Raw genomic sequence first — 121047 nt, 5'->3', positions numbered from 1 at the left:
TAGTGTTTATGTGTGTTTATTTACGTAGTTGTATTATACGGGAAGGGAGCTATGCTCGTGGTGACCCGTCTTTGTATCTCTCAGCATCAAGTTTTTTCTTAAAATCTTGAATAGTGTTTGCACATACTGTTTCTTTGTCCAATTTGTTCCAAGTATCTATCACTCTGTGTGGGAAGCTATTTTCTCAGATCTCTTCTGTAATTATCTTTTTTTAGTTTCTTTTCGTATCCTCTTGTTTTTCCATTGTCCCATTTCAATAAGTCATTCTTATCTAAGATTTTCATTCTCTTCATAATTCTATAGATAGTAGGTCTCCTCTTTCACTTCTTTGTTCCAGAGTTGGTAATTCTAATTTGGACAGTCTTTCTTCATATGTCAATTTGGAAAGAGTTGATGCCAGTTTTGTTGTTGCTCTTTGTATTCTAATTGTTTTATATTCTTTTTGGTACTGGGTGTCCATAGTGTTGCTGCGCACTCGAGTTTTGGTCTTATTAGTGTAGTTTTTTTTTTATCATTTCCTCGTCCAAATAGGCAAATGCCATTTTTATTGACCTCAATAAATTATAGGTTTCTCCGACTATTTTATTAATATGCTTATCCAGTGTCATGTCTTTGCTGATCATCACTCCAAGGTCTTTTTCAGAGTTTACTTTTTTTACCTCTTCTTCACCAATTTTATAATCTCTCGATATTCTGTTTTTACTTTTTCCTAATTCCATGAGAGGATTAGGAGAGGAACAGAAGGAGTAATTGGTGAGGAACAGTGTGGATTTAGGACGGGTAGAGGTTGTGTAGATCAGATCTTTGTGGTAAGACAGATATGTGAGAAAGCTATAGGAAAGGGGAAGGATGTTTTTTGGGCTTTCATGGATCTGGAAAAGGCTTATGATAGGGTAGACAGAAAGGCACTGTGGGAGGTTATGCAGATTTATGGGATAGGAGGAAAGCTTTTGGGAGCTGTCAAGAGTTTTTATGAGAGTAGTAGAGCATGTGTTAGGATTAGAAATGGAGAGAATGAGTGGTTTGAAGTAAAGGTGGGACTTCGTCAAGGATGCGTTATGTCGCCCTTGCTGTTCAACTTATACATGGATGGGGTGGTGCGAGAGGTGAATGCTAGGGTAGTGAGTCAGGGATTGGAGATGGTTAAAGAAAATGGAGAAAAGTGGGAGGTGAGCCAGCTGTTGTTTGCGGACGACACTGCGCTTGTGGCAGGGACAGAGGAGGGATTGAGGAAGCTGGTGGCAGAGTTTGGGAGAGTATGTGATAGAAGAAAGCTAAAGATAAATGTGGGTAAAAGTAAGGTGATGAGATGTACAAGGGGTGAAAGTGGCAGTAGACTGGAAGTGAACATTAAGGGAGAGCGACTGGAGGAAGTGGATAGTTTTAGATACTTGGGTGCAAGTGTAGCAGGAAAAGGTGGAGTGAAGGTGGAGGTAGAATGTAGATTGAGAGAAGCGAGTAAATGCCTTGGTGGTTTAAAGAGTGTAATGAGGAATAGACATTTGGGAATGGATGCGAAGAGGAGACTGTATGAAGGAGTGATTGTGCCAACAGCACTGTATGGGGCAGAAACGTGGAACATAAGAGAAGAAGAGAGAAGGAGTTTGAATGTGTTTGAGATGAGGTGTCTGAGAAGTATGGTGGGGGTTACTAGGCTAGATAGAGTGAGAAATGAGGAGGTGAGGAGGAGAACAGGGGTGAAAAAGGATTTGGGAGATAGGGTTGATGAAAGAATATTAGGATGGTTTGGACACATGGAAAGAATGAGTGAAGAAAGACTAGTAAAAGAGGTGTGGAAGGCGGATGTGGAGGGAGTGAACATGAGGGGACGTCCTAGGATGAGGTGGATGGATGGGGTGAAGGGGGCTTTGGGGAAGAGGGGAATGTCTGTTGAGGAAGGAAGGGAGAGGACGGAAGACAGAGGTGAGTGGAGAATGGTTGTATATGAATGATGTTGTGACTGCATGAGGAGGAATGGGCGGGGGGGTGGGGTAGTGTGTGTGAGTAAATTTTGACGCAGCCCGAAGGGATTTCTCCCCGTCCTCGCCTTGTATGCGGGGGGGGGGGGGGGTCGCCGATTAAATGAAGCGGCCTTGCTGTGGATGTACTGTGTCTTGCGACACTGCTTCTGACCCAGGGCGGTGGGCAGGGTGCAGGGATGACCCGTCATCCAGGAGGTGCTCAGATGAGAGGAAGGGTGGGAGGGGTGTGGAGTGTGTTTAGGGATGAAATGGGTGGGAGTGTTTGTATGCCTTTCCCTTTTTGGCTACCTCCCTTGGAAGGGGGAAAAAGCCTTGGTATATGTATGTATGTATGTACTTTTTCCTAATTCCATTATACTACATTCCTTTATATTGAATTTCACTTCCCGGTTTTGAGTCCATTTCCAGATCTTGTCAAAGTCTTGTTGTAATGAGTTGCAATCCTCCTCCATTTTTACTTTCTTTAGTATTTTTGCATCGTCTGCAAAGAAATTCATATAACACTCTACTCCTTCTTCCATGTCATTTATGAATATGACAAACATGATTGGGGCCAGTACTGATCCCTGCGGGACACCACTTTTCATTTCTTCCCAATTTAAAAATTTATCTCTGATTACTACTCTCATTTTCCTCCCTGTCAGGAAGTCTTTCATCCATTCCAATAATTTCCTCTGATGCCACCTATTGATTCTACCTTCCTTAATTAGTTTATTGTGTGGTACTTTATCAAATGCCTTTTGTAGGTCCAGAAAGGCACAGTCTGCCCAACCATCTTATTAATCTTGAGTAGAAGCAGGTCAAGTTTGTTGTACATGATCTTCCTTGTCTGAATCCAAATTGATTTGGATTCAGTATAGCTTTTTCTTCCAAATGTTTATCCCATCTATTTTTGACGACCTTTTCACAAATTTTTGCTACTGTGCTTGTCAGGGAGACCTGTCTGTAATTTGATTGGTCTTCCTTGTTTCCTCCCTTATAAATCGGTACAATGTTTGCATTCTTCCAGTCCTGTGGCACTTTTCCTCCTTTATGTGAGAATTTAATCATATTGTATATTTTATCTGTTAATTCTTCCATGCACTCTTTCAGTATCCAATTTGCAATTCTGTCTGGACCATGTGATTTTCTGACGTCAAGGGTTTTGATTTGGTCACTGATTTCCTTCTGTGTTACAATTATTTCTTTCATTGAGGGGGATATCTCTTTATTTCCTCACAGGCGAGTTTTCTATTGTGAATACTGATTTGAAGTGGTTGTTCATAATTTCAGCCACTTCCAGTTCTTCTGTATATTCATATTTACCTTGACGCAGCTTTTCTATTTCTTGTTTGTTCTTCAGTTTGCCATTTGCATACCTGTAAAATAGTTTGGGTTTTTCCTTGCATTTTTCTATTTTTTTTTTTCTTATTTTCTCTTTTCATATCTGTGTACTTTTACATAATCATTTCTTAGTTTGATGTACATTAGCCATTTACTTGTTTTCTTGCCTCTTTTCCATTTCTTCTAAGCTTTGTGTGTGTGTGTGTGTGTATTACCTAGTTGTATTTTGCGGAAAGGGGAGCTATGTTCGTGGAGTTCCGCCTTTGTATCTCGCAGTGTCTAGTTTGCTTTTAAACTCATGAATGGTTTTTGCCCATACTATTTCATTGTCTAGTTTGTTCCAAGTGTCCACTACTCAATGTGGAAAACTGTTTTTCTTCAGTTCTCTTCTGTAGCTATGTTTTTTTATTTTCTTTCCATGTCCTCTTGTGTTTCTCTTGTCCCAGTTTAGTAAGTCCTCTCTATCAAGTATCTCTGTGCCTTTCATGATTCTGTAGATGGTCAGTAAGTCACCTCTCTCTCTTCTTTGCTCCAGCGTCGGTAACTCCAGTTTAGCCAATCTCTCCTCATATGATAGGTTTGCAAGTGCAGGTGCCATTTTTGTTGCTGCTTTCTGGATTCTTTCTATTTTCTTTATATTCTTTTTGGTACTGGGTGACCACAATGTCACCGCATATTCTGGTCTAAGCCTTATCAATGTAACCAATATTTTTTTTATAATGTCTTCGTCCAAGTATGCAAATGCCACTTTTATTGATCTTGGCAAGTTGTATGCTTCCCCAACAATTTTGTTAATCTGTTTGTCATAGGACAAGTCGTTTGTGATAAGTACCCCTAAATCTTTTTCGGATCCTACCTTCTTTACTTCCTTGGTTCCAATTGTATATTTTCATGATATTCTGTTTTTGCTTTTTCCAAACTCCATTATGCTACACTTCTTAGTATTAAAGTCCACTTCCCATTTCTGACTCCAGTTCCATACCTTATTCAGGTCTTCCTGCAGTGCTTCACAGTCCTTATCAGTTTCTACTTTCCTTAACTTTTGTTAGTTACGATAAGAGGATAAGAGGGAGGGAGGAGGGTGGAGGGGAGTGGAATATATAGGAAATGGAATGGGTGGGAGTGGTTTCTATGCCTTTTTCTTTGTGGCTACACCCCATGTAGGGGGAAAAAGCCTTTGGTATATGTATGTATGTATGTACTTTCCTTAACAGTTTGGCGTCGTCTGCAAAAAAGCTCATGTTACATTTCACATCCTCATCCATGTCATTCACATTCACATTCACATAAATAGCAAACATTATTGGTGCCAATACAGATCCTTGCGGTACTCCACTGATCACCTCTTTCCAATCTGAATATATTTCTGTGAGCACTACTCTCATCTTTCTACCAGTCAGGAAGTACTCCATCCATTTTAGTAGGTTCCCTTGTATTCCTCCTGTGTTCCAGTTTTTTAGTAATTTTCTGTGTGGTACATACATATACCAAAGGCTTTTTCCCCCTTACACGGGGGGTAGCCAAAAAGAAAAAGGCATAGAAATCACTCCCACCCATTTCATTTCCAATATATTCCACTCCCCTCCACCCTCCCTCCTATCTTGGCACCTCCTGGATGACGGGTCATCCCTGCATCTTGTCCACTGCCCTGAGTCATAAGCAGTGTCGCAAGACACAGCACATCCACTGCAAGGCTGCTTCATAAATTCGGCGACCCCCCTCTCCGTCCCCTCATGCAGGAAAGGAGAAGACGGGGAGAAATCCCTTCGGGCTGCGTCAATTTTTTTCTCATACATACTTCCTCACCCCCCATCCCCCACCCACTCCCCCTCATGCATCACAGCCTCATCTATACAAAACCCTTCTCCATTCACCCCTATCTTCTGTCCTCTCCCATCCTTCCTCTACAGACATTCCTCTCTTTTGTAAAGCCCCTTTCACCCCATCCATCTATCTCATCCTAGGTCGACCCCTCATATTCACTCCTTCCACCTCCGCCTTCCACACTTCTTTTATTAATCTTTCTTCACTCATTCTTTCCATGTGTCCAAACCATCCTAATACTCTTTCATCAACCCTATCTCCCAGCTCCTTTTCCACCCGTTCTCCTCCTCACCTCATTTCTTACTCTATCTAGCCTAGTAACCCCTATCATACTTCTCAGACATTTCATCTCAAACACATTCAAACTCCTTCTCTCTTCCTCTCTCATGTTCCATGTTTCTGCCCCGTACATTGCTGTTGGCACAATCACTCCTTCATATAACCTCCTCTTAGCATTCACTCCCTGTCTATTTCTCATTACACTTTTTAATCCACCAAAGCATTTATTCGCTTCTCTCAATCTACATTCTACCTCCACCCCCCACTCCTCCCTTTCCTGTCACATTCGCCCCCAAGTATCTGAAACTATCCACTTCCTCCAGTTTCTCACCCTTAATGCTCACTTCCAGCCTGTCACTCTCTCCCCTTGTACATCTCATCACCTTACTTTGCCCACATTTATCTTCAGCTTCCTTCTTTCACACACCTTCTCAAACTCTGTCACTAACTTCCTCAATCCCTCTTCTGATCCTGCTACAAGCACAGTGTCGTCAGCAAACAACAACTGGCTCACCTCCCACTTTTCTCCATTTTCTTTAATCATCTCCAACCCCTAACCCACTACCCTTGCATTCACCTCTCGCACCTCTGTGTGGTACTTTGTCAAAAGCTTTTTGCAAGTCTAGGAAGGCACAATCAGCCCATCCATTTCTTTCTTGCCTTATGTCTATTAGTCTTGTGTGTGTGTGGTGTGTGTGTGTGTGTGTGTGTGTGTGTGTGTGTGTGTGTGTGTGTCTGTATGTATCTGTATGTATTTACCTAGTTGTATTTTACGGGATGAGAGCTATACTCGTAGTGACCCGTTTTCATATCTCTCCACATCCAGTTTGTTCTTAAAATCATGTGTGTGTGTGTGTGTGTGTGTATTTACCTAGTTGTATTTTACGGGAAGGGGAGCTATGCTCGTGGTGTCCCGTCTTCGTATCTCATTTTATCTAAACTATTTTTAAATTCATGTATTGTTTTTGCACACACCACTTTCTCATCTAACTTGTTCCAACTGTCTATTACTCTGTGAGGAAAGCTGTTCTTTTTCACATCTCTTCTATAGCTGTCTTTCTTGATTTTCTTTCTGTGCCCTCTTGTATTTCTGTCATACCATTTTATCAGATTCTCTCTATCAATAATTTCTATGCCTTTCATGATTCTGTAAATAGCTATCAAATCTCCTCTCTCTCTTCTTTGCTCTAGTGTCTGTAGTTCAAGTTTTGCTAGTCTCTCTTCATATGATAGTTTTGAGAGTGTTGGTGCCAATTTTGTAATTGCTCTTTGTATTCTTTCAAGTTTTGTTTTATACATTTTTTTGTACTTGGTGACCACATCGTTGCTGCATATTCCAATCTTGGTCTTATCAGAATGGTTAGAATTTTCTTCACCATTTCTTCATCCAGGTATGTAAATGCCACTTTGATTGTTCTTATTAAATTATAAGTTTCTCCAAAAATCTTATTTATATGTTTCTCAGGTGACATATTATTCATAACAATGACTCCCAGGTCCTTCTCATTTTCTACTTTTTTTATTCCTTCTTCTCCCAATTTATATGATCCTGTTATTCTGTTTTTGCTTTTTCCAAATTCCATTATACAACACTTTTTAGTGTTGAACTCCATCTCCCACTTCCTACTCCATTCCCATACTTTATTTAGATCACTCTGTAGTGACTCACAATCTTCTTCCGTGTTCACTTTTTTTTTTAATAGTTTTGCGTCATCTGCAAAGAAGCTCATATAACTTTCAATTTCTACATCCATATCATTCATATATATAGCAAACATTATTGGGGCCAGAACTGTTCCTTGTGGAACACCGCTTATTACATCATCCCATTTTGAGTGTTTGTCTCTTATCACTACTCTCATTTTTCTTTCTTGCAAAAAGTCTTCCATCCATTTAAGCAGTTTGCCCTGTATTCCTCCTTCAGTTTCTATTTTCTTAAGCAACTTCTTATGTGGTACTTTGTCAAAAGCTTTTTTTAGGTCTAGAAATGCACAATCAGCCCATCCATCTCTTTCTTGTATTATATCTATTAGCCTTGAATAGAAACATATTAAATTAGTGACGCATGATCTTCCTTGTCTGAATCCAAATTGCCTTGGATTTAGCACGCTGTTTTTTTCTCAATATTTTACCCATTTACTTTTGATAATTCTTTCACAAATTTTTGCTATTGTACTTGTTAGAGAGACTGGTTTATAGTTGGTAGGGTCTTCTTTATTTCCTCCTTTATATATAGGTACTATATTTGCTTTTTTCCAATCTTCTGGAACTTTTCCTTCTTTCAAGGAACTATTTATTATGCTATGTATTTTGTCTGCCAGTTCATTTCTGCATTCTTTCAAAATCCAGTTTGCTATTTCATCTGGTCCATGCGATTTTCTAACATCAAGATTACTCAAGTGTTTCATTATTTCATTCTTTACTTCTATTTCTTTCATAGGGGGGACATTCTCCTTCCATTCAATCTCTTCTGGTTGTATATTCTCCCTTGTAAACACTGATTTAAAAGGCCTGTTCATAATTTCCGCCATTTCTATTTCCTCTGTGTATTCAACTCCTTGTCTTAATTTCTCCAAATCTTGTTTGTTTTTCTGTTTGTTGTTTACAAATCCGTAGAATAGTTTTGGTTGATCTTTACATTTTTCTATGACATATGTAATTTTCGCAGGAAAATTAATTTTTCCCTGATACAAACCTGAGGTACTCCTTACCCAAGGATACGCGGCGCGTTTCTACCGCTAACACTGTGTGTGCTTGAAAACACCTCACTCCGAGGGTCTGGGCAACCATTATCCTCAGTAAGGGGCCCTCCTGGGGCAAGGGGGGCCCCCCCTCCCCCCACAAGGGTAGGAGGGTAGAAGCTCCATTGTCTGAGCCAGGTATGAAATTAGTCACGAGGGTTGACAGGCCAGGGAGAAGGAACTACTAGCGGGGTGGATGAGGAGGGCCATTAGAGGTAAGGAGTACCTCAGGTTTGTATCAGGGAAAAATTAATTTTCCTGCGAAAATTACATTTGTTCCGAAGAATACAAACTCTTCGGTACTCCTTACCCAAGGAGACTTGGACTTAGGGGGGAAGGAAGTATTTGTCTAGCCTGGGAAACCCTCGTAAGGAGAAAATGTAGAGTGCTAAGATCTACGTTGACCAGACCCTTATACATTCCCCGAAACTGTGAAGGGCACCTGGATCTGTTCCCAGAGTGGAGACAGACAGGGCATACTCACTTTGTATCCCTTGTAGGGCTCGAACTGATTCCCTTGGAATGCTTGAGAGCCCTCGGTGAGGTAAGGGAATGTAGGAGTATGAGAAGGACTTGAGATAGGTATCCCCGTGGTTGCCGATCCAGAACTTGGATGAGGCTTCAGGGTTGGCTGTGTGCCATTGGTACGGGGTATGTTATCTCAGGACTTCTTGGGCGGCCACTATGGGGCCTAGAGAGAAGGTCCCTAAGGATTCCCACATGACATCTTTGAGGTAAAAGGAAGTGAACGTAGTCTGGGACTTCCATATACCTGCTTGAAGGACCTGGTTGACTGACCGATTCTTTCGGAAGACTAGGGAGGGTCCTATTGCCCTGAGGTCATGAGCTTTTGCTCCAGGGTAATCCGTGGGGCTCGAGGCGTAGGCCCTGCGGATGACTTCCTTGATCCAGTAAGAAATGGAAGTCTTAGTGACGGGCTTGGGTGTACCCCTGGTAGAGACGAACAGTCTTGGCAAGTCTGGTCTAAGATGCTTCGTCCTCTTGAGGTAGGTCCGGATAGCACGTACCGGGCATAGGACCATTTCTGCATGTTCGCCCCCTACAAAGTCGTCCAAGGAAGGAATACTAAAGGACCAGAATCTAGGGTCGGCTTTGGCCGGATCCTGGTTTTTTGGCAACGAATTGGGGCAGAAAAGTGAAGGAGACCTCTTGCCATCCTTTCGAGTGGGCGACTCGATAAGAGATGGCATGCAACTCCCCGACCCTCTTGGAAGACGCCAGGGCCAAGAGAAAGACTGTCTTCAAGGTGAGGTCCTTGAAATTAGCATCTCGGAGGGGTTCGTAAGGGGGGCCCCGCAGAGCGTTGAGGACTAATGCCACATCCCATGGAGGAGAAGTGATCTCCCTGGGGGGGGCATGATTTTCTGAAATGTCTGAAGAGCATGGAAATTTCTGGAGACAGGGCTAGATCCATGCCCTTCAGAGAAAACACCTGATTAAGAGCTGCCCTATAGCCCTGCACTGCCGAGAGGGAGATCTTCTTGGACTTCCGGAGGAAGTGGAAGAAGGAGGCAATCAGAGGAATGGTGGCTTGCTCTGGGGCTATTGCTCGGGAGTGGCACCATTCTGCAAAAGCATTCCACTTCCCTTGATAAAGGGCAGCTGAGGAAGAGCGAATAGGGGAGGACATGTCTTCTGCCACTTCTTTGGGGAAACCCTTCTCTAGGAGGATCCGGACCATAGTCTGAACGCGTGAAGTGCCAGGGCTGACGGGTTCTTGTGCCAGGCCCCGTTGACTGGTTGATGTAGAAGGTCGGGTCTTCCCTGAAGGGCCAGGGGCTCCTCCACTGCTAGCTCGAGGGCGTCTGGAAACCATGGGGCTTCCGGCCACCAGGGAGCGATCAAAGTCATCCGAAGGTTGGATGCGGTTCGTACTCTCTGGAGCACCTTCTGGAGCAAGGGAAACGGTGGGAAAGCGTGCTGATTACCTGACTCCTTCTGCTGAGGTGGTCCGCCCAGACATTCTTCTTCCCTGGGATGTAGCGAGCTCTGAGTGTCACTTGGAGGTTCTCGGCTAATAGGAGGATCTCCATAGTGAGATGGCAGAGGTCCTGGGAATGCCTGCATGAGGGAAGAGTCCAGAACCATACCCAGGTACGTGACTCTCTGTCTTGGAATGAAATCTGACTTCGTCTGGTTGACCGTGGAGCCCAATTTGCGGATGAAAGCTAGGACCGTCCCCAGGTGGTCGCGGCATAGCTGGGCGGAGTGTGCCAGGATCAGCCAATCGTCCAGGTAACGGAGTAGGCGAATCCCTCTGGAGTGGGACCACGCTGAGACGAGTTTGAACACTCTGGTGAAGACTTGGGGTGCTGTGGAGAGGCCGAAGCATAGGCAGGTGAATTGAAAAGTGGTGCCCTTGTGGACGAAGCGGAGGAATTTTCGGGATGAGGGATGGACAGGTATTTGGAAATAGGCGTCCTGGAGGTCCAGGGACACCATGAAGTCCCCTTCCCTGATAGACGCCCTCACGGCCTCTGGGGTGTCCATCCGGAACTTCGTCAGGGAAAGGAACTTGTTGAGAGGAGACAGATCGATGACAGGTCTCCACCCCCCTGTAGCCTTTGGTACTAGGAATAGCCTCGAGTAGAACCCCGGGTCCGGAGTTGAGACTTCCTCGAGTGCTCCTTTCTGGAGCAGAGTGGAGATTTCCTCCACTAGGGCCCGCCCGCGATCCGAGTCCGGATGGTAGTTGCTGACTTGGATGGGATAGGGGGAGAGGCTGGGGATGGTGTGAAAAGGAAGACGATAGCCTGCCTTGATAACCTGGATGGTCCAGTCCTCCGCCCCGGCAGCCTCCCATTCTCTCCAGTAGAGAGAGAGGCAACCTCCTATCCTGTGCGGGAGGGCAGGCGAGTTCCTAGAATTTCCTGCGTTGGGGTCCAGAGCCTCTATGATGTTTGCGCCCCTGTTCTCTATTGGGGAAGGGGCGGGGCTTTCCTGTCTGGGCTTTGGACTTCGAATGGGGAGGGGGCCCGTCTTCCCGCTTAGGGAGACGAAAAGGCTGCCTCTGCGTCTGAAAGGACCGAGGGGTCGATGGGGGGGTGGTCCTTGGCCTCGAGCTAGAGACGGCTGTTCTCTCGATGGCTCTGTTGTGTAGCAACTGGTTGGTGCTAGTGATTGCCGAGTCCACCACATCCGGGGGAATCAGCGTGTGGGTGAGCAGGGGGGCCCTCCTCAAAGGAGCATAAATCTCCCTGAGGAGGGGGTCACTGGGGTCCCCGAGGATGGTGTCTCTCCTGCGGGACTCGAAGTTGGCCCAGGACGTTGAGAGACAGGAAGCCTGATGCTTCAGGGCTCTGCTCGCGCTTGCTAAAAAAGCCTGGAGGTCGCATTCTTCCTGGGGTTGTAGTTCGGGTAAGAACTCCCTCGCCGAGGCAAGGAGGCGTTCTAGCCAGGAGTTCACCGCCAGGGACAGAGCCAGTGAATGAATGTGGTCGCTGACTTCCCTGCCGGAGAGGAGGACGTTTCGTCTGCGCAGCGACTCGGCGTCCGCCTTAACCAGCTCTGGTAACCTCGCCGGGATCGAGGCTGCTCTGAGGGTTGACCCCGATGGGGTGTAGAAGCGCTTCTGGTGTTCCAATGGGACCGGAAGCCAACGCGCCTTCTCGGTCGTCCTTGTTGCGAGAGCGTCGGAGGCCTGGGCCATGGCTCTCGCCGTCTGCGTACTCCATGGAAGGTGGAGGGGAGTAGGCTGGGCTTTCTGAGAGTTGGCCGTCATGAAGATGTCAGACTCGAATGTGGCTTCCTCTTCTTTCGGGGGGCCCAGTCGATTCGCCCTCCGAACCCTCGCGAGGACGTCCGAGAAGGAAGGTGGGACCACCATCGAGGATTCCGACTGGGAAACGGAAGGGGAAAGGGAGCGTGCCCCCCCCCCCCTACGGCGCTGTGGACATCGTCGTCGGCGTAGGAGGGGTCGGCACGGGCAGAGAGGAACCGCACGCTACCATCCTCGTCACTGATGGGTTCAGGGGGGGGCTGAGCAAGTGGAAGCTGGTCGAGGGGGGCCCTTGGGGGCGGAGACTCCTCACGAGCTTCCGTGCGGTGCACGAACCGCGCTTGAGAAGCGCGGAAAAATTCCCGTTGGGCCTCCATCTGTTCCTTCAACGTAGTGACGAGTGAACAGAGAGTGGGGAGGAGGTCCGGGGAATGTCCTCTTGGAGGGTCCCGCCTGGGTGCGGATGGTCCGGGAGACGCCAGGGGGAGACTGCCTCCTCTGGACGAAGCTGAGTCACCTACGACGAACGCACTTTACATATTCTTTTTCTTGTTTTTGTCTTGGGACATACTTTTCAACTTTTTTTTTATAAATTTTTGTCAAAATATTCCATTTCTCTTCTACTGTTGTATCTTCTTTGTGTATTCTTTGCCAGTTTTCATTTTGAAAGAATTCTCTTATTTTATATAAAAAAAAAATTCATACATCAATCTTCCTTTTCTATATTGTTCATTTCTTTTCATGTATTTTTTCTCATTTAGTTCTAGTTCTATCAATATGTGGTCACTTTTACTTATTGGTGCCTGGTATTCTATCTTTTCCACTATTTCAGGTTCTGATGTGATTATTAGGTCTAGTCTCGATGGTTCTTCTTCATTTCTATACCTAGTGTTCTCCTGAATCCATTGTCATTGTGTGGTCAATAATCATTTCAAGTAGAACACTTCCCCATGAGTCTTCTCCACCCTTTACGGTCATCTCTTCCCAGCAGATTTCTTTGCAATTAAAGTTGCCCATCATAACTATTCTTCCTCCATCTTCCATTATCTTGTTTAATGTTATTCTTGTGTCTTCTAACATACTTTTATGTTCACTCTCTTCCCACGAGGCTGTTTTTGGGGGCACGTAGTTTATTACAAACTTTCTGCTCTTCTTATCTCTGTCTTCTACTTCTATCATAATCATCTCTACTCTATTCTTTCCATATGTGACACTCTTCACATTTATATCCTTCTTAGTCTGGAACATAACTCCACCCCCTTGTTTTATCTCTCTGTTTCTAATCCAATAATTATATGCATTGTGTCCTATGCTGTTGGGTGGTAGTGGACCTTTTAATTTTGTCTCTACAATGCCCATTATGTCTGGTTCTTTTTCCTTCAGATACTCGTTCAGTTCATTCAGTCCTGTTATTAATCCATCTATATTTGTGTAGGATACTCTTAACTTTCTGTTATTTCCATTGTATTCTCTGTTTCTTTTTTGTTTCTCTCTGTTATGGTCCATTTCCTCAATTTCATGTTCACTACTCTCCAGTAGAATTCTTCTTTTTCTGACTCCGTTCTGGTCTCGTTTTTTTCTTTAGCTTCTTTCCTTTTCATTTTTTCTTCCTCTCTTTCCTCTTTATTCATTTCTCTTTTTATCCATACCTTTTTATATTGTTCACTTGCTGCTAGCTTCCTTGTTTTTGCTAAGATATTCTCTGCTGTTGTTTGTGACCTGAATTTAATCTTAATTGGTCTGGTCTTATCTGTACTATATTTTCCGAGCCTAAACATCTCTTCAATTTGTTTCATTATTTCAGGTTCATCTTCCTGAACTAATTCTAGTAAACTGCTTACTTTTTTTTTTCCTCACTGATTCTTGAAGTTCTGTCTAGGTTATGTTTCTCTTCCATTCCCAATATAATTATACATTTCTTTTTATCTGCTAAGTCTCTTACTATATTCTCCTTCTGTCTCATCACTTTGATAACTGAGTCTTCAGTTTGTTCTTTCATTTGCTGTTTAATTATGTCAGTAAATGTAACTTTACTGTTTTCCTGGATTTTTTCCAACCCTGTGCTTCTTTTGCTATGGCCTCTTTATTGTCTTTATTATTCCTCTTTAATTCTTCATTCTCCTCTTTTACTTCTTTTAACTGTCTTTTTAATTCTTCTATTTCATTAGTTAAATTTTTGTTCGCCTTCTCTAGTTCTTCCAACTTTTCAACTCTCTGCGCAATGTTGGTTACGTTGCCGAACCTGTCTTCCCAATGTTCGATCATCTTATCAAGTTTCTCCTCTAGTCTTGTCAATCAGGGGAGGTTGGTATCCCCCCCACCCTCATTAAATCCCTGGAAATTATTATCCTCACCTTCCATTGTGCTGCTCTTATCTATATTTCTAATCTTTACATTTTTGTTAATCCCATCACCAGAATCATCGGTCCTCCGTTTGTTTACAAGACGTCTGGCCTCTTGGACCAAGTCTTCCCCCTCCTCATTTCCTTCCATTTCCCTCAGTAATCCCTCCCCTTCTCCTTTTTCCTCACTTTCCCATGACACCACGAGTTATCCCCTTCCCTGTAAATACAATAGGTACTTCCTTTGTGTTGAGGTCCACGAAAATTTCACTTTTTCTTCAGAACTCTAATCCTCGCTGTCCATCCGACAAAAGTGTGTGTGTGTGTGTGTGTGTTTTATTTATTTATTTAATTCTAGCACACAGAAGTATTGCTCAGTCATGCAGGCTCTTGCTGACCTGCACTGCCCCCTCAGAGGAGCCTAATGCGCTTAGTAGCTACGGCCGAAGCCGTCACCTTTGGGGTTGCACTGTTGGGGGCAGGTAATTATGAGTCACTGCTGGGAATTGGAGAGAATTGCTGGATTCGAACCCATGACAAAGCGAACACGAGACCAGCACGTTTCCGATGACACCACCAGACATTTGTTGGTAATGGGGAAATTAGATGGTAGGAGGGGTGGTGAATGGGAGTGGAGTGGGTGGGGATGAAATGGGTGGGAGTGGAATTATGCCTTTTGACTTTGGCTAACTCCCTGGTAAGGGGAAAAAAGCCTTTGGTATATATATGTATAAATCTCCAACTTTTGTGTGAACATTTGTAACCATACACTATGCTGGGTAAGGGATTCGGGCTCTAAGGAGATGAAAGAGGGGGGGGCCATATTCTGTTGATATGCAAGAAAATTTTGTATCAAAAGCTTGGCTGATTTTGGCACACACACATTAAAAGGTTGGCCAGCCCTGGTCTAGATGAAGACTAAGTCCCTCTGGAAGTAGTGATGCACCAGGTAGCTTCTCTTCCAAGAGGGGAAATATGCCTAACACCCTTCTGGTTGTAATTATTTAGATTAAGATTACCCTTCAATGGATAGATGGTAACTTCAGACCAGAAAAAGATCTGGCGAGAGTCAGACTAAATAATAGAAGTGTGGCCTACCAATCTAGGTGTTTATCTCAATTCTTATACACAATAATCATGCACTGACACTACACCAGCTTTTCATATTTGTTTACCTCACAAATCTTAGTGCCTCTTCACAGTATCAGTACAAAACTCCTAAAACTGTCCTGCACATCCAGTAGGCTTATAAAATTCCCTCACACATCCATACAAACCAAGATGTATTAATCAAACAAAAAAGCTAAAATTGGAGTCTTTATTGTCAAATAGATCATCAAAACTATGTAGAGAAGGAATGTTAAACTTATTTCAAAAGAAAGAAATACTCTGTACATAAAACTATACTAATTGCTCAACAATGTACTAATAGCGATCACCATGATTTTATTCATAGATAAGTGTTACTCGTTAAAACAATAGAGTGATTTGCATAAACTCTCGGCACAATAGAAACAGTTGTACCCACGTGTGAGGGAAGACATGAAACAAGTAAGTACTCAACAAGAAAACACGTTAGGCCAGTGGTCCTTGTCATGAACACAAGAAATGGCCAACACATGGTTAAAACCTGACTAAATGAAGGTTTTTATGACACAAAATTAACCCTTTCAGCCCTATGACAGATTTTGCTCTGGATAACACCAAACAACTTAATTCAACTATGAAAAGAAGGTCTATCAGAACCTTATTTTCCATGAATGTGAGATTGACAAACGACTACTGATTACACAGCCTCCTCCAACTACACAACATGAGAAGACCCCTCTTTGGATCACCTAAAACATCCTAAATTTATAAGTAATGTAGTATATCTTTAACATACTAAAATCATATATCACCTATGTCCTTTGTCTGAAAAAAGTTATTGTCCAATGTGATATGTGGAACCTAGATTCATTTATGTTCAAGCTATCTTTAATATCACCATCATTTAAAGCTGACGTATGAGATTTTTTTGCAAAGTACCTGGAATTGATGTGGCTTCAAAATTAATATTACATATCAACTAAACAGCCTGTGCTTTATCTAAACAATTATCACCACATTATTCATAGGAATGCAGGACCTACACCATGTGGTGGGCCAGTAAGAGGCACAGCATCAAGTGGGGAAGATCCACCTCTCCTGCCCTGCAGGCCTGAAAAGTTCTACATTACATGCACACACACACACATACACACACATTGACACAGGTACACATACACACACACAAAATCAAACTCATATAAGCCAAATAGCAATATTAATTTAGCTGTTGCATCTCCTACACTGCACAGTTGATTTTTTAACAAAAGAGGAAGTAATACTGAGGATGAATTGGGTTGAACTTGGTAACATAGTTCCTCCAGTGTTGCAGGTTTTCATCTGTCATAAGGACATGACTAAATGTTATCATGCTGCACAAGAACAGCAATAGAATAGGCTAATCCTGACTTCAAGAGATACTGGTAGTTTGCAACACAACACAAATAATAATCTCATGACCTACACTGTAAATCACACAACCATTTGATCTGCGCACCAAACTATTTTCTTACAAACAAAAATGTCAGTGCTAAAGGAGCTCAGTTATATGCTCCAGACTTTTAAAATACACTACAGCTTATTGTCTCCAAAACTGCATAACTATTCCCCCACTGTCCCATCCAAACAACTAAAGAATGGCTGCCTCATCTGTCACAGTTATAAATTTCAGAATCAACCCAAAAGTTCCAACTAGAATGAAATGTACAAATATTATTCATATCTCTGTTAGATAAAATATATAATTATTAAAAGCAACTTTACTGAATAATAAGTGTACTTCACATTCTGTCCTCTGAAGGCCACCCAATCAAGGGTCCAATGATTCTTCAGGATAAGTTTTATGATCTTTTGGGTATGATGATCTTGGGATGCTATGGGTGCTGATCACAGTGCTGCAGACATTAGGGTAGTCCTGTTTATACATTATCACTACTACCATAGCCCCACAAGATGATTCTACGGTCCTGACTGCCACTAACTAGCTGCTGCCCATTTGGTGCAAGAGCCAAACAAGTTATAGGACCTGCAAAGAAATAGAGACATGTGATATCATTGAAAATGAAAACATTCAGATCATAAAACAAGCACTCCACGGAAGACCTCTAAATTCTATACTTCACTGGGCTCCCTCAGACATCAACCCAAATGAGAAATCACTCAAGTAAGAACTGCACTGGCACAACTGTGTTCATATCACTACCTTGTACAAAAATCATTACAGAAGCAGAACTAGCCTGGCAACAGACTCCAACTGCTCCAGGTGCAACTACCAAACAAAAAACACAGCAGAATTTATTCTAAATTGCCCTATTCTCACCCTATCCAGATAACATAAAATCTCTTCTCCAAGTGACCTCTGGGCCAAACCAATGGCCGTGGCCATTTACTTGGGGGAGGGCATATATCTAAAAGAGACTGGGGACAACAGACCAATTGATTGATTGATTGAAAATGTATCATTACATAATACCACATAACAGAAAATAAAGGGCAAGGGTGAACATGTAAACTGGACCTACTTAACTTCAGTGTAACATCACTTTGGTTTTGCTACAACACAATACAGTATAGTTACAGTAGAATAAATAATTCCATACAACACAATACAGCTGTGATCCCAAAGCAGGACATGAAGACACAACATGCCTTTACACTTCACCAGCAAATATATATGGCACAATACTACCACACTCCAAAATGACACTACCATGAGAAGTATGACTGTAAATAAAAAATATTCTATTCTAAGCTTTCAAAGAACCTCTGAAACAACTTGCACTTTACCTTTATGTGCTTCAACCCTCCTGAGTACTTGTCCAGCAGCCATATCAAAGATGATGAGGTCACCAGATGAACCTCCTGCCACTACAAGGCGACCATCCCACACCACACATCTGTAAACAAATTTTAATATAAAGTGAGCTAAGAAATGGACTAGTTCTAATCATTCTTACCCTGACATCTGAGCACATTCTCTCAGCACAGCACCTCCTGGCATGAAGTCCTCACTTTCATAGTACATATAACCAAGAGCTCATCAGTTCCTAACATGTGCACATTTACAAAATTTACAAGTTCGAATACTGAGGTTTGATGTGCCCTGGATGCATGCAATAAATGAATATACAAGTACAAGGATGGAAGACGGGAAGAGGGAAGGTGAAAAGAGAGTGTAAGAGGGAAAAAGGGAGGTAAGGAGGGGAGAGGGGAGGGAGGGAAGGAGAGGAGGAATGAAAAGAATTTTTTTTATACTCCTCATTGATAAGTGTGTTTGGCTTGGCAGGAGACAAATCTTACACATTTCCAACAGTTGTGAATTAACTTATTGCTTCATTAGGCAAACAAAACCACAAAATACTAAATCCTAAATGACTATACACATTTCCAAAAATGTAGATACAATATTGATTGTGGGAGGTTTTGCAGATATATGGGATTGGGAGAAAGCTGCTAAGGACAGTGAAGAATTTTTACGAAAATAGTAGAGCCTGCGTAAGAAATTAGAAATGGTGAGGGCAAGCAGTTTGAGGTAAAGGTGGGACTGCATCAGGGATGTGTCATGTTGCCATGGCTGTTCAATGTGTATATGGATGAGGTGATGTGGGAGCTAAAGGTGAGGGTAATGAGCAGGGGACTGAAGACAGCTAAAAAAAAAATGGAGATAGTGGGAGGTGAGCCAGTTGTTCTCTGCTGACAACACTGCGCTTGTGACAGGGTCAGAGGTGAGATTAAAGGAATTAATGACAGAGTTTGGACAGTTATGCATTAGGAGAAAGTTGAAGGTAAATGTGAATAAGTGTAAGGTAATGAGATGTTCAAGGGTGGCTGTGATTTGGAAGCAAGCCTTACAAAACAGAAGTTGGAGGAAGTGGATAGTTTTAAGTATTTGGGGTCACATGTGGCAGAAAAGGAGTGGAGGTGGAGGTAAAGCGTAGATTGAGAGGGGCAAGTGCCTTGGGGGATTAAAAAGTGTCATGAGAAATATGCATTTGGGAATGGATGCAGAGGGATTATATGAAGAGGAGATTGTGCTCATGGCACTGTATGGGGTGGAGACTTTAAGAGAGAGGAAAAGTTTAATTGTTTGAGATGAAATGTCTGAGAAGTATGGTAAGGGTTACACAGTTGGATAGAGTGAGAAAAAAGGAGGTGAGGAGGAGGGTGGAGGATGGTAAAGTAGATGGCACATAGGACTGATGAAAGAGTATTGGTATGGTTTGGACACATGAAAGAATGAGTGAATAAAGATAAGTAAAAGAGGAGTGGAATGCAGAGGTAGATGGAAAGAACTTAAGGGGATGACCAAAGATAAGATGGATAGATGGGGTGAAGGGGGATTTGAGCAAGAAGGAAAGTCTGTTGAGAAGAGAAGGGAGAAGGCAAGATGAGTGGAAAATGGCTGTGTATAAATGATACTGTGATGCACAGATGGGAAGGGGGTGGGGGATGGTAAGAATTAAGGAGTGGTTATGTGTGAATGTTATTTTGATGCAGTCAATAGGGTATATTTCCCGTTCTCTCTTTTCTGCATGAGGGGACGGAGAGGGGGGGTCACCAATTGAGTGAAGAGGCCCTGCTGTGGATGTGCTGTGTCTTACTACATTGCTTCTGGCCCAGGGCATTGGCTGGGATACAGGGATAACCTATTGTCCACGAGGAGCTAGGGAGGAAAGGGTGGTGGATGGGACTGGAATGGGTGAGAGTGGGTACTTGCCTTTTGACTTGGCTACCTTCCTTGTAAGTGGGAAAAAACCTTTGGTAGATATACAGATCTACATTTACCATCATACAAAAAAAGTAAGCAAATAAATACACAAATAAATAAAAATAAAATAAATAAATAATGAGTTTGAATTTAAGAAAGATGTAGATCTACATTTACCCACATACAAAAAGCAAATAAATAAAAATAAAATAAATAAATAGTTTGAAATTGAGCAAAATGTAACCTTACCGAATAAGTTCCCCTAAACTGTTGGTGCAGATTTTGCTGCCAATGGAGGTGTCAATGATGGTGAGAAGACCATCATCTCCACATGTAAGAAGACGATCCTCCTCTGGATTCCAAACTAAGGCATTGATGCTGCCAGCATGACCTGCATAGGTGAGAAAAGCAAATGAAGTTACAAAGCCTTTGCAGCTTAATGGGACATTGTTGTATTTAGCTAACTGTAACTTACATGAAAAAAACTACACTTGTGGGGACCTTTTTTTATGGTCTTTGGCATGATATGGATCAATTGGGATTCATTACAAATTAAAAGTGAACAGTATATACCAGTATATTTCATTTTCCCATACTCTTCCCTAAATTTCTTTGACAAAAAATCTATATAAAAAATAATAATAATAATAAAATAAAATAAATATAAAAATAAATAAAATAAAGTATAAATCTAATGCATCTTAAATAAAACAAGAAATTTGTAATACAACACACATTTAATTTGGTGTTCAATATTAGCCTCAGGTAGCGTCCATAGTGTGACAACACCATCCTGTGTGCCAACACCCAAAAGGGTGCCGCTCGAGTGCACAGCCATACAAGTCACTGGTGCATCATGATCCAGCTCACTACGAATATGTCCACCACGATTAAGGCCAGATGGGCCACCGCTCCCACCACCATAGGACCATATCCGCACTGTACAGTCCCAAGAACCTGGCACAGAGTATGCAATATGTTACCGTTATCATTTAAGACGATTTATTGCTACAAAAAACCACAATCAGAAGTATTTCATAAAGTCCAAATGGTGCTTACCTGTAATAAGAGTGGCATTGGCCCAGTGTAAACATGACACAGCATCACTATGTGCCTCAAAGAGTTTTGTTACTTGACTATATTCAAGGTTGTACAGGTACCTGTCCAACATGAACAAACATTCAATAAATTCAACAATGTCTTCTACAATCAACATAAAGATACTGTCAAACTAAAATTATAAAGTGACATCATATAAAAATCCCAAATGTTATAGAGAAGAGGTAGCAAAAGATAAATGTGACTCAGCATTTCCCTCTGAGTGGAGATTTGTCTCAAATCATAATAATGTTGTGTAATTAGTCCATAGCTGTAGGAGACCCTAAAGTCTCCAAGTACTATGAAATTTATACAGTTAATATCCCATATGGTTTAAAAATATACATCATTCTCTATTATATGATCAATAATTTCTCTCCTCCAAACAGGTCCATGGACAAATGGAAGAAATGTGTAGCACAGGTGATATCTTGAACCTATAATTGGGGGAGGGGGGGTGCCTAGTACCTATAATGTCTGTTGAACATACATTTAGAGAGAAAGACAGAGACAGACGGACAGAGATAGAGAGACAGAGAGAGTGAGAGACAGAATGAGACAGAGAAAGACAGAGATACAGAGAAAGAGAGACAGACATGGAGAAAGAGAGACAGAGAATGTATGTGTGTGTGTGTATGTGTATTTACCTAGTTTTATTTACCTAGTTGTATTTTACGTGACGAGAGCTATGCTCGAAGTGACCCGTTTTCGTATCTCTCCACATCCAGTTTATTCTTAAAATCATGTATAGTTTGGGCATTCACTGTTTCTCCATTCAGTTTGTTCCAGACATCAATCACTCTTATGTGGGAAGCTATTCTTTTTCAGGTCTCTTCTGTAGCTGTCTTTCTTTAGTTTCTTTTCGTGTCCTCTTGTTTCTCTTCTGTTGCACTTTAATAAGTCATCTCTGTCGAGAATTTCCATCACTTTCATAATTCTGAAAATGGTCAACAAATCGCCTCTTTCTCTTCTCTGTTCCAGTGATGATAGATGTAATTTTTCCAATCTTTGTTCATATGTCAGGTTTGTCAGTGTAGGCACCATCTTTGTCGCTGCTCTTTGTATTCTTTCTAACTTTCTTATGTTCTTCTTTGTGCTAGGTACCCATAGTGTTGCAGCATATTCTAGTTTAGGTCTTATCAGTGTAACAACTATTTTTTTAACCATCTCCTTATCTATGTAGTTGATGGCCACTTTCATTGACCTCAATAAGTTATAAGTCTCTCCAAATAATTTATTGACATGTTTATCAGGTGTCAAGTCACTTGAGATGATTACTCCCAGGTCCCTTTCTGAATCGACTTTTTTGACTTCTTTGTTTCCAATTTTATATTGTCCCGATACTCTATTTTTACTTTTTCCAAATTCTATTTTGCTACATTTTTTAATGTAGTGTGTGTGTGTGTATTTACCTAGTTGTATTATATGGGAAGGGAGCTATGCTCGTGGTGACCCGTCTTTGTATCTCTCAGCATCAAGTTTTTTCTTAAAATCTTGAATGGTGTTTGCACACACTGTTTTTTTGTCCAATTTGTTCCAAGTATCTATCACTCTGTGTGGGAAGCTATCTTTTTTCTGATCTCTTCTGTAATTATCTTTTTTTAGTTTCTTTTCATGTCCTCTTGTTTTTCCATTGTCCCATTTCAATAAGTCATTCTTATCTAAGATTTCCATTCCCTTCATAATTCTATAGATAGTAAGTCTCCTCTTTCCCTTTTTTGTTCCAGAGTTGGTAATTCTAATTTGGACAGTCTTTGTTAATATGTCATTTTGGAAAGAGTTGGTGCCAGTTTTGTTGTTACTCTTTGTATTCTTTCTAACTTCTTTATATTCTTTTTGGTACTGGGTGTCCATAGTGTTGCTGCGTACTCGACTTTTGGTCTTATTAGTGTAGTTAAATTCTTTTTATCATTTCCTCGTCCAGATAGGTAAATGCCACTTTTATTGACCTCAATAAATTATAGGTTTCTCCAACTATTTCATTAATATGCTTATCCGGTGTCATGTCTTTGCTGATCATCACTCCAAGGTCTTTTTCAGTTTACTTTTCTGACCTTTTCTTCACCAATTTTATAATCTTTCGATATTCTGTTTTTTACTTTTTCCAAACTCCATTATACTACATTTCTTGATATTGAATTTCACTTCCCACTTTTGAGTCCATTTCCAGATCTTGTCCAAGTCTTGTTGTAATGAGTTGCAATCCTCCTCAGTTTTTACTTTCTTTAGTATTTTTGCGTTGTCTGCAAAGAAATTCATATAACACTCTACTCCTTCATCCATGTCATTTATGTATATAGCAAACATGATCGGGGCCAGTACTGATCCCTGCGGGACACCACTTATCATTTCTTCCCAATTTGAGAATTTGTCTCTCATCACCATCATTTTTCTCCCAGTCAGGAAGTCTTTCATCTATTCCAATAATTTTCCTCTGATGCCACCTATTGATTCTATCTTCCTTATTAGTTTATTGTGTGGTACCTTATCAAATGCCTTTTGTAGGTCCAGAAAGGCACAGTCTGCCCAACCATCTCTCTCTTGTATTATGTCTATTAATCTTGAATAGAAACAGAAACTAGTCTGAATCCAAATTAATTTGGATTCAGTATAATTTTTTCTTCCAAATGTTTAACTCATCTATTTTTGACAACCTTTTTGCAAATTTTTGCTACTGTGCTTGTCAGGGAGACTGGTCTTTAATTTGATGGGTCTTTCTTGTTTCCTCCCTTATAAATTGGTACAAAGTTTGCTTTCTTCCAGTCCTGTGGCACTTTTCCTCTTTTAAGTGAGAATTTAATCATATTGTATTTTTACTAAGTCATCTCTATCAAGGACTTCCATCCCTTTCATAATTCTGTTGATGGTTAGCAGGTCTCCTCTTTCTCTTCTTTGTTCCAGAGTTGGTAGTTCAAGTTTGTCCAATCTTTGTTCGTATGTCAATTATAGAGTGTTGGTGCCATCTTTGTTGTTGCTCTTTGAATTCTTTCTAATTTCTTTACGTTCTTTTTAGTACTAGGTGTCCATAGTGTCGCAACATACTCCAACTTTGGTCTTATCAATGTGTGTGTGTGTGTATTTACACGATTGTATTTACCAAGGGATGGAATGGGTGGGAATGATTTTATGCATTTTACTTTTTGGCTACCTCCCTTGAAAGGGGGAAAAAGCCTTGGTATATGTATGTATGTATTTACCTAATTATAGTATACAGGAAAGGAGCAATGCTCGTTGGGTTCCATCTCCTATTCTCTAATTTTCTAACATAACTAGACTCAAATTCATGTATTGTTCAAACAATCTATATCTTTAATTTCCAGTTATCATATTTTGATTTAAAATCATGTATTGTTTGAGCTTGGGTGAGTGTGTGTGTGAAAGAACATTGAGAGTAATCTACCCAGTGAAAGACTGTTTACTAAAACAGAATGTATGTACATCAACAAGGGTCAAAGAACGCATCACTACTATAATGACATGTGGTACACAGGTAAATGATACAATATCAGAAAATAGCCATTACTTACACAGAGTTGTCCCAGGAACCGACAAGGATGTGCTGATTGCTTGGCAGTGGGAAGCAGCAGGACAGGGCCAGGGAACCAATGTGCACACTACGAACCTGTACATCATCCCATCATTTTACATTTGCCTTCCATTACGAGTCCCCTAAATTAAATCTACATTCACCCACTGCAAGAATACTATTCAATAGTTTCTTTAACTGACAAACTTCCTCTGGATCATTCAAAAAGTCAATCAAATTACAGATAATTTTTAGTATTAATGTTGCCTTGTTCATCTTATTCAGATCTCCCAACAGTCAAAGGATTGAGTTAATATCATATGACTATTTATGAGAAGAATGTTTTTGACAAAGCTAAAATAAAATATCACTCCATTCTACACTCTTCTTGCCAAGCTGGAAAGAAGACTGTAGAATGGACTGCTTGGCCAGACAGTCTAAGGAGCAACAACAAAACTCTTCTTGCTAATTCTTTCCTCAACCATTCTTTCCATATGCCCTCCCATAAATCTCTTTGGGAAGAAACTTTAGACTGTTGTCTGTGCAGGCAGACACCAGTGATCAGCTCTCTTTATGTGAAAAGGTGGGGGGAAATACAGTTGAAGTTGGTACATCTTGGGACCAAACCAGATGGACATGCATGTTTTGAAATGGGCAGCAGGGAGATTTTTATTTCTGCCATCTATCTTGCATGACAACTACCCAAAAGAATGTGTATTTAACTAATTGCATTTACCTCATTTTAGTACACAGGAAAGGAGCAACATTCATTGGGTCCCATCTCCTATTCTCTAATTATCTATCCTACCTAGCCTCAAATTCATGTAGTTCCAACTTAATCTATATCCTTGATTTCCAATTATCAAACTTAGATTTGAATTCATGTATTGTTTGAGCTTGGGCTATATCACTTCCTAAGCTATTCCAAGTATTTATCCATCTATATAGAAAACTGTATTTCTTCACATCCTTTAGACACATTTTCTTTCTTAATTTGCTCCCATGACCTCTTAAAGCCCTCCCATCTTTAATAAGGAGATTTCTTCTTTCAATACAATCTATCCCCTTTAGTGAATCATATCACCTCTTTCTCTTCAATCTTTCAAAGTTGGCAGACCTAGTGCTTTTAATCTATCCTCATATGATTTATCTACCAGGCAACTAGTTTGGTTGCTGCCCTTTGTATTCTCTCAGTCTTGCTTATATCCTTCACTTTGTGTGAGGACCATACTACTGACACCTATTCCAGTTTTGAATGGATCAGGGTTTTGAGGAGGTTTTTCATCATCTCTTCATCCATACAGTGAAACACCACTTTGATCTTCTGCAGTAATCCATACATATCTCCCACAATCTTGATGATACGTCTGTCAGGTGACAGGTTGTCTTTTATTAACACTTCCAAACCTTGTGTATGTGCATATGTAATTATGTACATATACATATATACATACATACATACATATATATATAATATATATATATATCAGAAACATGGAACATAGAAAGGAAGAGAGGAGTTTGAATGTGTTTGAGATGAGGTGCCTGAGAAGTATGATAGTGGTTACTAGGCTGGTTAGAGTGAGGAGGTGAGAGGAAGAGCGGGGTTGGAAAGGGAGTTGGGAGATATGGTTGATGAAAGTGTTGGGATGGTTTGGACACATGGAAAGAATGAGTGAACAAAGAGTCCGTTGATGAAGGACAGGAGAAGACAGAAGATAGGGATGATTAGAGAATGGTTGTGTATGGATGATGCTGTGATGCATGAAAGGGAGTGGGTGGGAGATGGGGGGTGAGGGAGTATGTATGAAAAAATAATTTGATCCAGACCAAAGGGATTTCTCCCAATCTTCTCTTTTTTTGCATGATGGGACTGATGATGCAAAAATCATGAGAAGAGTGAAAAATGAGGAGGATGGTAGACTAGTGCAAAAAGATCTAGAGACTATTTTTGCATGGAGCCAAGAATGGTAATTAAAGTTCCACACCAAAAAATGCAAAATACTGATAATGGGTAATAGTGGCAAAAGACCATCCTTAAATTATTTCTTGGGAAGTGAATCCATTACAAAAGTAAAAGAGGGGAAAGACTTGGGTGTATTGATGAAAGACAACCTATCACCTGACAGACATCTGCAGGATTGTGGGAGAGACATATGGACTACTGCAGATTAAAGTTGCATTTTGCTATATGGATGAACAGATGATGAAAAAAATAATTGAAACCCTGATATGTCCAAGACTGGAATAGCCAGTAGTATGTTCCCCACACAGAGTGAAGGATATAAGCAAGATTGATAGAATACAAAGAGCAGGAACCAAACTGGTCCCCAGCCTGGCAGATAAACCATATAAGGAAAGACTAAATGCACTGGGTCTGCCAACATTGAAAGATAAAAAAGAAAGAGGTGATATGATTAAAGTATTCAGGTCACTAAAGGGGATAGATTGCACTGACAAAAGAAATCTTCTGATTAAAGATGGGAGGGCTTTAAGAGGCCATGGAAGCAAATTAAGAAAGAAAATGTGTCGAAAGGATGTGAAGAAATACAGTTTTCTATCAAGATGCATAAATACTTGGAATAGCTTAGGAAGTGATATAGCCCAAGCTCAAGATATATGATTATTGGAAATCAAGGACATAGATTAAGATGGAGCTGTACATGAATTTGAGTCTAGGTACGTTAGAAAATTAGAGAACAGGAGACGGAAACCAACGAGCGTTGCTCCTTTCCTGTCAACTATACTTAGGTAAATAAACACAAAGTATGTATTGCTTACAGACAGGCTATCTCCATTGCTATTTCACTAAATCCAGTGTCCACAACTTGCTTCCATACAACAGCATGTTCTCCACTACACACTCATCCACAATAACTTTCATTTCAAGATATTATCTCCAAAAATGTTGACAGTTACTCACCTGATTAAGTTTAGGTATAGTGAATACCTTGAGCAAAGAATCTTGTCCTACTGATACAATACTCTGTGTATCAGATGTGAAGGTGAGCCACATGACAGACTCCCGGTGGCCCCCACTCTCCCGAAATAACGTGAGATTTTGGACATTCTGCCAGAAATGTTTCGCACTTGTGGGATTGCAGGAAACAGTGAAGGGATCATTATTAACTGCAAAAAGGAGTAAGAAATATATTCATGAAAAAAATCTCATAGGTTGGAATTTGTCATTTTACTCAATGCATCACTTTCTAAACCTGTCCATATAAACTACAGGCCACCTCATTTTGAGAACCAGGCATTCACTGAAGTACTCTGATAATTTCACAAGAATCACTTGTAGTATTTCTACTTTACAGTCACAATAATACTACCCAGGAGCCCTGTATGTTATCAAAACTTATGTTGGAGTGTTTATATTTCCTATGTCTATTATGTTGTCAAGCCTTAGTATGTAGGTGTTGCAACCTGCTGTATTGCCAGAAATAAGCAATTTGGTGGAAGGACAGGATTGACCTTTTATCCACAAGGAGCTAAGACTGGAGGGCCAAATAAAGTTCTTTGGATGGTCATGGAATGGGTGTGGGGTGGATATATGCCAAGCTCCTTATAAGAAGGAAGGGAGCTTTTTAGTATATGTATTATATTAGACATAGCATTTATTTATCTATTCATTTTATTCTATTTTATCTTATGATTATTTTCTCCTACTATGGAGTTGCTGGATCTTGTTGCACTGCCACTATTCCAAGCAATGAGGCAGGGAACAGTAATGACCCTTTATCCAAGACTGGTGTGGGAGGGATGGGTGTAGGGTGGGTGCTTGCTTTTACTTGACCATCACCCTTATAAGGTGGAAAAAGGCCTTTCTGTAGATGCACATGAAGCATGTACCAGAACGGGGTACTGAGTGCATAGTTACATGCAATAATTACTCTAGGGATTTTAGGGGCACCACTAAGGACCAAGTCATGCACCACATGTCCATAGGTCTGTCAAATCTCCGCTCGCAGAGGAATTCCAAGCCATTTTTCACTTTTGCTGTTCTTCCTTTCTGCTGCATCCTTGAATCATCCTTTACTACTCCTGACTCCTCCACTTTGATTTCCTGCTCCTGTTGTGTTTATGTGAAATGTACATACATACATATACCAAGGCTTTTTCCCCCTTACAAGGGAGGTAGCTAAAAAGGAAAAAAGGAAAAGGCATAAAATCATTTCCACCCATTCCATCCCTGAATACACTCCACACCCCTCCACCCTCCCTCTTATCTTAGCACCTCCTGGATGACGGGTCATCCCTGCATCTTGTCCACTGCCCTGGGTCAGAAGCAGTGTCGCAAGACACAGCACATCCACAGCAAGGCCAATTCATTAAATCCGCAACCCCCCCCTCTCCGTCCCCCCATTGCATAAAAGGAGAAGAATGGGGAGAAATCCCTTCGGGCTGCGTCATATTTTCCTCACACATACTACCTCACCCCCCATCCCCCCGCCCATTCCACCTCATGCAATCACATCATCATCCATATACAACCATTCTCCATTCACCCGTCTTCTATCCTCTCCCGTCCTTCCCCAACAGACATTCCCCTCTTCCCCAAAGCCCCCTTCACCCCATCCATCCACCTCATCCTAGGACGTCCCCTCATGTTCACTCCCTCCACATCTGCCTTCCATACCTCTTTTACTAGTCTTTCTTCACTCATTCTTTCCATGTGTCCAAACCATCCTAATATTCTTTCATCAACCCTATCTCCCAGCTCCCTTTCCACCCCTGTTCTCCTCCTCACCTCCTCATTTCTCACTCTATCCAGCCTAGTAACCCCCATCATACTTCTCAGACACCTCATCTCAAACACATTCAAACTCCTTCTCTCTTCTTCTCTTATTTTCCATGTTTCTGCCCCATACAGTGGTGTTGGCACAATCACTCCTTCATACAGTCTCCTCTTAGCATCCATTCCCAAATGTCTATTCCTCATTACGCTCTTTAATCCACCAAGGCATTTACTCGCTTCTCTCAATCTACATTCTACCTCCACCTTCACTCCACCTTTTCCTGCCACATTTGCACCCAAGTATCTAAAACTATCCATTTCCTCCAGTCGCTCTCCCTTGATGCTCATTTCCAGTCTACCACCACTTTCACCCCTTGTACATGTCATCACCTTACTTTTACCCACATTTATCTTTAGCTTTCTTCTATCACATACTCTACCAAACTCTGTCACCAATTTCCTCAATCCCTCCTCCGATCCTGCCACAAGCGCAGTGTCGTCTGCAAACAACAGCTGGCTCACCTCCCACTTTTCTCCATTTTCTTTAACCATCTCCAATCCCTGACCCACTACCCTTGCATTTACCTCTCGCACCACCCCATCCATGTAATCCTTTGTATAAGTTGAACAGCCAGGGCGACATAACGCATCCTTGATGAAGTCCCGCCTTTACCTCGAACCACTCACTCTCTCCATTTCTAATCCTGACACAAGCTCTACTACTCTCATAAAAACTCTTGAAAGCTCCCAGAAGCTTTCCTCCTATCCCGTATATCTGCATAACCTCCCACAGTGCCTTTCTGTCTACCCTATCATAAGCCTTTTCCAGATCCATAAAAGCCCAAAAAACATCCTTCCCCTTTCCTATAGCTTTCTCACATATCTGTCTTACCACAAAGATCTGATCTACACAACCTCTACCTGTCCTAAATCCACACTGTTCCTCACCAATTACTCCTGTTCCTCTCCTAATCCTCTCAATCAAGATCCCCCCGTAAGCTTTCCCAACTACACTTAACAAGCTAATCCCTCTGAAACTACTACATTCACACTTGTCCCCTTTTCCCTTGTAAAGAGGAACTATACAAGCACTCCTCCAGTCCTCCGGCACTCTACCCTCTCTCCAGCAAACATTAAATAACCTCACCAGCCAGTCCACCATCACTGTACCTCCCTTTTTCAGACATTCTGCATGGCATCCATCCAGACCAGGTGCCTTACCTGCTTTCATCATCTTAACAACTGCCTTCACCTCATCCTTCCTTATTTCTCCATTCTCCATCACTCTCATTTTCTTCACATTTCCCACTGCAGCTATCTTTCCCTCCCTATCCTCCCTCACATTTAGCAACTCCCTAAAATATTCTGACCATCTTCCCCTTACTGCCTTCTCTTCCATTATCATCTCTCCATCTGCACCTTTTACCTTTTTTTCTCTACTTGATTCGCCTCCTCTTCCTCTCTTAATTTCTTTCCAAAACATCTTTTTATTACTTTCAAGATTTTCTGTCATACTCTTACCCCATTTCACATCTGCTCTCCTCTTTGCCTCCTTTACCTTTTGCTTTACTTCTCTTTTCTTTTCTTTGTACCTCTCATATGACTCCCTCATCCTATTTTGTAACCAATCTGTGAAAGCTCGCTTCTTCTCTTATACAACCTTCTTTGTTTCCTCATCCCACCATTCACTACCCTTTCTTCTATTTCCTCCTGTCTTTCTTGTTCCACACACCATCCTTGCACACTTTATGACTCCCTCCTTGAACCACCACCATTCCTCCTCCACACCTAGCTCTACTCTATCCTTCACTCCCTCCCACTCCTCCTTCACTTCTTTTCGTACTCCTTCTCCTTTTAATTCAAAGAGTTCACTCTAAGAACCTCCCTACCTTTTGTCCCTTTCTTCTTTCTCCATCTATCTATCCTCCACTCTCAACTTACCTTCCACCAAAAAATGATCTGATATTCCCCCACCCTCTCCCCTTAGCACATGTACATCCTTAACTCTTCCTATCATAATCCTATTTACCACTACATAATCCATTAACGCTCTATCTACCACCCTTCCCTCCACCACCCTCTCCCATGTGTACTTATGCTTGACTTTCTTCCGAAACACTGTATTTGCTATCATCAACTCTCTTTCTAGACACATTTCCATCATCAACTCTCCACTACGATTCTTTCCTGGAACTCCACATTTCCCAACCACTCCATCGATTGGACCCTTTCCTACCCTAGCATTAAGGTCTCCCAGTACTATTACATTGACATTTCTTCCTAAATCCTCTATGCACTCATTTAAATCTATCCAAAAGGCCTCCCTTTCTTCTACACTCTTCTCACTGCCAGGCCCATATGCACTTAAAAAGACCCACATCTCCTTTCCCAGTTTCACCTTCATCCACATTATCCTTGAGGAAACCTCCTTCCACTCCACTACACGTTTACCTATCTCTTCACTTACTAGAACAGCCACCCCTTCCCTCCCTCGCCCTCTCATTACTCCTGATAACCTCCCACTTACACTCCCAAACTTACACTCACCCTTCCCTTTCAACTTAGTTTCACTCAAAGCCAACACATCCATCTTTCTTCTCACAAACATACTACCTATCTCTTCCCTTTTACTCTCATCTGTACCACATCCACACACATTAAAAGACCCAAACCTTAGGGTGCTGGTCCGAAAACTCCCAGACCCTCTTATGCCTTTACTTTTTCGTTTAGGAATGTCCCCTGTGGGGCTACAAGGAGAAGGATGCCTAGTCCCAATCCCCGTCCCTTTCTTCTCACCTCTTACGATCCAAGTGGGAATACTTGGTGGCAGTATTCTTTTCCCCCACCACAGAAAAAGAATACTCAGAGAAATGGTACAGGACAGCAACAAGGGGTTGGGGGACAGCATAACAGAGGGACAGTCATAGTATAAAAGTGTCATAATTTCTCTATGAACAGAGTTTTCCTCTATCATAGACAAAATTATGTGTGGCTCTAGTCTGCAGGGGCGCCCCATATAGACCCTAAAGTATCAACTGCATGCTACTTTGCCACAATAACAAGCAGCCAATACCCCAGACGGGGTATACTTTATCAATCTATATACCAAGAGTTTCTTCCTCCTTATAAGGGAGGCAGCCAAGTCAAAGGCATCCACCACTCCCACCCACCACCCTTTCTTCACTCTCATCTTAGCTCCTTGTGGATGAAGGGTCACCCCCCTGTCTCCTGCCCACTCCCCAGATCAGAACTTCAATTAGTATACTCAGACACATGAAATGGAAAACTAAAATCAATGTGCTGTCTCATAAGCATGAGGATACAATCTGTGTGTGTGTGTGTGTGTGTGTGTGTATATATATATATATATATATATTTTGACTATATTATGACAAGACTGAAGGTGGAAGAAGCAGACAAGGAGTAATGGGAGAATTTCACGCTTTCTCCCATTACTCCTCATCTGCTTCTTCCACCTTCAGTCTTATATATATATATATATATATATATATATATATATATATATATATATATATATATACCATTATTCTGAAGCTGCTCTTCTTCTATATTTCCATTATGAATTCCATTGAGCAAAGCCTTCTCATTGTTGCAGAGATAAGTGCCATCATAAAGCCCAAGGCCTCTGCTTCTCCGTGGGTGAGGCTGTGATAAGAGCTGCTTCGGGATTTGGCCAAATTCTGTGATCTGCACTTCAAGAGCCAGACGATCATTCAGGTCCGTAATTTCCCCAAGATCAACGGAACCTTCATAGCAGAGATGGTAAAATACTGCAATGCAGAAAAAACAAGTAACTTTGGCTTTTTGTTATCAACACCAGAATGAACACAATCAACCAAATTATATATCTGTAAAATATAAGAATTCAAGATATCGACATAAACATACTACTGATAAACATGGCCCCTCTAATGCAAGTCAAAGGATAAAAACATCCACTATCTTAAATCCTACAATGCATCTCTTTCCCATACTCACGATTATTTGCTTTCTCTGCTTCTTCCCCACGTTGTTTGTAACCAAAGATCAAGTCAATCCAGTGATGAAGATGGCTCGAAACATACTCCGATTCAAGAGCTTCTCGCATGACTGTCACTACATCTTCAGGACCTGCACATCAAAGAAAATCCAAACCTCAAATTTTTTTATGACACATAAAATGTTCCCATTTTCTATATTGAAAAAAAAAGAATAAATAAATAAATAAATTGTAACTACACATTCCCTAAATTCTTAAACCTTTTAGCCAGATGTTAAAAGAAAAATACATAGAAAATATTCTTGACATTTTTTTAGAGGAAAAATACATAGTACCTCTTCATTGCCTAAGAAAAATAGAAGAAGGAGAAGAAGAAGAAAAAGAGATAAAAAAGACAGGAGAAGAAGAAGAAAAAGAAAAGAAGAATAAGAAGAGAAGAATAAAAAAGAGAAGAAAAAAGAAAAAGAAAGAAGGACGAAGAAGAAGAAAGGAGGAAAGAAGGAAGGAAGGAAGAAGAAGAAAGGAGGAAGAAGAAGAAAGGAGGAAGAAGAAGAAGAAGAAAGGAGGAAGGGAGGAAAGAAGAAGAAGAAAGGAGGAAGGAAGGAAAGAAGGAAAGAAGAAGAAGAAGAAAGAAGAAGGAAGAGGAAGGAAGAAGGAGGAAGAAGAAAAAGAAGATGGAAAAAGAAGAGAGAAGGAGATGAGTAAGAAAAGAGAAAGAGATGAAGACAAAGAAGATGGGGGCAAAGAAGAAGAAATAATAATGAGCCTTTTATGGAAGACCCACTCTCTCCAGTTTATCCTTACACTTAGCCCATGGTGGTAGTTCTACATCTGCAACAGGCTTTCCATTTTGTCGAACACCAAAGTTGATTCCCATGGCATTTTGCAGAAACTCGGGCTTTCTATCTGTATCGTAGAACTCTGGTATGAGTTCTTTGAAGTCAGAGGGGTTGGTTGTCACGTTGTGCCAGGTGTCAGGCAGACTGCAACAGCAACATCAACTACAATGCTTATAAAATAATTGAAATGGGGGGTAGAGAGGGAGAGTATGTGAGAGAGAGAGTGAAAGAGTGTGTGTGTGATTCACCATGGTCTTGGATCATGTGTTGGACTTGTGATCTCCCAGAAGAGAGCTCAGAGCTCATATATGACTGATCTATGGGTAATGCTGTGACCTTACATGCACACACACACCCAACTCCCCACCCACAAGAGTTGGAGTAATGACTTGCAGCGCAGTGCAGTGATACTAAAATGATTTCAGCCCTGGGTGGGATTTGAACCTAGACCACCGTAGTAGTGGCCGGGAGCTCTACCACCATGCTACTGAGTTGTGTGTGTGTGTGTATTTACCTAGTTGTATCATATGGGAAGGGGAGCTATGCTCATAGTGACCCATCTTTGTATCTTGCAACATCTAGTTTGTTCTTAAATTCCTGTATAGTGTTTGCACACACTATTGTTTCATCCAATTTGTTCCAGACATCCACCACTCTGTGTGGAAAACTTTTTCTTTTCTTTTCTTTTTTATATCTTCTATAACTATCCTTTTTGAGATTCTTTGCATGTCCCCCTGTTTTTCTTCTATCCTACTTTAATAAGTCTTCTCTGTCAATGACTTCCATGCCTTTCATAATTCTGTAAATGTAATTAAAGAAATCTGTGAAATGTTGAAGGTAGCCAAGGCCAAATTCAAGAGATAAATGGTGCAATTTCAGGAGGGAGGAGGACTGGGGATACCCTCCCATTAAGAAAAATTCAAAAGATTTTTCTTTTGTTAGTGGATTTGACTCTAAAGTATGCTTTATGATGTTCAAAAGCCTTAGAGAAGTCTTCTTAGGATGCCCTGCACTAGGTTTCTGGGATGGTATCTCCAGCCCTCCTCCCTTCCGAAATTGCACCATGTATCTCTTGAATTTGGACTTCACCACCTCTCTCTCTTTCATACACACATGCACACTCAGAGTGATTGATGTCTGGAACAAACTAAATGGAGAAACAGTGAATGCCAAAACTATACACGATTTTAAGAATAAACTGGATGCGGAGAGATATGAAAACGGGTCACTACGAGCATAGCTCTCATCCCGTAAAATACAACTAGGTAGATACACAAAAGGCATTTAATAAAGTACCACACAAAAAAATATTATGAAAACTCCAAACAACAGATGTACATACATACATACATATACCAAGGCTTTTTCCCCCTTCCAAGGGAGGTAGCCAAAAAGGGAAAGGCATAAAAACACTCCCACCCATTTCATCCCTAAATACACTCCACACCCCTCCCACCCTTCCTCTCATCTGAGCACCTCCTGGATGACGGGTCATCCCTGAACCCTGCCCACCGCCCTGGGTCAGAAGCAGTGTCGCAAGACACAGTACATCCACAGCGAGGCCGCTTCATTTAATCGGCGACCCCCCCTCTCCGTCCCCCTTTGCATATAAGGCGAGGACGGGGAGAAATCCCTTCGGGCTGCGTCAAAATTTACTCACACATACTACCCCACCCCCCACTTCCCCGCCCATTCCTCCTCATGCAGTCACAACATCATCCATATACAACCATTCTCCACTCACCTCTGTCTTCCGTCCTCTCCCTTCCTTCCTCAACAGACATTCCCCTCTTCCCCAAAGCCCCCTTCACCCCATCCATCCACCTCATCCTAGGACGTCCCCTCATGTTCACTCCCTCCACATCTGCCTTCCATACCTCTTTTACTAGTCTTTCTTCACTCATTCTTTCCATGTGTCCAAACCATCCTAATATTCTTTCATCAACCCTATCTCCCAAATCCTTTTCCACCCCTGTTTTCCTCCTCACCTCCTCATTTCTCACTCTATCTAGCCTAGTAACCCCCACCATACTTCTCAGACACCTCATCTCAAACACATTCAAACTCCTTCTCTCTTCTTCTCTTATGTTCCACGTTTCTGCCCCATACAGTGCTGTTGGCACAATCACTCCTTCATACAGTCTCCTCTTCGCATCCATTCCCAAATGTCTATTCCTCATTACACTCTTTAAACCACCAAGGCATTTACTCGCTTCTCTCAATCTACATTCTACCTCCACCTTCACTCCACCTTTTCCTGCTACACTTGCACCCAAGTATCTAAAACTATCCACTTCCTCCAGTCGCTCTCCCTTAACCCATTCAACTCCGATGACAAGATGTCTTGTCATTTGGTCAAATAAAACAAAAAATCATAAAACACCAAAATGTTTGATCAAACACCAGAAAAATATGACGTCAATCCTCGCTTCGCTGCGAGCGAAGCGAGGACTGACGTCATATTTTTCTGGTGTTTGATCAAACATTTTGGTGTTTTATGATTTTTTGTTTTATTTGACCAAATGACAAGACATCTTGTCATCGGAGTTGAATGGGTTAATGTTCACTTCCAGTCTACTGCCACTTTCACCCCTTGTACATCTCATCACCTTACTTTTACCCACATTTATCTTTAGCTTTCTTCTATCACATACTCTCCCAAACTCTGCCACCAGCTTCCTCAATCCCTCCTCTGACCCTGCCACAAGCGCAGTGTCGTCCGCAAACAACAGCTGGCTCACCTCCCACTTTTCTCCATTTTCTTTTACCATCTCCAATCCCTGACTCACTACCCTAGCATTCACCTCTCGCACCACCCCATCCATGTATAAGTTGAACAGCCAGGGCGACATAACGCATCCTTGACGAAGTCCCACCTTTACTTCAAACCACTCACTCTCTCCATTTCTAATCCTAACACATGCTCTACTACTCTTGACAGCTCCCAAAAGCTTTCCTCCTATCCCATAAATCTGCATAACCTCCCACAGTGCCTTTCTGTCTACCCTATCATAAGCCTTTTCCAGATCCATGAAAGCCCAAAAAACATCCTTCCCCTTTCCTATAGCTTTCTTACATATCTGTCTTACCACAAAGATCTGATCTACACAACCTCTACCCGTCCTAAATCCACACTGTTCCTCACCAATTACTCCCTCTGTTCCTCTCCTAATCCTCTCAATTAAGATCCTCCCATAAGCCTTCCCTACTACACTCAACAGGCTAATCCCTCTGAAATTACTACATTCACACTTGTCCCCTTTTCCCTTGTAAAGAGGAACTATACAGGCACTACTCCAGTCCTCCGGTACTCTACCCTCTCTCCAGCAAACATTAAATAACCTCACCAACCAGTCCACCATCACTGCACCTCCCTTTTTCAGACATTCTGCATGACATCCATCCAGACCAGGTGCCTTACCTGCTTTCATCATCTTTACAGCTGCCTTCACCTCATCCTTCCTTATTTCTCCTCCATTCTCCTCACTCATCACTCTCATTTTCTTCGCATTTCCCACTGCAGCTATCTTTCCTTCCCTATCCTCCTTCACATTCAGCAACTCCCTAAAATATTCTGCCCATCTTCCCCTCACTGCCATCTCTTCCATTATCAACTCTCCATCTGTACCTTTTACCTTTTCTTCCCTACTTGATTCGCCTCCTCTTCCTCTCTTAATTTCTTTCCAAAACATCTTTTTATTACTTTCAAAATTTTCTGTCATACTCCTACCCCATTTCATATCTGCTCTCCTCTTTGCCTCCTTTACCTTTTGCTTTACTTCTCTTTTCTTTTCTTTGTACGTCTCATATGACTCCCCTGTCCTCTTCTGTAACCAATCTGTGAATGCTCGCTTCTTCTCTTCTACAGCCTTCTTTGTTTCCTCATCCCACCATTCACTACCCTTTCTTCTATTTCCCCCTGTCCTTCTTGTTCCACACACCATCCTTGCACACTTTAAGACTCCCTCCTTGAACCATCCCCATTCCTCCTCCACACCCATCTCTGCTCTATCCTTTACTCCCTCCCACTCCTTCAGCTTCTTTTCGTACTCCTTCTCCATTTCCTTTTCATTCAAGGAGTTCACTCTAAGAACCTCCCTACCTTTTGTCCCTTTCCTCCTTCTCCATCTATCCTCCACTCTCAGCTTACCTTCCACCAAAAAATGATCTGATATTCCCCCACCCTCTCCCCTTAGCACATGTACATCCTTAACTCTTCCTATCATAATCCTATTTACCACTACATAATCCATTAGCGCTCTATCTACCACCCTTCCCTCCACCACCCTCTCCCATGTGTACTTATGCTTGACTTTCTTCCGAAACACTGTATTTGCTATCATCAACTCTCTTTCTAGACACATTTCCACCATCAACTCTCCACTACGATTCTTTCCTGCAACTCCACACTTCCCAACCACTCCATCGATTGGACCATTTCCCACCCTAGCATTAAGGTCTCCCAGTACTATTACATTGACATTTCTTCCTAAACCCTCTATGCACTCATTTAAATCTATCCAAAAGGCCTCCCTTTCTTCCATGTTCTTCTCACTGCCCGGCCCATATGCACTTACAAAGACCCACATCTCCTTTCCCAGTTTCACCTTCATCCACATTATCCTTGAGGAAACCTCCTTCCACTCCACTACCCCTTTACCTATCTCCTCACTTACTAGAATAGCCACCCCTTCCCTCCCTCGCCCTCTCTTCACTCCTGATAACCTCCCACTTACACTCCCAAACTTACACTCACCCTTCCCTTTCAACTTAGTTTCACTCAAAGCCAACACATCCATCTTTCTTCTCACAAACATACTACCTATCTCTTCCCTTTTACTCTCATCTGTACCACATCCACGCACATTAAAAGACCCAAACCTTATGGTGCTGGCCCGAGGCCCTCCAGCACCCCTTATGCCTTTCCTTTGATTTTTAGGAATTTGCCCCTTGGGGCTACAGGGAGAAGGATGCCTAGTCCCTCTCCCCGTCCCTTTCTTCTCGCCTCTTACGATCCAAGTGGGAAAACTTGGTGGCAGTATTCTTTTCCCCCACCACAGGGAATTCCCCCAATCAGAAAGAGAATACTCAGAGAAATGGTACAGGATAGTAACAAGGGGTTGGGGGACAGCATAACAGAGGGACAGTCGTAGTATAAAAGTGTCATCATTTCTCTTATGAACAGAATTTCTTCTATCATAGACAAAATGATGTGTGGCTCTGGTCCGTAGGGGCGCCCCATATAGACCCTAAAGTATCGACTGCATGCTACTTTGCCACAATAACAAGCAACCAATACCCCAGACGTACCAACAGATGTACATGGAAAATTACTGAAATGGATAGAAAATTTCTTGCATGGGAGAAAAATGAGTGATGCTCAGACATAAAAAAAACTTGACCTGGGAAGAAATGAGAAGTGGAGTCCCACAGGGTTCAGTATTGGCTTCATTAATGTTTGCTATATAAATGATATGGATGAAGGTGTAGAATGTTACATGAACTTCTTTGCAGATGATGCAAAACTACTAAAGACAGTAAGTATGGAAAAAGACTGGGAATGGAGTCAAAAGTGGGAACTTCAACATTAAGAAATGTAATATAATGGAATTTGGAAAAAGTAAAAAAAGAATATCAGGACAATGTAAAATCAGTACAAAGGAAGTAAAGAAAGTTAGTTCCGAAAAGGAGCTAAAATTAACTATCACCAAAGACATGTCCCCAGACAAATATATAAACAAATTAGTCGGAGAAACCTACAATTTACTAAGATCAATAAAGGTTGCTTTTAATTACTTGGAAGAATGGTAAAAAAAAATACTAGTCACACTAACAAGACAAAGATTGGAGTACACTGCAACACTATGGACACCCAGTATAAAAAAAGAATACAAGGAAAATAGAAAGAATCCAAAGAACAATGACAAAGAAGGCCCCAACATTTTCAAAATTGACATACAAACAAAGATTGTCTAAACTGGAACTACCAACCCTGGAACAAAGAATAATGGAAGGCATGGAAGTCCTTGACAGAGACGACTTATTAAAATGGGATAAAAGAAAAACAAGGGACATGAAAAGAAACTCAAAAAAGATAGTTATAGAAGAGATATATATATATATATATATACATACATACATATACCAAGGCTTTTTCCCCCTTCCCTAAATACACTCTACACCCCTCCCACCCTCCCTCTCATCTGAGCACCTCCTGGATGACGGGTCATCCCTGCACCCTGCCCACCGCCCTGGGTCAGAAGCAGTGTCGCAAGACACAGCATATCCACAGCAAGGCCGCTTCATTTAATCGGCAACCCCCCCTCTCCATCCCCCCTTGCATATAAGGAGAGGACGGGGAGAAATCCCTTCGGGCTGCGTCAAAATTTACTCACACATACTACCCCACCCCCCAGCCCATTCCTCCTCATGCAATCACAACATCATCCATATACAACCATTCTCCACTCACCTCTGTCTTCCGTCCTCTCCCTTCCTTCCTCAACAGACATTCCCCTCTTCCCCAAAGCCCCCTTCACCCCATCCATCCACCTCATCCTAGGATGTCCCCTCATGTTCACTCCCTCCACATCTGCCTTCCATACCTCTTTTACTAGTCTTTCTTCACTCATTCTTTCTACGGTTCTAACTGCCTCCTACGGTTATTAGGAGGCAGTTAGAACTGTAGAAGTACGATTTGATATCTTCCTTGGCCGACCAGAGCGATGCTTTTGAGTAGGAATGATGTCACTTCCTTTGTCTCGAAATTTCTTGGTCCACTTTTGCACTTGACGCACTCCAATTCCCACACGAGTAGCAATATCTTTACACTTATAACCCTCCTTATAGAGGGTTATGATTGTAACAACTATGTCTCTTTCCAGCTCTTTACCACTTCCCATTACAGAGATATCAAGGCACAAAAACAGAGACCACCGCAAAAAAAAGACTACTCTCCGTGAGAGATGTTTAGAAAGTGACTCCATGTGACATCGAGTGCGCCTAAACAGAGTTGCCAAATACTGTGTATTGTCTCGGCTAAATACGGGTACAAACGCTAGCATTGAAAAATAGCGAAAAGTTTGGGTGGAAAGTTGTATTTTTCGCATGTTTTGAGTTTAGGGGAAAGTTGGGGCACCTATAATTTTGCGCCCAAACTTTTCGCGGCCACTGTATATATATATATAAAAGTTTTCCACACAGAGTGGTGGATGTCTGGAACAAATTGGACAAAACAATAGTGTGTGCAAACACCATACAGGAATTTAAGAACAAACTAGATGTTGCAAGATACAAAGACGAGTCACTACGTGCATAGTTCCCCTTCCTGTATAATATAACTAGGTTAATACACACATACATCTCCATCTACACATCCATATACTTGTTTTCTACATGCCCAAATAATCTCTGCATTCACTGATCAACCTTATATGCCAGCTCATTCCACCCATGCTCTCCACCTGGTCTCTACATTTCTTAGCCTATCCATCCTCATAACTCCCACTGATATTTCTAAAACTCCATGACAACTCAAAAAAGTGATGCATCTTATTGCACTACACTATACAGAATTACAGGCTGACAAATTCTGTTTTCTCTTATACATACATATACCAAGGCTTTTTCCCCCTTACAAGGGAGGTAGCCAAAAAGGGAAAGGCATAAAATCATTTCCACCCATTCCATTCCTGAATACACTCCACACCCCTCCACCCTCCCTCTTATCTGAGCACCTCCTGAATGACGGGTCATCCCTGCACCTTGGGTAAAATTTCCATCCCTTTTTACACCATTCTGGATTAACTTAAAACACTAAAATTCCACTGTAAAAACAAGCCACTGTTTTCCCAAGAGTATAAAAAAAAACACAGGTCATTCAAATCAAACTGCAATAATACCATAGGGGCTCCATTTTTAGTTGTAACCAGTGTCTCAAAATGTACCAAGATATCAGCTTAATATATACACCTGTTGAACATCCGGTCAGGGTGGTCAAAGCGGCCATTCTGGAGGCAGAGCATATACTGAGGAAACTGCCGCACAAGGTAGAAGAGGACAAAGCCAGGAGTGGAGTAGTGTGACCCATACAGGAACCGTGGTTCAGGCATCTCCTGACAGCGCTCCTGGTGGGGTAGGAAAGAGCAACAAAGTTCATGCTATTATTCAAGCAAGTGCAGAACATTCTTTTTATCAATGTACATCCATAAATATCACAAATTACATAGAAAACACACTCATCCAAATGCACATCTACCTATATACTAAACAGCTTCCTTCCCCTTCTGTAGGAGATGGCCAGCCATGGCATCCATACACCCTCCACCCATTCCACACTCATCTATTTTCCTTTTAGAAATCTTTAAGGGGCCAGCTGATAAAAAATATATATATATTTATTGGATTATTGCTATAATATTTACACCAGGATTTAGGGAAACCATATACATGAATTCTAGCCCAATGAACCATTATGTGACCACTTCATTTTCTATTCCTTCCCCCCTTTTGAAAAATATACGAAAATTTCAAATGGCTATTTCTATAATAATTGCTCAACAGGCACAAAATTAATATGAAACAAGGACCTTGTTTGGACCTTCAAACCTATAAACCTATAGAGAGAAATTGTAGTGAAAATAACTTGTTTGCATAACATTAATTTCTAAAACTTTCACCTCTGGCATAAGCCCCTCATATAAAAAAAAAAGAAAAAAAAAGGGGGGGGGCAATCTAGGAAGTCTAGGATATCACACATGAATTTTCATTGAAATTATTAAAAAAAAAAATGGAGTAGTTTCAGTTTCTTTCTTCTTTTTTCTTTTCCCTGCAGGGTCTATATATAGCCTTGAGGTGCCAGTTAGCCATTTTAGCTGGTAGCCTTTCATTACAGAGTATCATTACTTATCATAACAAAGGGGCAGACATGGAATTTAAGAGAGGCAGAGAGGAAAATTTTGAATGTGTTTGATATGAAATGTCTTAGAGGTATGGTAGGGTTTACAAGGTTGGATAGAGTGAGAAACGAGGTGATGATGAGGAGAGCGGGGATGGAGAAAGAGATGACAGATAGGGCTGATGAAAGAGTATCGGGATGGTTTGGACACGTGGAAAGAATGAGTAAAGGATGATTAGTAAAAGAAGTGTGGAAGGCAGAGGTGCAGGGAGTGAATTTGAGGGGACAACCAAAGATGAGATGGATGGATGGGGTGAAGGGAACATTGAGAAAGGGGGAATGCCTGTTAAGTAAGGAAGGGAGATGGCAGGAGATACGGATGAGTGGAGAGTGGCTGTGTATAGATGATACTGTTATGCAAGGTAGGGAGGGGCAGGGGATGCTTATGAGTGAATGACATTTTGATCCAGCCCAAAGGGAGTTCTTCCAATCTTCTCTTGTTCTGCACGAGGGGATGGAGAGGGGGGTCGCCATTTCAGTGAAGTGGCCTCACAGTGGATGTACTTTGTCTTGCTACATTGCTTCTGACCCTGGGGGGCAGTGGGAGTGATACAGGGACAACCTGTCACCCATGGGGAACTAAGATATGAGGGAGGAGGGGATGGTGGCGGGGAGTGGAATGGGTGAGAGTGAGTACGAGCCTTTGACTTGGCTACCTCCCTTATATGGGGAAAAAAGCTCTTGGCATATATAGATCATAACAAATAATTTGTTGTAAACTGGTAATTATCAGTGATGAATCTGTATACAGGAGGGTGATTTAATGCCCTTAATTAAGTACAAAAATAAGGACAATTTTTATTAAATATTATGGATTTAGACTGTCAGTTTCCATTACTAGCCAAAGGAATTTTTTCAGTTTTTCATTTGTCCCCTTATAAAGGGGTGGTATAATCAAAGGATACATCCAACTCAAACCTATATCCACACATTTCAAAACCCATTCATTGTCCCTCCTACATTAGCACTTGATGAAGGATCATCCCTGTCCCTTTCCATTCTGCATGAGTCAAATTCAACAACAATAATAATAATGATTATCATCATTAACAAATATTATCAGCCATTATCATTATAAAATTTTTGCATCATCCTTCCTCACTGTTATTCTATCTTTCACATCCTTCTTACCTTAAGTCTTTCAAGTCTTTCTTCATTGAGAGCACCAACAGGTTTGGTCAGATCCCGGTACGTCCCCGGGTCACTCAGATCCAGTTTTTCACTTACATAATCTGCTATGACCCATGGAAACACTGGATATTGTGTGAGGTCATTCACACTTCGATCTGCCTGACTGAAAAAGTCAAGAGTTGCATTTATACAACAAACCAATAATCAATGTTCAACTCACCTGTCTAATACATGCCTCAACATAGAAATTTTAAGAAACAAAGATTACATTTATATACATAAATACACACATTCATATATATATATATATGTATACACACACACACACACACACACATATACATACATGTACACCAAAGTTTCTTTTTCCCCCTTACAAGGGGGAGGTGTCCAAATCAAAGCATACACCCACTCCATATATATCAAAGCCCATTTAACACACCTCCAAATTACAGCATTTTGTGGACAAAAGATCATCCCTATCCCCCACCACACTTCTCATATTGAGGGCAACACAGAGAGGCACAGCACTTACAATCTATATGGTAATGCCCTGAGGTTGTGGGTTTTCTGCAAGAGAGATCCAGGGCAACTGACCAATTGATTTACTTGTCTCCTTTACTTTGTAATTCACCTCCACCTGCACTCCTCTATTTGATGCCATATACAACCCCAAATACTTAAACACTCCTAACATCCTCCAGCTTATTACCCTTCATACTTGCATTCCACCTGCCACCATCGTCACTCCTGGAACCCATCAACATTGTTTTTCACTATTTCCTTTGAACTTTATCCTCTCACATACCCTTCCAGACTAAATCGCATAATCATAAACAACAAGAGTACTACTGACCTATTCAAGTAAACGAGGTACTGGTAGTTAGATATGGCACGAGCCTGCCATTGGTAGGTGATGTTGTCTTGCCGCAAATCATCTAAATTAAGACTATCCTGCTGAATAATACAGTGATACAAGGCATCACGTTCTGCTGGATCCTGCAATTACAATAACCTTTTGTAATGTAACCAGAATTGATCGAAATTTGACAACTGTATAAATTGTGGACTCGCTAAATATCTGTAAAATCTGATAACCATACATACATACATATACCAAAGGGTTTTTCCCCTTTACAAGGGAAGTAGCCAAAGTCAAAGCGCATAATTCCTCTCCCACCCATTTATCACCCTTCCCTCCTTCCCTCTCATCTTGGCTCCTCCTGGATGACAGGTCATCCCTACATCTCATCCATCTCCCTGGTTCAGAAGCAATGCAGAATGAGAGCACATCCAGAGCAAGGCCACTACATTTAATCAGCAACCCCCCTCTCCATCCTCTCATGCAGTAACATTGAAGACAGGGAGAAATCCCTTCGGACTGCGTCAAAATATCACTCACACATAAGATGTAGATGGTGGAATTATATAGAATACTGTCAGTATGTTTTTTTATGTACATTAAACTGTAAATGCAAAAAGTTATGGAAGTCTTGATATCTGACCTTTAAAGGTCAGATATCAAGACTTCCATAACTTTTTGTATTTACAGTTTAATGTACATAAAAAAACATACTGACAGTATTCTATATAATTCCACCATCTACATCTTATCAAATTTGGCAAAAAACAGTTTTGTCTTCATTTCATTGCGTCGTCTGCTATTCGAAACATTCCGCCCGTGCGCTTCGGGGAATTCCGCGTTCGTGACGTCACAGTTGCCAAACAAACAATATTGTTATTCTGAATATCTAGACTTCGGAAAAGTGGTATGCGAGGCGCAATTAAAAGTGAATTTTCTGAATAAATTCTTCTGTAATAGGTAAAAACTTTATTTGTATGCTTTTAAAAAGTACTTTTTTGAGCAATTCGATGTTTTTTAGCGAATGGTATTTCTGTTTATATCTGAACTTTAAACAATCTATCAATCATTCAACTGTTGCCAATGTTTCATTAACTCCAAATCTATGAGTTGACAGTAGCCAGCAACATTCCTCAAGCTCGACTATAATCAATCCAAGAGGAAATACTGGACTGCTGTCAGTACTGTCTGAATGTAATGTTGTTTATATGTCACTGGCTACAAGGAGGAGGAGGAGGAGCAGCAGCAGCAGCAGCAGCAGCAGCAGCATCAACAGCAGCAGAAGCAGGAAAGAGGAGAATGATAAAAAGAAGCCTCAATCACTACAACATGGGTGAATATGAAAAATACATTATTACTTACTTTAAATGTAAGAAAGAGGTGTTTGGTTCCACAGGTTTCACGGGTAAAAATCTCCAGTCCCTGAAAAAATCAAATAAATAAATTAATAAATAAATAATAATAATAGGATCTATCAAGCTTCTCTCAAAAAAGTTACCTAATTACCACTGGAATCCATAGTATTTCAAAGGGGGAGAGGAAGTGGGTGAGGTTGGCAAAGAAGAAGGGGGGAAAAGACAAAGAAAGCATGAAGGGGGCACACATTGAGGGAAGAGTGGAGGGGTGGTTGAGAGGTGTTAGGGAGAATATATGTGGCTTGTGGTGATGCAATTTAAACATTTTCAGAAAGAGCACAGGAAAAATGGGCAAGATGAAAGATGTCAAGAGAGACACTATTAAAGAACATAGTAGCCATTTAGGACTCATTCAAATGACTGGTTGCCATGCTCCTGATTAGTGTCAAACTATGGTGTCCAAACACGTACCAACCATTGTTCAGTGGACTGTGTTTACCCTCAATTGTCTCGTCACCATAACTGATCTTTTCATTATGTCAAGCTTACTCCATCCACTTCACCTTTTCACACTCTATTATCCATTTTTGCAATACCTATCATATTTGTCAAATACCATCTCAAAAACATTTTGCATCTTCCTATCCACCTCCCATATATTCCAAGTACCTGATAAAAACAAACAAGTGTACAAGTAAAGTGGCCCCTTCCATATGAAGACAAATTGTTACAGCAAAATTCGTTAATATGTTTTAACTTATTCAAATACAGAAATTAAAAAATTAGCTGTATCTATCAATATATCAAAGGCCTCTTCATCCTTACAAGGAAGGCAGCCAATCAAGGCAGGCACCCATCCCAACTCCCATGCATCACCCATTTTATTTCTAATCAAAACCATCGCCCATTTCTTACCACTTGCCGTAACAGGAACCTCCTTTTGATGATTTGCTTTATGTGGCACAAGTCAATTTTCAACACTGGATGCTGTGGAAAAAAGATCAAACCTTTCAATAACATGATATTTTACAGCAGAGGAAGGGAATGAATGTTCAAGTGGAGTGAAAAGTGTTATGACTGGGAGAATCTGTACCTACAACTAACCTGCTCAATATTATTATGAGGTTGGAAGTAGAGTCTGGCAGTGGTAAGCAAAACAGTGCCCGGATTGGTCACCAGTGGCGTTACTTTATTGGTGTGCATCTCAAGTACTGGTGTTTCCGTCAAGTCATGCAGAAAGCTTCTGTCGAAAACTCTGCGGTGCTGCCTTGACCGAACTATTGCTTGAATCTGGCGGAGTATACAATGTAAACATAAAAGTAAAAATATCATATATATGTGTAGTCTAGTGATATGTGGTGTGTGATAATATGCAGCTTTGTATGATGTAATAATACATGATAAAGTATTTACTTCAATGTAGTATACGGGAAAGTATGCATATGGTATCCCAACTCTTATTTACTATTCATTATATATACTTTTATATTTGTTTATGGTTCTAGCTTGAACTTCTAAACTACTCCAGGAGATAATACAAGTACAGTCAGCCTTGTCTTTTGATATACTTCAAACATGTGGTCTTTTTCATTTGTTCCCATGACTTGTCAACTGGATCTACTTCCTCTACTGATTTTAACACCATGGTCATGTCGCTTTCTTTTCATTCTTTTAATGATGGTATCTCCAAGGCCTCTAGTTTCTCCTTGTATGGATGAATGGAAAGGGATTGTAAACTGATGAAGAGATGATGTAACTCTTAGGGATGTTCTTGACAGTGTTTTGGGAGCCTGTGTATGTATAAATTTTAATGAGTATGTACATTTATCTATATGTATATGTATCTGTCTCATGTGTAGATTTTGCTTTAAATTATATTAATATCATGTGTGAACTCTTTTATTTGCCACCCTGAATGCATGGGAACAACACCTTCATCAATTATTTTGAGTGGAACAGGGGGTGGAGTCATCATATAATGAAGCAGTGGAAGGAAACCAGTTCCAGCTGTTAGGTCCTTCTGTGAAAGAACTGTGCCTCTTTGCACTGCTTCTGACCTAAGCGGTATGACAGGAGATGATTGTACAGGTTTTGATTGTGTATGATGTAGATGCTCACTGGCCTAGTGGGTTTGAGCACCACTACTTGCGGTAGAGGTTGTGATGACAACAGTTTAAACCCTGCCACCAGCAAGTTGGACCAAGGGCATGACTCAATGAATTCCACAATAAAAAGCCTTCTGTAAGGAGCACTGTCCTTGCCTCCTGATAGGGGAAGTTTGTGATGTTAAACTGAATCAATCACCAATGATAAGGATGTGTGATCTGACTTGGACATCCACTTTGTAAGGGGGTAAGGGATTCTGGTGACAACCTTAAAGGATGCTATTCTTGTTTGCTCCATACACTACTTTAAATGGTTGAGGAATAAGGGGGATCACCATATGATGAAATGATGGGGGTAACCCAGCTCCAGCTATCAGGTTCTACTGTCAAAGAACTGTGCCTTGCTGCAGTCCCCATTGAAGCAGGGGACAGGGATTACCTTTCACCCACAAGGTACTGAGATGAGAGGGGCAGTAAATGGGTTTTAATGCATACGTAGTGGGAGTGAGCTTCGACTCAACCACTCCTTTTATAAAGTGGAAAGTGCCATTGGTATAGTTATTGTTTGTTATACATATACACACTAAAGGCTCTCCTTCCCTTACAAGGGGGGTGGCCAAGTCAAAATAAAGAGCCATATCATATAAACAAATAAATCACATTTAACCACTCCTCCCATCTCAAGGATAAAGAATGTTCCAAAGTTAAGACTGCAGAGTATAATCGAATAAGGCTGATGAATCTTTGTTAAATCAACATGACAGCTGCTGTGTCTTATTCATGCTAAATGTTATGACTTACCATGGTGTTCTGGTCATTAGGTGGCAAGGTGGAGGCACGTTGCAATTGGCAGACCTGTGGCAGCACAGCATCTGCCTTCTTGTAGATCAACTCGAAATGGTAGGACAACACTTCCTGGAACAGTAAAAGCCAAGCTATCCAGTCAGAATAAAAATGTCTAGTCACTTTGTAAGAGCACAACACTGGTGATTCCTCTAAATTACATTGTTAGATCATTTGCAATGTTTTTACCTACCAAATACTGCTGCACCCTTTTAACCAATTCCAAACCAAGGAACATCTATTCTTTTACTCTAGTTACCACCAGACTTTTATTTAGCCCTGTAGCATTAAAAGATGCATTACAAGGACAGCAGAAAAGAAGGAGGGGAAAAAAGGATAGAATATTTCAAGTACAACAGTGCCACGACAGATGACACTACTGGAAATAGTAAAAATTACTTCCAAGCCATAAATGAAACTCAACCATGAATATTTCAGCCATCACAAACTGACAACAATCAGTCCTTCTACAAGATGACAAGAGAAAATAGCTGCTCTTTATGGATTAACAGGGAATGGCTGGGAACCCTCACTTCTGAAGACAAGTTGAGGTTATACTCTTATGAACATAATGAGTACCCATAATGTTCTTCAATTACGTATATGAAATAAAGGAATGAATGACAAACTACACTAATCTATTTGCCAACAATGCTAAGATCATGACCTAAATTACTTAATTGTATTTATCTTACCTAAGTATGGAAGACCAGAAGATGAAAATTCAAATTTAGACATAATCTATGTAATGTTCTTTCTTCCTAAACCAAGAGATCTGTTAATTTCATTCACTTTTCACCTATCTGAACATTACACTCATGCCATCTATGGCAAGATTTACATCTCTACCCTAGGAGCTATATGGCAATGACTATGATGACGACAAAAACAACAACAACAATAACATCTACAACAACTATGCTAGCCTCACTATGTAAAGGCAAAACCATCCTGGGTTTGTATTCCAGGCTACAATCATAAGATTTACATTAATGTGTAGGAAATTCATCTACCGAAGTTCTTGCGTAAAATACTGGAGCAAACATCCTTACAACTTCAATTTCTCACTAATATGAAAATGAAATACAAAATCCTCATGCAAAGAATTGGAGTCAAACTGTCTAGAATTAACAAAACTAACATTATGCTTTGCCAGAAATAAATCTGTAAGGAAAGACTCCAACAGTTTCTCGTGAATCTTATGATCATTGAAGTTTAATTAATGAAGGTAATGAGAATAATATACAGTAGGAGAACTCACCCTTCTGAAGACATATGGTTGTAGTATATTATGTTGCATCACTTCAACTGTCATCTCACTCTCCAAAGAGATAACAGCATCTTGACTGCAATGCACAAAAATAAGCATATTATAGAAAAAACAACCAGAAAAATGCCAACGGGACAAAATTATAGGCCAATAAAATATCCTAGGAACATGTATGTGAGAAGTAATTGGCAAAATGTAAGGATGTTCTCTTGGCTTTCATGGAGTTGGAGAAAGTATAGGACATGTTTCACAGATGCACTTTTCCAGGCATTGAAGATTTTGTACATTCTATGAAAAGATGACTGTCTTTATACCAAGGGCTTTTTTCCCCCTTATATGGGAGGCAGACAAGTCAAAAGGCACATACCCATTCCTACCCACCACCCTTTTCCACTCTCTCATCTTAGTTCTTCATGGATGATGGGTCATCCCTGTCTCCAGCTCACTGCTCTGGGTCACAAGCAATGTAGAAAGACCCAGTACATCCACAGCAAGGTCACTTCACTCAAATAGCTACCTCCCTCTCCGTCCCCTCATGCAGAAAATAGAGAAGATGGGGAGAAATCCCTTCAGGCTGCATCAAAATATTATGCACACAAAACTACTCCCTACTTCTTTGCATCACAGAATCATCTGCACACAGCCAATCTCCAATCACCCCTATCTCCTGCCTTTCACCCATCCATCCATTTCAACCTTGGTCATCCCCTCAAGTTCAAGGAAAGATGACTAATATTCATAAACTTCTTACATTACTACAATGACAATGATTTAGACATTTAAAAAAAAATTAACCAATGTCTACACTATCTGCATGCATGAGATTTTACTCAACTTAAACACTGTAGGTAATTGGAAGGGATTTGAAATGTACAGCATCATTATCAGGTACTGATGCAGTAAAAGATATCTTGCAAGAAACATCTTAAAAAAAATACAACTCCTGAAAGCATACCAACACCTAAATCAATCAAATGGTCATTAACTGCCAATTCATAAGAAGAATTGTGCTCTTCAACTATTTAAATTAGACTATACTAAACTATTTCAAGATAAATTTAAATACACAAAAACTGTAAGCAGGACAGAAGTTCTGTATCAAACAGCTTCATCTAAACAAAACCGTGTAACATAACTGGGGTATACCTACTGGTATACAAAGTACCTCCTACATTCACCAATTTAACCTATGAACTATAAGCAACTGTATAGTGGTACATAATACTGTGCTCTAGATTCATTGTGCTCATTTCATGTGCTTATGTCATGTGTAAGTCAACTTCATAGTTGTGCTTACTTTCATCATGCTATTTTTTTCCTTGTTTTCCATCAATGCTTTACATTTTGGTCATTCAAAATTTGATTCATTCTACATAAAAATGGGAATGAATGTTACTTTACCATTATCAATACTAGATGTTTGAATGACAACTATGACAGCAGATAGATCATACCATTTGTGAAACAATCAGTTTCCATAGGTAAACCAATAACATCCTTTCAAATACTCACTTATCCTCTAGATTTTTGGTACTTCCTCCATCATGGTTATACCTTCTAATTTCTTTACAAGAGCGTAGGGGAATCTTGAGGATAGGAGCATAGAAGTCTCTGGGATCAAACACCAAGGTTTTGGAGCAAACCTGCATGGAATAAAAGAGCAATTTCACCTTAAAGTAGAAAAGCCAATTTTATCTTTAAAGAGGCACAATTCTCTACTACCTTCACCTTTCCCACCAGATGCCAGGTGTTGGAAGATGATATTTAAAATCATTATTTACTTGAGTAACACAGGATGTAAAATGTACTTATTTGATCAATATATGTTTGTATGATACTCTTTTAATTAACAAGCAAGACCTAAATAACTTAAGTAACTAAAACAAACTCAGCAATTGCTTAGTGCACATTTCTAGAATCCCTGGTAAGGCTTCTCACCCTCTGCTTACATTTTACTCATTACACATATACTCATGTGGGGAAGGGTCAAAATACAGTGATACAGTGGGAATAAACCAGCTCCAGCTGTCAGACCCTGCTGTGGAAGAGATATGTATGGCTATTTTGTTTTCAACCCAAGCAATGGTGTGGAGGATAGCCTCCCTGAGGTGTCAAGATGTGAGGGGGTGACTGAACGGGCTTTATTTATTCATGATGCCAGTGTGTGCTCTGAATTGGCCATCCCCTTACAAGGGGGAGAGGGTTTTTAGTACAAGTTCATAAGGAGTATCTACCTTGAGTCTGCCTCGTAATTTGCCGTCAGGAACCAATCTCAGCCATCCCTTGTCTTCAGAGGGATTAACTTTTGGTAGGTGGCAAATGGCAGCATAGTCTTCAAAATATATCTCACCAGGCTCAAGAAGCAGCTGAGAAAATCTGGAAGGAAATTAAAATGAACCATCAACATTTAATTTTTAGTGAATAATCCACACATTCAAAATAAACCCTCTTTTATGCTAAGAATTATCATTGCTGCATTCCCATTACTAAATTCATAGCTGCATTTCCATTACTAAATTCATATTAAATTTATCTAGATTTCATAAATCTTATAAGATACCTGACAACATTTGCATTTGTTATTAAGTGAATTACAAAGTCTACATTCTGGCCGATACTTAACTTCCATCCAGTCCCCACTATCCCGATGCTTGTACATTTGCATGTTATTAAATGAATAACAAAAGTCTAGATTCTGGTTTATATAACTTCCATCTAATCCCCACCATCCCAATGCTTATACTTGTACTTGCAGAAGCAACTTCATACTTTGAAATACTAAATTCTGACTTTAGACCTAACAAAATATTTGTGGTATTCAATGCATCTCCTTAAAATTAAAAGCTTGCTATCTTGGCTTCCACATCAACATTGAATATTATAGCTGTCAGACATCAGTGAGATAAATCAGTAAATTTATTGCCCAAGTTCTCTCTAACAAGAAACACGCAGCCTCTAGAAAACTGGTCACAATCACCAGTTCAGCGCCCTCAAGTCACTTAGTGATGAGATTTTGTAGAGCTGTCTGTAGTGAGTGTTGGACATAATATAATGATCTCTGTGTTGATGTGGTAGTTGTATCACAGCCATTTAGTGTTTGTTAACAGAATATTTCTATGCTGGCTCAGTATCAGTGGAATTTGATAAGATACATTAGGTGAGATCATACATTTTAATATGATAATAATTAGTAATAATAATAACAACGATAATAATTGCTGCCTCAAATTTTATTAACTTGAAACTTGTGGCCCCAAAGGAGGTGACAAATCCTCAAACTCTCCCACAAGTCTCTCTGTTGAATTAATGTCTGTATCATATTAGTGAAGGTTATTTCTATGCCACCAACTTAAATCTAGTTGAAGGGGAGGAATTGCTGGTAGCAAGCTCTCCTTATCCTTGGCTTATGTTAAAAGGTGAAGGAACAGCGCCAAATTAACTGACCTTGTCCTACACACACTAATAAAACATTTATCAAAATCTATTGATCACTTCTACAATAAATATGTCATAGCACATCATCAAATTAAGCAAGAATCAAATTTACTTTCCAAAAGTGTATCAATCAATCAAGTGTAACGCCAATGAATTCATTACTGATGGATGGTCAATATCAGGTCAATAACACATTGTAGGCTTGTAGCCCATATAGCATTCAACCTTCAACGCCAATACCATCTACCAATAAGGACTACAGTAACACTCCTCTATAGTATAATCACCCTGCATTTCATCAATTTTATTTTAAAAGAAATACAAAAACCGCAACAGTAGTCATCAACAGAGAACACAATCTTGGCTCGGTATTCATTTTTTTCAGCATTCTTAGCCAAACACCTAGCTTCCTACAAAACCCTAACCATAACTACTCAAGCAATAACCACCTCAGGATTATAAGCGTGACAAAGTAACAGATCAACAACCTTCACACTTCCTGTTCACAATACGATTCCTTAACCCAGATGTTGCAAGGAATGTCAGCCTCTGTATTACACAATCTCTAAATGGCACATCAAAAGCAGGTGACCATAATTTATCTTCTATACTGGACATCATATATACCTTTCTTTCACTTCCATGGTGTACTGAAGAGTTCAAGAGTTCGTAACAACACTCAGAGGTTCCATCGCCGCTCCCTGTTACACTGTTGTTGACATTCAGCTGACTGACAAGCAACCAGCTGAAAGTCGTACTAGACTAAAGTTTTCAACTAGATAGATCATCAATTTACGATTCCAAATTTCTCCACATATTTTCGAAATTGTGTTACTGAAAGGGAGTGTGCACAAATTTCGTTTAACCCAGTAGTATTTTTCCCATCCCCATGTTTAGTCATGGATTGTTTAACAGTTCCTAAAATATTACCCCGTTGTTTACGTCAAGACATGATGATGCAATATTGATATTCCAACTTATTTGTGTACAAGATTTCTTTATATATTATTTCTGAATTTAGAAGTTTCCAATGGCCATTGTTTTTGCTTTTTTCTGCATGCCTCTCTCGCATCAACTTACAAATAGTTTTCACTTTTCAGTCAAGTACCTAAACTCAAAATAATGATACTATATTTTTGGAAACGATTCGCATTTTCATTGAATTCCCTTTCTCAGGCTTATCAATCTTGTGATCATGAATATATCAAAACAATGTAAGTGGTGGTATAATCTTATGTCTACCCATTTCTAAGCTATGGAATACATTTTTTCGCAGATATATTAAAATATATGCTTAAAATACTATTATAAAGTTGTCAGCAAAAATGATATAAGATAATAATTTTTAGTGTTTGCAGCCACTCATTCTGCCGGGAATATCAGTTTTTTATTACAAACATCAGTATAAAACAAACAGAACAGCAATAGACAATTATAATAATAATGGAACACAACCTATGGAACATGATTCGGTGGCGCGACTGGTAGAGTCCCCGATTGTCACTACGGCGGTTCGGGGTCCAATCCTAACCAGGGTAGAAATAATTTCAATATTGCTGCGCTTCGAGTCGTTACTACAATTCTCGTGGGCGGGGAGTTGGGGGTATGTGTCCCTGTAAGGTCACAGCATTACCCATAAATCGGTCATACGAGCTCTGAGCTCTCCTCCGAGAGGGAAATAGCTGTCGATCACGAGTCCAACACGTGATCCAAAGACCATGGTGAAAGTGCCAAGCACAATAAGCCTTGTCAAGCACCAGATTTTGAATGTTTACACAAATTATCCTGCCAATCTTCAAACTTAAATTTTTTCTCACTGTGATGGATAAAGTGGTAACTGGGAAATATTATAAAATTATGTTGGCCCCGCTGTGAATTAAGTCGGTTATTTTAGAAAGTTGCAACAAAAACATATTTCCACACTTCCTGTCATCTTGACATCAGTCCGATAACTCCAAAGATCAATCAATCCACATAATTCGTAATATTTCGTATGTGACTAAATTTACTCAAACGGGTTCAAAACTGAGTATGTTTCCCTTACATATTAAAGAAATCATATTTTTACGCGAACTCACCTTGTCACGTATTGCATGATTATATATCATAAAAGTTCAGATAGCATTTGCTATCAGCGACACCCTTTGTACGTCGTCACTGGAGTCAGCTTTGGCAAATTTCCAGAAAGACTGCCTACCCCCACGCCACCACGCATAAGCAAACATAAAATGTATGAAAATCTCTCTCTCTCTCTCTCTCTCTCTCTCTCTCTCTCTCTCTCTCTCTCTCTCTCTCTCTCTCTCTCTCTCTCTCTCTCTCTCTCTCTCTCTCTCTCTCTCTCTCTCTTTCACGTTTAAGATTTTTATTTCTACGGAATTTTTATGAAGTCGAAACACAAGCACACATAATTCCCTGTTCAAGGGAAACAGTAACGACTTTCAATACTATAGTGAAGTTTTGAAGGACTGCCCTGCAGTACTAATCACTACACCAGAAAGCCGTGTATGCATTTATCTAGAATATCGTATCAGTGAACCCAAGTATTTAGAGTGGCATGTTTATCTTGTTTATATTTAGATCGCTGAAGCAATTGGCAGTTCCGCTTCACCCAGCCAACTTATCTTAGATTTTTTTTTAATCCTTCTTGAATCCTCTTTAAGGAGTCGGTGCACATTACTGCTGGCAGATCACTCATTATTGTTTATATATATATATATATATATATATATATATATATATATATATATATATATATATATATATATATATATATATATATATATATATATATAAATAACTAGACCACCCGTGACCCGTTGGGTCAAATAAAATCTTAAATGATACGTTGTTAATAAAATGGTCAATAAAATCTTTATTAAGACAATGCTCTTATATTTACAACATTCTCCTTAATTATGCTTCTGTTATATCACGTCTCGTCATCCCACTGCCAATCCCATTCCCACTCATTATCATTATCATCCAGGGAATCCCATGGGACTTGAGCGAGTAGCAACGTTTATAAATATAAACTATATGACAGATATACTATGTCACTATCACCGTATAGTATAAATCACAGAAAATAAGTTTCTATATCAAACTGAATATAATTTAGAGCTCTTACCTCTATTCAGTAGACGAAGGCAGTGACTTGAAATGCAGAAGATTGTGACGTCATGTCATTGCTTGGAACAGTACGTAATATTCTAATATACTCATTATGCCTCATAGATGTTAATTCAGGAGTTGGCTATACTTTTAAATAATAAATATGAACATTTTAGATATTGATTGTAAGAAAATATGTAATCGGAAAAGCGGAAATTAAAAATTTGGCAAATTGAAAATTAGCAGTCGTGACATCACGCGCTCAGAGCTGGGGTTCCTTAGGACCCACAGGGCTGATGTCGTGACGTTATGTCTCTTCTGATTGGCTAGTCCTCAGTTGTGACGTCATATCTCTTCTTCTGATCTCTTTTTCTGATTGGCTGGGTGACGGTTTCAAGCAAACAAGCATGATGACAAACAAGATTATCAGACTTTTATAATTGTATATATATATATATATATATATATATATATATATATCTTTTTTCAACCACAAATCACTTTTAATTCCATGCCATCGCAGTCGAGACTGAAGAATCGCTCGATGGAGGCATCCGTTGGAAATTGAAACGTGGACGAGCCGAGGATTCGAACCCAGCCAACCCGTAACAAAGTTACAGTGACTTAAACCAATACGTTATCTCTCTTGATAGCGTATTGGTTTAAGTCACTGTAACTTTGTTACGGGTTAGCTGGGTTCGAATCCTCGGCTCGTCCACGTTTCAATTTCCAACGGATGCCTCCATCGAGCGATTCTTCAGTCTTGACTGCGATGGCATGGAATTAAAAGTGATTTGTGGTTGAAAAAATATATTAATTGATCACTGGGAACCATTCAGTGTGTATATATATATATGTATATATATATATATATATATATATAATGTTTATTTTATTTATTCTATTCTGTTTAGCTTGTTTTATCTTTTATTTCGTTTATTTCAGTTATTCTATTTGGTATGTTTTATCAATTATATTTAGTTTATCTATTTTGTTTATTTCATTTATCTTCTTCATTTCATTTATTTTGTTTATTCTTTATGCTTTTATTATTTTTATTATTCAATTTTACTCATTTTTAATGTTTCATTTATTTTAGTTATATATATTTTATTTCTATTTGTTGTATTTATTCTATTTATTTGATTTATTTGATCTATTTTATCTATTTCATTTATTTTGTTTGTTTATTTTTTAATCTATTTATTTGATCTATTCTATTGATTATATCTATTTTATCTAATCTATCTATTAACAAATTCAGTTTATTTTATTTATATTATTCTATTGTATTTATTTGATCTATTCTATTTCTTACTTATCTATTCATTTACCTTTTTGTTTGTTTATTGATTTATCTATTTATTTGTGTTCTTCTCTTTATCTATTGTATACAGATAATGATAACAAAAACATCAACAATAACAGAAAATATATATATACACAAGGAATATGATTATGCATAGCAAGGTGAGGCTGCGTGTCGATGTTGATGGCTCGTGACGTAACATGAGAAGAGATATACAGGTTTCAGGCCTGCAGGTCGTCGACGATGAATATTTGTGGTGCAACACTGCTCTCCTGATTTTTCCACACACTAACATAAATATGGACAGCTCATAAATGCTGGGTTTTTTAAATAATAAAGATACAGTATGTGAATCCACAAGGGTTGAGTTTAGAATCTATTTGGAATTTTCGGCTGAGAAGGAGTTGCGCATTCGAAAATTTTCGAAAAATTATAGATAACCTCTGAAATTAAGGGTATACAGCACATAGGTAATTAACTAGATAATGGGAAATTAATTTAGATCAAATGGTAAGCATTTTGAAACGTATAGAATCGGAAACATGGTAGACAGCAAAATCATTGCGCAACAAATTCTTGATTCGTTTCCACATCTTTGCAAACAGACGATGCTAGTCGACGATATTCGAACCGACGTTAGCCTAACATTTAATAATCTTTCCTCTTCGTTTTCTGTTTTTTTTACATACTTCTATATGCAACTACCAACCAGTCTAATTGAAATCATATCATGAAGCTCATATTTTTTCGAAACTTGATTACCGAAGTGATGTTACGTAGATAAATGAAATAGCCAGATGGCATCTAGTATGAAAGGAAAAGTTTCAACCGGAAAGTAAATTTTGCATTGAGGACAAGGCCACTTTGCTGCCGAATTATTGACGGATGCATGGTTGTGTCGTGGGTTTGGTTCGGTATGGACAAGCCAGGGAAAATGAGACTCACAATAACACTAAAACTAAGGTTAATGGTCATATGCTCGGAGGTAACGGACGAATTCTCGTTGGCGGAGGGCCACAGGGGGGAATGAGGCAACTTGCTGGATGGAACTGGTCCCGAGGCGTCTTGGTGGAGAGAACTGCTGCTTGGAGTTGAGCCCAGGAGAGAAGTCGGGAGACAAGTCTTGCGACTTGCTAGATAAGACCACCCGCTTGCGCGAGATCGGTTTTTGTGGAAGGGGAAGAAGGTCTGTAAGAAAATGAAGAGATCGTAGTGTATAAAAGAGGGCTTTTGCCACCGGGCGATTAGGGATGTTTATTTCGTGGCGCCGTGGCTTTGGAGGTATGGGCAGACTTGGGGTTGGAGACTAGGATTGGTGTGTGACCGTGAGGTCACGTGGAATATCTATTCTTCTTATCCTCATCCAGCAAAGTTAGAAAATGAGAAGGAGGCTTAGTCTTAGGGAAAAATAGAGAAATTTGAAATAATTTTAGTGGTAGGTAAACTGAAATGAGAAGGTGTAGTAGGAGAGAAAGTTGGAAATGAAAATAATTTCAGTAGACGAAAAAGTTTATGTAGATGTGTTAGTTTTGTTTGCGGTATGGTTTTGTGTGTATTCTACACATAGAGGATTGATGCCTCCAACGTGTATGCTTATAGCCTGACAATTAATGAGCTACATGCAATATTACTAGTATTATTATTATTGTTATCACCAGTCAAAGCTGGTGAAGGGATGCATTATTGATAAGTACGGCTATACACGTTTTATCGTGTACACCTCACGTGGGACGGGCGCAGCTGACAGATGAGACAAGTCTACTCGTCTCGGCGAAACGCCGACCTTTTAAAGGAGGCTGGCGGGAACGTGGGGAGCTTTCCAAGTTCCTGATTGGCTGACCGCCGGCTGGCCGAGATATATTTGCGAGCTATGCTCGCCAACTACAGCTAGTATAAAAGCCAAGCTCGAGTTGTGTGACGTAACATGCTTAGGCGTGTTTTCCGACGGCGCCGAACTCAGACCAATTTGGCCAACTTGCGCCCTGCAGTTCGTGACGCACATGTCACGGCTGCAGATGCCAGAAGAGCAAAGTTTCTCGAATGGTGTGAGGGCTTTAATGTTCACACCTCCCTAGCAGAGCTGTGGTCTAAGCTCCGTAGAGCAATTGGAAGGACTCAACCGCGACGCACTCATCATGCCCCTGATACTGAGGCGCAGCGGCTGGTGCAGGAGTTTGCCTCTCGCTCCAGCAGCACCTCACTCCCGCAGTGTGTTCAAGACACACTGCAGGACCTACAAGGAGTTAGGTGCCTTGGTGTTGAGGACATGATGAGTCGGTCGGATGATACTGACACTAGCTTTACGCTTCAGAAGCTACGGGTCACACACAGGACCAGCTCAGACACGGCACCTGGAGAGGATCTCGTCACCTATTCCATGCTGACCCACCTTGGGCCGGCGGGTGATGAGGCACCTCTAAGAGTGATAAACGCGTCTTGGAGGACTGCCACGCTACCAACAGCCTGGAAGACGACAATCATAACACCAATTCCAAAGCCAAAAGTTCCTGGTGCCTATCACCTCATCAGCCTGACAAGCTGTATGAGGAAGACAGCGGAGAGGATGGTACTAAACAGGCTGCTGTGGAAACGGCCCAATGCATGAGCATGCACATGTTTACTGCAAGGGCACTGGCACAGCAAACGGTACAGTATAGCAACACTCCTCAATGCTGTCAATGGCACACCGTCCATCATGGTATTTTTGGACTTGGAAAAGGCGTTCGAGTTGGCCAGTCCATTGGTGATATTAGACACTCTTACTCGTAAGGGTGTGAAAGGCAAGCTGCTTTCTAGGATTGCTGGCTATCTCAGTCACCGGTCTGCTAAAATACGATTTCAGGGTCACATATCGGAGGCCAGAATGCTGGAGAATGGCACTCCACAAGGGGGGGGGGGGTCCTCAGCCCCACTCTGTTCAATGTGCTCGTCTCCAACATTCTGGAACTACCTCTACCCAATAGGTGCAAGGTTATCTCTTATGCAGATGACATTGCGCTCATAATTACTGGGAAGCTGCGGTGGTTCAATAGGGCGCAGCGCTGCTTAAGCACTGTAGCGACAGAATGTTGCAGGTTATGGTTAAAGATCTCCCCTACAAAATCGAAAACCATGGCGTTAGGACTCTGGAATGAGGGGGAGCACCTCACCATCCAGGGCCTTAGGCTGGACTGGGTCCACCAGTTTCAGTACCTGGGGGTCTGGATTTATGAGGCTCACCTTTCAGAAGGAACTAGCCTATCTCAAGGAGAGGCTGAAGGCGAGAACCACAGTTATGAAAGCAATGACGGGGAGGGCACTTGGTGCCACGCACCAGGTCCTTCGCACATTCTATGTGCAAGCAGTCCGCAGTCTGGTGGACTACGCTGCTCCAGCTCTCATAACTGTGGCGACTGCCAATCTTGAAGACCTAGCACCTTACCAAAATACCGCAGCAAGGATTATCTTGGGAGCTCAACCTTGGACCAAGAATGTTAACCTCTAGATGGAGGCTTCATTGCCTTCATTAGCATCACGGGTCAGAAGGCTGGAGGTTTACTTTCTTGCCAAGATAGTCCAGAGCCCCAGGATAACTGAACTGAGTCAGAGCCTTGTGATATCTCTGGGACGGGTGGATAATTTTATCCACTGCGGTACCTGGCTATCTCAAGCGGCTAGACTTCTGGACTCCTTCAAGCTCACCAGTGCTCTCCTTGAAAAGGGTAGGGACTCTCCTCAACCAGAGTTCAAGTCCCCGCCTTCATGGCTGTCGATACCTGCAACCTTCGTTGTCACAAAGCTTCCCAGTAAGAAGTTATGTGACCAGGATAGAGTACGAGCGCAGGCCCTACAGGGCATCCGCGCATTGTCGAGACCTGGTATGGCGGTCTATTATACGGATGGCTCCGTAGACCCCAACAGGCCTCGTAGTGCGGGGGCTGCCTTCGTGACGGATGGTCTGACCTTTGGCAGAAGAGTATCTGATCATGCATCCACTCTCCAGGCCGAGGCCATAGCAGTCCAAGGAGCATTAGAGCATGCTCTAATATCTCGAACTGGTCCTGTGGTGGTCCACACGGACTCACAGTCACTGCTAGGCACCTTAGATATGACACAGCCCAGCGACAATGTACGCCTACTGACCTCCATCCTAGCACTCCTGCTAAAGCTACACCAGCAAGCAGGGGTGTTGCGCTCAACTGGGTGCCGAACCATGTGGGCGTCCCAGGGAACGAGCTAGCCGATGCGGCAGCAGAAGCGGCGCGCCAAAGACCCGAAGTCGATGTTGTCGTCCCTCTTAGCAGAAATCAGTTGCGCATACGCACCAGAGCTCTTAACCAGGTACAACGGTTCCTTCAGCACAGACTGGAGGCAGAGGTATCAGAAAGGGCGAGGTGGTACAGGGCAGTCACCGACTATTGAGCCCCTTGTACTTCCTCGCTCCACACCTAGAAAAGTGGAAACTCTGCTCTTCCGTCTGCGACTGGAGAACCGTTGTTTCTGGCAAATCAAGAACAACCCCACAGCAGAAGAGAGAAGATGCCACCATTGTCGCCACCTTGAAGCCACCCTTGAGCATTACCTCCAGCATTACCCCGCAACTGTTTTCTGAGGAGAGGGTCCCCGACAACATCTGAGGGTCTTGTGCACCGCCTATGCAGCCACCTTAGCGAATACGAATTGCGTCGGCTGGTGGAGTGTCAGCCCCCTTTTAAATTATATATCATATATATGTTGCTTACACATTGAATTTCATACACTTAATGTTAGAAAGGGTGCATTCACCAGGATGTGCATACATATATTACATACGTATGCTCATCTAGGAGATGTATGAGTGGGTGTGGCCAAAGCCACACACTCTCATACACTGAATCACCCTCCAAACGGGCTCGCCATTAAACCCCGTGGGAAGTATATTCCCAATTTTTCAAAGTCAAAGTTGTGTGACGATCAGTCTGGTTTTGACAAGCGGCGCGTCACCACAGTTGGAAGGCTGTGTTTTAAGCGTAAATTTTTTTGTTTCTAAAACTGTTGTATTAATGACGCTGCCGTAAAGTTAATAGTGAAGTTGGTAGTGACAATAGAATAATATTATAACTATGTGTTGCTAGTGACTAATCCTACACATTAAACCGGCTATTTTCAGTGAACCTAGAGAGAGAAAAATAGTTGGATTGAATCTATAATACATACAAAATTATTATACATACATATATATATATATATATATATATATATATATATATATATATGTATGTATGTATGTATGCATGTATGTATGTATGTATAATTGATGCAGAAATGAAATATTGTTTCTTTTTCTTGTTCAAACTTAAGTCGTTGCAGAAATTTTATGTTATTTATTTCGTTTGAATGTGCCTTCCAGTAGACTATTCATGCTATTGTGCGGAAATTACGGGGAAAGGAAATGCAGCAAGTCGACGGGGTACATGACAGGAAATGTTGCGACTCAGCTGTGAAATATTTGACATGGTGTCGTATTTCCCAGATTTTTGTGTGGCTAGCGCCATATTCTATTTCCTCTTTTCTTCTTATTTCTATTCTTCTTTTTTTTTCTTTCTTTCTTTAACAGATGGAGGACAGAACAATGGTGCGGCGTCGAAGATCCGTGAGGATGCATTTTACCTATATCAGTCTGAATAACGCCAGAATATTTCAATCGGATGAAGGAACGACACTGTTATGAAAGGGTTCACTAAGCATAAGAGCTGATGAATATGGCAGATTATCACACATCTGTGGAGGCTATCCTACCCTGCACGCAAACCTAAAATAGTAGTGGGTGAATTCGCCAATATTTCGGGTATATTTGAATTAAGTCGGGTTGAATTCGTGTTCCATAGTGTGAATCATACAATCAATATCCAATGACCACAAGTTGCACCATGCGCAGATCGCTGGTGAGCTTGGTCACGGATCTATGAGTCAGTTGGTCAACTGCGGATTCAAGTATTTGTTTATTTCCTTTGGATGATAATGGCGGACGCAGATCACGATAAGGAAGTGTAAATAATGATGAAAATTGTATTATGGATATATTTACGTTAAGAGTGTGTTTAGGGTTCATACTCAGTTATTATATCTATACGAGAGTAAACATACAGAAAATTGACGGATTTGTTTATTTTCAATTTGTTTATTTCTAGTCTAAATGCCTGTACAGACGCCAAAATGTTACAGAAAAGTTTTGGATAATTGGGAAAATTATGTACATTTGTACCTGTCTCTATTTCTGAATGTGTAAAAGAGTCATTTATAGTATGAGAACACACAAACACCCAACGGTTGGAACGCCCAGTATCCGGTCCCACATGAACATGGCACATCGCTGTTGACAAATGGAGTACTTCCTGTGTACGCGTACTGTACTCAATGCCCAACGATGGGCGGCAGGAAATGAGGCAACGATGATAGAGAATTGGAGGAGAATTTATAGACTAAAGCGATTGTCTAATGGATGAGAAAGGCACACTGGTAATATTGCAGTAAAAGTGATGAGGTATAGCGGTAATCTTCTTGTAGACTTTGACAAGATGAAAGGGACATGTATGGGATGTGAAAGAATGAGGATGTTTATTTTTCATTTCTAGTCATTTCGCATTGTGGGCAATTACTGTTTTGAGTAAGTGATAATGATAGTAATAGTAATTGATAATAATAATTATAATGATAACAATTATAATGATGTTGATAGTAATAATAATAACAACAATAATACTAATAATGATAATAGTAATAATAATGATAATAATAATAATAATAATAATAATAATAATAATAATAATAATAATAATAATAATAATAATAATAGTGATAATAGGGATAATAATGATAATAATAATAATAATAATAATAATAATAATAATAATAATGATAATAATAATAATAATAATAATAATAATAATAATAATAATAATAATAATAATAATAATAATAATAATAATAATAATAATAATAATAATAATAATAATAATAATAATAATAATAATAATGATAATAATAATAATAATAATACATACATACATATACCAAAGGCTTTTTTCCCCTTACACGGGGGGTAGCCAAAAAGAAAAAGGCATAGAAACCACTAACACCCATTCCATCCCCTACATATTCTACTCCCCTCCACCCTCCTCCCTCCCTTTCATCTTGGCGCCTCCTGGATGACAGGTCATCTCTGCATCCTGTCCACTGCCCTGGGTCAGGGGCAGTGTCGCAAGACACAGCACATCGACAGCAAGGCCGCTTCATTAAATCGGCGACCCCCCTCTCCGTCCCCTCATGCAGAAAAGGTGAAGACGGGGGGTAATCCCTTCAGGCTGCGTCAAATTATTTCACATACATACTTCCTCACCCTCCATCCCCCACCCACTCCCCTCATGCATCACAGCATCATCCATACACAACCCTTCACCATTCACCCCTATCTTCTGTCATCTCCCGTCCTTCCTCAACAAACATTCCTCACTTTTGTAATGCCCCTTTCACCCCATCCATCTATCTCATCCTAGGACGCCCCCATCATATTTACTCCTTCCATATCTGCCTTCCACACCTCTTTTACTAATCTTTCTTCACTCATTCTTTCCATGTGTCCAAACCATCCTAATACTTTTTCATCAACCCTATCTCTCAACTCCCTTTCCACCCCTGTTCTCCTCCTCACCTCCTCATTTCTCACCCTATCCAGCCTAGTAACCCCTATCGTACTTCTCAGACATTTCATCTCAAACACATTCAAACTCCTCTCTTCCTCTCTTATGTTCCATGTTTCTGCCCCATACTGTGCTGTCGGCACAATCATTCCTTCATATAAGCTCCTATTAGCATCCATTCCCAGATGTCTATTTCTCATTACACTTTTTAATCCACCCAGGCATTTACTCGCTTCTCTCAATCTACATTCTACCTCCACCCCCACTCCACCCTTTCCTGCCACATTCGCACCCAAGTATCTAAAACTATCCACTTCCTCCAGTCGCTCTCCCTTAATGCTCACTTCCAGCCTGCTGTCACTCTCTCTCCTTGTACATCTCATCACCTTACTTTTGCCCACATTTATCTTCAGCTTCCTTCATTCACACACCTCAAACTCTGTCACTAACTTCCTCAATCCCTCCTCTGATCCTGCTACAAGCGCAGTGTCGTCACCAAACAACAACTAGCTTATTTCCCACTTTTCTCCATTTTCTTTAACCATCTCCAACACCTGACCCACCACCCTTGCATTCACCTCTCGCACCACCCCATCCACGTATAGATTGAACAGCCAGGGCGACATAACACATCCCTGACAAAGTCCCACCTTTACTTCAAACCATTCCTTCTCTCCATTTCTAATCCTAACACAAGCTCTACTACTCTCGTAAAAAACTCTTGACTGCTCTTAACAGCTTTCCTCCTATCCCATATATCTGCAGTGCCTCCCACAGTGCCTTCCTGTCTACCCTGTCGTAAGCTTTTTCCAAATCCATAAAAACCCAAAAATCATCCTTACCTTTTCCTATAGCTTTCTCACATATCTGTCTTACCAAAAAATCTGATCTACACAACCCCTACTTATCCTAAAACCACACTGTTCCTCACCAATTACTCCTTCTGTTCCTTTCTTAATCCTCTCAATCAAGACCCTCCCATAAGCCTTCCCAACTACACTCAACAAGCTGATCCCTCTGAAACTACTACATTCACACTTGTCCCCCTTTCCCTTGTAAAGCGGAATGATACAGGCACTCATCCAGTCCTCCGGCACTCTATCCTCTCTTAAACAAACATATAACCTCACCAGCCAGTCCACCATAACTGTGTCTCCTTTCTTCAGACATTCTGCATGGCATCCATCCAACCCAGGTGCCTTACCTGCTCTCATCATCTTAACAGCTGCTTTCACTTCATATTTCCCTATTTCTCCTCCATTTTCCTCACTCATCAATCTTATTTTCTTAGCGCCTCCCACTGCAACTACTTCTCCCTCCCTATCCTCCTTCACATTTAGCAACTCCCTAAAATACTCTGTCCATCTTCCTCTCACTGCCTTCTCTTCCATTATCATCTCTTCATCTGTACCTTTTACCTTTTCTTCTCTACTTGATTCGCCTTCTCTTCCTCTTTTAATTTCTTTCCAAAACATCTTTTTATTACTTTCAAAAATTTCTGTCATACTCTTACCCCATTTCACATCTGCTCTCCTCTTTGCTTCCTTTATCTTATGCTTAACTTCCTTTCTCTTTACTTTGTACCTCTCTTACGATTCCCTCGTCCTAATTTGTAGCCAATCTATGAAAGCCTGCTTCTTCTCTTCTGCACCCTTCTTTACTTCCTCATCCCATCACTCATTACCCTTCCTTCTATTTCCTCCCGCCCTCCTTGTTGAAATATTCTATTATGGGCCTTACTGGCGCACCTTGCTTTTCTCCGTCATTGCTTTAATTCTTGAATATTTATCTCCGCTGGGCCAAATAAAGTCCCAGTAACTAGCTAGATTTTGGGCATTTTATGGTTTCACTTCCTACTGTTATTAGCGTTGGCATGAACTTCGCAGTTGGTATAATTTCGATTTTTTCTTTTCTTTTTTTAAGTCAGGTAGAGGACCACGGTCGTGTTTAGAGTTGGAAGGAAAAGACACTGACGTGTAATGAAAAGAGGTTGGGAGGGGGCGACCCCTCTCATATATACTTGTTTTCTTGTTTAGTTCCATTATATAGTTTACTTAGATACTATGCACAGGGCCCCGACAAGGGGAGGGGCAGGGGGGGGCAATGCCCAGGGGCGGCACGTTTTTTTTTGGGGGGGCGCCACATTTGGTGAAAATAAGGGAAAGCAAATTCCCCCTAAGGTACTTTTAATGCATGATCTATTTATCATGAGTTGTGTGTATGAATGATGTGTGTATAAACGTTGTTTTGTGGATGAATGTTACATGTGAATCGTGCTAGTGACCATCAGATGTGGAAGGTGGTGGCAGTGGTGGTGTTGGGGGGGGGGTGTCATTTACCCCTGTCGGGGCCCTGACTCTGCATTTGGTAGGCTCTTTCGCCATGCACGAGCTTGTGCTCTTTCCCGTCGTTCGTTTTTCTTTCAAACACTCTGAGATAGTGGGATCTTCAAGTAATTTGCCCCATTTTCGATTCACCATACAATGGAGTCTGATGTTGAGAGGTTCTGTGTTGGTTTTTTCGTAGACTTCGACTGTTTCATGAAATGGAGGGGTTTGACCTCTGTCAAACCTGAGAAACTTGTATTGAAAGCTGTGCGGTTTCTGTGGATGATTTTTCGATGGAGTGTTGAGAGGGACTTATGGGTATCATTTGTCTCACTAAAGCTTTGTATAGGTACTTTGACTTTCTCTGACATTGCTTTAAATATCCTTAGTTTTGTCGCTCTGGCTTTGGCCTGTTTTAACCTGTTGCTGACATGGATCACCATGCCCCGCTGGGTTAGTCTGAGTTCCAATATTTGGAGTATTGTGCGGTGGATTTATTGGTGTGCTTCTCTCTCTCTCTCTCTCTCTCTCTCTCTCTCTCTCTCTCTCTCTCTCTCTCTCTCTCTATATATATATATATATATATATATATATATATATATATATATATATATATATTACATTTTTAACATCCCGTTAACCTATTTTCTTTGAGTGTGTATATTGTTCAGTAGATAAAACATTTCGTATATTTTTTCTGTAAGAGATATACTTCTCAAATGAACTATTTATTGATAAGAATGGCTAGACACAAATAATGATAACGTTATATATATATTTTAAATAATCATACTGGCATATTCAAATTGAGCGCGAACGTTGCCCTTAATTTTGGTGAAAATAATATTGTTTACATACAACGTTTGCATTTCAATTCGTAGTAAATCACATGAGGAGGATTGTATATAACAGCATTGATTAAGGAATTACGACAGTAACTGTGAACGCCTTTCACTGAATTTATTAAAAATGTCAAAGGGTGTGTATATCAAAATGTTCTATTAAATGTTCCAATGTCTGCGAAACAACGAGTTGCAGTTGTATGTTAGTTTAGAATCGTCAATGTCAATGACAATGACCAGAGGCATAAAATTTTGCTTAATAAATGTTAAAATAAAGACGTAAGGTGTTGTTCTGTGTATATATAATATTCCAAAGACTGCCAGCCTTCTAGCTGTAGACTTGTCATAAATTTTGAATGCCTCGCATTTTAACCTGTGTTGAAAGTTTTACTTTCAATCATGTCCATGTCATTAGCATTACAGTAACAGTAACAATACGTCAGTGCAAAAACACTTATACTGTAAGATCATAATAAGGACCCCAAAATACTGCCAATTTCAATTTGTATACTTCACCCAACTCCAGAGTCAGTCAATCTGTCGCCCCAGGTCTTTGCAGAAGAGGCTTAGGCTTAGCCTTAGCTCCCAGGTTATAGGTTCCTCCAGAAATTAACCGAGCAAAGAAATTTCTTCCAAGAAAAGCAAAAATTGTACTAACATGGTTTTGTTTAGATCATTACCGTACATTAAACAGGACCAAATATGAGAATTAGCTTGGCTTTCCGACAGCAACATGAATTTTGGGTTGAACTGGAGGCTAGGCTAGGCCTGGGGCCAGATTCCAGGGTGTCATGGGCAGGGTCCTCACTTAAAGGTGGGAGTTGCATATGCCCTGGGGCAGCAATTCTAGTCAAAGGAGCCCTGAATATATTACCATAATATATGAATTTTGCATTATAATTAGGAGAATGCAAAATATTTTTCCTTATCCTTTGTGCAATAGTAGGTAGGTCAAACACCACCAGAGGCGCCACCGTCGATGAGGAGCACAATAGCGCGTCATTTTATGCGCACGCCATGCAAACGGCCAAATTTACATACCGCCGGATATTTCATTCATACAAATGTTATGCGAGTGTATTTACTACGATCGTAGTAAATTTCAAACAATTACATCATCAGTTACATGTCGGTACATAAAAACATAAGATAAACATGGCGGCTTGCATTCAGCAGTAAATCGAAAATTGGTTTATGTTTCAGCGTAAAAAATGAGCTAAATAAATTCAGAGTGCGGGCAACTAACTAAAAATAACGAAAACTACTAGTCTCGCGGATTATTCTTATACCAAAATAAAGGCAGCGTGTTACGGTAGAGCTGAGAAATCGGTGGTAATAATTAGTTTTTCTTTCTATCGGGTCGGATTATCGGATAACAACATCAACATTCATCCCGCCATCTTATCAAACTTCACTCTATTAAGTTTCTTACTATTATGTTATTAGTGTAATAGACTTATAGTTGAATTATTTGAACTATTTTCTTTAAAATGTGTGATTTTCATGTAATATGATCAAAGAGAAGTTACGTTTTTATCCTCCGTAATATTACGGACCACAGCTACGACTCGTCCTGCCCGCTATCTATGATCACTGGTGGTATGGATCAAACTACACTATTAAGTTTGTTACTATTGTGCTATTAGTGTAATAGCTTGCATATAGTTGAATTATTCAAACTATTTTCTTTAAAATGTATGATTTTAATGTAATTTGACGGTATTCGTAGCTGTGGTGGGTGATTTTGCAAAGGATAGAAACGTAATTCTATGATCAAATTACATGGAAATCACACATCTTATAGAAAATAGGTCAAATAATGCAACCATATACTAAATTTTTATATAAAATTGTGCCTGTCAGTAAAAACCGTCATTGTTTACGTTTGATCGGCGATTAGTCAGACCGCACGTTTCGGCCCGATTTCCTGGGAAAAAATAGGCCCGATTTAATTCCATTCAAAATGCAATATCTCGAGAACTAGGACAGCTAGATGGATAATTCAAATTGCATTATACTCATAGCGACTTTTTGCATCCCATGAGAACTACTTCAGCTCAAATATCAGGAATTTAATTTTCATGTTGACCTAGCTAGCAATAGGGACATTAAATACAAATTTTAAAATCTGTTTAATTATTTCACAAGCCAATAGCTAAAGCTGGCTGTAAGGGATGGAGGAGGTGGAAAGTGGTGATGGGGGAGTGTGGGGTCTAACCGAGAGCTTTGCCCTGGGGCAGCACTTAGGCATGTAAGGGCTCCGGTCATGGGTATATCCAAGAGAGAACTGGGACAATAGAATGATTGATTAATTGTTTATTTGAAACCTGGTTGCTAAAAACCCATCTGCATTGGCATATCCCATTTCGAATTTCCTTATATTGTCATGTCCCTTTCTCTTTTTAATACCATTTCTTCAATTTCTGATTTAAAACTCAACAGGAAAACTTTTGCTTCTCTTATTCAATCCTTTTTGTGTTCCATTTCTTGGCTACATTGACAACTTCCTTTTCGTTTGCTTGTTATTCCTCAGCAACATCCTTCCTGATCTCTATTTTTAAACTTATTTTTATTTGCTAATTTCCATGTCCTGTTGATTACCTTCTTTAGCATGGTTTGTGACCTAAACTTAATTTAATGGGCATGCACTATCTTTTGTTATATGCACTTCAGTTAACATTTCTCTGATTTTATTAGGCACATATTAGTCAGTTCTCATGATTGTGGATGTAATTTTCCTAGTGCATAATTCTTTCCATCCATGAAATAATGTGTTCTTTCCACCATATCCCTGAAAAGTTATTCCCTCCTTTTTATAATTTTATCTTTCGCTTTTCCAATTTTTCCCCTTTTTGTGCTCTTCCATAATGTCTTAATTAATTTTTTTTATGAATTATACATACAGGATCTTCATCATTGCTTTGACCTTATCATTTGACTTGGCCTTTGTGTCATTTTCCCTCAGTATACTCATTATCTTCTTTTTATCTTTCTTACTTTTCCCTTATTAGATGGTCAATTTCCAATTTTTAAATGAGATTTAGATTCCTTTCTCTCTCACATTAGGACTACAGGTCTAGGAAAACCCATTCTCTCAGAACAATTTCAATACATAGGGTTACAATTATTATATTTTGAGAAGTTTTCCTGACATTTCATCTCAGTTCAGCTCCTTTGGTATGAATCATTTCCTTTTCTCCATAGTGAAAATCTACAAAATTGTTAACAATTACTGGTGTTTTTTCTTATAGGTCCCAAGAAAGTATCTTCTTTGAATAAATTCATGCATCCAAGGAATCCCTACCGCCAGCAACCAAGCTTCAAAGAACTTGCCACTAAGTATCCAGAGTTCAGAGCCCATTGTACATATGGCCTCAATGGCAAAGTTTATCTGGACTTCAAGAATCCCAAAGCTGTCAGTGCACTTACAATTAGTCTTTTGGACAAAGACTTTGGTCTCAAGGTACTGTTGATTTAAATACTAGATGCTCTTATTAACCTTAAGCCTTCAGGTATTCTATCACATTTGATAAAATGGAGATGAGGATCCTAAAAGATTTTGAAAATGGGAGGTAGGGAGATGATATCATTGATGCCCTCTAAAAAAATCATCATTTAGAGGTACTTGTCATTAATGCCTACCCATGGTTGAATTTGCAGCATTAGAATTTAACTGTTCAAAATATAATCAACACCCTTTAGCCACCAGACCAATAACTGTGCTACATTATATATTGGTGGCTCCTAGTTTAATATGTGTGAGTCCAGGTTTACCTTTAGGCAACCTATGGCTATTTGTATTCTATTGCCAATAGTTAATCCTTTTATCCTTCAGGTGGTAAAGGACAGATTTAAGAAGGATAGCAGAATGGAGGGACACTAGAAATTAAAAGTGACCACCAATATTCTTTGAGTTAAGGTTAATCTCTAGTCATAAAATAATGTGTGAACTTGGCCCATTTGGATGTTGCACCTATGACAGGTACCTGCTTGTGTTGGACCTGCAAGATGAATGGGAGAGAGAGAATCATCTCCTTGTGGTCCATTTTTGAGACCTGCTAACCCCCTTGCATCCAAATGGAAGTGCACACTCAGTCTCAGGCCCAAGATCTCTCTCTCTCTCTCTCTCTCTCTCTCTCTAACAAGTTCAACTATATTTCTTTCACCTTTTCTTGTACAGATAGCTGACAACCAGCAAGTGCTTCCTTCCTCCTAATACTTTCAGCTGGTGAAATAGAGTCTCACACTAATACAACACAAATAACAGTCCAAAGATTCTTACAAGAGAGATCTGTGGGAGTACCCAATGACTGTTGCCAGCCACTGTTAGGCAAAAAATTTCCAGCCAGTGAAACTCAGCAATTTGTCATGATGAAATATGTTTTTAGGCAGAATTATTATGTGTTAATCTATTACTAACTACAGTAAGTCAATTGCCTATAGCATTGTCTCTAACTCAGCCATTGGTCTCAAGGTGGAGATAGCAGAAGGCCATTTGGTGCCGACACTCCCACTGCGATTCAACTATCTATTCTGGGTGGAGGATCTTCTTCAGCAAGCAGCAGGTGTGACAGACAGTGTGGTAGGATTGGACATAGGTAAGTTTAGGTGCAAATCTTTTATGATGATATCTATCAGACATACAGAATGAAAGGTATTTTAGTATAGTATTATAGTGGGGATAATGTTGTACTGAAGAGGTAGAGTTGTAAAAATCATTAAGAAGAGGTTTCAGGAGTTTAGCAGAATAGAGGGTCTGAAGACTGCTTCCAGCCACTGCTGGGCTGCAGGCTTCTGGTCCTTGAAACTCAAGGCAACAATCATCATCAGAATTTCTTTTACATGTGTGCTGTCAAATTTATGTTTTTCTCATTGATAGGTACAGGATCTTGTTGCGTATACCCATTGCTTGCAGCTAAAAAATTAGGATGGAGGATGGTGGCTTCAGAGACTGACCATGAGAATTACACTTATGCCACAAAGAATGTCAAGAATAATGACTTGCAGCACTTCATTCATGTTCAAGAGGTAATTATTTGCTCAGAACTTCTGAAATTATTTTAAGGTATCATGAATACATTTCCTTTTCCTTTGATTTTTAGGAATTTGCCCCTTGGGGCTACAGGGAGAAGGATGCCTAGTCCCTCTCCCCGTCCCTTTCTTCTCGCCTCTTACGATCCAAGTGGGAAAACTTGAATGTGTTTGAGATGAGGTGTCTGAGAAGTATGGTGGGGGTTACTAGGCTAGATAGAGTGAGAAATGAGGAGGTGAGGAGGAGAACAGGGGTGAAAAAGGATTTGGGAGATAGGGTTGATGAAAGAATATTAGGATGGTTTGGACACATGGAAAGAATGAGTGAAGAAAGACTAGTAAAAGAGGTATGGAAGGCAGATGTGGAGGGAGTGAACATAAGGGGACGTCCTAGGATGAGGTGGATGGATGGGGTGAAGGGGGCTTTGGGGAAGAGGGGAATGTCTGTTGAGGAAGGAAGGGAGAGGACGGAAGACAGAGGTGAGTGGAGAATGGTTGTATATGGATGATGTTGTGACTGCATGAGGAGGAATGGGTGGGGAAGTGGGGGGTGGGGTAGTATGTGTGAGTAAATTTTGACGCAGCCCGAAGGGATTTCTCCCCGTCCTCGCCTTATATGCAAAGGGGGACGGAGAGGGGGGGTCGCCGATTAAATGAAGCGGCCTCGCTGTGGATGTACTGTGTCTTGCGACACTCCTTCTGACCCAGGGCGGTGGGCAGGGTGCAGGGATGACCCGTCATCCAGGAGGTGCTCAGATGAGAGGAAGGGTGGGAGGGGTGTGGAGTGTATTTAGGGATTAAATGGGTGGGAGTGTTTTTATGCCTTTCCCTTTTTGGCTACCTCCCTTGGAAGGGGGAAAAAGCCTTGGTATATGTATGTATGTATGTATGAATACATATATATACCAAAGGGTATTCTCCCCCTTATAAGGGGGGTGACTGAGTCAAAGCATATGCCCACCCCATATGTGAACTTTAAGAGGAAATATTCATTGCCAAAATTAACTATAATTGACCACTGCCTGCCACTTAAGTTACCGGCTCTGATAGAGCTATGAAATATATGTTGGTCCCCATGACTGGAGCAAGGAACACCAAATTTGTTCCATTAGAATTTTGTAAACTAAAGAGATGTAGCCATCACACAAAAGCTCCTTATAATACACTATCCTTCACTCACTCTTTTCAGACAACATAAAATCTCCTCACCATGTGGATCTCTTGCAAGGGAGAACTAGGGCAACAGATTGATTGATTGATTAATATCTCTGTTTGTTCACAAAATGAGAATTGGCAGTTGGTAATTTCTTTCATCATCTTTTTCCTACAAGCTAATGATGCAGAAACATTCCCACATGTATACAACACAAATAACAGTCGAATGTTTCTTCTTGGAGATATCTATGGGAGGGCCTGAGGACCAATGTTGACTACTTTTGGGTTTTGAGTTTCTAGTCATTGAGACTTGAAGCAACAGATACTATTATAGTGTAGGAGCATGATAACAGGAGACTTATTGTTCCATAGCAAGGCTGAATTCATGGTGTGACTGTAATATTTCACTGCTTTACATGTGGTTAAGTGTTAGTTTCTTATGTGGGATGAATTTAATTTAAATTATATTTAAAAAAAAATACATACCTCCAGGTGCCTCAGGATGTTGTAGTAGCAGGAGTCTTACAAATACCAGAAGTACAAAAGTTTGTTGACAATTGCAGAAGTGAAGCTTCACAAACAGGTTTGTTCTTAAGTTTGATTGTTCTTTTACATTATTTTTAGACTTCATGTGTATTAAAATTAACAATTAATTTAAATTGATGAGCATATGCAAGTTAAAGTTTAGGATGGGTTTTATGTGTCCTGCTCAGCTCAATGCTGCTTTGGATTTTGAGAGAGATGATTGAATCCTGGTATATAGTGACTCATTTCTGGAGTCAGTGTATGGTATTATCAGTGGTATTTTAGATGTTATTATCAGTTACTTGTCACAGAGAAAACCCTCCCACACCAGACAAGAACCACACTAGCATACCTGCACTTAGGACACCATCCATCATTACCTGGCCACAGATTCAAACTGCCCCAGATGTAACCACTACACAGAAGACACAGAACATTTCCTATTACAGTGCCCCACACTAACAATACACAGATGACAACACAATATCTCTTCCCCAAGTGACTTTAGGTTCTCCTTAGAGGCTGTTGCTGGTTTCTTGGAGACTGCGGGTCTTCTGGAAGAGAAACCAGGGGCAGTGGATTGATTAATCAGTTACTTGTTGTCATAATTGTTTGAAATGAACCAAAGGGGAATACACCCATACATAATTGACTATAATAGGTGACAGGAATTGGAAATAACTTAATTCTTTTACATAGATTTTTTTTTTTTTCTATCTTTCTTTTCTTTTCTTTTTCTTTCCAGAAGGTTCCTCTGAGAGCACCGTGAGTGGTGCAGTTGATGTGCAAAACATAAGCACAAGCAGCCCTGCAAAATCTCATCCTAAATATTTGTATGATTTTGTTATGTGTAACCCACCATTTTTTGGTTCTGAGGAAGAATTGGATTCAGTGAAGAAAAGTAGAAAATCTAGACGAGAACCATCAAGTGCTCCTACAGGTAAAGAGTGTCCCATTTATATGGTGTGATTATGTTGGATAGGGGTTACTTGCTGGCAATATAGGAGGGTGTCCTTTAAAATGGATGAGAGTATATAGTGCCAGAGGATGCATGAGTTCGTGGTTCCAGGACTAAGAGCAAAATCTGGTGGGGAATGAACTTAGAAGAGTTTGTGGTCAAGATGTCAAACAAACAAAAATTATTATGAGTGACTGACTGGTCTTGAAGAAGAATGCACGTACTAAGGTGAACTGTTCCACAAAAGAGGTGCACTAAGGATGAACTGGCATTAGTAATAATTATAGTTGTGTTAAGTTTCACTGAAAATCCACAGCCCCATATTGGTTGGCAATGGCCCTTGAACCACCCCACTGATATCTGTAGGAAGAAAAATTGGACTGTTGTCTGTGTTTTATTAACATTGTGCAGATTCTATGGGCCATAGGGGTGAGTGGAGAATGGCTGTGATGCAAGGTTAGAGAGTGTGTAAATGATATTTTGATGCAGCCCAAAGGGATTTCTCTCTGTCTTCTCTTTTAACACATAAGGGTAAGGGGAGAGAAGGTTGCTGATTAAGTGAAGCAGCCTTGATGTGGATGCACTGTGCCCTACTACATTGCTTCTGACCCAGGGCAGTGGGTGGGATACAAAGATGACTTAGCATCCATGAGGAGCTAAGATGAGAGGGAGGAAAGGGTGGAAGATGGGAGTGGAGTGGATGGGAATGAAATGGGTGGGAGTGGGTATATGCCCTTTGACTTGGCTTCCTTCCTTGTAGAAGGGAAAAGGCCCTTGGTATATACATACATATACCAAGGGCTTTTTCCCCCTTACAAGGGAGGTAGCCAAATTCAAAGGCACAATTCCACTCCCACCCATTTCATCCCCTACATACTCCACTCTCATTCACCATCCCTCCTTCCCTCCCTCTTTTCTTGGCTCCTGGTCATCCCTGCATCTCACCCACTGCCCTGGGTCAGAAGCAATGCAGTAAGACACAGCACATCCACTGATATCGGATATCAGTGGGCTGGTATATAGAATGAAAAATAAATATTTTTTATGCCACATGTGGATGTGCTGTGTCTTGCGACACTGCTTCTGACCCAGGGCAGTGGACAAGGTGCAGGGATTACCCGTCATCCAGGAGGTGCTAAGATGAGAGGGAGGGTGGAGGGGTGTGGAGTGTATTCAGGGATGGAATGGGTGGGAATGATTTTATGCCTTTTCCTTTTTGGCTACCTCCCTTGTAAGGGGGAAAAAAGCCTTGGTATATGTATGTATGTATGTTGTTTAACATAGTAGAAGGAGGGGAGCTGTTGGCAGTTTTCATTTCTCCTTACCTGACAAGAGGAAGAAAATACAATTGAATTTGACAGAGAGAGATCTTGGGTCAGGTTCAGAAACTTAAGTGTCAGCCTCTTGGAGGTGCATTTCCAGATTGAGGGCTTTGACAAGTTTTAACCCATTCAACTCCGATGACAAGATGTCTTGTCATTTGGTCAAATAAAACAAAAAATCATAAAACACCAAAATGTTTGATCAAACACCAGAAAAATATGACGTCAATCCTCGCTTCGCTCGCAGCGAAGCGAGGACTGACGTCATATTTTTCTGGTGTTTGATCAAACATTTTGGTGTTTTATGATTTTTTGTTTTATTTGACCAAATGACAAGACATCTTGTCATCGGAGTTGAATGGGTTAAGATAGGTAGCAGGGAGATGATTCCTTGATATATTTCTTCTCTAGGTCTTTGATGTACATTGACTATTTTCTTAAACAAATTATTGGGATAACTAAAAACAATTTTAATATCTTCCTGTGGAAGAAATTGAGAAATGTAATTTAAGGACCTATTATAAGGCAGAAACTGTATTAAATTGCCTTATAATAGGTCCTTAAATTACATTTCTCAATTTCTTCCACAGGAAGATATTAAAATTGTTTTTAGTTATCCCAATAATTTGTTTAAGAAAATAGTCAATGTACATCAAAGACCTAGAGAAGAAATATATCAAGGTGTGTATAAACTCCCTTGCTCTGATTGTAACAATGTATATTGGGGACAAACAGGTAGAGATTTATATACTAGGATGCAAGAACATAAAAATTCAATTAAATACGCACAACATAATTCCGCTGTCTTCCAACATGTAGACAAGGAAGGCCATCATATGGATTGGAATGAGGCAAAGATTATCTTCAATTCAAAATGCAGTTTTAAAAGAAAAATAATAGAATCATCCTTGATTAACAAATTTCCAAATTTTAATATATCATATGGGCAGTGGTCACCTGACTGCATTACCACCTGGGCAGTCAACAAATTGTTACCATCGTTGGTGAAGGCGGGTGACCTGCCCCGCAAAGCACTAGACGCTACCTGAGACTCTACCCTTGTCCCTTATTTTTATTGTATATAAGACATGCCTTTTGCTCTACCTTTCTGTATTCCACTGAAGAGGATCACAGTCCGTGATCGAAATATATGGAATTCATTTATTTCATTTCTTCTTATCCAACACAGTGGGTTTTTGTTGAATATATATATATATATATATATAATTTTTTTCCTTTGTTCAGGAACAGTGAATGAGCGAGTCACTAGTGGGAGTGAGGTCCAGTTTGTTAGTACTATGATCAGAGAGAGTGTGGATCTCCGACACAAGGTCAGGTAAGAATAATTTACAAATTATACACTGACATAAGACCATGTGGACTAGAACAAAGTTGGATGCAGAAAATTTATGTAAATAAATGCATAAACAGGAATTGTATTCATGAGGAGGTAATATAAAATAAACTTGTCATAGCCAATCCTTTCGTCAACCCTTGAATCTTAAAGTCTTGGTTATCTGAAGAACCAAACTTAGGAGATGATCTGTTTCTGAAATGCCAAGAAAAAAGAGAATTACCAGGGAAAGGATCAGAGGGGATTTATAAATATAATTAGTGTGAGGAATGGGAGTTGATTATAATGTTTAAGAAAAGAGACAAGCATAACTACATGTGGGAAAGGTTGGTAGTGAGGAGTGTGGTTGATAGGGCATTAATGGATTATGTAGTGGTAACTCTAAAGGAAGATTGGAAGGGTTCTGGATGTAAATGCTTTCAGAGGAGAGTACTGGGGATTGTCAGATCATTAGCTGGTAGAAGGGAAATTGAGTGTGGAGGAGGAGGAAAAGAGAGGCTACTATTAGATCTCAGGATGATTCTCCACAGGATTTTTACTTCATTGTTGGGGACAAAAGCACACGTGAAGCCAGTTCGGCAGGTCCTGAATGAAGTGAAACCAGCACACCACACAGTTACCGAGTTCTGTCAGGGACGAACCATGAGGTAAGCAAAGTCAGAAATCAAAACTTTTAGAAAGATAATTTAGGGGAACATTTAATCAGAAGAAATACATAAATAGATAAAAAAAAAGATAATTTAATCAAATAAGTTAATAAAATAGAAAAATACAGATACTATCTGTAGGCAGATATAAGAAGATAAATGTAATACTGGCAAGTTCCTAAAATCCAACCTTGGCAGGATCTGAAAAAGGTCAGATATATAATCAGAAAAATTAGGAGTTATGAATGTTCACCAAGGCATGTTTGTCATTTGAGGTGGGCCATTGCATGGACCTTTGATGCTGGCTGTAGGGTCGAAGGAGTGGTCAGCAAGAAGGCCAAACTCAACCAGAAACCACTCACCATACACATCCCACGAACAGTTTCTATTGATAATAGTATTAATGGAGTCTGGAACATTATCGAACAATTGATGCAGGAACTCAAGGTAAGTTGTGTTCTGATTATCTTTTACATGGACTTTTTAAGAAACATCATAACTTTTAAGGTATGCTTGTGGTGTACTGTTTTGTGTCTTGAATAGGGTTGTATGTTGATGTGGTTCTTAGATGGGCTTTTTGTTTACTTTGTGTTATTTGAAACATGAATCATGCACACAATCTCTTCTTGGTCTTTTCATAGTGGATTAAAAAAACCTATAGGTAGTAGATTTCAGTCACCACTCTGTGCTAGAGAGGTCTTAATAATGAAGACATATTAACTGTATTGCAAATATACATGGCAATGGGTTTTGAGTGTGTGTGTTTGTTTACCTAATTTTAGTATACAAGAGCTATGCTCATGGGGTTTCATCCCTATATCTCTACCTATCTAACTTTGCCTGAAGTTCATTTATATTGCTTGCATGGATAATTTCTTTTAATGCGAGAGTTGGCAATAGAGAGAGTGATTTGAGGTGTGGCTGTACTAGCATTGTGTAATGTCACCATGGTTGTTCAATGTATAAGTGAATGATATGGTGAGAGAGGTAAGTGTGAATCAGCTATTGTTTGTAAACAGACCCACAACCCTCAGTAAGCTAGCCATGGCCACTAGTTTGGCCTATAACTCATTTGGTGAAGACATTTTTTTACTGTCAAGAGTGACTGAGTGAAAGACTAGTATTAGGTGCTTTATGTTTTCCAAATAGGGATGTCATCATTAATAGTTAGTCTGTTGCAAGGTTGATTCTTTGTTGGTACTGTTTTAGTGCAGGGTGGTAACCTGAACATGGCATGCCAGTGCAGTTCATGTCTGTTCTAGGAAGGATTTCTCTGCTGGGTTGTTGTTGTCGTTCCCTAGACTGTCTGTCCGAGCAGTCCCGTCTCTGCTGGGTTGATTTCTTGGGGAGTTCGTTGAAGTATACTATTTGGTAGTGTGTTAAGGAGAGCTTGTTTTGTAATTTGTGTGTATGTGGTTTTGCATAGATGTATTGTGGGGTGCATTGGGGTTAGCTTTTGGAAATATTTTAGTAGAATACTGTTGGGATTGGTTTTATGTTGCATATTGTGAGCTGTGTTTGTATAGTGTTAATGAGGAGCATTGACATGTTAAAGTTGGATTTGCATATCTTTGACTAGAAAACAAGGGTACAACTAGTGGAATCAATTGAAATTTCATTACTTAAAATCAGTTTCTGGATGTCTAATGTGTGATTTTTCAGGTGAAGGTACGTATCCTAAAGAAAAATGGTTATTTTGTGGGTGTGTCACTACTAGCCTGGAAGGCAACTTGGGTGCATCAACGACGAGCACGCAGAGCAAAAATGCGGCTTGCTGAGAGCAAAGGTTAGTCATTTGAAATAGTAATATATATGATCAGCTTAATATAAGAAAACAGCAGCATGTTACTGAAACATACCACTTGTACCAAACATCCACACAAAAACACATTCACAACCAGATCAATAAACAGCTTCCCTAAAACAGACCAATTAACTCAATGCTCCATCTATCATAAGTTCCAGTAGGAAATAATTGAGAAGGGGTTCTTCCTTTCTTCCTTCCAAGAAATGTGGTAGGGGACAGGGGTGATCTATGAGGTGCTGAGAAGGGAAAGGCAATAGATGAGTTTTAATATGTATGTAGTGGTTGTGTGCTTTGATGTGACCATTTCCTTTATAAGGGAGAAGTGACTTTTGTTATGTATATGTTTTTTCTTTTTCACATCTAGAACCATAATCCTATTTTCATGCAATTACAATTCCCATGTAATGGTATTAAATCTAGAATATGCTACCAGACTTTATGGTACATCCACATAACACCTTTGTATTATTGATTACAGAAAAACATAAGGGAGAGTCATAGTGCATAGCATGTTCTTGTTATCATTTAGAACTAGTGTGTCCTATTTGACATTATATTCCTCAAGGGTGAATGTATATGTATTTTCTGTCATTTCAGATAATGATGCTGTCACAGAAGAGAAGAACAAATCTGATAAAGTGCAAGAAATATCTGAAGAACAAAACAAAAGAAAAATTGAGCACATAAATGAAATAAACAATGGAAACTTGAACAAGAGAATGAAAAATTCAGGCCCTGATCATTTAGAAATGTTAGGTGAAGAAATAATCAACACCAGCCATGATGATGATGATGAACAACGTACTCCCCATTCTCCCACCTGTCACAACAGAGCAGAAGACCAGGGGGGATTGGAACTGGAGCACATGTCCACTGCTTCATCTGGAGATGATACAAAGGAGGGAGACCACATCACAGTTGCTCAAGGAAGTTCTGTTGGTGAAAAGAGAAATGAAAGACCTATTACAGCAGTCCAGGCAGAGGCCAACTCTTCAGAAATGGATGTTCAAGAAAAGTCTTCTGAATTTGAGGAGAAGGATCCAGGAACTTGTGCAGCTGATGAAGCCAAGATTAACCCAGAGAGAAAAGCTCAGCAGGCAGGGGTAGCATTGGGTAAAGAATGTGCTCTTAGATGCAATTTGTACATTAAACAAGTGAGTGGGGTCACTACAGTTGAATTGAAGTTAGTAGGAGGATACTTAGGTCGTGATGGACTTAACCAACTAATGCAGGTGTTGAGAAATCATTTGATTGTCTATAACACAGCAAGTTGATTTGAAGGTGGCAGTTTCAGGCATATTATCAGTGAATCAAGGACACAGAAAATGTGTGAATGTGAACTAAGGGGGAACATCTTGTAATTTGTTAAAGTGTAATCTAGAAATGGAAAATATATGTATATAAGGTCTGTCCAGAAAGTTTCCAGCCATTATGGATATTTCCAGAACTGGTTGTATGATCCTAACAGAAATTGGTGGACATTGACAGAAGACCCTATTGTGTATGCCTGAGTGGCCATGCTCCTATGTGACACCTCGTTTACCCGCCAGATTTAGTTTAGTAAAGATGTGTACTGTTTGACCGTCGTATGGCGGCAAAATTTGTTGTGCGTCTCCTGACCCATGAGCAGAAAGAATTTCTTGCTGAAAATTAACAGGACTTGCTTCAAGCTGCTGCAAATGACCCAAATTTCCTGAAACAAGTAATAACCAGAAAAAATCGTAAGTCTATGGCTATGACTTAGAAACAAAAGCTACTCGCTCAGTTATTGTCAATGTGACAGTCAAAGAGTACAAATCTTCACTCAACTATGACTGGGGGGTAAATAAAATGTCACATGGGAGTATGGCCACTCATGCATATGTAGTAGGGTCTTCTGTCAGTGTTCGCCAAGTTATGTTAGACCTGTACAACCAGTTCTGCAAATATTCATAATGGCTGGATACTTTCCAGACTGACCTTGTGTATATATAAACATATACACCAAAGGCCCTTTCTCACATAAGAAGTGTGGTTGAGTCAAAGCACATGCACCCACATTACACATAAGATCAGTTCAACTACCCCTCCTATCTCAGTACCTTGAGGACAAAGGGTCACCCTGTCCTCTTGCACACAAGGCACAGCTCTCCCATAGCAGGGCCCAAGAGACCCATGGCCTTCAGGAAATTAACCATAGCCACTGGTTCAGCCTGTACATCACTCAGAGAAGAAAATGTAGTGCTGTCTGGAAGGATTATGTGTCAGCATAGTACATGTTACTTTGTATCTTCTGTGTTGTTACATATTGAGGAATACTCTAGGGTGGTCACATGAATGTGGGCATGCCATTACAAGTGTTGCTTGTCATGGGAGTGGTTTCAGTGCTGGATTAATTTGTAGTATGGAATTACAAGTACAACACCGTGATGATAAAACAGCTATCAAAGACAAACATACCTGAAATGAGTTACAAATAGGGTTGATGCAAAACATAATGGTGGCATGCCATCAGAAATCCTCAGTCTATGCTTCTGGCTTCTATGAATCTAAGAAGCACAGTGGTCTAATTCAATGGTCAACCACTCCCACTGGGAAAAAAATAAACTAAAATATCTATCTATACCAAGGGTTTTTCTCTCCTTACCATGGAGGTAGCCAAGTGAAAAGGTAAGTACCCACTCCCACCCACCACCCTTTCCTCCTCATCTTAGCTTCTCATGGATGACGGGTCATCCCTGTATCAGGTCCATTGCCCTGGGTCAGAAGCAATGTAGCAAGATACAGCAAGGTGGCTTTTCTTAATTGGCAACACCCCCTCCATCCCCCATGCAGAAAAAAGAGAAGATGAAGAGAAATTCCTTCGGGCTGTGCCAAAATACCATTCATACATGATCGTCACTCCCAACTCTCCCTCCCTTCATTGCATCACAGTATCATCTATACACAGCCATTCTCCAATAAAGTGAAATGAATAGATAATAACTAAATCAATTAATCAACTTTGCCTCATACAATTCACACACGACCTTCACCCCCACACAAAGATCTGTGTGATGGCAAATAAGAAACTGAGCATACTTAGAACAATTAAGGACACAAGATTAAGATGGAAATAAATATCTTTCATGGGTTATCATGAGTTGTGTAGCTGGAAAGGTGTCACACTACTGTTAGAGTTAACTGCATCATGATACATATACCAAAGGCTTTTCCTCCTTACAAGGGAGGTAACTAAAAAATAAAGGCATAAAATCCACTTCCACCCATTCCATCCCCACATATCCCACTCCCATTCACCACCTTCCCTCCCTCTTATCTTTGCTCCTCCTGGATGATGGGTCATCCCTGCATCTCACCCACTGCCCTGGGTCAGAAGCAGTGTTGGAAGACACAGCACATCCACTGCAAGGCTGCTTCTTTAATTGGCGACCCCCACCCCCTCTGTCCCATCATGCAGAAAAACAGAAGATGGGGAGGAATCCCTCTGGGCTGCTCCACATTATTATCACACCTACTCCCTCACCCACCACCGACTCCCTTTCATGCATAACAGCATCATCCATACACAACCATTCTCCACTCACCCCTATCTTGTCTTCTCCCTTCCTTCCTCAACAGATATTCCTCTCTTTCCGAATGCCCCTTTTACCCCATCCATCTCATCCTTGATCAAACCCGTAAGTTCACTCCTTCCACACCTCTTTTACTAATCTTTCTTCACTCATTCTTTCCATGTGTCCAAACCATCCCAATACTCTCATCAGCACTATCTCCCAACTCCCTATCCATACCTGTTCTCCTCCTTACCTCCTTGTTTCTCACTCTATCCCACCTAGTAACCCCTATTGTACTTCCCAGGCACCTCATCTCAAACGCATTGAAACTCCTCTCTTATGTTCCATGTCTCTGCCTCATACAATGCTGTTGGCACAATCATGCCATACAATCTCCTCTTAGCATCCATTCCCAAATGTCTATTTCTCATTACACTTTTTAATCCCCCCAAGATGTTTACTTGCTATTCTCAATCTACATTCTACATCCACCTCCACTCCTTTTCCTGCCAAATTCACACCCAAGTATATAAAATTATCCAATTCCTCCAGTCTCCTTTAATATTCACTTCCAGTCTGCTGCCACTTTCTCCCATTGTACATCTCATCACCTTACTTTTACCCACATTTATCTTCAACTTCTTCCACACACTTTCCTAAATTCTTTCACAAACTTCCTCAATCCCATGATCCTGCCATAAGTGCAGTGTCATCAGCAAACAACTGGCTTATCTCCCACTTTTCTCCATTTTCTTTAACCATCTCTAATCCCCAATCCATTACCCTTGATACTCCCAGGAAATAGCCCCTTTATTCCTTCACACAGTGCATTTCTGAATTGTTTTTTTGGGGTTTTGTGCAGAGCATGCACACAAAAGTATTGTGATGTGTGCTATGCAGGTTAAAATTTTCTTATTTTTCTTCAACCTTTGTTGGACCAAAACTTTTGGAGAGCATTCAGAGTACACTCCAAACAGTCACACACAAACTATTTCCAAAATAGCACTGTAAGAGAATCATGACCTAGTGCAAATTGCTGGTGTTTCTTTGTGCTAAACACATTGAGGGTTTCTGATTGGTTCTTTGGGTTTTACATGAAGTGTGCACACACTAGCATTGTGACACAAGTGCTATGTAGGTTGAAATTTGGTGTCTTACTTTTCCTTTTCACTCTTGGTCCAAAAAATTGGAGAGCAGATCACACGTGGAACATTAACAATCACACACAAACTATATCACTTGTTGTCAGGGTCCTGCATTTGATATATTTCTAGATTGATTTCTATCTTTTTTTTTTATCATCAGTTGCCCACTATGTAAAATGCTAGATAATTTGATAAAAAAGTTTTATAGTTGATCATTTTTGTTTTTAATTGAATTTATAGCTGTTAGATGATTATTTGAGCATTAACCACTTCAGTACGAGTCAAATTCTTATGTGTAGCATTGACTGTCCTATGTATGATGCATCACATTACTCGCATTATGAAATACAAAGTCACTGCTGTAGTACTCATTCTCATTTAGTAATAATAAACACATAAAACATGATCAAACCAGTTCACAGCATCCAGGGATAACTCATGTACAACTACAAAAAAATAAATATAATCAAGACAATGATGCCGGCATCCTCTTATACCCACTTGTGCCTTGTGATGCCTATGTAGATGTCATTGTAACAAAGTGGTTAAGTTAATTTCATTCACTGATTTATGCAGTAAATACTTCTCTTCTTGATACCTATCCCCTAACAACCAATTGTTTAAAAATACATCCTGACAACACCCACCACATTGAAGGAACCCCAGCAATTGTGACCTACCACTCCTCTATCTACCTGTGCAGATATGCAACCAATATCAATGATTGTATCCCATCAACGCAAACATTTATGTACCCAGTCCTACAGTGGAAGTCTAGAACTCATCCTAAATTGGAAAAGCTTGCTCTCTTTTAATACAGTTTGAAACCAATTGCATCTGTGAGAGGGACTATATCGTGACACATTGGTAAGATGAATAAATCCCACTATTCTTCATCTGATTACTTTCTCCAACAGTGGGATTTTTTCATCAGTTCCATCTGCTTAAAAGAAACAAGTATATACACAACCACTCCTAACCCCTTAATAGGGTATATTCATATTTGTTGTCAGATTCTTGTTTCCTAAACCAAAGGAAAAGAAATAGCATTCCTGGTTCATGGGTGATGCAGTTGAGAATATGCAGGTCTCATATCTTCCTAATTATGCGTTTCAGGCCTGCACTTCTCTTTAATCCCCTAATAGTTGGTGCATAAGGCACAGGTGATGGATTCAACCATAACTCGCGATCTGTGCCTCCTGGTATGGGCTCCTCCTATCTTTGATTTTATACCCTTTTATGTCTTAATATTTTTGAACTCCTGAATTGTAAACTTCCAGAAAAATATCCAGTTTATTTTGTATTTTTCATCTCTGAAGCCCCTCCATTCAGATTCATCAAAGAATTTCCTCAGTTCCATGAATTGTGCATCCCCAGAGATAAATCTATTTACGTTTCAACTTGCTTTTCCCCGTCTTCTCCTTTTATGCATGGGGGGACAGAGAGGGGGGGGTTGCCGATTTAATGAAGCAGCTTTGCTGTGGATGTGCTGTGTCTTGCGACACTGCTGACCTAGGGCAGTGGACAAGGTGCAGGGATGACCCGTCATCCAGGAGGTGCTAAGATAAGAGGGAGGGTGGAGGGGATGGAATGGGTGGGAATGATTTTATGCCTTTTTCTTTTTGGCTACCTCCCTTGTAAGGGGGAAAAAGCCTTGGTATATGTATCTTGCTTTTGTACTCCCTACAGCCAAATGGAATTCAAGAACTAAAGGATTACTTTTCCCAATAGGACATACATACATACATACATATACCAAGGATTTTTCCCCCTTCCAAGGGAGGTAGCCAAAAAGGGAAAGGCATAAAAACACTCCCACCCATTTCATCCCTAAATACACTCCACACCCCTCCCACCCTTCCTCTCATCTGAGCACCTCCTGGATGACGGGTCATCCCTGCACCCTGCCCACCGCCCTGGGTCAGAAGCAGTGTCGCAAAACACAGTACATCCTGCACCCTGTATACATACATATACCAAGGATTTTTCCCCCTTCCAAGGGAGGTAGCCAAAAAGGGAAAGGCATAAAAACACTCCCACCCATTTCATCCCTAAATACACTCCACACCCCTCCCACCCTCCCTCTCATCTGAGCACCTCCTGGATGACGGGTCATCCCTGCACCCTGCCCACCGCCCTGGGTCAGAAGCAGTGTCGCAAAACACAGTACATCCACAGCAAGGCCGCTTCATTTAATCGGCGACCCCCCCTCTCCGTCCCCCTTTGCATATAAGGCGAGGACGGGGAGAAATATATATATATTAAAAAAAATTGCAATATCTGGTTCTTTAGCAGCAAATATATAATCTGACACCTCTCATGCAGGACATAAGAGTATGTTGTAATATATGAAGGACTCTCCGATGAGCATATTAATGATAATGGTGGTGAATGATTGGAGGGAAATAACTAATGGGGTCCTACAGGGCTCAGTGTTGGCACCACTTGGAACTGTTTAAATCTTTTAGCTGATGATACCAAAATTATGAGTACAGGATGACAAATACAGTACTTCAGCGGTTTTATTGGCACTAGCCATGCTATTTTTATTTTATTATTTGTTTGATTTTTTTTCTTCAGATAGATCTCCACTCATTGAGGAATGCTGAGTAATTTTTTAACTTTTGTTATCCTTATTTGTTCTTACATATCCCTCCACCTAATACACCATGAAAGGTGAACAACTGGAGTAACACAGGAGAACTGGGGATATTCCCGTATTTGTTTCCAACAGTCAAAGCATGCTTTGATTTGGTTACTTCCCTTACAAGGGAGATAAGTCCATTGATATACATACTTTTACATGACTTACTTCCAACAAACCCTCTTATGCCTTGATTTTTTGTAGAAAAATACCTTCATCATGATGGACCTTGATTTTTTTCCACAGGTTTTGTTTGATCACAATTTCCTTCCGTTATGAAATAGAATAGTTAATTAAAGGAATAGACTTAGTAACCATGTAGTGAGCACTGAAACTATTGGTTGTTTGAAAAAAAATGCTAGATAACTTTATAGATGAGGATGATAGATGGTAATGGACATGGAACTGCCTAGTGTAGGCCTTATGGTCTCTTGCAGTCTCCTTCATTTGTATGTTCTTGTTGGTCAACCTCAAACTCCAAGCTCACTGGGTAAATTTAATGGATTCATTTGCAATCAAGGGCCTCCTGGTATAAGCTCTTTTTTTTTTCTAATCCCTTCAGGTTGAAAGGATGAAGAAAAATGTACAGTATTTTACATCCTATTGTATCAGAGAGATATGAACAGGAATTACCTCCCCTTTCATTGCCTCAAGGAAAGTACAGGAAAGAAGTATAAAGAAAGTGAAGACAAGACAGGTGTGAAAAGAGAAACAGAGAAATTAGTACATCTTCTATGTCAAAAACATTTGCTTCCTCAGGATAATGAAAGACTTCTTTTTTGAGAAAATGCATTTTGGCACAGTATAAAACATATATATAAACATTTATACAATGTTGCATCCTTGTCCAGACTTGTGCACACAGCATACACTCTGTGGCAGTATCTATACACAAGTATACATTTGTTTGGTACAAAAATGAAGATTCTGACCAAATCCAAGTGAAGTAGCTGTGGCAGTGGTTCCAGAGGAAGTGCAATAAGTTAATGTTTAGCTTGGCCTACACTTTACTATCACATGTGCTCTTTCAATTACTTATACAGCTGCTACTGACAAACATCACGCACATTCTGGCTACAAACAGGAATGAATGTGATCTATTGGTTTTTTCAGGACTTTATTAATAATGTGGACTCCAATGGTCCCATTCAGGATGATCTTTATCAGAGAAAGACTCCCAAACTACCTTGTTGGAAAGAAAGAAAGAGCTAAGAAACTGCAGAGCTGACAATATAAATGCATAAGTAGGACTGCAAAAAATGTATCTTGAACCTGAATATGCCTGAAACTGTGAATGAAGTACAACTGCATTTGCCTCTGAAAGCATAGGATATAAATATACGAGTGCATCTGTTTCCAACTCGAGAAAATCTCCTGCATATGATCAGTTCCCAACAAATCTTTATGCCAAGAGTGAAACTACATTAGTGTCTTTATTACTTAAAACACAAAAACTTACATACGGGAGTAGCTTGTGCAATTTATGCTGTGACTCATAAGTGTGACTACTTGTGTCTTCCCTGCTGTTCAATCTGCATGCTTCCATGGCTTGGGGTTAATAAGATCCAAACCAATACTGTGGTGACCTTCTCGGGGCAAATAGTTAGTCAGAGCCTAACAAAATATTTCCAAACTTAAAAAACACCCTTTTGGACTACATTGCAGATTATTTTTACAAAAGGTTTTCACAACATTAAGTTATCCCTCAAATACACATGTCATTTCAAAGATGCACACTCCAGAATAGATAACATAGAATACTAGTATTTCAGAGAAGAAAGTTTCAGGACACTTGGCACCCAGCACTCTGCTAGGGCCAGCTGACTGAGGCACCTGGCACAGATCAAGCCAGGTTTAGAAAAGGCACAAGGATGTTGCGTCTCAGTCAGTAAGGCAACCATAAGAAAGAGCAAGAAGCAAACGGCATATAAAGCTGTAAGTTGCTTTCCTAGTCAAGGCTTCACTGTACAAGTAAAATAAAATAGGCCATTCGGGGAATGTCCATTGTATACCAATGACTGGGCTGGTGATTCTGTCATCTTTACATCCACCCATTGTATCTCATGCATGCAATACACATGGATAGCATCTTTATACATGAACTGGTTGTTCTGAATGTCCTGTCTCATTCACAAGAAGCACAATGACACAAAAATGAAAACTTACTCTTAATGCACCACACCATAACAAAGCAACCACTATAACCACACAAATATACACTATGACTGTCATTCTATTCATTTAAAAACAAAAGAAAAAATACACATTGGACTTTTTTATTACATACACACACATCTATACAAATCTCTTTAAGCTTTCCCAGTCAGTCCTCCAAATACATACACAAAACACACACACTCACACATACATACCTTTTATATCCATACATCCCCTAAATCAGTATGCAATGGAAACTCCCCAACTCCAAGAGGTAGCAGAGTCATGTCTGTAACGCTTGAGACAGTTTCTATTTACAGAGCTTTATGGTATTCTATGTGTATTAGTAAATACAGTAAATACATACAGAGAATGAAGACAGAAACAGGAAAGTGATCTACGTTCAGTAGCTATCAATATATCAATATAGAGCTGGAAATTTTTCTACCTATAATATTAATATATCAATATAACTGGTTGAAACCCCACACATGTCGAGATCAATTTTGAATACAAGTACAGAAATGCTGTGATGAAGTATCAAATGCAAAGTTGGTTATCACTTAATACAAATATTGAAGATGCATTCTTACAGCAATTAAGTTCAGTCCTTTATTACACAAATCCTGACCTGTTTGTACACCTTAGTTTGCTCCCCTATTGCAGCAAGGCATTGCTTACCAAACATCATCACTACATTTCAGCATTACATGTGATACAAATTTACTGTCACAAAGAACATGGCTTCATCCCATATCTATACAAAAATAAAATGCATTGTTACTTCTAGTGTTTCACTGGAGATTTAAATACAAAATACTTTCAAATTTTGTTCAAAGGTATACAAAACCTTAAATCTAGTCGTACTGGTACTTACAGCATTATCATTTTATCACATGTTAATTTTGAACCTTACAAGTTACATTAATGCCACTAATGAAGAGGAGTGACTATTTGCCAGAACTGCTTCTTGGCTTGGACAGATTGAGGGGAGCATCTGTAAAGAGGAAAAGAAAAAATAAATAATCAAAACAAGCTCACACTGCAGGACTACATAAGGCTTATTTTACTACAGTGTAAAACAAAAACATTAACAGTTCCATAATTATGCTCTTGTGTTTTTTAAACACAGTGCTCTTCAGTAATCCAATAATCCATACAATTTTCAAATTTACATTGGTGAATGGGAAGGAAAAGGAAAATGTTAATTCTAACAAGCTTCTGACAAACATACAAGGAGATACATAGATACATACATATACCAAGGGCTTTTTTCCCCTTACAAAGGAGATAGCCGAAGTCAAAAGGCATAATTCCACTTCCATTCACCATCCTATTTTCTTGGCTCCTCCCGGATGACAGGTCATCCCTGTATCTCTCCCACTGCCCTAGGTCAGAAGCAATGCAGCAAAACACAGCACATCCACAACAAAGCCACTTCATTTAATCGGCAACCCCCGTCCCCTTCGGGCTACATCAAAATATCATTCACACATAACCACTTCCTAACCCCCCATCCCCACCCACTCCCTTCCATGCATCACAGCATCATTCATACATAACCATTCTCCACTCATCCCTATCTTGTCTTCTCCCTTCCTTCCCCAACAGACATCCCCTCTTTCTCAATACTCCCCTTTTCTCAAGGACAGACACACAAAATCTGCAGTCATATATGAAGTGGAAGCAGTCTTACTGTGTTGTAGTGTGGAGAAGGACATGGATGACCCTTCATTCATAATATGCCAAGATCAGTGGGGCTTTAAATGGGTTTTAATGTGGGTGAGGCACATGGAAAGAGAAAAGAGAAAGAGAAAAGAGAAGTAAAGCATAAGATAACAGAGGCAAAAAGGAGAGCAGATGTGAAATGGGGTAAGAGTATAACAGAAAATATTGAAAGTAATAAAAAGATATTTTGGAAAGAAATTAAGAGAGGAAGAGGAGGAGAATCAAGTACAGAAGAAATGATAAAAGGTGCAAATGGAGAGATGATAATGGAAGAGACAGCAATAAGAGGAAGATGGGCAGAGTATTTTAGGTAGTTGCTAAATGTGAAGGAGGAAGGTAGAAGGTAGTTCCAGTGGGAAGTGCTAAGAAAATGGCAATGATGTGTGACAAAAATGGAGGAGAAATAAGGAAAGATGAGGTGAAGGCAGTTGTTAAGATGATGAGAGCAGGTAAGGCACCTGGGTTGGATGGGTGTCATGCAGAATGTCTAAAAAAAAAAAGGAGGTACAGTGATGGTGGACTGGCTGGTGAGGTTATTTAATGTTTAACCTCTTAATTGCGGGACAAAATCTCGCGGGCAGCATTAGCTGTCAGACGTACGATGTGTCGTAATAATACTTGCATCATAACATATAGTCACCGCTTATATCGATCGTTCTCTCTTTCACCCGTGAATTTTGATAACCATAGAAAATGTGATGAAGACAGTTTAGAGAGTATGTCATTATGCAGGGGCAACTACAATAAATATAATCAAGACGCCAATATGGCAGCCCCGCATATCCACTTGCTCCTCATGCCGCCTACGTATGCGGCACCGTATGGAAGTGGTTAAGAGAGGGTAGAGTGCCAGAGGACTGGAGGAGTGCCTGTATAATTCCACTTCACAAGGGAAAAGGGGACAAGTGCGAGTGTAGTAGTTTCAGAGGGATCAGCTTGTTAAGTGTAGTTGGAAAGGCTTATGGGACGGTTTTGACTGAGAGGATTAGGAGAGGAACAGAGGGAGTAACTGGCAAGGAACAGTGTGGGTTTAAGACAGGTAAGGATTGTGTGGATCAGATTTTTGTGGTTAGACAGATATGTGAGGCAGCTTTAGGAAAGAGTAAGGATGTTTTTTGGGTCTTTATGAATTTGGCAAAGGCTTATGACAGTGTAGGAAGGTATTGTGGGAGGTATTGCAGATATATGGGATAGGAGGAAAGCTGTTCAGGGTTTTTACAAGAGTAGGAGAGCCTGTGTTAGAATCGGAATTAGAGAGAATGAATGGTTTGAGGTAAATGTGGGACTCAGCCAGAGATGTGTTTTGTCATCCTGGCTGGTTCAATTTATACATGGATGGGGTGGTGCGAGAGGTAAATGCAAGGGTAATGGAGAAAAACCATGATTGAGTCTAAGCATAAAAAGGCAATATTCTCCAGGATCTATCATTTGTCAAGTGAAAATTACATATTGGTATTTGACCAAAACAGTCTTACTAGACTAAATCGTTTTTCCACAAACATGTGTAGCTAGTAGCTACCCACACTAAATGCAGTACAATTAAAAATAAGACACACAATGACCTACCTTGTGGAGGGGGTGAGGGCACTGGGGACTGTGCAGCCTTGTGTGGAGAGTGTGCACTGCTCAGGCTCCATGGAGACATTCGATGGGGACTTGGGACATGGGGCATGTGGGGACTGGTAGCAGACGGAGGAACTTGTCCACTTGGACCATGACTCGATACAGCGGGTTTCGGACTTGGGGGATATGGAGAAGTACGGTTGGGAGTTGGTGGGCGAAGTAATCTATGAACTAAAGCCTGGTTGGGATTTCCATATGCTGGGACTGGTAGAGCAGAATGCAGTAGATGATGGTATGGATTGGCTGCAATGGCTTGGAATGGGTATGGTCCAAGTACATTTGCCATGGCAGCTGCAGTCATTTCCGTTGTAGGTGCTGTAACTGGAGTGACAAAGCCAGAATTGGCAGCCAATGACTGCATCATTAGCCTTGGATCTGCCAGATATGGGAGAAGATACGAGTTAGCCAAACTACTGGGGGTTCCATAGCGACTAAGATCTAACCGTTCTGCTGCCAGCTTATTGAGGTCGTGTGCTGTGTCATTTCGGTCCTTGGATGCAGAATTGAGCTCTGGTCTATCCATTCTCTCTGGTCGATCAATAATCTCCGTTTTTAAGACTGGTGACATTGGATTAACTCCATCTTTGACTATACTGGGCTTTGGAGTCACACTGGATTTGGGTTCAGGTTTCAATAAAGTTCTTAAAAAGGAGTCTGCTTTTTTGTTGGCTGTCTCCCCTTTGAGGATAGAATCAATGCTGTACACTGATGATGCTTGAGAGCTGATGGCACTTTTGTGAGAGGTAGCAGAAGAGGAGGATGAGGAAGGCGAAGGAGAAGCCACCGGATATTCTGCAAGATGTGAACTGACACTAACACTATTGGAGGCTGCTGCATGCACTCTTTTCCTAAGCAGGCTGTGTTCACTATCTGTCTCCATCTGCCGTAGATAACGTTTCCTGGGCGAGATAAAGTTGGGATCCACATTCTCTACCAGAGTCACAATTGGTTTCTCAAACAAGCCATGGATTGTTACACTTGTCTCTATTTTGACACCCCGTCTCTCCCCTAACATCTGTATTCTTCCTTCTAACAAACTTCGTCTCTCCTGTGCACTTTTATTACTTAAATGATTTTCCTTCGTCCTCTCAATCTGGACTAAAGAATCCAAGGAACCCATCGGTCCTTTAATGCTCTTATACGGATTCCGTCTTCTAGTAACACCTCGTCTAAGGCCACGTACAGAAGGAGACACACAAACACTAAAGGATAAGAGCTCTACCAATACAGAATTAGGTCTTTGTGTGATGCTTTGCTTTCGGATGTGGTCAACTGCCCATGGAGAGGAATTGACAGATGAGGTGTCATCTGGAAGAGAAAAGAAAAACAAAAATCAGATTTTCTGCAGCTGGTCATATGATTACAAATTAAAGTATTGAAGTGAAAAGACAAATAGAAGATAAAAATTTAACATTATTTTATGAGTGAAGATTAATCTCTGATAATAAAAGAATGATTCATGACTGATCCACACAAATTGTTTGTCCCTAAAATATTGACTCCATAAAATTGATGTGGCCAATACTCCATATGGAGCACAGTTGACAGATATCTCCGGCAGTGTCCAGAGAATCACAATCTCCAGATGCAGGTAAGGAGGTTCATAAGTTATGAAGATGTGGCTATGAGATGAGTGTCTTTTATGTCCATCTTGCAGGACCACCACAAGAAGGTACCTATCATAGAAACTTGCAATATCAAAATGATAAAAGACATTCATGTCATGTCAACTTCAGTTCCCTATGTACTGATGGCCTATAGATGAAATCTAGCTTATTCACTTAAAATGTTCTACTTATCTCATATTAGTTTAACTATTTCTAGGAATCATATAAAACTATTCTAATCACTCTAGTGAACTTGTATTTTTTTGGCATACATACAATTATCAACTGATATACTTCCATGGCTTCCTTCAGCCTCTATATAAAGTAGTTGGCCACAGCAACTGGTTTGACCTTCAAATTTTGTCAAAATTGATAGAGATTTTGGGCCCAGCCCAGAAACTTGAGTGTCAACCCCTTTGGGGTTGAACTTCCAGGAGGTGAGGGTATTGACAGGATCTCAAGATGGGCAGCAGGAAGATGACAGACTCTGACATCCATTTTGTAAGATCACCACATGCAGGTACCCATAGTTAGTCCCACAGACTACACAACAAGACAAAGTCTAATATATACATATACAAAGCCCCCCCCCCTTACAAGGGAGGTAGCCAAAGTCAAAAGGCATATACCCATTCCCACCCACTCCACTCCCTTTCACCACCCCTCCCTCCCTCCTTCTCATCTTGGTTCCTCCTGGATGATTGGTCATCCCTGCATCTCACCCATCACCCCGGGTCAGAAGCAATGTAGCAAGACACAGCAAGGACACTTCATTTAATTGGCAACACCTCCTCTCTGTCCCCTCATGCAGAAACTTTGAGGATGGGGGAGAAATCCCTTTGGGCTGTGTCAAAATATCATTCACACATAACCACTCCCTAAATACCTCCCGCCCATTGCCACCCACTCCCTTCCATGCATCACAGTATCATCCATACACAACCATTCTCCACTCATCCCTAACTTTTGCCTTCTCCCTTCCTTCCTCAACAGACATTCACCTCTTCCTCAACGCCCTTTTCACTCCATCCATCTCATCCTCCATTGACCCCTCATGTTCACTCCCTCCACCACTGCCTTCCAAACTTCTTTTACTAATCTTTCTTCACTCATCCTTTCCACATGTCCAAACCATCCCAATACTCTTTCATCAACCCTATCTGCCATTTCCTTTTTCCACCCTTGCTCACCTCCTCATTTCTCACCATATCCAACCTTGTAACCCCAACCACACTTCTCAGACATTTCATATCAAACACATTTAAACTCTTCCTCTCTTATGTTCCATGTCTCTGCTCCATGCAGTGCTGTCAGCACAATCACTCCTTCATACAATCTCCTCTTAGCATTCATTCCCAAATGTCTATTTTACATTACACTTTTTAATCCCCTAAGGCACTTACTTGGTTCTCTCAATCTACAATCTACCTCCACCTCCACTCCTCCCTTTCCCACCACATGTGACCCCCAAACCAAGTATCTAAACTTATCCACTTCCTTCAGCCTCTCTCCTTTAATGCTTACTTCCATATTGCTGCCATCCTCTCCCCTTGTACATCTCATCACCTTACTTTTACACACATTTACTTTCAACTTTCTCCTCATGCACACCTTCCCAAACTCCATCACTAACTTCCTTAATCCCTCCTCTGATTCTGCCACTAGCAGTGTCATCAACTAACAACAACTTGCTTACCTCTCACTTTTCTCCATTTTCTTTAATTATCTCCAATCCATTGCATTTACCTCTCACACCACCCCATCCATGTATAAATTGAACAGACATGGTGACATGACACATCCCTGGCATAGTCCCACCTTTACCTCAAACCACTCGCTCTCTCCATTTCTAATTCCAACACAGGCTCTACTACTCTCATAAAAACTCTTGACTGCCCTTGACAGCTTTCCTCCAATACCATATAGCTGCAAAACTTCCCACAGTGCCCTCCTGTCCACTCTGCCATAAGCATTTTCCAAATCCACAAAGCCCCCCCCCCAAAAAAAAAAAAAAAAAAAAAAAAAAGTTTACTCATATGTATGCCATACCACAAAAATCTGATCCACGCAACCCTTGCCTTTCCTTAACTCACACTGTTCCTTACCAATTACTCCTTTTGTTCCTCTCCTAATCATCTTGAAGAAAACCTTCCCTATAAGCTTTCACAACTTCACTCAATAAACTGATCTCTATGAAACTACTACGCTCACATTTATCCCCCTTTCCCTTGTCAAATGGAACTATACAGGTACTCCTTCAGTCCTCTGGCACTCCACTCTCCCATAAACAAACATTAAACAACCTCACCAGCCAGTCCACCATCACTGTACCTCTCTTCTTCAGACACTGCATGACACCCATCTAACCCAGGTGCCTTACCTGCTCTCATCATTTTAATAACTACTTGCACTTCATATTTTTCTTATTTCTCCATTTTCCTCATCCATATATAGTGAAATACAAAATATAATAAAAAGACAAATTACACTAATACATAAAAACATACTTTCTCTAACAAAATATGAAAAAAAAAACAGTAAATATAACTGTTTAATCATTTGAGAAAATCTTTCCTCTGATCACATATATGGCACCAGTATGATTTCTACTACTCATTTTTCCCCTACACCTCCATAAGGGTTATTGACAGCATATGGGACCAACAAAAATTATATGCAAGTGGTCGTCCAACAAAAGGGATATCATAGATAACTATCTCCCTGCCATGCATCTTCAAAACTCCTCATCACCCTTCCCTTCATCTGAGATGCAAACACTTGGTCTCTGGACTGAGCCCAAGAGCTCTATCAACTTAAACTCTTTTCACATGCAGAGATGACAACCAGTGACTATTTCCCCTCCTTCAACTAAGGTGAAATAGAAACTGTTCCACACTTATGCAACATAGACAACAATCAATTATCATTAAATGCATAAATGTTATGTAGTCAATACTTTAGAGATTTCACCCATATATGCAAATCATAGAGCATTATTTGTATTTTGTCGAAGATAATCAGCACTTCTATCCTTGGGGACCATATATGACATCAAAGAGGTGGAGTCATAAAAGTGGTATGGTGAGATTTAAGAAGGGCAGTAGAAACAAGTGATAACAGAAACTAAAAGAATATCAGCATTCTTTTCTGAGTGGAGATAAGTCTCCAATCAGAAAAAATGCTGCATGACTGGTGCATACAGTTATCACTGAAGTCTATAAAACATATTGTTCAAACTTTATTCAGTCAATACTGATTGGTCACCAATATTTACTTCTTTAAATCTCTCCTTTGCCATCCCTTTGGCACAATTATTGTCTTCATGGATAAATGTGCAGGTTATTGGAAATAAATTACAATACATCCACTCAAAGAGGAATGCTCATCACCTTTGTTTTCTATTCCTTTTGCCACCCTCGTTTACTATAATTGTAACTATCTATTTTTCCTAAACACCCTGTGGCAGTGGACAATACCAATGCTGTTCTCTGTGCATGTCACAAAATGTGGCTAAATAAGTTAAAATGAAGGAACTAGAAATCTCTCCTGTTTTTATACATATATGCCACATTAAGTCAGGCCAAAAATGTAAATGTTGACCGAGATATCCCCCTTGTACATATTTCACAGGAGGGGTGGGTAATGTTATTTTTTGGTGTGGGTAGTTCCTTTAATTCAGCTACCCCCTTATAAGGAAGGGTCCCTGGTACATACATAATCCACTGCATACCTACTAAATTCTTCTGCATTTTCTTGAATTTCCCAATACTTTTAATTCTAGATTTCCCCTTTAAACTGATCTTTTTTTTCTGTTCAATGTGTTCTTTAATGATCTGACAACAATTATATCTTAAACACTATCTTCCAGCCATTAACCCTTTCCATAGCATGAAGAACTTGTTTTATTATGGATGTCAAAATTATTCCATTCACCTGTGTGGTACCCTTTGGCAGTGAAAGGTTGATCATCTAAAGGGACTTACAAAGGAAGAGGTCCTTCTATTTTTATTATGATTAATATTAGATGATTCTAATCAGAAGTGATTTCCTCTTGGTAGCAAAGGGGTGAATGCATGGGCTTCATAGAACTCACCTGAATGCGTTGTGGGTGTGTCATGGCGGAGAGGATGATGAGGTGTACTTGATGGGGGTGGCCAGTAAGTTTTACTCTTAACTGGTATCCATCCACCAGTTCCCCCTTCACTACGATGGGACAACTCCAGCAACAGCTTTCCATCTGTAACACATTTTTAAAATTTCAAATATAATCTATATTACCATACAAGATAGAAAGAGTAACTAATTTTTTTTCTAGTTAAGTACAATTCAATAACTTAACAAACATGCCCAGCTCATCAGTAATAATGTAAACATACATACACCAACACACCCTTTCCTTTCTTATACGGGGGTTATAAGTGTTGCCTCAAGTTTTGCCAACTAGAAACTTGCATTCACACAGCAACTAGCAATGTTCCTAGAGCCCATACATATGGTCATGGTTACATTTCAATCAACCCACTGACCCAGCTCTACCTTGCAAGAGACCTGCAGTCCTCTAGAAACCAGCTATGGCAAATTATTTAGCCCACAAGTCATTCAGTAGAGATTTTGTGTTGATATCTGGAGTGTGTGTGTGTGTGTGTGTAGGACTATGTAGTATTAGGTGCTATGTCTTTTGTGTGGTGACTGCATCTTAGGTAACTGGTGTCTGTCATCTGGCTGATTCTGAATGGGAGGTAGGTGATGTAAAAATAACATAAAACTCAATAAAGGATTACCAAGCAAAAGAAGGGCTGAAGAAATAATTTTGAGGATTAAAACCAAAGAAAAAGATATGTATGCCAGAGACAAATAACAAGATAACACATGCACTATCCAAGAGAATGAAATGGAATAATGATGTATACAAAATGTTGTTGTCAGAACACACTTGAGGAAAATTACTTAACAAAATTATAATATACTTCTGAGAGAAGACTTTAATTGTAGGGAATAAATTGGGAGACATAGGAAGCAGGTGGTAATAAAAAATTGCAGGGTAATACTTGATTAAATATTGTATTGGAAAACTCAAGGGCCCAATGACAAGTAAGAGAATTCAATCCAAAATAGAATGAAACCTGATATTATAGAAACTTTGAAATATATGTGCATAAGAAAAAAGTGACCAAGTAACATTTTAATTACATTTGGCAGCAGGAGAATTAAATCTGAGACACAAATCACACAGACAAGGCAGATGCAATATTGGGAAGACAAACTTCTTTGGTTAGAGAAAATTAAGAATCAAAGTAGGAGGAATTCATAAATGCTAATGAGATTGAAGAAATACAGAAGCATATATAACAAGAGTGTGGACAAATTTGTTAAAGGCTGGAAAAGAAATACCAGTTAAAAGACTGAAGAGTAGGAAGAGGAGGAGGAGGAGGGGAAGAAAGAGAAGGAAAAGAAAGATGTCATGGAAAAAGTGGAAGAAGAGTGAAAACAAAATTAGAGGAGTACAAAATGGCTTGAAGTCACTATACTAGAATCTCCAGAGAGGGTGAGAACTTTGAAATGGGTACTAGTGATAAATGCAAAGATGAGCCTAAAAAGTTCCACAGATTTGTCAACAGTATAATATGGTGCTTGATAGAAGATGGGAGTATAAGAAGAGGCATCACCACAATCTGAAATAATGAACAGAAGTTTCCCATTTTTAGCAAAGAAAATCATCCCGTAGAAGAGCGAAGTAGACAGTAATATTGAATTGTATGAAACAAATGTAGAAGTATTGGTGTCCATGAGCCCTCTACCATATTCAAATTGATGGAATAGCTGATCTTAGAAAGAATTAGAGCAGCAACTCCACTATCTCATTGTTCACAAATCTCAATAAATACCGGAGGGATTCAACAAGAATGCACCTCAAGACAGAACTGAAATGGTGACAATGAATATAAATAAGGTTTCTGACAGTCCCTAGACACACCTTGTCAAAAGACAGAAACTGTCATACACAATAATGACAAAAAATGGTTGACAAACCTCCTGGTGAGCTGAGAATGCAGTGTCATAATACAACCATCCACAATAGTGAAAATATTGCGTATTAAGTCACCCAAGGAGAAACACTATTACCAACACTATTTAATCTATTCACGAGTGACATCCCCATTTACCAGGAGTATAACATTACCTATACCTATATCAGCTCAAAACATAACATTAAAGCTCTCACCTACACAGACCCAGATCATAACACTAAAGCTCCCACCTAAGCAGAGGACCTAATAATCAATTCAGGACTCTTTGAGAAAAAAAAAAAAAAAAAAGTATATATATATATATATATATATACCTCATGAAGCAAGAACTATGGACAAGACAAATCAGAATGTCAGTAACCCCTTAGAAATCAGTGGTAACACTGCCAACCCCAACCATCATAAATCAAAGAAGTACCCAACAGTCACATTAAGTGGCTAACCTCTTCCACTTGACATGCAAAACCCTATAATACTGGACCCATTTTTTTTCATAAATATAAGATCATCAGTTCAAATATAAATTAAAGACCATAGATCAATCAATCTCTTGCATGAAACCAGTGGTTCCCAGGTAACCAGTAACGGTAGCAGAAAGAAGCACCTATCACCAAATACAAACATCCCATATAAACCATGCCTGACTTTGCATTCATAGCATAGTATCTAACAATTAACAAAGTACACTTTACAAACAATACAAAATAGAGCATCAAAAATAAAAATTGGTTGCATTAAAACAACCCCACATGAACATAAACACTCAGGAATCAAAATTCTTCCTACAGAGCTGCACATGAAAATGACAAGTCACACAGTTGTACTCAAGAGCCCTCAAACCCTCCCACCCATGACACTAAATCACACTTTACAGGAACCAAGTCTTTGGTATATATTTACATATAATCAATAAAATTAAGTAAAACAAACACACACACATCCATATAACCTCTTATAAGAAGAAGAAGAAGAAGAAGAAAAAAAATCCTACACTTATATCGAAGTGGGTAAAATTTACTAGGAGGAATTGTACATACATACTTACATATACCAAGGCCTTTTCCCCCCTTACAAGGGAGGTAGCCAAAAAGGACAAGGCACAAAAACATTCCCACCCATTTCATCCCCGAAAACACTCCACACCCCTCCACCCTCCTTCCCATCTTAGCACCTCCTAGATGACGGGTCATCCCTGCACCCTGTCCACTGCCCTGGGTCAGAAGCAGTGTCGCAGGACACAGCACATCCACAGCAAGGCCGCTTCATTAAATCGGCGACCCCCCCTCTCCGTCCTCCCATATAAAGGAGAGGACCAGGAGAAATCCCTTCGGGCTGTGTCAAAAATTTTGGCTCGCACACACTACCTCACCCCCATTCCCCTGTCCAATCCACCTCATGCATCACAACATTTTCCATATACAACCATTCTCCATTCACCCCTGTCTTCTGTCCTCTCCCGTCCTTCCTCTACACACATTCCCCTCTTCCCCAAAGCCCCCTTCACCCCATCCATCCATCTCATCCTAGGACGTCCCCTCATGTTCACTCCCTCCACATCTGCCTTCCATACCTCCTTTACTAGTCTTTCTTCAATCATTCTTTCCATGTGTCCAAACCATCCTAATACTCTTTCATCCACCCTATCTCCCAGCTCCCTTTCCACCCCTGTTCTCCTCCTCACTTCCTCATTTCTCACTCTATCTAGCCTAGTAACCCCCATCATACTTCTCAGACACTTCATCTCAAACACATTCAAGTTCCTTCTCTCTTCCTCTCTCATGTTCCATGTTTCTGCTCCATACAGTGCTGTTGGCACAATCACTCCTTCATACAGTCTCCTCTTAGCATCCATTCCCAGATTCCTATTCCTCATTACACTTTTTAAACCACCAAGGAGGAATTGTGGCACAAATAAATTTTGGAGAGGGTCAACTTGACCCATCGCTATCTTGGCCCTTCTACTCAACCAAATCAGCTCATCTACCCAACCTCGATCTGCCATGTATATACTCTACATGTCATGATACTTGAAATACATGATTAATCGATACAAGTATTTATTTATCCATTTTGATGATACTTTAGTTGATATTTAATTTTCCACAAGATATTTATGGAAAACAAGATGGAAATCTAGCTCCCACCAGAGATAGAAGCCCAGTGATATGTCTGGCCCAACAAGATTGTTGAAATCCTGACGATCACTCATCAATCATGTCAGCATGCATTATGTTCATTGACCACATCATTGTCAACACTAACATATCAATCTATGTTGAAATAATGTCTGCTACAAACAACAAGTACAATGATATCAGTACAATGCTACCTGCTAATTGCGGTGGGCTGAATTGGCATCCCTGTATAAGCAGAAATGGTATGAATAGGCCAAGTTGGCAAGGGACCAATGGTAAATTTTTAGAAGTGCACACCAACATGATATAGTAATAGAAAATCAAATAACAATTTTATAAATTATGATACATCAACATATATGTTATTCTAGGCTAAAAGCTATTAACAAACATAGCTGCTTTGACTACTTGAGGCATCATGTTTGTTTTGGTGGAGGCAGAAGTTGAAGAAATTAAAGTATGCTAAATTCATATATTTTAGCCTAACCAAACCTGCATTTTGTAATGCATTACCTGTAATTCTAGAGGTCATCAGGCTGTCATCGTCGTCTCAGACCTCCAAATTTATCAAAACAATAATGGCATCTAAACTAAAGAAGTCTGCAACTTCATTTGTTTGTTTAGAGCATTTAGCAACTGTTTCTATTATTGATTTCCACCAAGAATAACATGGATTATGTTGATTTATTTTAATTTACAAAATTATTATCTAAGGTATTATTTTAGTTGTGCACACCCAGGGCAGTGGACAAGGTGCAGGGATGACCTGTCATCCAGGAGGTGCTCAGATAAGAGGGAGGGTGTGGAGTGTATTCAGGGATGGAATGGGTGGAAATTATTTTATGCCTTTCCCTTTTTGGCTACCTCCCTTGTAAGGGGAAAAAAGCCTTGGTATATATATGTAGGTGATGTTAATACAGCATTAGAAAATCAAATTTTAATTTTGTAAATTATAATACATGAATGTAATATGTGATTTTCTCGGCAGAAAAAAAGCTACAAATCTACTAACAAATGAAGCCACTAGGATACAGTCCAGACACCATGTTGTTGTTTGTCCAGTCCAGTCACTGTCAATTAGATGATGGTTTTCACATTGTGGAATGGGTGTTCTCCAACTCTAGGTGATGTTAATCAGCACTATTACAAAGACAATAGGGTTTCCTAGGACTTTTTGAGAGAACATGGGGTTCTGCCATTATCTATTAATTGCCCAAGGTACAATAATAATCAGGCTGTCAGCATCCATGATGATGATGACCTGGATGATCTTTAGAATTTGAGGTACTGAATTACTAAATATAGGTTAGGTTACATAGGTTAGTTAGATTAGGTTAAAATAGATGAATTTACCCTTTCATTTCTTCGACCTCGGCATCTATCAAAACAAACATGGCGTATTATTCAACTGCCGCAACTTCATTAGTTAATAAATCAGTTTTAGTAACTTTTTTATTATTGGCTTCCGCCAAGAAAATTGCATATTATGTTGATGTATTTTATTGTTATTATTATATATTATGTTGATGATTTACAAAATTTATAATTAATTTTCAATTGTTATATTGCATAGGTATACACTTCTAAAAATTTACCTTATTTTTCTATTACTATATCACGTAGGTGTACACTTCTAAAAAAAATACAGGGCCAATTTGGCTGGCAACCTAAATTTTGCCATTTTTCTATAAACAAATTAATAGCCACAGGCACCTTAGCCAGGGAATTCCCATTTGTTGTCTCAATAAGCTAAATAATTTAATTGGACTGGGTTTGCTGATCATAAATTTATATCAGAGATATGGTAATTACCAAAAAAAAAATACTACTGGTTTCTTGCTCTTATATAGACGCATTCCCAGAGCTAAGTATTATAGATATTTCTCCCATGATGATGATATATTTACTACCTTGCTACTGACAATCATAAAGTTACATTATTACTTTAAAACATTTACAGCTAGAACTGATGACTATTATACATCACATAATAAATAATTCTATGAAAAGGTCTTACCTCTAAAGAAGGTTAGCCTCCCTCCTCCTGGTCCGCCCCTGCTCCCCTCCACTTCCACACCGCCACTCCCAGAGCCACTTTGTGGAGTGCCGGGTTTGCTGTCACTAGATATTGGCTTAGCCTGCATACCCCTGACTTCTGCCCCCGGCCCCATACTCACATGTGTACTTCCAGACGAAAGAGATGGAGTGGGGGTCGGGGGGCCAGACATAGGAGGGGAGGGGGCCTTACTATCTAAGGACAGAGTTGGGCTCTCTGCCTTGATTCTGATAGTAATAGGAGGTGTGGCCGAAGCCACGAGAGGCGATCTGGAGGCATTGGGTGGGGACGGTGGAGGAGAGGCGGCTCTTTGCTTGACACCTTCTGTCATTATGGCCAGTGCCCCATCCAGGCCCGCCTTGCTCATCCTGACACACACATTTGTTGCTGCTGCTGCTGCCACCTGGCTCTGATTCTTCATGGCCTAAAAGCCTACTTCATCTTGAACGGCCAATGTTATAACTGGGTCAAGACAGGCCAAACCGAGAGACAGGATATACTGCCTATAAGTTTAACGGGTTGACAAGGCAGGCTTGGTACGCCTCACCTCCCTCGCCTATTGAACTGGGACACATCACTATAATGAACCATTATAACTCATTTTTTTAATTCAATTAACTTTTTAAGACACGTATGTACATTATGGAACACTCGAGCACCAACTGATATTCCGAATAGATTTATAAAATAGTGTAGAAAAATTAAGTTTACACTTCACACTTTAGCCAAAACATTCTTTCATATTTTGTTCCGTTCCGAGTTCCTAGATTTCATACCGCAGAGATGCTTGCGAACTATGGAAAACTGGAATTATTTTATGTGGTTGTTTTCTTCCATACGCAAATTACATATTTTGAGAGCAGCCTTTAGAACACAGTGATTCGAGAGCAAGGGAAATCATGGAACTTTTTCACAGTTCACGCACTGCTAATTTTTCTAGTTCAATGGCATAACATTTCTATGAAACATTCTATAGTACAAACTTATAAAGTTATATATTATATTATGCAACAAAAACTCCTTAATATGTGTGTACCCTATTATCAAAATATTATTTTCTATTATACGACAGATATATACTTGTGTCTATCATTTATTTATTGTCGTAAAATCTCATGCACCTCATAGGTAAAGACGCCGGTTCGTTCCATGACGCCTTGTTTCTGAACAGAGGGACAGATGGAAACAAGTCGCCATGACAGAAGGACGTCCAAGACGGGTTATACCCGAAGATTTAAGCAATGTGGAGTTTGATACTAGTGAGGGTGTTGAGGTTATCCCAACCTTTGATAACATGGGATTAAGTGAAAATCTACTAAGAGGCATATATGCGTATGGTAAGCGTTATTAGTGTTTGTTTACTTCATGCGGCATGTTATGATTGCCTTGGCATTGGATTGGATACTTTCACTATATGTCAACAGTACGAGGGCTGTCAAGATTTTAATGTATCGATAGTAACTTGAGAAATAGTTAATTACCTCTGTTCTATAGCTGTTGTAGAGTTAGGTTTGTGTGTGAGCGAATTGCAAGTGAATATTGTGTTAATGTAGAGTATACGCGTGTTGTTATACTGAGATGCAGATTTCTTTTTGGGAGTTCAGACTTAGAGCTGTTTGGAAAATGCCCGTTGATCTCTTTCATATGGTATATTTGGTTGTAGAGTAAAAAAAAAGTCATTAAATGCATTTGTAGCAGATGTTGTATTCTTACAAGTTGATTTTTCCACTGGTATCTCCATTGAAGATCAAGGACACAACTATGTACAGAGAAAGTTTAACATATGAAATGATTATTTACTGTTTCACCGAAGTAAGAACAATGTGTAACATTTATAGGATTGAAGGAAAAGTGGAGCAGGTGAGCACACAACTTAGAATTTGAGTTTTAATCATTAACTGGTTTTGCAAACTAGTACTTCTTAAGAATTTTAGTTACGGGGTGAAATGCAAGTCAATTAACGGAAGAATGAAAGAGAATATGTTATTGTCTTTACAATAATGAATTCACCTTATGATATCTAGTGCAACTTGCTTTATTTAATGTTTTTAGCATGTAAGTATTTGAATCAATTGGACAATCTGTTGTCCCTGATGCCTCTTGCACTTCTGCAGCCTCCAGCATTTTAACTTTTGATAAATTAAGATTAGAGTATTCCTACCGCATTTTAAATAAAACCATGTTTGGATGCTGTGAGCGGTTTTAGCCATGGCTCATTTTACACCATATTTGAATGACCTTACTACATTCACACAAATGACACTTTCTTACACATAGAAGTAAAAAAATACATCAACCTGAGAAAGTAGGTAAACTACCAGACTTAATAATCTCTAAGTATCAACTCTAGATTGAATGTTTTCAGGGAACTGGAGGATGGTATTAATATTGGAAGTATTAGTTGGGACATTTCTGTGAGTTCGGTAGAAAATTGGTGTTGGCTGGATTCAGTGATATTCCTGTTGACTTTAGGATTATTTCTTTATAGTCCATTTTCTCCTGTGCTCCAGGATAAACTTATACAAAACCTCCACCCATTTGCTTGATCCAGTGCTAAATCTTGATATATTCTAAACACTTCTATGCTCTGGCATTGTTCCACTCCACGGTCTTTCAGCAGGCTTCCTTCCTGAAATCTCTATTTCCCTTCCCATCCTCTGCACAAGAACATAAGAATGGAGGAAATTGCAGGAGACCATAAGGTCTAAACTAGGTATTCTCCTCAGTCTTTTCACAACTACATTTTTTTTAATACATCAGTCCTTTCCTCTATCTCTCAAATAGTTCTGAAAACTCCTGCTCAAATCCTATTAATACAAAATAGTTAATATATACTAACTCCCATAGAACTCTATTTTTTAGTATCTAATTGCTGTGGTGAACAAGAGTGGACTTGATGCAAGACCCCAACAGTTACGGGATAACTGCCAACAACCTTTGGCCAGGCCCAGAGGTCTATCAAGGATATATGATGTGTTAATTTCTGAAAATCACAAGTGTATGACAGTTTAAGGTAAAATGTCCTATTTCCTCAGTGGAATTGTACCTTGGGCAATGTGATTCTGTGCTGGCCATGTCATAAAACATGATTGTGCCCTGAATGCAAGCATGAAATTATGGTTCTTGCTTCTCTTGGGAGTATGTTGTAGTAGTGATAATATATGGGGAAGACTGGCATTTAAGCAGGTGTTCTTTTGGACTGCTTTTGTTTGTCCTGTTTTTCTCATTGTTTTGTTATATCTTGTGAATGTGTGTATTTGTATCTTATGGGAAGGGGAGCTATGCTTGTGGTGTTCTCTCTTTGTATCTCTCAATATCTAGTTTGCTCTTAAATTCGTGTATAGTTTTTGCACACACTATTGTTTGTTCCAGTGTGATTCACCATGGTCTTTGGATCAAGTGTTGGACTTGTGATCGACAGCTATTTCCCTCCCGGAAGAGAGCTCAGATCTTATATATGAATGTGTGTGTGTGTGTATATATATATATATATATATATATATATATATATATATATATTAAGGAGAGAGAAAGGATGATGCTTAATAAATGAAGACAGTTGCATTTTGTCATATTAATCTTTGTGTAAAAACAAATAGGATCAAAAGGAAACCTAATAATATTCAACAAATGTAGCTTTCCACTGAGTCTGTGAGGCATATCTAGAGGTGAATTGGTTGTGGCATGGTGTTGTCCAGTTGACATTGACTTGGCATTTCCAGATCTGACCTTGACACACTTTCTCTGGGTACTGCACTCCACCAGTCCAGTTTCGTATCAGGTTGCATGGGTTAATTTATAATCAGATGTGTCCCATAGCTATATGTTAGTAATTGTGGGCTTTGTAAATAGTATCCCATAGGGATATAATTAACATGTTCAATTGTTTGGTAAATTTTTTTATTATTCCAGCCAGGGTTTACTTTTTCTCCAGGTTACTGTTATATAGATTTTAACTGGACAGCAAAGTTTATTGTATAGATTTTATATATCTGATTGGGTGAAAGCAGATACTGTTTTTGTATAGTTGCACAAAAAACAGATACCAGCTAGTATTTACCCAATTAAAGAAAAGGGTTTGACCCCATCTCCCCAGTAATCAAACTTGGCAGTAGATTTGTTCATGGTTATAGCTTGGACTGTCCTGTGGGTTGTGCTATGACTTGATGTGTCTGAATGAGGGGTATTCTTCTTTTTCTTTTCCATTTTTTGAAGATAGACCAGTTTAGATTATTAATTGCCTCAACACATCACAAGCAGTTTATCATGGTATGGTTACAACAGTAAATCCTTGCTAGGTTGGTACCCTGCTGGCCCCGAGTATCATGAGATGTAACAACAATGTGCCATAGCTGTGAGTCATCTGCATCACTTCTGGTCAATTAATAGTGTCTTGTTCTTTGACATCCTATGCACCAGAAACTCCAAACATCCATATACATGTGGAACAACAATGATGACAACACAACCCAGATGCTGCTCCACATTTACCAAATCATTCACTCCCCATTCTTGATACTCACATATGTGAAAAAAACTACTCTTCCATACATCTGCAATGTATTCTATAGTCTTACGACCCTATCATATGCCTTCTCCAAGTCCATGTCTTACTACTGTCATTTTGAGTCTGTTTGTGATGAACCATGTGTTGAGTGTATCAAGGTATGGCTGGATTATTTCTGCAGCTTTGTCTGTGTTACGATGTGTGCATGTGATTGTTATGTCGTCTGCATAGGATGAGATTTGTATTTCTGAGGTGTCTGGTGTGGGTAAGTCATGCATGTATAGATTAAAGAGTGTGGGGGATAGAACAGAGCCCTGTGGTACTCCATTCTTAATGTTTCTTATGTGCGATGATTGGCCATTATATGACACGTAAGCATTCCTACCTGTCAGATAATTGGCCAGCCATCTTTTGGTGTTATTGTGCATGTATGTGTTATATATTTTATTTGTTAGGCTGTGGCGGGGGATAGCATCAAAAGCTTTACTAATGTCTAATGTTATAAGAAGTGTTCTGTGGTGGGGCCTATCTGAATTGATGCCATCTAAAATTCTTTGTGTGAGGTTTATCAGAAGAGTTTGTGGAGTGTAGTGGATCATACAAAACAAAGCCCTAAAACAATTACAGGCTGCACAAATACAACACCTACAGACCATTTACACCATGAAACAAAAGTCCTCAAAGTCAAGGACCACCTCGACATGAGAGGCACTTAAACACTTGCTGCAGCCACCACAAACACATCACACCCGCTACACTACATAGCAGAACACCCACACACCAAGAAACATTAAAACAACACCCAAAGACCTGTATCACACACAGATACTCTCTTTTCTTCCTCCACAACCACCAAATACCAGCCTCCGGAAACATATTCATATCACTCACCGCTCCATTAACACACTGAAAGACAACACACTGCTGCATGCCAGACCCCCTGATATCCACCCTTCTGAATCCTTTCTTCCACGAAAGGACAGAGTCCACCTGGCCAGACTGCGGTGCGGCCACCACTTCTAAGCTACCAGAAGAGGCTGGATGACCGCATTGTGAACAGCTGCCCAGGATGTAACACTTCACCCTATACCATACAACACATAATGGAAGACTGCATTATACACAATCATGCATGCAAACAACACAACATACACTCTATAAAGGATTTGTGGGGAAAACCCAGTTTCGGCTGTAGCATTCCTTGGGGAGACAGGACTGCTCGGACAGACAGTCTAGGGAACGACAACAACTGCTGTCATTTCATCTGTCTGCACTTCCTCTCTTAAACATGCATTTCCTTTCCAAGTTACTCCTATTCCTCTCCTAAGCTTCTCAATTAACACACCCATATCAACCACACACAACCGAATAATTTCTCTAAAATTACATTTATATTAGTTTTCCCTCTTGTATAAGGAGAACTACACACCCTTTCAATCCAGCAGAAGACTTCATTTCCTTAGATACACACAAAATAACCTGACCACTTAGGTGGCAATGTCTTTTGGATCTCTCTTGAAGTAAGCCTTGGACTGATGTTTGTATTGTATTAGTATGAAACTTTTTATGTCACTGGCTGAAAGAAATAGGTGCAGGGGAGTGGTTGCTGGTATTCAGCTCTCCATGAGGCCAAATGAAATGAAGGAAGTTAGAGATGATTCATTTTTGGCATTAGGTAAATGTTACATGTTTCTGCAGGTTTTGAGAAGCCCTCGGCCATCCAGCAGCGTGCCATAAAACCAGTTATCAAGGGGAGGGATGTCATTGCCCAGGCACAGTCTGGTACAGGGAAGACAGCCACCTTCTCTATATCCATCTTGCAGATGCTGGACATCAGTGTCAGAGAGACACAAGTTCTGACTCTCTCTCCGACAAGAGAACTTGCTGTACAAATTCAGAAGGTTTGTGGAAGTTGTTAGAATTTTAATTGAAGGATTTAAATTGTATAATCTTAGATTGACATAATGTGGTTAGCTTATATTTTCCTATTACACAGCTTTTCACATGGTGTACTACTTATTGATATATTCAAAGTCTAGTTGTTTATGCCCTTGTGCACACAATAGAGAGTTTATTTAGGTTGGTAATACAAAAGATAGTATTGTTGCTGTTGCCCTTTGCCCCTAGCATAAATACTGCAAATTGTTGTAAGAATATGGACTACAATTTTGTCTTTGTTCCAGGTAATCCTAGCTTTAGGAGATTACATGAGTGTGCAGTGTCATGCTTGTATTGGGGGAACCAACCTGGGAGAGGACATCCGGAAGCTTGACTTTGGACAGCATGTGGTGTCAGGAACGCCAGGCAGGGTCTTTGATATGATCAGGCGAAGAACACTCAGAACACGATCTATCAAGGTAACTTGATAATATTTTTTCATGCATCATAATATTTTTTCATGGTGATGTAGGTGTCCTTCAAGCTAGAATCAGGGTAAAGAATCAATATACTTATGCAGAAGTCTGTAAGATCCAGACCTGTTTTGGTAATTGCCAAGCTTGTTTTCTGTCCATCATTTAGTCTGTTGTCTCAGGTAGCTAGCAACACCCACTGGATTGCCCTGAAGGATCTCTCAGAGAATAAATATTGTGTTGGCTGGGCATAGCTAAGATAGGTCAATTTCTGTGGGTAGGTCTAATTTCTATTAGGATTGTTTTAGTGCTGGATGCAGTCACATGTGTGGTTCTTGTTTGTATTGGGGGGGATTATTCTCTTGGATAAGTTGGGAGATAGGGTTTATGAAAGCATATTAGGATGATTTGGACACATGGAAAGAATGAGTGAAGAAAGATTAGTAAAGGAGGTGTGGAAGGAGTGAACATGAGGGGTGTCCTAGGATGAGATGGATGGATGGAGTAAAAGGGGCATTGGGAAAGAGGGAATGTCTGTTGAGGAAGGACAGAAGATAGGGGTGAATGGAGAAGGGTTGTGTATGGATGATGCTGTGATGCATGAGGGGGAGTGGGTGGGGGATGGGGGGGTGAGGGAGTATGAGAAATAAATTGACACAGCCCGAAGGGATTTCACCCCATCTTCTCCTTTTCTGCATGAGGGGATGGAGGCGGGGGGGTCGCTGAATTAATGAAACTGCCATGCTGTGTCTTGCGACACTGCTTCTGACCCAGGGCAGTGGACAAGATGCAGGGATGATCCATCATCCAGGAGGTAGGAGGTGCCAAGATAAGAGGGGAGTGGAGTATGTAGGGGATGGAATGGGTGGGAGTGGTTTCTATGCCTTTTTCATTTTGGCTACCTCCCATGTAAGGGGGGAAAAGCCTTTGGTGATGAGTTGTGAAGAAATGTAGTTGGTCTGGGAGTGGTTTTGTGATTTGGGTGAATGTTTTTGTGTGGTGTAGGTAAGTTTGTTGTAGATATTTAGTTATAAGTAGCATTCAGTTGCTTTTATCATGTGTATTGCATCAATAATAGAATTAGGTTATAAAGGAAATTTTTATCAGTAAGTCCTTTGCTTGGGGTACTGTCCAAGCAAATTCCAAGAGGGAAAGTTAATTAACATTACCCTGAATCTGTTTTGATTGAACTGTACAATTTTTTCAATTTTATGATATGGGCTCTCTACTCCAATGTTGCAGATGTTGGTGCTGGATGAAGCAGATGAGATGTTGAACAAAGGGTTCCGGCAGCAGATTTACGATGTTTACCGTTACCTACCCCCTGCCACGCAAGTGGTTCTAATATCGGCCACACTTCCCCACGAAATTTTGGAGATGACCTCAAAATTCATGACAGACCCAATTCGTATTCTTGTGAAACGGTATGTTGCATTTTGTTTCACATGTTGATTCAGTTGCTATGTGATTCTTAGCACATTAAATGGTCATTATTCTATGTGCCTTTGTTTTCACTGTTAATATGAAACTTCACATGGTCTTTCCTCTCTCCACATTTTATGTCATGATTTAATATGTAATTTTCTTCCTCTAGTGATGAATTGACATTGGAAGGCATCAAGCAATTCTTCGTAGCAGTGGAGCGTGAGGAGTGGAAATTTGATACATTGTGTGATTTATATGACACACTGACCATCACACAAGCTGTCATCTTCTGCAACACAAAACGAAAGGTCAGTATAAGAATGCTTAAAGGATACATAAATGGGCTAGGGTACGGCTTGTATTTATTTGGGGAGAAGAGTATAACAGCCAACTCAAGGGATTTTGAGTATGTAAAGAAAATGGATGTGAGCAAATATCCTGTGGAGCTACTTTGTGTGGGAGAGGTTAATCAAGACTGATTTGACCAGTTACTATTGGAGGTTGATAAATAGGTTTCAGTGGGTGTGGAATGGTTTTGTGCTTATACACCCAATCCCTTTATATATAAAAAAAAAAGCCCCTTAGTATATATATATATATGATACTGAAGGGGAGCTGTTCAGTTGCCATAAAATTATATAACCAGATCAATGATAAATGGGCTGATGTGGCTGGATACAGAAAATTCTCACTAATGTGAAATCTCAACAACTTTATTCCTGTTTTATAGGTGGACTGGTTGACTGAGAAGATGAGAGAAGCTAACTTTACTGTGTCATCCATGCATGGTGATATGCCACAAAAGGAGAGGGATGCTATCATGAAAGAGTTCAGATCTGGCCAATCCAGAGTTCTCATCACGACTGATATCTGGGCACGAGGCATTGATGTGCAACAGGTAAAATGTTTGTATGGTTGGTCTTGGTGCCTTAACTCATTGTTCAAGATTGTGTGACATTTTGGTGTTGCTTGGTCATGCATGATCTTATTTTTTCAGGTATCTCTTGTCATCAACTATGACTTGCCCAACAATCGTGAGTTGTACATTCATCGTATTGGTAGATCTGGTCGGTTTGGGCGGAAAGGTGTGGCAATTAATTTTGTCAAGAATGATGACATTCGTATTCTTCGAGATATTGAACAGTACTATTCAACACAGATTGATGAAATGCCTATGAATGGTAAGATAATTGTGATGTTTTCGTTTGTAATTTTTGGAAGTTAATTTGATGTTTGAATTGGAAGATAATCTCCATGTCTTGCTAATATAATTTTTATCTTTCCAGTTGCCGATTTGATCTAAGAAGAACACTGGTTGAATTGTTATTTTGAATATAAGTGGAACATATTAGTTTCCTCAAAGATTTTATTTATCAAGGTGTGCACTGATGTGAGGACCAAAGGGGCATACTTACAAAGCACCCTTTACTATGTATTTGGTATACCCTTATATTATAAAATGTCTTGTCTTTATATTTGACTTTGTACAATGTGTACATTAAAATTTAATACAGTATTGTTTCTTGGTATCCTTATTAATAAATGTCAATTCATTGCCCCCAAGAGTCTGTTGTAGAGACTCGCAGCTCTTGGGGATAGAAAATGAGTACTTTCAAGATTTAAAAGGAAGTAAAAGTAATGTAAATAAATCAGATATATTTATTGCCTTTGGTTCTCCAAAACCCCTGCTTTAGTTTATCCATGTTATAGAAGATTGCTGCCTGAGTGGGTTAGGGCATCGTTACTTGTAGTGAAGGTTGAGAGGATGACAGTTCAAGCCCTGCTACTGGTGAAGTTGAACCAAGGGCATTTTTCATTAAAGTCCTCTGTGAGGGGCACCATCCTACCCTTCAGATAGGAGGATGTTTGTGATGTTAAACCATTTCATCATCAAAATACAATATGACAAGTATCTCCCACTACACATTTTTCTGCCTTTAACATGTACATGAACTGCTCTTGCTGTGGAAAGGGTTATGTAGCTTTACAACTACCCTTCATCCCTCACAAAGTACCTTTGAAGCTCTCCAGCCTGCATTTTTGCCACACAAATCCACTTTGTATCATCCAAACCTCTGTATACTGTACACCACCTTATATTAGCATCTTGGCAACAAACGGACCAACAAGGCAACTTGAGACATTATATAAATGTCCCCACCCAATTACCAGCAGCAGACTATAATGCCCCTCAGTCCACACAAGTCAAAAATACTAGGAGGAACACCTGAAGAACCACTACAGACAATAGAGGTGGCCGAAGTCAAACCATAAATCCATTCTATCCCATTTCATCACCACTGCTCCCTCCCTCTTGACACCTGGATCATGGGTCATTCCTGCATCTTGCCCACATGCAGAAAAAGAGAAGACTGAGAAATCCCTTCAGGCTGCATCAAAATACCATTCACACATAATCCATCACCCACCCACTCCCATGCATCACAGCATTATCCATACACAATCATTCTCCACTCACCCCTATCTTCCTTCTCCATCAACAGATTCCCCTGATCCACCACTCCATCTGTTTTGTGGACACAAGTGCCCCAACCAAAATTCTCCTCCCTACCACAGATAACACAACAGAAATCCAATCCATTCGAATCCGCACAGGCAACAAATCAACACTGACAATAGTTAACATGTACATTCCCCCCCAATCATCCCCCACAGTTCCAGACACCTTCAGGCCTCATTTTAGCCAACTAGCCTCAATCCCCAACCTGATCATGGGTGGAGACTTCAACGCCAAGTCGTCTGCCTGGTATGTCAACAACCCTGACACAGACAGAGGGCTTGATATACAGACTCAGTTTGACTCATTGACTATCATGCCACAGACACACTTACACCAATTACAAAAGAGCTAACTGGGAAGCTTTTACTGAAGAGACAGAACAACATTTTGAAACACTTAACAGTACACCAATCACAAACATGAACAATGCTGTGCACACTTTTAATACAATCATACAAAATGCAGACAAGAGATACATCCCTAGAGGCAACAGAAAATCACACAACCCCAACTTCACACCAGAAATCCAAAGCCTCATCAGACAACGTGAGACACTTAAACACGGTACCCCCACACCTATCCCTCAAAACAGCAGACCAAATACAAACACTAAACACTGTGATTGCCAATAAAATACATGAACAAAAAACACAAAATTGGCAAAACTTTATCAATACACTTGATCACAAAACAAACACCAGCAAATTGTACAAAACACACAACAGCATTACACTATCCAACAGTAACATTACACGCTCTCACGCAGCAATAATCACAACAACAGATAATCTACCCTCAAACAGACAACAGGCAAACGCACTCACGTCATTTTGCACAGACAAGCCATCTCACTTCTCACCCTGACGACCGACGCACCATTCGACGTAAGAAAAACTTTCCCACAGACTCAGACTATATACCCTTCATAGACAGTCAGACAAAACTCATAATACATAGTCTCAAGCACTCATCTGCCTGTGGCCCTGATAACATAAGCAACATCCACCTAAAACACATTGGACCACAAGGTATACATGCACTCACAAACATTGCAAACTACAGCTATTCACACAACACTATACCCGACATCTGGAAGCATGGTAAAATAATCACCATTCCAAAACCGAACAAAGACCCAACAATCCCAACATCGCACCGCCCAATCACACTTCTCTGCACCCCCTCTAAAATCATTGAACGCCTAATACTTAAACTTGTCACACCACATATTCGCCTTGCTGACTCACAACACGGTTTTAGGCCACTACACTCCACAAACACTCTTCTGACAAACCTCACACAAAGAATTTTAGATGGCATCAATTCAGATAGGCCCCACCAAAGAACACTTCTTATAACATTAGACATTAGTAAACCTTTTGATGCTATCTATCCCCCGCCACAACCTAACAAATAAAATATATAACACAGACATGCCAAACAACACAACATACGCTCTATAAAGGATTTGTGGGAAAACCCAGTTTCGGCTATGACATTCCTTGGGGAGACGGGACTGCTCGGACAGACAGTCTAGGGAACAACAACAACAACAACAGATTCCCCTCTTTCCCAATGCCCCCTTTACCCCATCCACCCACCTCATCCTTGGTTGCCCCCTCATGTTCACTCCTTCCACACCTCTTTCACTAATCTTTCCCCCAACTCCTTTTCCATTCCCTCTCTCCTCACTCTATCCAGCCTAGTAACTCCTACCATACTTCTCAGACATTTTATTTGAAACATTTGAACTCTTCCTATATGTTCAATGTTTTTGGCCCCATACAGTGCTGTTGGCATAATCACCCATTCATACAATCTTCTCTTAGCATCCATTTCCAAATGTCTATTTCTCATTACACTTTTTAATCTCCCAAGGCATTTACTTGTTTCTCTCGATCTACATTCTACCTCCACCTACACTCCCTTTCCTGCTGCATTTGCCCCCAAGTATCTAAAACTATCCACTTCCTCCAGTCTCCTTTAACCTCTTGAAAACAATGATGCCTGTGTATTCATCATGAGCCACAAGTAGGGTATACAAAAATGCTGGTGTCGGCTTCCTGATTATATTTATTTTGTTGTAGTCGAGTGACCCCTGTATTTCTGTGACCAGGCCTGATCCGGTTTTCTAACATATTTATTCCGGGTGAAAGAGAACGAGTATATCAGCAGTAAATTTATATTTTGCAATGTGCATATTGTGATGCATCATCATACATCAGGGAACCTGGTGTGCCTGCAAACATTTGACTCGTATTGAAGAAGTTAATACTCGCTTCCAATTTGCTGCCATCCTCTCCCCTTGTCCATCTCATCCCTCATTCATCTTCAGCTTCCTTCTTTTGCACACCTTCCCAAACTCTGTCATTAACTTCCTTAATTCCTCTGATCCTGCTACAAGTGCAATGTCATCAGCAAAAACTGGCTTATCTCCCATTTTCTTTAACCACTACAGGTTGGATAGAGTGAGAAATAAGTTGAGGAGAGCAGGGGTGGAAAGGGAGATAGGGTTGATGGAAGAGTATTGGGATGGTTTGGAGACATGGAAAATATGAGCAAGTAAAGGTGTGGAGGGGGTGACCAAGGATGACATGGATGGATGGGTGGGGTAAAAGGGGCATTGAGAAAGAGTGGAATGTCTGTCGAGGAAGAAAGGGAGAAGACAGAAGATAGGAATGGGTGGAGAATGGGAGTATGTGTGAATGATATTTTGATGCAGGCTGAAGGGATTTCTCTTTTTTCTGCATGAGGGGACAGAGAAGGGGGGTTGCTGATTAAATGAAGCAGCCTTGCTGTAGATGTGCTGTGTCTTGTTGCATTGCTTCTGACCCAGGGCAGTGGGTGAGATGTAGGGATGACCTGTCATCTGGGAGGAGCCAAGAAAAGAGGGAGGGAGGGGTGGATTGTGGTGATGAAATCGGTGGGAGTGGATTTATGCCTTTGACTTTGGCAACCTTCCTTGTAGGGGGGAAAAAGCCCTTGGTATATGCATGTACTGAAGATAATAAAACTCCATGTGCAAACATGCCTTTCTTCCCACTAATGCAATTAATGCTTTAAGAGAGTGCTAACATGATTGATCATATTGTCTTGCACAAGGCTATCTTGTGACTGTAGTTAGCCCTCCCACCTGGCCACGTGTTACCCCACTTACAATACCACACATTCTCTCTGAATGCCCTACCTATACAACCTCCTCCTACTCCCTCAAACAAGTCATCCCTAATTTTTTGTGAAACTTGTCCCTCTACACTATAATTGCCCCACAGGATATAAACATATCCACTCAAACAAGTCACTCCTAATTTTTGTGAAACTTCTCCCACACTATAATTGCTCCACAGCATATACG

The 121047-nt window shown here is 40.2% G+C and overlaps 4 protein-coding genes across 5 annotated transcripts; 2 read left to right on the top strand and 2 right to left on the bottom strand.

Annotated features, from left to right (window-relative positions):
- Positions 1-15534: 15534 nt before the first annotated feature.
- Positions 15535-56292, bottom strand: LOC143024801 (protein FAN-like). 2 transcript variants are annotated; one of them, XM_076184019.1, is made up of 21 exons: positions 56261-56292; positions 52982-53123; positions 52260-52390; positions 50739-50823; positions 49436-49549; positions 47634-47819; positions 47445-47516; positions 46537-46596; positions 45169-45311; positions 44313-44475; positions 42197-42351; positions 34191-34369; positions 33386-33517; positions 32929-33177; positions 27572-27777; positions 24650-24744; positions 21084-21184; positions 20760-20981; positions 20274-20415; positions 18104-18213; positions 15535-17342 (listed from the first exon to the last, which is right to left on the bottom strand). In XM_076184019.1, the coding sequence occupies exons 1-21, from the start codon at positions 56275-56277 to the stop codon at positions 17236-17238; spliced, it is 2811 nt and encodes a 936-aa protein (XP_076040134.1). In that variant the 5' UTR covers positions 56278-56292; the 3' UTR covers positions 15535-17235. The 2 variants fall into 2 exon arrangements, with proteins under 2 accessions (XP_076040134.1, XP_076040133.1); XM_076184018.1 differs by lacking the exon at positions 56261-56292 and adding an exon at positions 54810-55086.
- Positions 56293-69430: 13138 nt separating this feature from the next.
- LOC143024800 (RNA N(6)-adenosine-methyltransferase mettl16) lies at positions 69431-84839 on the top strand. Its single transcript, XM_076184017.1, has 11 exons — positions 69431-69566; positions 72681-72892; positions 73904-74027; positions 74309-74457; positions 76108-76198; positions 76886-77080; positions 79666-79756; positions 80305-80421; positions 80697-80868; positions 82084-82207; positions 82826-84839. The coding sequence occupies exons 1-11, from the start codon at positions 69557-69559 to the stop codon at positions 83500-83502; spliced, it is 1962 nt and encodes a 653-aa protein (XP_076040132.1). The 5' UTR covers positions 69431-69556; the 3' UTR covers positions 83503-84839.
- Positions 84840-91767: 6928 nt separating this feature from the next.
- Positions 91768-107839, bottom strand: LOC143024793 (uncharacterized). Its single transcript, XM_076183992.1, has 4 exons — positions 106850-107839; positions 100762-100905; positions 95005-96369; positions 91768-92707 (listed from the first exon to the last, which is right to left on the bottom strand). Exons 1-4 carry the CDS (start codon positions 107307-107309, stop codon positions 92661-92663), a joined length of 2016 nt encoding a protein of 671 aa, XP_076040107.1. The 5' UTR covers positions 107310-107839; the 3' UTR covers positions 91768-92660.
- A 209-nt stretch (positions 107840-108048) lies between these two features.
- LOC143024797 (eukaryotic initiation factor 4A-III) lies at positions 108049-116685 on the top strand. Its single transcript, XM_076184014.1, has 8 exons — positions 108049-108225; positions 113094-113296; positions 113579-113752; positions 114989-115170; positions 115341-115479; positions 115902-116069; positions 116169-116352; positions 116458-116685. Exons 1-8 carry the CDS (start codon positions 108084-108086, stop codon positions 116472-116474), a joined length of 1209 nt encoding a protein of 402 aa, XP_076040129.1. The 5' UTR covers positions 108049-108083; the 3' UTR covers positions 116475-116685.
- Positions 116686-121047: the final 4362 nt, after the last annotated feature.

Source organism: Oratosquilla oratoria, chromosome 4 (genome assembly GCF_046742065.1).
Source record: "Oratosquilla oratoria isolate Oo_2021 chromosome 4, ASM4674206v1, whole genome shotgun sequence".
Classification (NCBI taxonomy): Eukaryota; Metazoa; Arthropoda; class Malacostraca; order Stomatopoda; family Squillidae; genus Oratosquilla; species Oratosquilla oratoria.
Note: the sequence above shows the minus strand (reverse complement) of the source record. Positions and strands in the feature narration are given on the sequence as shown.

Bases quoted from the DNA above. Each gene is read 5' to 3' on its own strand.
- LOC143024793 (XM_076183992.1), bottom strand. From the start codon at position 107,309: ATGAAGAATCAGAGCCAGGTGGCAGCAGCAGCAGCAACAAATGTGTGT. The intron at 100,906-106,849 runs GTAAGACCTTTT...AATGTGTTACAG, and splicing joins GAGGCTAACCTTCTTTAGAG to ATGGAAAGCTGTTGCTGGAG. The intron at 96,370-100,761 runs GTGAGTTCTATG...TTTCTCTTCCAG, and splicing joins CACACCCACAACGCATTCAG to ATGACACCTCATCTGTCAAT.
- LOC143024797 (XM_076184014.1), top strand. From the start codon at position 108,084: ATGACAGAAGGACGTCCAAGACGGGTTATACCCGAAGATTTAAGCAAT. The intron at 108,226-113,093 runs GTAAGCGTTATT...ATGTTTCTGCAG, and splicing joins AAGAGGCATATATGCGTATG to GTTTTGAGAAGCCCTCGGCC. The intron at 115,171-115,340 runs GTATGTTGCATT...TTCTTCCTCTAG, and splicing joins ATTCGTATTCTTGTGAAACG to TGATGAATTGACATTGGAAG.
- LOC143024800 (XM_076184017.1), top strand. The intron at 72,893-73,903 runs GTACTGTTGATT...ATTGGTCTCAAG, and splicing joins ACAAAGACTTTGGTCTCAAG to GTGGAGATAGCAGAAGGCCA. The intron at 79,757-80,304 runs GTAAGAATAATT...GATTCTCCACAG, and splicing joins GATCTCCGACACAAGGTCAG to GATTTTTACTTCATTGTTGG.
- LOC143024801 (XM_076184019.1), bottom strand. The intron at 45,312-46,536 runs GTAAGTAATAAT...TTGTAATTGCAG, and splicing joins ACCTCTTTCTTACATTTAAA to GATCCAGCAGAACGTGATGC. The intron at 20,982-21,083 runs GTAAGCACCATT...ACTCTGTGCCAG, and splicing joins CAATGCCACTCTTATTACAG to GTTCTTGGGACTGTACAGTG.